Source organism: Oryctolagus cuniculus, chromosome 10 (genome assembly GCF_051225735.1).
Source record: "Oryctolagus cuniculus isolate XC-2025 breed Fujian yellow rabbit chromosome 10, ASM5122573v1, whole genome shotgun sequence".
NCBI classification, from domain to species: Eukaryota; Metazoa; Chordata; class Mammalia; order Lagomorpha; family Leporidae; genus Oryctolagus; species Oryctolagus cuniculus.
The window spans coordinates 69,807,757-69,929,652 of NC_142876.1; the positions used below are offsets into that span (position 1 = coordinate 69,807,757).

The following is a 121,896-nucleotide window of genomic DNA, read 5'->3' on the forward strand; positions in this document are numbered from 1 at the left end:
TTGGGAAGCAGAAGTGCTTGGGCTCCTGACACCCACATGGAGGCCCAGATGGAGCTCCTGGCTCCTGGCTCCCACCTGGGCCAGCCCTGGCTGTTGTGACTGGCAAGTGAACCAGTAGATGGAAGATCTCCCTCCCTCTCTCTCTCCATCACTGTGCCTTTCAAATAAATAAAAATAAATCTTTTTTAAAAAGTTAATATTGAACTCCACTTTAACAGTTTTGGATAGATACAGGTATTCATTACTTTTGTTTTTTTATCATTCAAATTTCCTCAAAGCCAATTAAGAGTTTCAGGAACACTAGAAAACTAATATAAAGAATTATCCAGGGGCTGATGTTGTGGCATAGCAGGTAAGACCACCTGCCTGCAGTGCTGGCATCCCATATGGGCGCTGGTTCGAGTTCCGGCTGCTCCATTTCCGATCCAGCTCTCTGCTATGGCCTGGGAAAGCAGTAGAAGATGGCCCAAGTCCTTGGGTCCCTGCACCCACGTGGGAGACCAGGAAGAGGCACTGCAGGTGGTGGCTTTACTGGCTATACCACAGCACCGGCCCCTCGTTCATCTGAATTTATGTCTTGTGTGGTTCATTCTTTATTTCAACCTGTTAGAGCCAGAACGTTCCCTCACTGCCACACTAGGTGATTCATGTTTCAGATGAACCAACCTCATAGGGGTGATCCTCTACCCATTCTGTGGTCACCAACGGCCACTCGGTTACTGGGACGAGAGGCTCTGAGACCTCAGACTCCCTCCAGTGAGATCAGCTGACGCTCCATCCGGGAACTCGGTTGCTGAGCAGCAGCACATCTAAACATCTTATGTTGCTCTTCCTCTGTGAGCTAGGGAGGGCAGGGTCGCCCCCTCCGTGTAGTCTCTTCCGACCTCCTGCCATTCGGTCTCTGATGGTCTCCTCCGGGACAAGGCGTGGCCAAGGTGGGCACTGGAGGCTGCTCTATGGGTAGAGATAGTGGTGTGGCTTGGCCAGTTCAGGGATGATAGTTGCGTGGGGGCTCAGGAGCCTCCCTGTCACGGGGCCTCTCCTCACCCCCTCCTCACTTCCCAGGCTCTGGTGCGCTCTGCCTCCATTTTTCAAGACACTCATGTTCCCGATTTCACTAACTTCACGTATTCTAATGAACACGGATGATTTTTCCTTCTGCAACATCATTTTCCCTTTGCTCAGCACGGTCCACTAACAGCTTCTGCTGTCTCTAACAATCTACTGTCTAGCTCCACACTTAGCGTGGCTTTTTATATTGCTCACTCCCTACAGCAGGAGTCTCACACCAACTCCTTTAAAAAAAGATTTATTTATTTACTTGAAAGAGTTACAAAGAAAGAGAAGGAGAGGCAGAGAGAGGGGAGAGAGAGAGAGAGAGAGCACGCAAGCAAGGTCTTCTACCCGCTGGTTCACTCCCCAGATGGCTGCAATGGCTGGAGCTGCGCCGATCCGAAGCCAGGAGCCAGGAGCTTCTTCAAGGTCTCCATGCAGGTGCAGGGGCCCAAGCACTTGGCCATCTTCTACTGCTTTCCCAGGCCATTAGCAGAGAGGGATTGGAGGTGGAGCAGCTGGGACTAGAACCGGCGCCCATATGGGATGCTGGCACTGCAGGTGGTGGCTTTACCTGCTACGCCACAGCGCCAGCCCTGACCAACTCCATTTTGACCACAGCTGCAGCATTCCAGGTGGGCTAGGAGTGGATGGGAAGAGATCCATGGAGACACCCACAAGATCCCAAGAAGTTTCTGCTTCAGTTAGTTCTGGTAACATTTTAGTGCAGTAGGGTGATCGCGCTGAGCAAGGGCACGTAGCTGATTCGGAGGAGCTTCGTCTGCCCTCCAGGGCCACCAGGGGAGCGCTTGCCAGTGTCTTGTCGATGGCCAGGGAGTGCTTGATTCATCTTTTCCACTGTCCTTCCCAACCTTGTGGCCATTCCAAAATTCCCAAAGAACATCCAGTGCTCAAGGACTCCTGTGTCCGCCTCAGTTCCCAGGTTCTGGAAAGCTCATTACTCCGCAGCCAACGAGGCACCTGTTCTATTTCCATCACAGCACATTAGCTACTTGCTTATGCTCAGGCTAATTAATTCTCCCCGAAGACTGCTGGAGACCACAATCGGGTTTCCCCTGCAATCACAGAACACCCAGTGCCTGTAATAGCACCTGGCATACAGCACGTGTGCAGTATTCGATGAATATTCCACTAATTCTAAATGGCTTGGCACAGCTGTAATTCAGGGTGCCCGTTAGGGACGGAAAGGTAACCACCAGAAGGAATGGTGCACATAGCATGCACATCATCTAAGAGCCACAAGAAAACTTTGAGAATAACAGTCAAATATTTATTTTAAATTTTATTTATTTAAGAGGCAGAGGTGTGAGAAAGAGTGCGCTTCCATCCACTGCTTCATTCCTCAAATGCTTGCAACAGCCAGGGTTGGGCCAGGCTGAAGCCACGGGCTAGGAACTCAACCAGCCAGGTCTCGGAGGCGAGTGGCAGAATCCACGCATTTGAGTCACCTGCTGTTCCCCAAGGTCTGCATTATCAGGAAACTGGAAGCAGGAGCAGAGCCAGGTATCACATGCAGACACTAACACGGGATACGAGTGCCTTGACTGCTATGCCAAAGACCCGTTCCCAAATCTCTATTTTTTTTTTTTATTATTTTAAAAGGTTATTTATTTACTTGAAAGAGTGCAAGCTTCCATCTGCAGGTTCACTCCTCAGGTGGCTGCAATGGCTAGGGTGGGGTTGGGTCAGGCCAGGAGTCAGGAGCTTCATCTGGGTCTCCCACATGGGTGGCAGGGGCCCAAACACTTGGGTCATTATTAGGAATCTGGATTGGACATGGAGCAGCCAGGACTCAAACCAGTGTCCATTTGGGATGCTGGTGTGGCAGGTGGAAGCTTTACCTGCTACCCCACAACTCCATCCCACTTTTTTTTTTTTTTTTTTTTTTTTTTTTGACAGGCAGAGTGGAGAGTGAGAGAGACAGAGAGAAAGGTCTTCCTTTGCCATTGGTTCGCCCTCCAATGGCCGCCGTGGCCGGCGCACCACGCTGATCCGATGGCAGGGGCCAGGTACTTATCCTGGTCTCCCATGGGGTGCAGGGCCCAAGGACTTGGGCCTTCCTCCACTGCACTCCCGGGCCACAGCAGAGAGCTGGCCTGGAAGAGGGGCAACCGAACAGAATCCGGCGCCCCAACCGGGACTAGAACCCGGTGTGCCAGTGCTGCAAGGCGGAGGATTAGCCTAGTGAGCCGCAGCGCCAGCTCCATCCCACTTTTTAAAAGATTTATTTATTTATTTGAAAGGCAGAGTCACCGAGAGGCAAAGGTAGAGAGATTTTTCCATCTGCTGGTTCATTCCCCAAATGGCCGCAACGGCCGGAGCTGGACCAATCCGAAGCCAGGAGCCAGGAGCTTCTTACGGGTCTCCCATGCGGGTGCAGAGGCCCAATCATTTGGGCCACTGTCCTCTACTTTTCCGGGCCATAGCAGAGAGCTGGATCGCAAGTGGAGCAGCCAGGTCTCAAACCAGCACCCATATGAGATGCTGGTTCTGCAGGAAGCGGCTTTACAAACGTTACGCCACAGTGCAGGCCCCACACCACTGGGTATATGGTGGTAGCAGTCAAGCTACCACTTCGGAGACTTGTGTCTCTTATCTGAATGCCTGGTTTCAAGTCCTGCTCTGCTCCAACCTAGCTTCCTGCTTATGTGTACACTGAGGCAGCAAGAGATGGCTTTGGGTTCCTGCACTCATACGGGAATCCTCGACTGTTTCCAGCTCTAGCCTTTGGTGTGGCCCAGCCCTGGTTGTTGCAGGCTTTTGAATAGTGAACCAGGCAGGTTGATCTGCTTGTATCTCTCTTTGCCTTTCAAGTTTTTTTTTTTTTTTTTTTTTTTTTTTTAAGATTTATTTATTTGAAAAATCAGAGTTACAGAGAGGAGAGGCAGAGAGAAAGGTCTTCCATCCACTGATTCACTCTCCAATTGGCTGCAATGGCCAGAGCTGCACTGATCTGAAGCCAGGAGCCAGGAGCTTCTTCCAGGTCTCCCACAAGGGTGCAGGGGCCCAAGGACTTGGGCCATCTTCTACTGCTTTCCCAGGCCATAGCAGAGAGCTGGAGGGTAAATGGAACAACTGGGACTCGAAGCGGGGCCCATATGGGATGCTGGCACTGCAGGCAGTGGCTTTACCGCTACACCACAGCACTGGGCCCCTGAAGTACTTTTTTTTTTTTTTTTTTTTTAAGTTGCTCGGGGCCAGTATTGTGGCAGAGTGGTTTAAGCCAATGCCTGCAATGCCAGCATCCCATATGAACACTAGTTCAAGTCCCAGATGCTCCACTTTCAATCGAGCTCCCTGCTAATGTGCCTGGGAAAGCAGATGGCCCTGACATCTACACAAAGACAGGAACAAAGAATTCCTGTCTCCTGGCTTTGGCCTGGCCTAGCCTGGACCATTGTGGCCATTTACGGAGTGATCAGCATCTACCTCTGTATCTCTGTCTCTTCCTCTAATTCTGCCTTTAAAATAAACAAATCAATATTTAATTTCGGTTTTTTTTTTTTTTTTTTTTTTTTTTTTTTTTTTTGAGAGGGACACCAAACACACTGGAATGTAGGAGGAAAATAAGATGGGAGAGGGAGGTGATACTCAACTTCGGAGGTGGAAAAACTTATGCCAAGACCACGTAGGGAAGTGTTAGGTATTTGGGTTACACCTGAAGTGAGGTCTGGCCCGGAGCTGAAGTTGCATGGAGTCAGCTTACAGGTATGAGAATTACAGACTTGTGCCAAGAAGCCGTCATCTAAGGTTGTGTCTACAGACTCGGAGCAAAGCCCAGAGGTGGAGTCCTTGGAAACACAAATGTGCAAGAGCCAGGCAGGATGGAGATGAAGAAAATCCAGAAAAAGCCTCATGAAGTCTAAGGAGAAAGCTTCCCAAGAGGCCTGAAAGCTGCTGCCAGAAGTCCTGGCGGGGAGAGCCCCAGCTCACGGCTCAGCCCCAGCTCCAGCGGCCTTCCTGGGGGTGGGGGGGAGTGAGACGGAGGCAGCGAGGGCAGACATTCCTCCCCTTGCTCTGCTGATGGAGCGGAAGACGGCCTTGCTGCGTGCCTCTGTGCAGCCAACTCCCCATGCGTCCTTTAGGAAAGATCTGGCCAGGGACAACATTTACTGACCCCGAGAGAAGACCCAGGAAGTCCGGCACATGAGGCCAAAAGAAACATAATGTAAATCATTTAGATGAGGGTCCATCAAAAAGTGCAAGGAAAATGAAATTAAAACCACAGACTTCTCAAGAATTTTCTTGAAGCACTCTCATATTTACGAATGGTGCTAATACTTTTAATTAAGGTGCTATTAATATGATGTCTTGAGTGTCTCTGGACAAAAAAAAAATCTGACAAGTGAAAAGTGATGGGATACACAGCCCAAACCCATCACTTGGTTAGGAAACAGGAAGGGCACAGGCCTCAGGAATGAATCTTTGGCTTCCTTGAAATAGGAAATGTTTGGGGAAAGCAAAACATCAGATGCAGGGTAACACCAATTTGCTAAACGGTATTGAATGGCGGCACTTATTTGAAATTAATTCTGACCTTAAGGCAACACTACCATCCGTATTTGAATATTTTTCCAGGTAAGTATAGGAATATTATTAACTTCTCTGTAGCTTTCATCCGGACAATATATTAGGATAGAAAGACTACTGGGTGGTATAAAGCAAGTAACCAACATGAACCCATCTCAATTTGTGTTAATTGCTAGTTATGAAAATCTGAAAATCAACCCAGAGGGAAAGATTCATTATGTGAAACAGAGCTCTCCTAAGATAATGCACACAAACCAACATAGTCTATTTAATAAAAATATTTAATGCTGCCAAAAGGTATAAAAATACAGTAGGAATGGCAGTACAATACAAAGTAATCTCTCCTAATTTATTTCTTTTACAACTTTCTACATTTCATACACGCATTAAAAAAACACTTAACAGTACATGAAATTCAAGGGTTCTGCAAAGTCTTCTGCTGGTGGGTGCTCTTCATTCCCTGGATGTAAAGTTTACTTTGTAAACAGACAACTGTGAGGCCATCTACAGGTTTTAGCAAGCCTCACTTCAGTTTCCGGAGTGGGCTTCAGGTCTTGCTTTGCACATCAATGGTTCAAAATTTATAGCTGCAGAATATTCTCAAGTCATGAATATTTAGGTGTCTGTCAATCTTGGCCTAAAACATAAAATAAGAAGTCATCTATTCAATTCATAGTTACCAAACACACAGACGTACACAGACACACCACAAACATGAAAGGACTGACAATGAACTAAAAAGGCAACCAAAAATCATTCCAACATATCACATTCAACCACACATAAGGGCTTCACTTGATGTAATTATGCTCAAGTCCTTGATTTTTCCAGTAGAACTGGTGATATGAAGTAGACTCATGCTAAAGCCAGTGTAACTCATATTCTTCTTCAGGAATTGCTAACTATGAATTTTCAGGCCATCCTGTTTTATTCAAGAAATGACCTCTACGTGAGATACTGACAGACAGACAGGTTAAAAAAAAAAAAAAAAGATATCCACAAGAATTTAGCAAGACTGTATGGTATGTGCTAGACTTACCAACACTTTGGAATTCAATGCAAAAGTCTAATCCAATTTGGACCTCCACTGTATAACACTGCTAAAAATATTATCAGCGTAATGTCTGAACATAAAGTTGGCTTAGCTTTAAATCAGATTGTTAGCAGATGTTTTTTGTCCTGAAGGATAATACTAATGATTACAGCTACAGAACTGCAGAGACACGATACTTAAGTTACTATTGATATAAAAGAAAACACAGACATACAATCATTGACAGGTTTATTGTATTTTAATGCCAAAAGGTAAAAATAAGTGAGCATTAAAACAAGCAGTAGACAGAGGGAAGGACTGTTGCAAGCGCAGTTTTTAATGCCATTTCACAATATTCGCAAATAACTGAATTTTTTGGGAGGTCAATGGTATTTCCATTCTTCCACCAATGCCCCTTGCTACCACCAAAAAATCCAAGTCTAAATACTTTTCACTACTGTAGCTCCACATACATAAACAGGAAATGTAGACCACATCCACACATCTAGCCACAGCAGTTACTGGAAAACCCTCTCATGCTGAGGACTGGGTTTCTTTCTGCCCACTGGCTCCTTCCTCTAGGAAGCATAATTGTACCAAGCTCTTCTGAGATGTTGTGAACAGTCCATTTTTTTTTCTCCTGATTTTCCAAAACAGAGGGAGAAATGCCAGGTCATCAGGAAAGCACTCTCATGAGAAGTCTGAGTCACAAACCCCACCACAGACACTGATTACAGAGATCTCCAGACCTGAACCAAAGTGGCCGACGTAAGCACAGGCACTTGGAGATTCCGACTGCTAAAAAATACACACTTATGTCCCACGCATGCAGAGGCCTGCTCTTTAAAACAAAGGAACGAAATCTGACCAGCGAGAGTGAATCATATTAACGGTTTGGTTTACAGCCTATTCTGATGTTCTAGAATTCTTCAGTTTCAGGGGCAGTTCCAACTGTTTCACCAAAGTTTTCTTGTTCAACTGCTTTTTGCTTCACATTAAAAAAATAGTAAGGGGGTGAATATTTGGCCTAGTGGTAAAGACTCTGGTTAGGAAGCCTGCATTCTGTATCAGAGCACCTAGATTCAACACCTGGCTCTGCTCCTGAGTCCAGCTTCCTACTAAGGCACACCCTGGTAATGACGGCTCAAGCGCTTGCATCCCTGTCACCTATGTGGGAGACCTGGATGAGTTCCCAGCTCGTGGCTTCAGTTCCCCAGTCTGTTGCGGGCATTTAGGGAGCGAAGCAGTAAATAATGGGAACTCTTTCTGCCTCTCTAATAAATGAATCAAAATTAAAAGACAAAAAAGAGGGTTAGTTTGGATTTTAACAGGTAAGAGTGGTTGTCTGCATTGTCTCAGTTAAATATCTGGCTTCAATATTCCATGAAAACATAGTCAGTGTGACATGATGGGAAGGTGGGTGGTGTGGAGTCACTGGACCTCCACAGACAGGGGCTGACTCACAGCTCTGCTCTGTATTCACAGGGCAGCCGCGGGCAAGTCACTTTTCTTTGACTCTGTTTTCTTATCTGAAATTAGGGATAGTGATATCTACCTGGAAGAGGTGTTTTGTGGATTAGGTTTTGCTTCCACATTTTAACTGGTTGGCAGAATTGTACATGCTCAACACACAAGGCTGTCCTTCCCAATTAGTTTGTTAAAGATACACTTACCAAGAATGAACCATCTTTTATCATAACAATGAAAAGAAAAGTGAGTTTTAAAACTCTGATTATTTCTATATAAACAGAAGATGAAATCATTGGAGGGTTAACTGCTTTAAAAGACTTTGCCAGACTGAGAGACAAATGAGCTTCATCTTAGAAGACGCTAATATGTTTACTTGAATCACTTTTTGCTGTCTTACAGAATAAGATAAAAGTAAAATGAGGTCAAACAAATCAAAGGAAATTAGCCATGCCATCTTTGGAGAAGGTGACCCTGCACACTGCCAAACTGTTCTCTCACTGCGCCAGAGCAAGGCCAGATACATAGAGCTTCCCCCCAATGCCAGCCCCACCTGGCAGGTGGGGCATCACCCTGCACCTACAGTCACTCTGACCCACAGACATGCACACCAATATTCTCTGGAAATGAATCAAGGCTATCCACAGACTTCTCTAACCCATGTTAGAGAAGCAATGTTGAAAAGATAACTTCCTCAAGACACCAAACTCAAAATGCTGAAAGGTTCTTACAGTGATGTGTAACCAAGAGCAAGAGCATCACGTGTCTCAACAGTCTATGCCAGATGAGGGCAACAATGAAGACAACCCGATGCCTGTTCTCTATAAAGGGGAAAAAACCCAGTGCAATTGTCCTTGCAGCTCCCCCAAATCTGCTGTGTAAGACCAGATAGCACTGGGCAGACTCTAAGTAGTATCCTCCCTGAATCCAATAATTCCATACTCTAATTAAAAACCTGAAACACAGAGTTCAAAAAACTGAACTTTTCATTCTCTCAATGGACTGCCCAAGGATGTTCAGGGCTCTAACATGTTCTTGTGTTAGGTTTCTACTGCTAAAGACAAAGCCATCTGGGGCCAGCGCTGTAGTTTAGTAGGTCCTGCTTGCTCCGCTTCCGAGCTAGCTCCCTAACGGGCTAGGAAAAGCAAAGGAAGGTGGCTCAAATGCCTGGGGCCCTGCCACCCATGTGGGAGACCCAGAAGAAGCTCCTGGCTTCTGTCTGGTCCAGCCTTGGCCTTTGTGGCTATCCATGGAGTGAACCAGTGGATGGAGGACCTCTCTCTCTCTCTAACTCTTTCAAATAAACTTTAAAATAAAATTAAGAAAGACAAACTCATTCAAGCCAAGTGAATGTTTCTCATACCACTTTATGCCATGGCTCTTGTCCAAGTTGAGCAGACACGGGAAAGGATCAGCAGTGACAGTGAAGAACAAATGCTTCCCAAAGACAGCGAGTCTTTCTGAACGCGGGAATCAAAGGAGGTAACTGCTCCCCTGAAGAATCGAGAGAGCACTTGTGCAGACTGCTCATGGTTATTCTTGGAGCAATCTGAGGTGTGCAATATCCAGAAAAATCCCTGCTGCTAAAGGAAAAATGAGATAACCCAAATCACACTATTTTCCTAGATTTTTTTTTCCTTCAGTGCATCACCCAAGAGAGTGAAAAAGCCTGAATTCGCAAATCAGGATGAGCACGAAATGGCTATGTCAGGCTAGGCACATAGGGCACAGCAGTAAGTGTGCAATGTCTGAAATGGGAACTGCAGAGCTGACACAATCAACTTCTTTCCACCAAGGCACGCAACCTCGTACATAGACAGTTGCAATGTCCAGTAAACCCACTATGTGAGTCTCTTGGTGCTGTTATCCCAGAAACACTACTTAGGCATTAGAACAAACCAATCAAACCCAAACTGAGGGAAAGGTGGACAATACATGTCAACTCCATGGTAAATCATTGAGGCTATAACCAAGACCTATATTTTAAGTCATGAAGATATACTTCTATTATGTAGCAAAAGACTACATTTCTATTTTATTTTTAAGATTCAATGCCTTTTTCAAGCCACTGTCTGCAGTGCTGGAATCCCATATGGGCACCGGTTCATGTCCAGCTGCTCCATTTCCAATTTTAATCTCTGCTAATGGCTTCGGAAAAGTAGCGGAAGATGGCCCAAGTGTTTGGGGCTCTGCCACACAGGTTGGAGGCCTGGATAAAGCTTGTTCCTGATCTTGGCCTAACCCAGCCCCACGGTTCTGGCCATTTGGGGAGTGAACCAGAACAGACGGAAAATTGATCTCTGTCTCTCCCTTTCAAATAAATAAAATTTTAAGTCTTAAAAAAAAAAAACCACACACACACACACACACACACACACACAAAACAGGGGCTGGCATTGTGGCATAACAGATTAAGCCTCCACCTAAAATGCCACCATCCCAGTATGGGCTCCAGTTTGAGGCCCAGCTGCTCCACTGTGAAATGTGCTTGAGAAAGAAGCAGAAGTCCTTGGGCCCCTGCACCCGGAACTCCGGGATCCTTGCTTAGGCCTGGCCCAACCTTGGCCACTACAGCAATCTGGAGAGTGAACCAGCAGATGGAAGATCTCTCTCTAGCTGTCTCTCCTCCTCTCTCTGTCAAATAAATAAACTCTGTCAAATAAATGAAAAAATAAATCTTAAAAAAATAAAATAAAATAAAACAACAAGATATCAAAGTCAAATAAGGGCTTCTTAACAGTAAAGGACCCCCTCCATGCTGCTCTGGCTGGAGGTCTTTGACTCTAATAATAAACCTTTTTAAATCCAAAAAACTAAATAAATAAAAAGAGTAAAGGAGACTTTATTAACTGTTGATATATACCTGAGAATGCACAACAACCACTTTTGCTATGCACTCAGTTCCAAACTGTGAAGAGAGGTGTCAGGTACAGTGGGATGTAGGACAGCCACAGACTCCATCCCTGGAGGGTGTGCAACAGACTGAAAGTCAACACCCTTGCAGAACATTCTTTACTCACTGAGAACCCATGGGTAGAAGAAAAAAATACATCAGTATTTATAGAAAAAGAAATAGTCTTTCCTCTCTTTCTCTCTCTCTACATAAATACACACACACACACACACACACACACACACATATATATATAAAACAGTATTCAGTTTCTAATAGGCTGCATAAAAAACACTAAGATTGTATCTGAAAGTAAAAATCAAAACAGACTAGATTTTCCAACCTGTATAAAAATCAGGCAGGCAATCTGGAAACGTAGATACTCATTAAGTATAGGATATTTTCCTAAGAGAGAAATTACCTAATTCTAAAATATATTACATGAGATGTTTCAATGACAGCACCACAAAAGTAAAAACGTCAAGTCTCAGGATGATTATGGCTGAGTAATAACACCTACCTCATAAGTTGGTTGTGAGGATTAGATCGGATAATATAGGAAACATGCTGAGCACAGTGCTTGGCACCTAGTAAACGACCAATATGTGAGAGCCACCATCACTGTGAATTAATGCTGAGAGCAGAGAGGGAACTGAGAAAAAACCCGAGGACTGTTCTTTGTCCTAACCTGTTTTTGAACTCCATGTTGATTGTCCCATATCATCAATTCTGACACAGGGGTTAAGTCACTTAGGAACCAGAACCCTTCCGCCAACATGCTTGTTTAGTAGAGCTTCTTTAGAAGAAATTGACTAACAAGGGTTTTTTTTTTTTTTTTTCACTTCCTTTCTCCTTGCTCAATCTTTAGTAGTTAAAAAAAAAAAAAAAAAAAAAAAAAAAACTTGTTACAGAATCTTTTTTCCTCCTTAACCTATTAAAGAAGCAATGACATCTGATTAAAGTCAAAATACAAGTGTCTATAAAAGCTTTTTAAAAATTACAAAGTATTATGAAGACCTAAAGGACATATAGTTTCTTTTAAAGACACAAAACCACCAAGGTTCTTTATCTAACTGTCTTCCTCCAGCAGTTCCCAGAGAGGCAGGAGCAGGGGCCACGACCATGTCCATCTCCCTGACTGGAATACCTCATTTAACAAGGGTCAGGATAGCAGCTGTGGGCACCACAACCTACTGTCATATATCTTCAATAATTAGTAGATGGTACCTACCCAAAATATTATCACTGGTAAAAACTGAATATTCTTTAAAGCTTCCACAGTCCACACCATCCTCAAGGATCTGCCGGAAGTGGGAAGATGACTGACCTCTGCGGCAGCTCACCAACAAGTGTTTACTACACTGAACATGGCTTTTAAAATATATCACAACAAACAGCACCAGGAAGGACAGAAGCAGACAACAAGCAAAGCTGAAATGGTGGTTCCCACAAAGCACATTCACCCAGCAAAGGGGTCAGGGACAACCTTATCAGTGTGTTTCCTGTAAGAACGCTTTACCTTTTTGTTTCCAGCACAGCCTTTTTCACTGGGAGTTTAAGGCCTACCCATGTTTGACTTGCAGAGTTAACACACTGTATTTTAGCAAGATAAACCAATGCAAAGTGGAATGAAAGATTTTAGACCAGTAACACCCCTAAAGCCAAAGGGCCTTGATGCCTGAACACAGGTTTAATGCAGACAGATGTAAGAAAATGGCCCTCTTACCTCCTCTCCATTTCAAGGTTACAGGACACAGTAACACTGAATCAGGACACAGGCACTTGTTATATATCAATCTTATTTAATGTGCAGTACCACCTACATCCTGCTTTCATACTTGCAGTATAAGTTAACACATTGAAATCAATTCCAAATATGTATACCAATGGTTTTCAAACTGCTTTCAAACGAAAACTGCTCTGTATAGAATAACTGAGCATTATGCAGAAATCCCATGTGGTGTGAGAAGCAATGCAGAGATGCTGTGGTTGAAGAGAAGGTCGGAGTCCTTCTGCCATCGCCTGGTGCCCCTCGCAGAAACCCAGTGAGCAGAGTTTGAAAACCACTGAAATGACGGATACTGTCTATGCCTCTTAGCAATTAAATTCATAACAACTGCTTAAAGTTTAAGTCAAACATTGAATGGAATGTTGGGATGCGAGGAAAACTAGCACTCAAACGAGCAGTTAAATTCATTAAACAATATGCTTTAAAAACAACCAATTCGGAAGTGAAAGGGACAATGGAGGGTTTGCACATCACCTGCTATGCACTGAAGTAGAAATAACTTGAAAAAACTTTACCTCAACACTTCAGTCTAGTAAATGTAAATCATTTATCATAAAATGTTGCTACCTTACTTACTTCCTAAATCTCAATTTACCCCAATTATAAGTTAGGGTAATTACATTGAAATCTTCACAGAAAATGAAAAGTCTTAGTAGTGGGCTTTACAGAACCAACTTCTTGACAAAGTTTTGACCAACTGTTACTTGACTAACCCAGAAGGAAAATTTTCCTTCTAAGATACTTTTAAGAAAAGTTCATTTTTCTGATTAATATAGGGAAAACTAGAAAACATAAAGGAAATGCAAATATGTAGTAGAAATGGCTTATTTAGAGCTCTAACTGCTTATATCAAACTTCTGTTTAGGAAAATGTGTCCAGTACAATTGAATCAACATACAATTTATTTTATTATGGTAACAGGTTTCAAGTTGAGGTTTTAAAAAGTACATTTAACTACAAAATTAAGATTAAATAGGTACTTATAAAATATATTTACCCTGAAATGGTTAAGAATATAAAGTGTTGATGCCCATGTCAATCGTACATTATACATTACACACATGAATTAAAGGTCATTTTCTTTCCATTAGTAACGTAGATAAAACCACAATATTTATTGCTTGTATCAAGTGCAGGTTGAAATCCAGATAGCCTCCAAAAACAAATTCTTGTGATAAAGGATCTCTCAATGTTGGTCAGGTGAAATATTAAGTCTGACATGTAGGAATACAGCTGCAAAATGGACCAGTTTTGAACAAACATGAATGTCTTTATTTTGGATAGCCGTTTACAGTGTGGGTTTCAGAGGAACCTGCAGTGAAGAGTCCTGAGATGTTGGGCTTCTGACTCTAAGTGTCTCTTATGGTTGAGGCCTATCCTACTGCACCGTGTGGGGTATGAGGAGTTCACTGCTAACAGACAAACTCCCTATGATTAATGCAGCACTGTCAGCTACTAGTGCAGAAGCTTGCTGGGCAAAATTAACTGTTTATTTATAGGACATTTTGCTGAAAAAACAGTGTCCAGCCAACCAAAGCGCCAACCAAAATGACTGACACAAACCCCATCTTAGTGATAATAGGTTGCCAATATAACCACCTTTTTCTTTTTCGTTCAGTCTCATTTAGCCTCTGTTTCATCTGCTGCACCTTCTGAGCCGTGGTGGCTTTTCTGTCCTCTCGGATACGTTTCCGTAGAACACTGTGAATAAATAAAAACAAATGAAAGGAAGTATGTGCGTGGCAGGACTTGCTCTAATACAGAAGGTCTGAGTGCAAATCCAAAACCATTCCTCCAATGTATTTTTCATCTTATTCAAACCCTGGGATTAAGAAGGGAAACGGTCTCCTATTCTAAACTGGTTCACGGATGTACTCTGATGATCCAGCAACATCTTCTGGCACACTTTTATACATACTAAGTACTGTTAGTAGGACCTGAAAATCAGCAAGGTACATACTTTCTTGAAAAGTGAATTGGTGACTGTTGGTTTTCTTTGCTAACTAGCAAGCAGAAGGGAAAAGACACTGGGGGTCCCTCTAATCCGAATCTATAGGATTTAAAAAATGCTAGTGTCAAGTGGAGAAGGAGTAGGGGTAGTGCGGAACAGTTCTAGATAAAAGAAAACCAAAGAATCATATCAACCAAATACAGTGTCCAATCCTTGATTAGATCATAAGTTATTTTTATTATGAATAGCCATAGATTCTGAAAATGTTCAACCATTAGACTGTGGTGATGGCTACATGACCTGTCTAAACGTGAAAATACAGTGAAACTATACATTTTAAATAAGTGTAATAAGCAAAGTGTACTTTTTAGATAACCAGGAAAATTTCAATGTGAAATCTAAAGAAGAGGGTCTTCAAAATGTTCAAGGAAAATTATAAACATCTATGCATGGTTTTCAAGAAATTTTTGCACCAAAATAAATCTATCTTTTAATACCACTTCTAAAAAATTTTTGAAGTGTTACAGTATCAGGATAATTTACTGCTATTTATTATTTATTTCAGTGAGTTTTTTTTTTTTTTTTTTTTTTTTTTGACAGGCAGAGTGGACAGTGAGAGAGAGACACAGTGAGAAAGGTCTTCCTTTGCCATTGGTTCACCCTCCAATGGCTGCTGAGGCCGGCGCACTGCGCTGATCCGATGGCAGGGGCCAGGTACTTCTTCTGGTCTCCCATGGGGTGCAGGGCCCAAGCACTTGGGCCATCCTCCACTGTACTCCCTGGCCACAGCAGAGAGCTGGCCTGGAAGAGGGGCAACTGGGACAGAATCCGGTGCCCTGACTGGGACTAGAACCTGGTGTGCTGGTGCCGCAAGGCGGAGGATTAGCCTAGTGAGCCGCAGCGCCGGCCAGTTTCTTTTCTTTTTTAAGATTTATTTATTTGAAAGGCAGAGCTACAGTCAAGGGGAGAAAGAGATCTTCCATCTGCTGGTTAATTCTTGAAATGGCCACAATGGCTGGAAATCTATCCGAGTCTCCCATGTGGCTGTGGCAGGGGCCCAAGCACTTGGGTCATCTTTTGCTGTTTCCCAGGTATAACAGGGAGCAGGATTGGAAGTGGAGCAGCTGGGACTCGAACCAGCATTATGGGATAGCAGCCTTGTAAGCAGCAGTTTAACCCGCTGTGCCACAATGCTGGCATCTCTGTTCATTTCTTTAGCTATTGCTGGTGGAACGTAGCTGCTGTAGAAAACAGCTTGACAGTTCCTCAAAATGGTAAGCACAGGACTGTCACAGGAACCAGCAATTCCACTTCCAGGTATACACCCAAGTAAACGGAAAGCAGAGGTGCAGGCACCTGACATCCTGACAGTCTCCTTCCTGCTCCACATGAGCTTTTTCTTGCCCAGAAGGGTTTTGCTCTTCTCTAAATTTGTTCTCCATAAAAACAGAAAACCTTCCCTTCCATCTGGTCCCTTCACTTCTATTCTATTTAATTCTCCCTCCTCTCATTGCTGGTCTTTGCATGTCCTGTGGGCGCACTCTTACTTACTACAATTGGCCTTCTGGGCCCATGGGTTCCACACCCAGAGATTCATCCAACCATCAATGAAACTGCATCTGTGGGGCCGGCACCATGGCTCACTTGGCTAATCCTCCGCCTGCGGCGCCAGCATCCCATATGGGCGCCAGGTTCTAGTCCCGGCTGCTCCTCTTCCAGTCCAGCTCTCTGCTGTGGCCCAGCAGGGCAGTGGAGGATGGCCCAAGTATTTGGGCCCCTGCACCCACATGGGAGACCAGGAAGAAGCACCTGGCTCCTGGCTTTGAATCGGCGCAGCGCTGGCCGTGGCAGCCACTGGGGGAGTGAACCAACGGAAGGAAGACTTTTCTCTTTGTCTCTCTCTCTCTCTCACTGTCTATAACTCTGTCAAATAAATAAATAAATAAATAAATAAATAAAAAAAGAAAAGAAAGAAACTGCATCTGTACTGGACATGTGCAGACTTTCATTCTTGCCATTATTCCCTAAACAATTATTCCCTAAACAATAGGGAATATGTGCTAAAAACTACATAGTATTTACATTATACTAGGTGTTACATGTAAGCTAGAGATGATTTAACGTCTACAGGAGGGTGTGTGTGGGTTATATGCAAATACTACAACATATAAGGGACTTGAATATTCATGAATTTTGTTATCTGTGGGGGTCCTGGAACAAATCCCCCATGGATATCAAGGAAGAACAGTTTATAGGTATTCCTGGCTGCCTGAACTTTGTCTGAATATCTGTTATAATGACTTGTAAAAGTTGCTACCCAGAATTCACTCTCTGATCTGAAAATTCACTGTGACAAATATGCACATTCCTTCCAGTGAAAATATATGGGTACAAATGCAGGTCACACATATATAATATGTAACACAGAAGTGGACAGGTAGCATTAGCCCTCCATGGGTCTCTAACTTGATTTTGCTAGGTGTCTGGGACCACCATCACCATCAACCATGTTCTAATGTATATGAAATCTTTAATATACTATTTTAAATTTCCATTGCAATGTAGAGGCAATTAGAGTTTGTATCATATTTTACATTATCATCATTTGCCATACATATACAATATGGTTAGATAATGAGATTATATGATTAGATAATTAGCACTTTAAATGCTGTATAGGAGTTTTAAAGGGTTTTTTAACTATGATGGAGAAAATTGGTTATAGCTTTTGATGGGACTGGGAACACATACTTTTTATCATTTAAAATAATAGAATAAAAGTCAGTGCTTTCCAAAACTGCAATACAATTCAGGACTGAGCTAGAAACAAATACAAAGGCATGCCGGCCGGCACCGCGGCTCACTAGGCTAATCCTCCACCTAGCGGCGCCAGCACACCGGGTTCTAGTCCTGGTCGGGGCACCGGATTCTGTCCCGGTTGCTCCCCTTCCAGGCCAGCTCTCTGCTGTGGCCAGGGAGTGCAGTGGAGGATGGCCCAAGTGCTTGGGCCCTGCACCCCATGGGAGACCAGGATAAGCACCTGGCTCCTGCCATCGGATCAGCGCGGTGCGCCGGCCACCGCGGCCATTGGAGGGTGAACCAACGGCAAAAAGGAAGACCTTTCTGTCTGTCTCTCTCTCTCACTGTCCACTCTGCCTGTCAAAACAAACAAACAAACAAACAAAAAACCAAAAATAAACAAAGGCATGCCACCATTATCCTTCCCTATATATGTATGTAAGTATGCATATGTCTGTCCGTCTATCTAGAGACAGAGATCTTCCATCCACTGGTTTACTCCTCAAATTCCTTGCAACAGTCAGCAGTGGGCTGGGCCTAAGCCAGAAGGCAGGGACACAAGCTGGGTCTCCTACATGGATGGCAGGCACCAACCTACTTCTCCCAGGATGTGTGGGATTGGAAGCAGAGCTGGGAATCAAATCCAGGCACTCTGACATGCACTGAAGGTGTCCCAAGTGGCATCTTAACTGCTGCGCCAAACACTCCCCTGTAATTTAGTTCAAGAGCACTATTCGAGAGGACAGACTATGCCCACTTTGTGATACAACAAAATCTTCTGTTATCCAGTTGCGCCTCAGGAAATTATGTCTGTGTAATAACCTTCCAAGGGGGACCTAACCAGGTTTTTGCATATATTCATACAACTTAGGCTACAAAACCTAAAGAGAACCTCCTGTGGACCCTTGTCCATGGAAAATCACATGTAATTTCTTATGGCAGCAGACTCAGCAGTCTTCTGCCAACACTCGCCCTGGCAGGTGCACTTTACGTAAACATACTGCACAGTAAGACTTTTCATATAGCCCCACTACCTTCTACTCTCACAGCTTTATGGGTCATGTGATGATTGAGAACACTGGTTGTCAAACTAAGATTCCAATCTACAAGAAATATCTTATATCCCAATGGAGCGCACATATACATACATTTACCTATATACACAGTATGCATTTGAGTATGGAGAATTTATATACAACATGGACAGAAGAAACTAGGTTAGAGTATTCATAGTTAACTATTTATGATAGTCTAATAATTTCTATTTTACTCTATTCTATTTTCTTCTTTAGAAACTCTTTTTACAAGCCAATAACTGATCTCATGACTATGGGATTTGACCTTCAATTTGGCAAACACTGTCTTGGAGGATACTCAATGACAATGAAGAGAAGAAATTACCCTCTACTCCTTTAATGGCTGAAATCTTTGACAAAATTTTTATCTTATTCTATTAGTACCTCTTATTCAAAGCTATCCATCAGTATTAAAATGCACTGGAGAAGGCAGGCATTTAGTATAGTGGTTAAGATGCTACCTAGGATGCCGGCACCCCATACGGAAGTCCTTGGGTTTTAAGTCTTGGCTTGGGTCAGGTCCCAATTCCAACCTCCTGGTAATGCATACCCTGGGAGGCAGTAGGAGGTGACGGTTAAAGTGGCTCAAGACTTGGATTAGTCAAGAAGTTCTAAGCTCCTTGTTTTGGTCTGGCCCAGATGCCATACTGTTGCAGGCATTTGGAGAGTGAAATAATGGATAAGAGACCTCTATTCTAAATCTCTGTTTCTCTCTCTGCCTTGAAAGGCATACATCTGAAAAGCCTTACTTCTCTCTTGGGACCCTCCCTCTGCTTTCAAACATACACCAGGTCTCATTTACCTCCCAGGGAAGAAAAAAAGAAGAAGAAAACAATCCATGTGAACATATGTATGCACACATCCACACACTGTAAGAACACTTTCTGCAATCACTCTGTAGCTCCCAAATTATTTTAAGTAATTTCTGGACTGCCAAATTTGGACAATGATGGTTTCATCCACTGCGATTGTTAAGATGGTTTGTGTGTGTCTTTTAAAATTAAAACAATTCTGAGATACTAAGGAAACCAATTTAGTCATTAAGCTTGTTTTTCACTTAATTTTACACATAGTACTAATCAAAAGCGGGGGAGAAGGGGATACTAATACTAGGAATCTGAAAATCTTACTACCAAACAAGTTAACGTAATTTAAAACAATATCATTTTCTGATTTAAAAGTATTAACTTAAGGGGCTGGAGCTGTGGCACAGCAGGTTAAGCCGCCACTTGCAGTGCTGGATGCCAGCTCAAGTCCTAGGTGCTCTATTTCCTATCCAGCTCCCTGCTAATGGCCTGGAAAAAGCTGCAGAAGATGGCCCAATTACTTGGGCCACAGACACCCATGTGGGAGACCTGGAAGAAGCTCTTGGCTTTGGTCTGGCCTACCCTGGCTGTTCTGGCCATCTGGGGAGTGAACTAGTAGATGGAAGGTGTTTCTTTCTCTCTCTCTCTTCTCTGCCTGTAACTCTGCCTTTCAAATAAATAAATATATCTTCAAAAATAGTAGTAATTTAAGGCTAAAAAAGGAACAGCTTAATGCTTTCACTTAGTCTAAAAGTCATAAGTGAGGGGCTGGTGCTGTGGCATGGCATGTTAAAGTCCTGGCTTGCAGCGCCAGAATCCCATATGGGTGCTAGTTTGAGTCTCAGCTGCTCTACTTCCAATCCAGCTCCCTGCTAATGTGCCTAGAAAAGCAGTGGAGCATGGCCCAAGTCCTTGGGCCCTGGGACCCAGGTAGGAGAGCCAGAAGAAGCTCCTGGCTCCTGGATTCAGATTGGCTCAGCTCTGGCCTGTTGTAGCCATCTGGGTAGTGAACCAGCAGATGCAAAATCTCTCTCTACCTTTCTCTATAACTCTTTCAAATAAATAAAATAAATCCTTAAAAAAGCCATAAATGAGAAGCAGTGCTGTCTGGAAATACAACACATTTACTATATATGGCAATATATTAGGTTTCACAAAATTTCAGGTATATAATTTTGATATTACAAAAATACAGTGTGCAGCAGCTATAATGTACAGGAACCTTCATACTATTTTCATGGTACATCCCAAATCCCAACCTTGACAAGTATGACAACATAAAACTTCCCACAATAAAAAGTATATTTAACTCCTCCCCCCCAAAAAAGAAAAAGTTATTCAGACATTCAAAAAAGAAAAAGAGCTCATTCACTTTGCTAAGTGACTTAGACCTCAGAACACCAGCTTCCTAATGTGTGCCTGAAATAATCAGAGCCCTAGAAATGTAGGTTTTTTTAATTTTAAAAAATTGGGGGCCAGCATTGTGGCATAGGCAAGTTAAAGCCTCCACTGGCAGTGCTGGCATCTATGTGGATGCTGGTTCGAGTCCTGGCTGCTCTACTTCTGATCCAGTTCCCTGCTAATGTACCTCGGAAGGCAGTGGAAGATGGCTCAAGTCCTCGAACCCCTGCATCCACATGGGAGACAGGATAGTTTCAGGCTCCTGGCTTCAGCCTGGCCCAGCCTGGCCCAGCCTGGCTATCGTGGCCATTTTGGGAGTGAACCAGCAGATGGAAGATCTCTCTATCTAACTCTGCCTTTTAAATAAATAAATCTTAAAAAAATTCTTTTGCAATAACTTATACATTTATATGGATTAAAATGAAAAAGTATAAAATGGCATTTTACCTATTTTTTAAGAAAACTACTTTTTTGCCTCTAACAATGGAATTAAGTTTAAATATTTTATAATTTTATTTTTAACTCTACAAGTGGCAAGTATTCATATCATTTATTTACTATACTGTACTTGTATATTTTAGTATCTGATCATATTAACCTTTGTATTCAATTAGTACTGTTTTTTCACCTGGTTTCTGTTTATAAACAGTCTTTTTCTAGAACTGAAAGCTTTTTGAGAACAATCATGTAATCATATGCTACCTAAATATTAATTCGACAGACAGAGGGTCTATATTGCTTCCCATCAAGTGAACTTTTCACAATAAAAAGCCTCATCTTTTTGAGCATCTAACTCTGGGAATCTCACCTCTCACTGTTCTCCTCCAGAGCGTCTTGCGTTTTAGAAGAAAGTCCTGTACATCGGTCACCTGTCGGTTTTTCTTCTTCTAGACCTATTCGGTTCCCATTGTATTTTTCAGTCATTATTTTGTTTGGTGAATGATCAAAAGCAGGAGATAAATCTTCCTTAGAAAGTTCTTTCCACCGTTTCTAGGTAGGGAAGAAAAAAGAAAAAGCAATGCAGACACCGAAAATTTGGCTTCCCTTAAATTAAAAACGTTTGATTTTAAATTCTATATTCAAGCTGAAAAAAATCCCTGCAATGCGAAAAGATGAATGAAAATGACCAAGGATTTATTATACCACAGTACTTTTGACTACTATGCTTAAGTTTAAAATTTTTAATTATAAAGCATTTAATTATCTATATACATCACCTTGTAGTTGAATACTTTATTAGTTAAATGTGATCTGGTATCTTCCTATTCTTTGCTCCTGTCCAGTGCAGGGAGACCCAACAGTTAAAATATCTAGACAGGTCCTAATGTTGTCAAAGGTATTCAATTTGGTTGTCCCTAACCAAGTACCCTACCAAGTACACTGGGAGCTCCAGGTGGTCAGCTCACCACCAGGCTGGGAAAACATCCTTTAGCATGCCTGGACTTTAGAGTGGATGACAACAAACAGCAGGATTTCGATGAAGATAAAGAGAAATTCCAGTTTCTCCCTTTATGAAAGAGGATATCATCACCCTCCTCGGGCAACTGCTGCAGTGATTAATAATAAAGCCCAGGATTAGTATCATGTTTGACAAACACTAAGCTTTCTTTGTTTCACCATCACCATTCCTAGTAACAAAGGCACGGGAAGAAGAGGTACGAAATGTGTCCCTGGAGATGGCAGTTGTCAGTGGCCAGGCTGAACAAAAAAAGGCAAAAATCACTGGGACCATAGTTTCTCAAGTCTTTTAAGGCAGGGAACACAAAAGTCATCGATCTCCCTGCCAGTAACAGTGGCAGAGGGTAAGTCAATGGTTTTGATTATCTGTGACTTTGACAATGACCCAAATTACTTGGTATGGACAGGTGTAATCCCCTTTGAGGACACTACCATGGAAACAAGGGTCTTAGGTCAATTTAATAAAGAACACTCTACTAACTACCTGAAGAGAATAATGATTTTGAACAGAGGTGTAACACAGCAACTTACATTCTCAGAACTTACAAAAACATTCATAGCCTGGAGTTACTTTTAAACAAAATCATACTATTAAAGACAATGTTTAGGTCGGCGCCGCGGCTCAGTAGGCTAACCCTCCACCTTGCGGCGCCGGCACACCAGGTTCTAGTCCCGGTCAGGGCACCGGATTCTGTCCCGGTTGCCCCTCTTCCAGGCCAGCTCTCTGCTGTGGGCCGGGAAGGCAGTGGAGGATGGCCCAAGTGCTTGGGCCCTGCACCCACATGGGAGACCAGGATAAGTACCTGGCTCCTGCCATCGGATCAGCGCAGTGCGCCAGCCACGGCAGCCATTGGAGGGTGAACCAACGGCAAAAAGGAAGACCTTTCTCTCTGTCTCTCTCTCTCACTGTCCACTCTGCCTGTCCAAAAAAAAAAAAAAAAAAAGACAATGTTTATATATCTAGATTTGTAAAATACCTGGAAAACTCATCCATACACTGGATGGACTGTTTCTCATCTGTGCCATCATCGTCATACAACGCAAGAATGAAAAGGCGTTTACCAGCCCCACCTTTCCCCGAAACAGCTGCTGTATTCAAGTGCAGAATGAATGCATCTTTGTTTTATAACAGCTGATTTACAAAAGACTCCGAGAATGTGACACGTCTGCTGTGCCTGGAAGACAGCAGGCAGGGAGTAGCACAATTTGTGCAATGTAGCTGGAGGACAGAGAACATGGACACTTGGAAGAAGTAACGAGGCTGGACGGGAAGCAGACTTCTAGGAGAGGAGTCCTGGGGGTCAATGAGAAGGGTTGGGGTGGCTGAACAGACCACGTCCAGGAAGAAGACCCTGCCAACAGTTACAAAACACTGTACAATGTACCTAAGAGTGGGATGTCTTCACTTTAGATGACTATGTAAATTTTCCTCTTTCCCTTTGTTTCAAACCTCACAATTTCCTTAGGTAACTGACACTACCACCCTTGTACAGGTAAGTCCAGAGATTTTGGCCAATTGGCCTAAGGTTATGCAGCTAATAAACAGTAGGGCAGAATTTTAACTCAGATAGTTGGGTTGACTATCCTACAGTCCCTCATAATGCTATATTGCTGTATGTCTCTGAAAAGCTCAACAATTTCAGACACTGGATGAAGAAAACACCCAATAAAAAGTGTTCAGCAGTCTCCACAATTTATGTTGGTCAATTTTTGAAGTTTCCAGTTTTCACTAAGCCCCAGTTACAGCAACTTGGCCATGTATTTGGACAACACTCAACAATGTCAATGAATGAACTGAAGCCAACAATCAAGCCTCACTGGACCACTTCCCAGAATATGCAACAAATTCAGAATCTGTCAACAAGAAAGGCACTCAGCAAAGTGGGGGTGGAGGAGGGTGAGATAGTTAATGTCAGTGAATTTCTGAAAAATTCATTCTGCTATGTCTCAGTGCAGCAAACTTAGCTTACATTTGCCCTTCAGTGATACAAAGTGAGCAGGCACTCCTGAGTCACCTGTCTCAGTTTATCACTACAGATGTGCTAAGCCAAGGTATTTGCTTTCACTAAATAAGAATTTCTCATGAGCTTCATGTTGAAGTCTGGCGCGGTTTCACCTTTCTTTCTAATTCTGTGCTCATGGTATGAACCACAGTCCCACATGTCACATGCTAATGGCAGCAATGCCTCATTCACTTGTCTGGAACCCCCCACCCCATCCACTTCTCTCACTGAAGAAAGCATCTCCAAAGAGCTGTAAAGGGATACAGTTAAACTTGAGAAAACACTGCAATTTGTTAAAAGTTTATCATTTAACATTTAACACTTTATTAGCAGGATCAAATTATCAGCGAGAGATCTTGCAACACAAGTTCTGATTTGCTGAACTAGATTATTTAATCTGGGAGGTTCATCAATGACACTGGGAGTTTGCCAATAAACATGTGGTAATACCAGTAACTATTTTATGTATTTATGCCAAAACATGTGCCAAGGGACAACTAGCAATTATCCATATTTACCTAGGTAGGTCAAGGTCGTTACAGATGTTCTGTTATGAATATATGCTATATGCTATATCTATATCTAACTGACTTAAAATACAATCACTCTATGCATGGGTGTTTGTGGGTGTAGTGGGGTAAGCTGCTGCTCTGGACACCGACATCTCTTATCAGAGTGCCTGGTTAGAGACTTGGCTACTTTGTTTCCGATCCAACTTCCTGCTAAGGTACCCAGGAGACAGTGGGATGATGGTCCAAATCCCTGGGTCCCTGCCACCCACGTACAAGAACTGAATGGAGTTCCAGGCTCCTGGCTTTGACCTGGCTCATACCAGGCTGTTGCAGGCATTTGAGAAGTCAACCAGCAAATGGAAGCTATCTCCCCAACTCTTCTAAGTCTCTCCCTCTCTGTCACTCTGCCTATCAAATATATAAATAAATCTGTAAAAAAAATCGAATCACCTCAGACCTGTGACATTAACAACTCTTCTTTGTCACTACAGGTCCTAAATCACTTTAAATACATATATGCAAGAAATCATATTAGAAAAATTAACATAAAACTGCATTCAGGGGCTGCTGTTTGGCACAGCAGTTAAGCCACCTTTTGGAACACATGTATCCCATATTGGAATGCCTTGTCTGAGTCCCATGTACTCTGCTTCCAATCCAGCTTCCTGCTAATGAGTACCCTGAAAGGCAGCAGGTAGCAGTATGTGCTTCCTACACAGAAGACCTGGATGGAGTTCTGGGCTCCTGACTTTGGCCTCGTCCAGCTTTGGTTGCTGCAGGCCCTTGGGGAGTGAACCAGAGGATGGGAGATTTCTGGCTCTGCTATTTTTTCAAATAAACATTTTTAAATGATAAAAATGATTATTATCAACAACTCTATGCTCACACAGTAACCTAAATGGAACGGACCCATTCCTTCACAAATTGCTAAAACCCACAAAAGAAACAGACAACCTGAAAAGGCATGTATCTACTAAAAAAAAAAAAAATTAACCAACACAAAGAAAAGATGCAAAGACTTGGTTTACAGTGGTCATGTGTTGAAATACTGCACTGCACTCCATTAAAATGTACAAGCATTACATCTTAATAAAAAGCAAACAATAGTTTACAAATCAGAGAAAAATCAAAATAATAATTAATAAGCTTCCAAAATAGAAAGCACTAGGCCCAGACTGGGAAATCTACCAAACTAAAGACAACATACCAATCCTCTACAATCTCTTTCAGAGAACAGAAACAAAGATTACTTCCTAACTCATTCTATGAGACCAGCACCACCCTAATACTAAGATCAAAGACATTACTAGAAAGATGGGTTCCCTGGGGATACATGGGTTCAGGAAGTAACCCCCACACCATATCATGCCCACAGTGAAAAGAAGCTTCCTTCTTCTTATAAATATTAGTTTTTCCCAAAAAATTAGAGAAAACAAAGGAGGAGAGAAAGAAGAGTCTTTTCATAAACTGGCTATCACATCCTTATACGTAAAGTGATACTTGTATGAGCTACAGTTATTTATTGTTTTGGATTTCCACATTAACAAAGTGACTTTACATCTCTGCAATAGGTACTGAAATTTTATGACTTAAAATTTCAAGGGACTTTATTTCTCTCATATTTCTGTTCTAAATTAAGGTTCTACAACAGGACTGTCCAATGAAATACAATATGAGCCACATATATCGTTCAATATTTTCCCATAGCCATGTTAAAAAACAATATTAATGTCTTATTTAATTCAGAATACTAAAAACAGAACAAAAATAACTTTCTAAAATTATTTAAACATTTTACATTTTTTCTATATTAAGTCTTCAAAATCTGGTGTATAGTTTAAATTTCTGTCTAGCCACATTTCAAGTACTGAAACAGGTTCTGAAATAGGGTCTAGGGTTTTGTGGGTTAGTTTTCCACTTAGTTATTCTGGCACAGAGTAACCTCATGTTTTGCCATTGAAATTTTTATTTAATGCTTTTCAAAACCTGAAAAAGATCTTTTATATAAAACCTTTAAAATATTATTGATAAATATCATATAAAGTTTGACTTGAGGGCTGGCGTTGTGGTGGGGGGCTGCCGTGGTGATGTAGTAGGTAGCTGGCTGAGACCTGAATTGGCATCCCATGCAGCGGCAGGGCTGCAGGCAGAGCCTTAACCTACTACAACACAGAGCCAGGCCACCAGCAGGATATTGATGGTCTGACCTAAGTTATAAAAGAAGGCTTATTCAGGGGCCAGCGTTGTGGCCTAGTGGGTAAAACTGCTGCCTGCCACACTGGCATTCCACATGGGTGCTGATTTGTGTCCCAGCTGCTCCACTTTTGATCCAGCTCCCTGCTAGCAGACTGGGAGAAGCAACAGAAGCATTTGGACCCCTGCCACACACGTGGGAGACTCAGATGAAGCTCCTACTTCCTGGCTTTGGCCTGGCCCAGCACCAACCCTTGTAAGCCATCTGGGGAAGTAAATCAACTATCAAAGATCCTCTCTCTCACCCTCTCTTTTTCATTTTTAAAGATTTATTTATTTATTTGAAAGGCAGAGCTGCACACAGAGAGAAGGAGAGGCAGAGAGAGAGAAAGATCCTCCATTTGCTGGTTCACTCCCCAGATGGTCGCAATGGCCAGAGCTGCGCCAATCCGAAGCCAGGAGCCAAGAGCTTCTTCTGGGTCTCCCACGTGGGTGCAGGGGCCCAAGGACTTGAGCCATCTTCTACTGCTTTCCCAGACCATAAGAAAACAGAGAGTTGGATTGGAAGAGGAGCAGCTGGGACTCGAACCGGTGCCCATAAGGGATGTCAGCACGCAGGCTGTAGTTTTAATCACTGCACCACAGTGCAGGCCCCTCCATGAACTTTTGAAGATTGCTCATACATGTTCAAGTTGCTCATTATTATACAGTGAAATATCTAAAATATAAACTAAATATTCTGTAATACCATGCCCAGTTTTTAATGGGGCAAAAGTACCTAAATTTCCTGGTTTAATGACTAAACACTTCAATCTCCCCTACATGAAAATTTTAGTTTCTCTAGTGAAATCTTGTTCCCAAAAATTAACTCAAACATACCTTTTGGAAAGTGAGTTGCTTGATGTAAACTGTATCTAACAAAACAGGTATTATACTTCCCCAAGAAAAGATTACCTGTATATTGGAATCTCCCTTTATACACTTTGCTCCTTCTATTATAGCCATATATGAGAATCTGAGTTGATCTGGAGTCTGAATAAGTCCCATTCGGTATTTCCTCATATTCAGTAACACTTGTTTAACATTAATTTCATCTCCTTTTTCCATCTGCAGGAAAGGGAAACATAAGTACAGCCTTTAAGTGTTAGAGTCCAGGAAAGAAAAGCAACACGGGATTATTACTAAGAATTTTGCTGTGCATTCACTCTTCATGAAAAAGGATCATTTAATACATTATCCCAATCCACTCATCCTTCCACACCTCAATTGTTCAAGTAGTAGACGGAGGAATTGTGATTCTTTAGCTGATTCACAATTGATTCCAAATCATAGTAATCTCGTTCACTTTGGCCAGTAACCAAAGGAAGGATTTATGACTAGTTTTGGCTAGTATAGGGGTAAAGTTCCTGTGCTTAGTTCTTTTTGTTTATTTGCATGATTGTTTTTTTTTTTTTTTTTTTTTTTTTTGACAGGCAGAGAGTGGACAGTGAGAGAGAGAGACAGAGAGAAAGGTCTTCCTTTGCCGTTGGTTCACCCTCCAACGGCCGCCGCAGCTGCTGCGCTGCGGCCGGCGCACCGCGCAGACCCGAAGGCAGGAGCCAGGTGCTTCTCCTGGTCTCCCATGGGGTGCAGGGCCCAAGCACTTGGGCCATCCTCCACTGCACTCCCTGGCCACAGCAGAGAGCTGGCCTGGAAGAGGGGCAACCGGGACAGAATCCGGCGCCCCGACCAGGACTAGAACCCGGTGTGCCGACACCGCAAGGCAGAGGATTAGCCTAGTGAGCCACGGTGCCGGCTCTGCATGATTGTTTTTAAGGTCTGATGGTAGTAAATCTTTTGCCCATATCCCTTCTGCCTTCTTCATGTATGGACTACAAATACAATGTCTGAAGGCACAGCAGTTATCTACAGAAGTGGACAAGAAAGTCAGAGAAAGTCTATATTCTCTATCACACTGGTGAACTACTACATCAACTCTGGACTACTGATTGGATTTTAGAAACCACACCACAACAGAAAAAGGAGAAAACTGTGTAAGTAATGGTTGGCAGGAACAGGAATAAACACACGATCCAGTTTTAACATTCATCATTAACCACACAGACACCAGAGTTTTTAAATAGGACAAAGTCTACTTTAATGAAACAATCCAATTTCTGCTTTATTCATTTGAAAGGCAAAGAGTTCATCTGCTGGTTCACTCCCCAAATGCCTACAACAGCTGGGGCTGAGCCAGGCCAAGGATGGGAGCAAGGAACTCAATCCAGGTCTCCCACAAGGGTGGCAAGGACTCAAATACTTGAGCCATCACTGCTCCCAGGATGAACATCAGCAAGAAGCTGAAATCGGAACCAGAGACAAGAACCAAGTTATGGCACTCCAATATGGGATGCCGGCATCTGAAGTGGTCTCAACTGCAGCGCAAATATGTTTTTTTTTTTTCTTTTCTTTTTTTTTTTTTACAGGCAGAGTGGACAGTGAGAGAGAGACAGAGAGAAAGGTCTTCCTTTGCCGTTGGTTCACCCTCCAATGGCCGCCGCTGCAGCCGGCGCACCGCGCTGATCCGATGGCAGGAGCCAGGAGCCAGGTGCTTTTCCTGGTCTCCCATGGGGTGCAGGGCCCAAGCACTTGGGCCATCCTCCACTGCACTCCCTGGCCATAGCAGAGAGCTGGCCTGGAAGAGGGGCAACCGGGACAGAATCCGGCGCCCCAACCGGGACTAGAACCCGGTGTGCCGGCGCCGCAAGGTGGAGGATTAGCCTATTGAGCCACGGTGCCGGCGCAAATATGTTTTAAGTACAGCATATGGACAGAGTGGTAAAGTAATATAGTGTATATGTTAAGACTTAACCATTCTTTTTTTGTGGTTGACAGGTAGAGTTACAGACAGAGAGAGAGACAGAAAGGTCTTCCTCTGTTGGTTCACCCCCCAAATGGCCGCTACAGCCTGCGTTTCCTCCATCCGAAGCCAGGAGCCAGGTGCTTCTTCCTGGTCTCCCATGCGGGTGCAGGGGCCCAAGTACTTGGGCCATCCTCCACTGCCCTTCCGGGCCACAGCAGAGAGCTGGACTGGAAGAGGAGCAACTGGGACTAGAACCCAGTACCCATACTGGGTGCCAGTGCCGCAGGCAGAGGATTAACCAAGTGAGCCACGGCACCAGCCCATGACTCAACCATTAATTCCCAGATTTCATTACAGCTGTTACATCTGAAATGTTCTACTAAGAGTATCCTGCTAAGGTCTCTCGTGTGCTTTATTAATTCATCTGAGAATCTACTTTGTGCTAGCAGTCATGTTAGAAAGCATAAGAAACAAAACAAAACAAAATAGAAAGCATAAGAATGCTGAAATAAATGCAAGGAAGCATAGCTAACTTTTATGGGGACAGATAAGAGACTAACAGAGGAAAGCAGACACAACATAGGGCCTTAAAATTAAGGCTAAGAACTTTAGTTTCCTAAATTGCCCAGGTTATTGACAAATCTTAAAACAACCCTTAGGGGCATATATAGGAATCTCAGGAGAATAATATGCTTAACCTACTAGGCCACCATGCCGGTTCCCTAAACGTTTTTTTAATATATTGAATTCTCACAGCAATCCTTTCAGGTAAGTCCTGTCATTATCCCTTTTTAAATACAGAAAAAGAAATGAAGTGCTTATCTGAGAAAGAAGGAATTATATATTCTTACATGTGAACAAAGGGGGGGGAATCTATTATCTCTGTAATACAAAGCGACTAGGAGGAAAGGTCTTCCTGGGTGATCTCTAGAATCATCTTGGATACGAGATTTGTAGCTTTTTCCAAAAGAAGGCAGAAGTTTAAGTTCAAAAAACAGAGTTCTAGGAAATGACATCAGAACTTACTCTTGCTGGAAGAGAACAAAACAAAACAAAACAAACAAGCAAACAAAAAACCCACCAAGACTAGCATGAGATCCTAAGGAGCACTTACCAGAACAAGACAGGTGTCTACCAGAGAGAAGGTGCCAGAACGCCCAATGCCTGCGCTACAGTGGATCACCGCAGGCCCATGGTCAGGGTTCAAGGAGCCAGATTCTCTCACTTTAAACAAGAAATTGAGAAATGAAGCTGGTGATTCAGGGACTCCAAAATCTGGCCAGGTAGTATAATGAAAGTGGGATATTGTTCTGGTTTCACCACTCTAAAAAGTGAAAATCAAGGGAGGAGAAGTTAGTTCTAATCATCTTCTTTAAAAACAGAAAACAAAATAAAACAAAAAAGTACTTCAGAAAGATCATGTGTTTTTTAAAATGCTTTTAATACTTATGAACTCTTTGTACCATTTTTCCACTTGGTTTTTGCTAACTGCTTATACATATTAGGGAAGATTTTCATAGGGAAATTTGGAACATATTAATAGCTAACACATATAACACAGTGTTTTTAGGCCTGTTCTAAGTGCTCTTAGCTCAACTCACACAACAGTCTTGTTAGTAACTCATTTTCCAAATGAGAAAACTGAGGCAAAAAGTTAGTAAATTTGCTCAAGGTCACACACTAGAAAATGTCAGCATCAGGATTTGAAACAGCAATCTTGCACAGCACTTGAGTTTTTAACTACTAAGCTGTACCATGTATGCTACCAGCATTTTTTAAAAATTCATACGTCACAATGAGTGCTTTCTTCTTTTTAAAAATTTCTCCCAGCATAATTTTACAATCTTTAATGGTTTCCATTTTAAGAATTCCAAACTTTTTTTTTAAAATATACTTTTCCTTTTATATGGTTTGCTACACAGGCAGAGGAGAAACTCAAGAATTAAAGAAGCATCTTTATATTTTTATTTAAAATTGCTTCTCTAATTGCTGCCTTTTCCCATGGTAATAATTTCCAATCTTAAAGTTGTTTACCAACACACTAACTGCTTCCTCTCAGGCTTGCCTGGCACCACTATCACTTCCTGGATATTTCTGATGATCTTTATTTCTAATTTATTATGAAAATGTTTCTTTTCACCAAATTACCTTTTGCCCCAGGAGTACTTCTTTGTTTTATAATCTTTTTTTTTTTTCTGTAAACAAAACAGTGATCTTCTAATGTGTCTGCACAATTTTTCAGTTTTATTATAGAAATTTTTTGAAGGTAGGAGGCATTAAAAAATCTTGGTATGCTTTATGATTAAAAGCTGAAGGTTACTATTGTATAACCCATAAAAATTTAAGATTAAAAGTTAGTTCTCCACTTAAAAAATTGAGATTAAAAGTTAGTTTTCATTTTCTTTAAAGATTATTTATTTATTTATTTGAGAAGTAGGGTAGAGATAGAGAGAGGAAGAGACAGAGAGAAATGTCTTCCATCTATTGGTTCATTCCTTAGATGGCTGCAACAGCTGGAGCTGGAGTTTCCTCCAGGTCTCCCACACATGGGTGCAGGGTCCCAAGCACTTGGGCCATCTTCTACTGCTTTCCCAGGCCGTTAGCAGAGAGCTGGATTGGAAGAGGAGCAGCTGGGGCTAGAACTGGCACCCATATGGGATGCCGGCGCCACAGGCAGAGGTTTAGCCTACTACACCACAATGCCAGCCCCTAGTTTCATTTTTAAAGTTTTTTTCCATCTTTCAGGAGTCATTAAGACTAGATCTTAGATTTAATAATATTAGAACAAGGCTGCCTGTAGACAGGCAGCACAAGAAAATCTGGGGGCATTATGGAATCATTCTGTATCCTTATTGTGGGTGGGGTTACATAAATGAATGTGCTATCGTACAACTGCAATGCAGAAAGTCAATGTTAGTGTAAGTAACAAAATGAACTGAAAACATATATTCAAAATATCCCAAATTAAATCTAAACTGTGGTTTCCTTTGACAAACTGTAAGTGGATGGTTAACAAGTCAATGCCCACAGAGGAATTGGCTGAAGAAGTTGGTCCTTGTTTAGCCCAGGAATACAGTTAACTCAAAGCCATGTTTTCCTTTAAATGTGGTCTAAGAGTCCAGTGAATGTTCTAATGCCCAGTTGGTCCCACTCATCCCTTTCAGGCTGTTCACCTTACTACCCACACATACTCTGTGGCATCCTCAGTGACATGGCTGTGGCCATTCCATGCATGCCTTTCAAGTTTTCTTGGTAAAACTTTGCATTATATATACCATATTCTGGACAGAAATGTCAGTGGCTTACTGTTCTTTTTAAGGAAAAATCCAACTTACACTTTTTGAAGGAGAATTCTAAATTTAAACTCTTTGAATAAGGATGCAAAATTTGTTATATATATGCACAGAGGATAATCTGTGAGTTGGGAGTTACAAGACAATGGGGAACTGTTAGGTCTATGGCAATGTAAGCATATATCCTGTCTAAAGCCATTCAAATTCAGGTTAATCATTATTATAAATACATATGAAGATTATAAATTTTCTACCTATCATAAAAATCTAATCTACATAAAATATAGAAATAACGAGTACAATGTACATAAAAAAATCTGCAGCTCTAAGGCTCCAGGCCCAATTATTTTCACATTTCAGATGGATACACTGAAAGTATCAGGATTCTATTTCTTTCATCATGCCCTAGTTTGATCATCTGTAAATGGGATTAAGTAATAGTTCTCACCTTATAAGGCAGCTGTAAGGAATAAGTGAAATAATGAAAGTAAAGTGCCTGCTACATGCCAGCATGTGGTAAATACTTAAAAGATAATGGCTACTTGTAAAACAACTGAACTCACATTTGCTTTTGGTGCAGCTTCTAAAAAAAAATCTGACTGTATAAATGGTCCTATTTTCAATCTGTTCCTCCACATCTCAAGAATGGCTACGTCTGCCAACCCTGTTTCCACAAGATGTCAAATCTGTACCCTCACTGTCATAGCCTTAATTCACTGTGTCCCTTGTCAATTTTTGCCAGAATCAATGTCCATCCATGATAATATTTTTTCACTGCAACTCATTTTGGAAGATGGACAGACAGAACTCACCAGTGGAGTGACAGGAGTAACTAGGGATAGGCTTGCATTCTAAGCAGAGAGAAAAGAAATATACTGAGATGTAGGGTCCTCTGGGAAATAAAGTGTAAGTAGCAAAGTCTAAGTCTTTTGGCAGAAACAAATCCTAGTGCCTGTAGGAGATGAAGATACCCAAAAACACAAGGACTGAACTGGGTTCAGTCTTCATGATTTCTTCACAGGATATGGACTTTTTTCTCTAAATAATGGGAGCCACAGACAGGTTTTTAGGCCACACCTATATTTCAAAACAACTGCTGAGGTGTAGTATGTTTAACAATGTGCTTGGTGTGATGGCAGAGGGAAGTACGAAGTAGATAAGGATTCTATCTAAAGGGAGTTAAACACCTTATTACAAAGTCAAAATATGTATATACACACATGAAATGAACAAGTCAATAAAACTATAGTAAAATATAAAATATGGAAAGAAGTGAAAGGAGACTCATGGTGTTAGGAATGAGTATGTCATAGCTATGTTAGGAAAGACTTAAATAACAAATGGGTCAGGGCCGGCATTGCAGCACAGAGGGTTAAGCCACCTCCTGAGACACTGGCATCCCATATGAGCAGCAGTTCAAGTCCTGGATGCTCCACTTCTGCTTTGGCTCCTTGCTAATGTGCCTGGGAAAACATCAGAAGATAGCCCAAGTGCTTGGACCCCTGCCACCCACTTGTGAGACCAGGATAGAGTTCAGGCTCCTGGCTCTGCCTGGCCCAGCCCTAACCATTGCCATAGGAAGTGAACCAGTGGATGGAAGAGCTCTTTCTCTTTGTTTCCCCATCCCCACCCCGCCCAACTCCTGTAATTCCGCCTTTCAAATAAATAAAATTAATCTTAAAAAAGAAAACGAAAGAAATGGGCCACAAGGGGCTTCAGGATATAAATAGGCAGAGAAACGAGGAGGCCATGTTAGGTGGCATAAATGTTTAAATCATTTTGAATCAAGTTCCAGCTGAGTATCATAATAATTAGACACTCATCCTGTTTTGGGTAAATCTACAGGGACAGGGAAATAGAAGACAGTCAGCATTATAATAGTATTCCTGGAACTTGATAAACATAAAGCTGGCCAACAACATTACGGAAAATAGTGAAGGGCAACTAAAAAGAAAAATCTGAATGACAAATAAGTACTCTAGATGACCTCACATTTAAAAAGCCCACACACTCTCCGTAGCTCAAGCCAGGAGCCACTTTGAAAGCAGAGATGGAATCTCTTCATTCAGGTCAAAAGTTCAAACTCCCAAGTGTCGGTAAGACACTATAAAGAGCTCTTGGTATAGTTTTGCTGCTCCAGTGAACAACAGGTCTCTGGAGGAGCAGGGCCTGCTTACACGACAGCTTTGGCCCCACACCTGTTAACAGATACAAGTCAAGCTCTACCGGAAGGAAACTGGTTCTAGATACCTCACCAAAAATCTGCAAGTAGAGGTTGGCTATTATTCCCCTACTTCATCATCATTTTCTCCCATTCCCTGTTCTTTCCTCCAACTGTCCCTGCCTCATGTGGTCCTTCCCAATTCATCACTATTAAGAAAGGAAAGAGATAAAATGACATAAGCTAGTGATTGTGGTTCCTGTATTATGTCTTAGGTAATGCCACAGTATTAACTGGCTTGGATTCTTAGATTAACCCGATGAGACAGATATGCAACTATCTTCATTTTATAAGATGATAAAACTGACACAGAAGCGAAGTAAGGAGACCCAAGTCACTTAGCCAGGTGTGGCAGAGTCAGGATTTAAACCCAGGCAACCTGGTTCGAGGGTCTATGTGCTTTACTAGGTGCAGTTCTGCCTCTCAAACTGAAATTTCACTCTTTTCTTTAGAAGACTCTTTGTTCTAGCTTTAGAACGTTCCTAATTCTTACTAAATATTGTTAAAGTAAAACATAAAATAAATCATTGCTATTTTATTACGGTAAATTCTAAACCTAGGCCAGCAAGAAATCCTGCAATCATTTCATTATACCAAATGGTTGCTAGCAACTAAAACACAATGGTTGGCCAATACACTTATGACCTCAACCTTAGAAAAATGTTTTAGAATCAGGAATATCCCTGAAAAGAACTGATATCTTTATAAAAAGATTTATCCTTAGGTCAGAAGTTAGGATATCTGCTTTTGACTTCAGTCTGTCACTTGATTAGCCAAATTATCTACAGAAAAAAAGTCCATTTAATCTAATGGATTTTAAAGTTTTTTTTTTTTTTCCCCCAAAAAGGAAACAGGGAGATAATAAAGAGTTATTTACCTACATTACAGAAGACTCTGGGTAAAATGATATATATGAGAAAATGTTTTGCAATCTAATAAAATATGCAAGTCATTCTACTTTTTATTTAAGGTATAATCAATTCTTAATTAGGAATGTTTCAGAAACAAGAAACCATCTACAGCCTTCACGTAAATCAATTTAGATTAGATGAGACACCTGGGATAAATACCAAGAGAAAATGACTCAGAGAACTGTGAGAAGCTTGTGGAAACACAATTTTGTTTCCGGGAATGAGCACTGATACAACCCAGTAAACAAATCCCTGCTGATGTTTCCCAATGCCATACACAACGTATGTAAATGGAATAGCTGATACAAAACAGAAAGTGACAGGATTTATAAATAAACACAAGCCTTTTAATTTTTAACCGTAAGCCATTTTAGGTGATCCAAAGATCACATAAGCTTATTTATGGGTGTCACGGGAAGCTGGGCAACATAAACCACCATACCCTGGGTCTTCAGGACATGGCATGTATTTGGGCATACCCTGTGCAGTGCTAAACAAGTGTTTCCAGAGACCAAAGTTAAAGGTACTTCCACACCTCTAAAAAGTAAGTGTGTGTAAAAATACAAGTCCTCCTCTTTCTGTGTTGTCTTTGTGATCACGTTAGTTCACTTAATGGTGATCACTTAGTGCTTGACTGAAACAGTAGTTCACTTTAGAGACTAGAAACACACCTGAAATTATTTTTGGCCAAATATTTTCATATTTTCTAGTCATCCAAGTTTTTATTAGCATCATACCCTTACTTCACATTTTCTAACTTATTCTTAATTATAGAACAAAAAAGGCACAAAAGGCAAATGTGAAAGGTTGGGGATGGAGAGTGTCTTGATCTCCAGCAGGTTCACAATCTGTCATGTGTATGAGTCTGAACCATGTACCAAAACCCAACTAATCTATTTCTGGGAGGGAAATCCAAACAAACATTTGAGACCATACATTTCACCATTTTTTTCTCAAATCAGTAAGGACAAATTTCTGTTTGGTGAATCATACAAGTCAGCAATATTTAGTAAATTGTTTTCTTGACTATTTTGCTACTCTCAACAGTAGTAAGTCCAGAGCTATTTTCTACAGGGAGTCTGTTCCAAACGAGGCGTTCTGCATATACATTTTCATCTGCTCTTTACCACAGGCCCAGAAAGGATGGTGTGATCACCTACACTTTACCAATGAAAGAAAAGGCTCAGGAAGGGTGAGGAACAAGACCAAAGCTCACCTCTCCTAAGTAACAGAGCTGAGATCTGAATCCAAGTTTGCCTAATCCTTAAGTGTTTTTAATAATTAACTTTCTTTTTTATTTTTTTTAATTTATTTATTTTTTGACAGGCAGAGTGGGCAGTGAGAGAGAGAGACAGAGAGAAAGGTCTTCCTTTTGCCGTTGGTTCACCCTCCAAAGGCTGCCGCAGCCAGCACGCTGCGACCGGCGCACCGCGCTGATCCGATGGCAGGAGCCAGGTACTTCTCCTGGTCTCTCATGGGGTGCAGGGCCCAAGCACTTGGGCCATCCTCCACTGCACTCCCTGGCCACAGCAGAGAGCTGGCCTGGAAGAGGGGCAACCGGGACAGAATCCAGTGCCCCAACCGGGACTAGAACCCGGTGTGCCGGCGCCGCTAGGCGGAGGATTAGCCTAGTGAGCCGCGGTGCCAGCCAATAATTAACTTTCAATCCTCAAATATCAACCGGAACTTCATGGTTTCTGGGGTGCCTTTAGAGTCCTAGAGACCTATTACATATAGGAACATATAAAGGAATGGTTATGAACAGACACTATTAGATATACTACCCCAATGTACATGCTGTACCAAATATCAAACCAAATAAAGAGTAATTTTGTAAACCATAAGAAGTCCAAACTTTTGGGCAAGAAAAGTCTTACATTGATATTTTCTAATTGTAGTAGATGTACTGTATAATATGACTTCACATCTTCTGACAAGAGCTTCACACTGAATCCTGTTTCTTTAAACAGCATCTCTCGGTCATCTGTTGGCCAGTACTGTGCACATTTAACCTAAATTTAAAAATATGTATTTTTTTTTAGTTTATAGATACTGTGAAACCATAAAAAATTTACAAGCACACCTCACACATACATGCTATGTTTTTTAAGTACGCAAACCTAAGAATAGTTATCACAATATTCAATACTAAAGAGTATTTTAATAAGATTAACACTTTATGAAGCTTTCTAAAATAACTTATAAACTAAGAAGTTAGATATTAAGTTCATAAAGATGAATTTGTCATTTTCTTTTTTTAAAAAATATTTATCTATTTATTTATTTGAGAGGCAGAGGCAGAGAGGAGTCTTCTATTCGCTGGTTCACTTTGCTTCACTCCCCAAATGGCTGAAACAGCCAGGGTTGTTTCAAAGCCAGGAACCAGGAGCCAGGAGCTTCATCCAGATCTCCCATGTGGATTCTGCTGCTTTCCCAGGAGCATTAGCGGAGCTGCATCTGAAGTGGAGCAGCCGAGACTTGAACCAGCACTATATAGGATGCCAGTGCTCAGCAGCTTAACCTACTTATACCACAGTGCTGGCCCTGAATTTGTCATTTTCAAAGTATAATAACCTATATTTTAACATCATATAACATTCATTTTCTATGTCTAAGAGAATAAAACTCTTGCCACAATCTTATCTTCAAACAATACTGAAAATGCTTTATTTTACAAGCATTTTCTACAAATACCTATGAATCTGCTACTAAATGTCGAGAAATGATATTGCCTTTTTACTAAAATTGAATTAGGGGAGAGCAACAGAAAAGGCCCCTTTACCTTCAGCTGTTGTACAGGTGAATATCCCTTTCCCAAAATGCTTGAAACCAGAAATGTCCTGGATGTTTTATTTTTTTTTTTATTTTGGAATATTTGCTTATACATAGTAAGATAATTTGGGAACAGGTGGGACTCAAGTCTAAATACAAAATTCATTTATGTTTCATATATACCTTATACACACAATCTGGAGGCAATTTTTTTTTTTTTTTTTTTTTTTTTGACAGGCAGAGTGGACAGTGAGAGAGAGAGACAGAGAGAAAGGTCTTCCTTTTGCCGTTGGTTCACCCTCCAATGGCCGCCGCTGCAGCCGGCGCACCGCGCTGATCCTGGCAGGAGCCAGGAGCCAGGTGCTTTTCCTGGTCTCCCATGGGGTGCAGGGCCCAAGCACCTGGGCCATCCTCCACTGCACTCCCTGGCCATAGCAGAGAGCTGGCCTGGAAGAGGGGCGACCGGGACAGAATCCGGCGCCCCAACCGGGACTAGAACCCGGTGTGCCGGCGCCGCAAGGTGGAGGATTAGCCTATTGAGCCACGGCGCCGGCCTGGAGGCAATTTTAATACATTATTTTTAGTGTTTTTTAAAAAGTATGTATGTACATATGTATGTATGTATGTATGTATGTATTTATTTATAAGGCAGAGTATGAGAGATGGAGAGAGAGACAGGGAGACAAAGAGACAGAGAATGCGAGTGGTAGGATGCCTGTGGGTGGTAGAGACCTGAGTATCTGGGCCATCATCTGCAGCCTTCCCAGGGATATTAGCTGGAAGCTGGATAAAAAGTGGAATGGCTGGGGCTCAAAATAACACTGATATGAATGCCAGTGTTGCAAGTGGTAGCTTAATCTGCTGAGCCACACACCAGTCTTGTGTGCCTGCATTTTGACTATAACCTGTCATATTAGATCAGGAATATTAATTTTCCACTTGTGGAATCATGTTAGCACTCAAAAATATTTGCATTTGGGTGGGTATTTCACATAGTGGTTTAAATGGTGCTTGGGACACCCACATCCCATATCAGTGTCTGGGTTTGACTCCCAGTTCCACTTTTTTTTTTTTTTTTTGAAAGGCAGAGTGGACAGTGAGAGAGAGACAGACAGAGAGAAAGGTCTTCCTTTTGCCGTTGGTTCACCCTCCAATGGCCGCCGCGGCCGGTGCACTGCGGCCGGCACACCGCGCCGATCCGATGGCAGGAGCCAGGTACTTATCCTGGTCTCCAATGGGGTGCAGGGCCCAAGCACTTGGGCCATCCTCCACTGCACTCCCTGGCCACAGCAGAGAGCTGGCCTGGAAGACGGGCAACCGGGACAGAATCCGGTGCCCCGACCGGGACTAGAACCCGGTGTGCTGGCGCCGCTAGGCAGAGGATTAGCCTAGTGAGCCGCGGCGCCGGCCCAGTTCCACTCTTGATACCAGATTCCTGCTAATGTACTCCCTGGGAGATAGCAGGTGATGGCTCAAGCATTTGGGTCTTGGCCACCCACATGGGAGACCGGCACTGAGCTCTTGGATCCTGGCTTTGGCCTGGTGTAGCCCAGACTACTGAAGGTATTTGGGGAATGGAGGATCTTTATCTATCTGTGTCTCTCTGCCTTTTGAGGAAAAAAAATCAGATTTTGGAGTATTTCAGATTTTTTATTTTTTGGATTAGAGATTCTCAACCTGTATTTGCCACAAATACTAATATGGAATTCAATTTTTGGACAAAAAAAAATCAGCTTCCCAAAAGTCAAACTATGAAGCCACCAGACAGAGATAAGGTGAAATAGTCATTTCATGAGGAAACAATACCAGGAAAACATCCTTTTAAAAAACAGCCAGTTCTCATCCTCCTCTGACTCCTATAAGAAATGAAAATGCCTCCAAAACAAATAAACACTATGGACTAATACTTCAAAAGCTGGTAAAAACCATTTAAAATTATTTAAAATTTAAAAAAATATTTTGATTTTTATTTGAAAAGCAGAGATGGGGAGGAGAGGGAGAGAGAGAATTTTTTTCTATGTGCTGATTCAGTCCTCCAAATGTCTATAACAGCTGGGGCTGAGCAAGGCCAAAACCAAGAGCCTGGAACTCACTCTGGGTCTCCAACATAGGTGACAAGTGAGTGAGCTATCACTGGCTGCCTCCCAAGGTACACACAGGCAGGAAACTGGATCAGAAATGGAGCCAGAATTTAAACCAGGCACTCCAATACGGAATATGTGCATCCCAGCAGTTGTCTTAACTGCTGTGCCAAATGTCCACCCCCTTGAAATTTTTTTTAACTGATACAAGAAGGGGCCAGAGTTGTGGTACAGTTGGTTAAACCATCGCCTGTGATGCTGGCATCCCACATAGGAGCCAGTTCATGTCCCAGCTGCTCTACTTCCAATCCACCTAACTGCTAATGGCCTAAAAAGCAGTGGAAGATGGCCCAAGAGCTTGGGCCCTGGCACTCAAATGGGAGGCCTAGAGGAGGCTGCTGGCCACTGTGTACATCTGGAGAATGAACCAGTGGATGGGAGATATCTCTCTGACTTAAAAAAAAAAAAAAAAAAAAAAAGATGCAAGAAGTAAAAAAAAAAATAAATAAGAATTATAATGTCTCAGAAACAAGGTGATAGAAAACAGAAAAGAACAACAAACAGGACACACTGATTCAGAAATGAAGATTAACTATAAGGACAAGAATGAATAAATGTAACAGACATGCTTTAAGTGAAAAAGGAGGGAATTTTTAAAGTAAAATACAAATGAAGAGAGAGATGAACAGGATTAGAGAAAATGTGACAAAAACAAAGACAGGCAGGGAAAATCCACTTGTATAATAAGAGGACACAAAGAACAGCAACAAAACAAGTAAGAGAACAGAAAAGTTCAGTTTTTTTCTGTTAAAATAAAAAAAAAAAGGAATGAAGGAAGGGAGAGTTGAGGGAGGGAAGAGAAGAAATGTGAAAACACATATTGAAAGACCACACCACACACTTGGAAAAAATCAGGATGACCAACAGTGAGACATATTTTGGTAAAATTAATAGTATGTGAGGGGCTGGCGTTGAGGCATAACAAGTAAAGCTGCTGTCTGCAATGCTGGAATCTCATATGGGCATCGGTTCAAGATCTGGCTGTTCCACTTCCAATCCAGCTCCCTGATAATGCTCCTGGAAAAGCAGTGGAAGATGGCCCAAATCACTGGGCCTCTGCATTTTCAGGGAAGCCTGAGATGAAGCTCCTGGCTCCTGGCTTTGGCCTGACCCAGCCCTGGCCGTTGCGGCCATTTAGGGAGTGAACTAGCATATGGAAGATCAACCTCTCTGTCTCTCCCTCTCTGTAATCTGACTTTCAAATAAATAAATAAATCTTGAAAAATAAATTTGGAGATACAGTATGTGGAGAAAAGGGGGGAAAATCCATTGAGTAGTGTAGGCAAAAAGAACAAGAGACTTAAACCTCACTAGAGAATGAGTTTTAGTTGGAACAAATGCAGAGACAGCAACAAAGCTTAGTAATGAATATTAAATACATACAGATGGCCCTCAGTATCCCTGAGTTCCATATCTTGGTTTCTACCAAGGACTAAGTATTTGGGGGAAAATACTGCATCTGTACATGTATAGCCTTTTTTGAATTTATAATAATACTGCATTGCTACTGAGCAATACAGTATAATGACTATTTATACAGTACTATTTATACAGAACTGTATTAGGTTTTTTTTTATTTTCATTTATTTATTTATTTATTTATTTATTTATTTTTGACAGGCAGAGTGGACAGTGAGAGAGAGAGAGAGAGAAAGGTCTTCCTTTGCCATTGGTTCACCCCCCAAATGGCCGCCGTGGCCGGTGCGCTGCAACCGGCGCACCACGCTGATCCGATGGCAGGAGCCAGGTGCTTCTTCTGGTCTCCCATGGGGTGCAGGGCCCAAGCACTTGGGCCATCCTCCACTGCACTCCCTGGCCACAGCAGAGAGCTGGCCTGGAAGAGGGGCAACCGGGACAGAATCCGGCGCCCCAAGACGGAGGATTAGCCTAGTGAGCCGCGGCGCCGGCCCTGTATTAGGTATTATGAATAATCTAGAGAGTGTATTTGTTACCAGCCTGGGGCCAGTCAGGGTGGCAATCTCCACTTGGGTAGGACAGCAAGGGGCTACAGGACTTTGTCTTAGAACTCACTGCTGGACTTCCAAAGCCCAACAATGGGCAAATTCTAATCACTTCTGTTCTGAGGCTAGTGTCCATTGACAGTCTCTGGGATCAATCAGACACCTGCACCCTCATAAAACAGATTCGTTTTGGTACATATCGCCACCAGCCTCCAGTAAGCCTGGTATGAAGGCTGCACAAGGCCTGGTGACTATGAGACCTAGTTTTAAGCCACCCAAGGTCTACCTAAGTAGCTGAGGGGCTGCCTCTATCTCCCCTCCTACAACCGTAACTGTATTCAGACAGCAAGGAATCACAGGACTGTTTTGGAACAGAGCCTCTGGACTGGTTTTAGTGCCCAGCAGAGTTCCGTGGTCATACACCAGGCATTATCATCAGTGGCTAAAAGGTACAGCATCAGGCTATGAGCCCATTTCATTGGCAGACAGGTCCTATGCCAGGCTTTTCTGTTCTTGGTGGGTAGTAGACTCCAAATGGCATTTATGGACATAGCACATAACCTGAGCCTACCATAGGCTAGAAATAGGCTTGCAGGGACAGACTACCCTTTTCAGATTATCCTTTTTTGCCTAAAAAGTCATACTGAACTGAACACACCACTGGCAGATTTGAAACAAGTCTGAGTTTGAGGAGCTTTCTAAGACTGAATGGGAGTGGGAGGGCAGCAGTGTGGCGCCGGCATCTGATATGGGCACCAGTTTGTGTCCTGATGCTCTTCTGATCTATGTCTCTGCTTATGGCCTGGGAAAGCAGTGGAGAATGGTCCAAGTGCTTGGGCCCCTGCATCCACGTGGGAGACCAAGAAGAAGCTAAGAAGCTCCTAGCTGCTGGCTTCAGATCAGCCCAGATCCAATCGTTGCAGCCATCGGGGGAAATGAAGCAGCAGATGGAAGACCTTTCTGTCTCTCTCCCTCTCTCTGTAACTTTGCCTCTCAAATTAAAAAGAAAAAACAGCCAGGCAATACTGAAAGATGTCAAATGTAACATAAAAAATCCAAAATGTGCTACAAGTATTGTGGCACAGATTAAACTGCTGCTAGAGACACTCGCATTCCATACTCGAGTGTCTGATTTGAGTCCTCAAGTACTCTATCGCTAACTCCCTGTTTACACACCTGGGAAGGCAGCAGATGATGACAGCCCTACTGTTGCAGGTATTCAGGGAGTGAACCAGCAAATGAAAGAACTCCGTTTCTGTCTCTCCCTCTCTGCCTTTAAAATATATAAATTTTTTTTTTAAAAATTGAAAATGTAGGGAGAAATGGAGCACAGCTATAAAGTGTTTTAATAGGATATATATTATGCATTTTTGTCTTTCCTTATTTCAATATAGCTTCTTATAGCCAAGTTTCCTGGTAACCACAAAGAAAGAACCTTTAACAGATTACCAAAATAAAGCAAGAAATCAAAGTACACCAGTAAAGAAAAATCACTTAACCACAAATGAAGATTGTAAGAGCGCAAGAAAGAAAGAAATTACAATAAAAATGCAAAACATGTATTAAATTGACAGTGGCAAGCCTTAGATGTCAATAATTATGTTAAATGTCAATGAACTAAATTTTCCAATTAAAAGATACAGAATGACCAAATGAATTAAAAATAGAACCCAACTATACACTGCTTACAAGAAACTCACTTTACCTGTAAGGACACAAACAGACTAAAAGTGAAGGATATAGCAAGACAAATTACACATGAATGGAACCCAAAAGAAAGCAGGAATAGCCATACTTTTATCAGATAAAACATTTTAAATCAAAAGCAGTAAAGAGAGTCTGGGAAGGTTATTATAATGATAAAAAGTTTAATCCAGGGCGCCACGGCTCACTAGGCTAATCCTCCGCCTAGCGGCGCCGGCACACCAGGTTCTAGTCCCGGTCGGGGTGCCGGATTCTGTCCCGGTTGCCCGTCTTTCAGGCCAGCTCTCTGCTGTGGCCAGGGAGTGCAGTGGAGGATGGCCCAAGTGCTTGGGCCCTGCACCCCATGGGAGACCAGGAAAAGCACCTGGCTCCTGGCTCCTGCCATTGGATCAGCGCGGTGCGCTGGCCGCAGCGCGCTGGCCGTGGCGGCCATTGGAGGGTGAACCAACGGCAAAGGAAGACCTTTCTCTCTGTCTCTCTCTCTCACTGTCCACTCTGACTGTCAAAAAAAAAAAAAAAAAAAGTTTAATCCAGCAAGTAGAAATAACATGTAAGTACATATATACCCAATACTGAAGCACCCAAATAGAAGTAAATATTAATACATCTAAAGGGAGAGACAGACTCCAATAGTATGGGACTTTTAACACCCCACTTTCAGGAACAGACAGATCATACAGACAGAAAATCAACAAAGAAACAGCAGAGTTAAAATGTATCCTTGATCAGCTGGACCTAACACATCTATAGAATCTTCCATCCAATAGCTACAGAAAACATTCCTCTCAAGGCACATGGAACATTTTCCAGGATAGCTCATATGGTAAGTTACAAAACAAATCTCAACAAATTTACAGAAAAAAAATAGAAATTATAGAGTATGTTTTCTGATCACAATCCAATAAAGCTAGAAATCAATAACAAGAAAAACTGTAGATACTATAGAAATTAAACAACTTACTCTCAAGAAATAAAGATTAAGGAGGAAACTATAAAATTTCTTGAAACAATTGAAATCAGAAACACAACACAGTAACATCTATGGGATAGAGCTAAAGTACAAAGAGAGAAATTTATAGGGATCAATCCCTGCATTAGGGGAATAAAAAAAAAAAAAACAGATCTCAAAAACATATCATTGCACCTCAGGAAAAAAGAAAAACAAGAACAAATCAAATTCAAAATTGATAGACTGAGGCTGGCTCTGCGGTATACTAGGCTAATCCTCTGCCTGCGGCGCCGGCACCCCAGGGTTCTAACCCCGGTTGGGGCACCGGATTCTGTCCCAGTTGCTCCTCTTCCAGTCCAGCTCTGCTGTGGCCCAGGAGTGCAGTGGAGGATGGCCCAGGTCCTTGGACCCTGCACCCGCATGGGAGACCAGGAAGAAGCACCTGGCTCCTGGCTTTGGATCGGCCCAGTGTGCCAGCCGCAACGCGCCGGCCAGGCCATAACAGCCACTTGGGGGGTGAGCCAACTTTGGGGATGAGCCAACGGAAAAAGGAAGATCTTTCTGTCTCTCTCTGTCTAACTCTACCTGTCAAAAACAAAACAAAACAAAATTGGTAGACTGAAATAATAAGGCTCAGAGTATAAAAATTATGTAGAGACTAAAAACAAAATAGATATGAAGAGCCAGTTCTTTGAAAATTCATGGACACACAAACCTTACCAAGATTAAATCATAAGAAAAAAAAAATATGGAAAACAGACCAGTAATGACTAGTGACTGAATCAATAACAATCGCTTAGCCCAGGACGAGATGGCTTCATTAGCTAAATTCAACAAAAATTTTTTAAAAGTAGAATTAAATCCTTCTTAAATTATTTAAAAAATGAGAAGAGGAAAAAATTCTCCCAAATTTATTCAATGAGCCCAGCACTACCTTGATACCAAAACCAGATAAGGACACAATAAAAACATAAAGCTGCAGACCAATATCCTTGATGAATATAGATACCAAAATCCTCAGCAAAATACTAGCAAACTGATTCCAACACTGCAATAAAAAGACCATTCACCATGATCAGTGGGATTCATCCCAGGGATGCAAGAATTGTTCAATAAACACAAATTAGTAAATATGATACACAACAACAGAACGGACAACAGAATCCTATGATCATCTCAACAGATGCAGAACATCTGATAAAATTCAACATTCCTTCATGATAAAAAAACTTATCAAAATAGGTACAGAAGGAACATACTCCTATACTTTATATGCATACATATGGAATGTACCTCTACATATAAAAGGCCTACATTTAACAAGCCAACAACTAACATCATACTGAATGGGAAAAGCTGAAGCCCTCTCACTAACATGTGGAGCAAGACAAGGATGTTCCCTTTCGCCACCTGTATTCAACATAGACCTGAAAGTCCTAGCTAGAGCAACAAGGCAAGAGAAAAAAATTAAAGGGTTGGCCAGCGCCAAGGCTCACTTGGCTAATCCTCTGCCTGTGGCGCCAGCATCCCGGGTGCTAGTTCTGGTTGGGGCACCAGATTCTGTCCCGGTTGCTCCTCTTCCAGGCCAGCTCTCTGCTGTGGCCCAGGAAGGCAGTGGAGGATGGCCCAAGTGCCTGGGTCCTGCACCCACATGTGAGACCAGGAGAAGCACCTGGCTCCTGGCTTCGGATCAATGCAGCACACCAGCCATAGCGGCCATTTGGGGGGTGAACCAACGGGAAAAAGGAAGACCTTTCTCTCTGTCTCTAACTTTGCCTGTCAAAAAAAAAGAAAAAAAATTTTTATATTTCTTTGAAAGGCAGAGTTAGAGAGAGAGAGAGAGAGAGTCTTCCATCCACTGGTTCACTCTCCAATTGGCCACAATGGCCAGAGATGCGCTGATCCAAAGCCAGGAGCCAGTAACATCTTACCAGGTCTCCCATGTGGGTGCATGGGCCTGCTTTCCCAGGCCATAGCAGGGAGCTGGATTGGAAGAGGAGCAGCCGGAACTCTAACCGGTACCCATATGGGATGCCAGCACTGCAGGCGGTGGCTTTACCTGCTACGCCACAGCACTGGCCCCTACACTGTGCTTTCAATCCAGCTTCCTGCTAATGTACCTAAGTGGCAGTGAATGATGACCCAACTATTTGGTTGGGTGACCTAAATGGAATTCTTTGTTTCTGGTTCAGCTTGGCCCAGCCCTGACTGTTGTGGGCATCTGGAGAGTGAACCAGCAGATCAAAGATCTTCCATCCCCCACATCCTTCCTCTGATTCTCCCCATGCCTTTCAAATAAATAAATACACACACACACACACACTCACTCTCTCTCTCTCTCTCTCTCTCATACTTTTTAAAATGAGTATTGCTGTGGCATAGCAAGTAAAGCCACTGCCTGCAACACTAGCATCCCTCGTGGATGCCATTTTGTAGCCTAGCTGTTCCACTTTTGATCCAGCTCCCTGCTAATGGCCTGAGAAAGACAATGAAAGATGGCCCAAGTACTTGGGACCCTGCCATCCATGTGGGAGACCCTGAAGAAGCTCCTGGCTCTGGCCTGGCCCGGCCCAACTCTGACCATTGCAGCTATCTGGGGAGTAAAGCAATGGATGGAAGGTCACTTTCTTTCTGTGTCTCTCCCTCTCTCTCTGTTAACTTTGCCTTTCAAATAAATAAATACATCTTTAAAAAAGCATAGTGTTATATACCAGTAGTCAATCATCTAAAAAAGAAATCAGGAAAGCAATCCCACCTCCAATAGCTATACAATAAAATACTTGGGAATAATAAATTTAGTCAGAGGTGGAAGATTTTGATATTGAAAAGTATAATAATCACTAATGCAAGGAAATGGAAAGACATCCCCTATTCATAGATTGGGAGAATCAACATCATTAAATCGTATACACTACCCAAAGCGATTTACAGATTCAATACAATCCTTATCAAAATCCCAGTGACACTATAAAAAACAATAAAAAACACTACTAAAATTCGTATGGAATTGTGAAAGACTCCAAACAACTGAACAGATTTTGGGCAAAAAAGAACAATGCAGGACACATTATATTATCTGGTTTTAAACTATATTACAAAGCTACATTAATTAAAACAGCATGGTAGTGGCATTAAAAACAGAGCCATAGGGGCCGGCCTTGTGGCATAGTAGGTTAAGCTTCCACCTGCAACACTGGCATCCCATATGGGCACCGGTTGAAGACCAACTGCTCCACTCCAATCCGGCTCCCTGCTAGTGGCCTGGGAGAGCAGCAAAAGATGACCCAAGTGCTTGGAAGCCTGCTATCTACATGGGAGACCCAGATGAAGCTCCTAACCCTGGCTTCAGATGGACCCAGCTTCGGCTGTTGTGGCCATTTGGGGAGTAAATCATTAGATGGAAGAGCTCTCTCTTTTGTCTCTTACTTTCTCTGTAACTCTGCCTTTCAAATAAATAAATAAATAAATCTTAAAAAAATATATACCAATGGACAATGATATTAATATAATGTATACTTCTCCATTAAAAGAAAAATCTTGAAGATACAATTTTGGATGCTTTCACTATAAAGAAATGTTAAACTCTTGAAATGTTAAGTATATTTATCTTGATTGGATATTACAGAATGTATACATGTAATGAAACATCACCTAGTATCCCTTAAATATGCACAATTTTTACATGTCAGTTAATGGGTTTTTTTTTAAATAAAGGTGGACATGTTACAAAAGGTTAAGCTGCAGCATGAGATTCATGCATCCCATATTGGAGTGCCTGGTTCAAGTCCTGACTACTCCACGCTTCCAATCCAGCTTCATGTTAATGCATCTGGGAGACAATAGTGACAGCCCAAGTTTGTGGGATCCTGCCACCCTTGTGGGAGATCTGGATGGAGTTCTTGGCTCAAGGTTTCAGCCTGGTGATGCCTGTTGTAGGCATCTGTGGGAGTGAACTAGCAGATAGAAGATCTCTGTATCTGTGTGTCTGTCCCACTTACTCTGTCATTCTGCCTTTCAAATAAATATTAAAAATTTTTTTGTTCATTTACTTGAAAGAGCTACAGAGAGAAAGAGAGAGAGAGATCTTCCATCTGCTCATTCATTCCCCAGATGGGCTGCAAAGGCCAGTGCTTCTGGCAGGGGCCAAACACTTGAGCCATAATCTGCTGCTTTCTCCCAGGTCAACAGCACAGAGCTGGATAGGAAGTGGAAGCAGCTGGGACACAAACCAGCACTCACATGGGTAGCCAGTTATAGCCGGCAACTTCACCTGCTACACTGCAACACCAGCCCTAAAGAAATAAATATATGTAAATATAAATATATATATATATAAGGCTTTTTAATGAGAAATAATAGTAGGTATTGTAGTGCAGTGGGTTTAAATTGCTGCTTTGGATTCCTGCATCCCATTCAGTGCTAGAGTCCCAGCTGTTCCTTGTTTCCAATCCAGCTTCCTGCTAATGTACCTGGAAGGCAGTGGATGATGTCTAAAGCACTGAGGTCAGTCTCTGCCACCCATGTGGGAGACCTGGAAGGAGTTTCTGGCTCCTGGCTTAAGCCTGGCCCAGTCCCAGCAATTGTGGGCATTTGGGATGTGAACCAGCAGATCAAAAATCTCCCTCTCGGGGCCGGCACTGTGGCATAGTGGGTAAAGCCATTGCCTGCAGTGCCGGCATCCCATATGGGCGCCGGTTCGAGTCCCAGCTGCTCCACTTGCGATCCCGCTCTCTGCTATGGCCTGGGAAAACAGTAGAAGGTGGCCCAAGTCCTTGGGCCCCTGCAACCCACATGGGAGACCCGGAAGAAGCTCCTGGCTCCTGGCTTTGTATCAGCACAGCTCCAGCCATTGTGGCCAATTGGGGAGTGAACCAGTGGATGGAAGACCTCTCTCTCTCTCTCTGCCTCTTCTCTCTCTGTGTAACTGACTTCCAAATAAATAAAAAAAATCTAAAAAAAAAAAAAAAATCTCCCTCTCCTTCCTTACTTTCCTCTCTCCATCTCCATCATTTAGCCTTTCAAATAAATAAAATCTTTTTAAAAAATAGAGATAGAGAGCAAGCAAGCAAGCCAAAGCCCTTTAGAGAAATGGCTGGTTCCATATTTGGGGCAAAAAGAGTTCAGATGAGCTTAAAGTTTTGTCACCATTCTAGATAGCAAGAAAGCTAATAAACACTCTTAAATTTGTATTAAATAGATGCAGAGCCCAATCTAAAGAGATTTCTGGTAGCTAATGAAGGGATGATTTGACTACCAATAAGGATAATAACTGCAAAGGAGTGAAATTAATCAAATGTTTAAATCTGTAATAATTCACACCTTCCTGCTTCTCCCCATTCAAAAAGCTTTTTCAGGTTACTAATGGATGATCTGTTAAGGATCCTAAGGAATCAACTTTACTGTGAAAATCAGTTTTCCTATACTGTATGTAACCGGTCAACTTATCGAATAAGGAAGTGTCTCTATAGAATTATTTCAACAAAATTGAAGGACTGAATTAGGGTATCACCATTTGTAACTAATGAATTGAGGAGCTAAACGCTGACAAACAGTAGCTGCTAAAGTCAATAAAACAAAGATAATCAGACACTATGAGACTCTTGATAAACATAACACTTATGAAGCAATATTCCCCAAAAAGAATTAAACCTGAATCTTACTAAGTATTTGGATCCACCCATCAAAAAAATTGGTAAATTCTGGTGGCAGTCTTACCTTATTATTATGCTAGCTGTATTCCAAAATTAAAGGAATAAAACTTACAAATCATCTAGTTTGCAATGCTGCTCAAACTGACAATTTCAGCATCACTTTAATGGAGACCATGAAGAACCAGTGTAAATACAATGCTGACACTGCTGGAAATTCTAGCATGTCAGTGCCACTTCACATTAAAAAATCTGTACCATCACTGAAAACCAGCAACTCTAAATTTAGAAAAAAGTAAGAATTAGGATCTGAAGATCAGTACAAGATCCTAAAGCTATCATTAAAAAAAAAAAAAGATTCACTTATTTATTTGAAAGATTACAGGGAGACAGAGAACTTCCATCCGCTGGTACACTCCCCAGAAAGCTGCAATGGCCAAGGCTGTGCCAGGCCGAAGCCAGGAACCAGCAGCTTCACCTGGGTCTCCCAAGTAGGTGGCAGGTGCCCAAACACTTGGACCATCTTCTGCTTTTCCCAGGCCATTAGCAGGGAGTATACTGAAAGTGGTACAGCTGGGATACAAACTGGCACCCATTTGGGGTGCAGTTTTATCCATTATGCCACAATGCTGGCCCCTCATAAAACAATCATTTAAACATTTTTAGAATTTTCCAAGATTTTGGTAATAAGTGACAGAGATTCTAATAAAGTCTAAGGACTCCACAGACCTATGAACCACTACTAGTCAGTATTTATTCTATTATATTTATATGCTGGAGATTAAAGTAAGAAAGGAAAAGGATGTATTAGTTCTTCTGATGACCAGCTTCAGCAAGCAAACGTCAAAACTAATGAATGAACATCCCACAACAATGACATCTTTTTAAACAAATGATTCTATGAAGTACACTAAATTGTAACTAGTCAATATTACTCACCGATTCTTTCTCTACAGTTCGGTTTAGCATGACAACTGCTTTGGTCTTTTGCTGCCAAACCATGAGCCAGAAGTGGCAACACGTATTAGGAAGTGGACCCTGGAAGAACAGAGAAGATGGAGTAGATGATTTTGATTTTGGGTTATAAATGGTCAATACTGACTTTTACAAGTGGTCTTTAAAAAATTTATGAAAATATATATATATATTTTGACAAAACTATACATGGATTTCAAAATTTCTGTGCATCAAAAATAAACACCTTTTAATTTAAGTTTCCCAGTAACTTTTTGTACGAAAATTTTTCATTTATTCTACTTGAAAAGTAAAGAGAGATCTTCCATCCAATGGTTTACTCTTCAAATGCTCACAACAGCTGGGGCTGGGCCAGGCCAACAATGCTGGAGCCAGGAGCTCAGCCTGGTTCTGCTATGTGGGTGGCAAGAAACCAAGTAGTTGAGCCATCACTGCTGCCTCCCAAGGAGTACAAGAGCAGGAAGTTGGATCAGGTGGACTCAAGCCACTCTAATATGGAATGAAGGTGTATCAAGTTCTGAAAAATACCTGCCCCTCCACGAACTTTTTTTTAATGATTTATTTATTTATTTACTTGAATGGCAGAGAGAGAGAGAATCAATCTTTCTTCTGCTGGTTACTCCTCCAAAAGACTGTAACGGCCAGGACAGGGCCAGACTGAAGACAGGAGCTTCTTCCAGGTCTCTCACATGAGTGGTAGGGACCCAAGCACTTGAGCCATCTTCCACAACTTTTCTGGGCACACTAGCAAGGAGCTGGATCAGAAGTAGAGCAGCCGGCACCGTGGCTCACTAGGCTAATCCTCCGCCTGCGGTGCCTGCACCCCGGGTTCTAGTCCCGGTTAGGGTGCTGGATTCTGTTCCGGTTGCTCCTCTTCCAGTCCAGCTCTCTGTTGTGGCTCAGGAAGGCAGTGGAGGATGGCCCTGCACATGCATGGGAGACCAGAAGGAAGCACCTGGCTCCTAGCTTCAGATCGGAGGTGAACCAATGAAGGAAGACCTCTCTCTCTCTCTCTCTCTCTCTCTCTCTCTCTCTCTCTCTCTAACTATGCCTGTCAAAAAAAATCAAACAAACAAAACACAGGGCCATGCTGTGGTGCAGGTTTACGCCCTGGCCTGAAGCGCCAGCATCACATATGGGCGCCCGTTCTAGTCCCGGCTGCTCCTCTTCCACTCCAGCTCTCTGCTATGGCCTGGGAAAGCAGTGGAAGATGGTCCAAGTGCTTGGGCCCTGCACCCACATGGGAGACCTGGAAGAAGCTCCTGGCTCCTGGCTTTGGATCGGCACAGCTCCAGCCACTGCATCCATCTAGGGAGTGAACCATCAGACGGAAGACTCTGCCTCTCCTCTCTCTGTGTAACTCTGACTTTCAAATAAAATAAAACCAAAAGTTACAGTACAGGCAAGACTCTGCCCTAAAGAGAGTAGTTAACTTGGGATTTTGCATCTGATACTGTCCCTATTCACACTTTGCTTTTGTAGCAACAGCCGGGACACCAGATACAAAATTATGAGTGGGAGTATCTGGTGGGTCATGTTCTAGCTGTAAAGGAGGTAGGAGGCAAAGGAAATTTTATCTCCTTCATCTTCTATAGCAGAGAGGCCCTGCTTCCCAAGGATCATGGAAGTTCCATGGGAAAAAAGGAAGTTTGCACTTGTGAAATTAACAACAAATTTTGAAATGTAAGTACTAGTTTTTAAAAAATGTTCTGGAGGTCAGGGCTGTGGCATACTAGGTTAAGCCTCTGCCTGTGGTGGTTTGAGTCAAGGCTGCTCCACTTCTGATCCAGCTCCCTGCTAATGGCCTGGGAAAGCAGTGGAAGATGGCCCAAGTGCTTAGGCACCTGCACCCATGTAGGAGACCTTGAAGAAGCTCCTGGCTCCTGACTTCAGATCTGCTCAACTCCGACCACTACAGACATCTGGAGAGTGAGTCAGCAGACAGAAGACATCACTCTCTCTATCCCTCTCAAATAAATATATCTTTAACAAAAAAGTTACAAATATGAATAAGAAAAACTTCAAACATTCCAGAAAGGTAGAAAATCAATTCTTGAGAGTAGCCATTGCCAATGATATAATCTATCTAACTTTAACCAGTTCGTCACAGACTTTTCAGTCAATGTCATTAAAATAAGGTTGCATGCTCACATCTATCGTCATGTTTGTTATATTATGTTAACTCTCCATCAAGGTATCTGACCACGCAGTAGAACACACTTTGAAATCTCTACTATGAGAGTCAGCGCTGTGGCACAGTGGGTAAAGCTGCCGCCTGCAGTGCCGGCATCCCATGTAGGCACTGGTTAGAGTCCTGGCTTGCTCCATTTTGATCCAGCTCTCTGCTATGGCCTGGGAAAGCAGTAGAAGATGGCTCAAGTACTTAGGCCCCAGCACCCATGTGGGCACAGCTCTGGCCGTTGCAGCCAGTCGGGGAGGGAACCAGCAGATGGAAGACCTCTCTCTCTCTCTGCCTCTCCTCTCTGTTTAATTCTGACTTTCAAATAAAAAACAAGTATTTTTTTAAAAAAATCTACTATGCAGATAAAAAGTGGTGGATGATTGTTGCTTGGGAGTAGGGGGTGGCACAGACTGCATTTCTGCCATTGAATATAACATCATTCATGGGCCATACAAAATTATCAACTTAAAAGTAAGCCTGGTGGCTGGTGCTGTGGGGTAGCAGGTAAAGCCGCCCGCCGCCTGCGGTGCCTGCATCCCATATGGGCGCCGGTTCAAGTCCTGGCTGCTCCACTTCCAATCCAGCTCTCTGCTGTGGCCTGGGAAAGCAGTGGAAGATAGCTGAAGTCCTTGGGCCCCTGCACCCACGTGGGAGACCCAGAAGCTCCTGGCTTCGGATCAGCACAGCTCCGGCCATTGCGGCCAATTGGGAAGTGAATCAGCAGATGGAAGACCTCACTCTCTCTCTCTTTGCCTCTTCTCTCTCTGTGTAACTCCAACTTTCAAATAAATAAATAAATCTTTAAAAAAATAGAAAGTAAAATGAAAAATATGTTGGGCTCAAATTTTTTTTTTTTTAAAGTAAGTCTGCTATAGGCCGGCGCCACAGCTCACTAGGCTAATTCTCCGCCTAGCGGCGCCGGCACACCAGGTTCTAGTCCCTGTCGGGGCGCCGGATTCTGTCCCAGTTGCCCCTCTTCCAGGCCAGCTCTCTGCTGTGGCCCGGGAAGGCAGTGGAGGATGGCCCAAGTACTTGGGCCCTGCACCCCATGGGAGACCAGGAGAAGTACCTGGCTCCTGCCATCGGATCAGCGCGGTGCGCCGGCAGCAGCGTGCCGGCCGCAGCGGCCACTGGAGGGTGAACCAATGGCAAAGGAAGACCTTTCTCTCTGTCTCTTTCTCTCACTGTCCACTCTGCCTGTCAAAAAACAAAATAAAAAAATTTAAAAAAAGTAAGTCTGCTATAGATTTGTTGAATTTCAAGTCCTGCCTACCAAATGATTCTGCAAGGCTTAAACAACCCCTGAGCTGAACATTCACCATCCTTGCTCTTTTTTTTTTTTTAATTTTCATCTATTCCCAATTTTTGCAAGTCTTTTTTTAAATATAACTCTGTTTAATATTTTTTTAAACTTTTATTTCGTAAATATAAATTTCCAAAGTAGAGTTTATGGATTACAATGTTTTTTTCTCCTGAAAGGTCAGAGTTACACAGAGCGAGGAGAGGCAGAGAGAGAGGTCTTCCATCTGACGGTTCACTCCCCAATTGGCTGCAACAGCTGGAGCTGGCCGTTCCCAAGCCAGGAGCCAAGAGCTAGGAGCTTCTTTCGGGTCTCCCAGGCGGGTGCAGGGGCCCAATGACTTGGGCCATCTTCTACTGCTTTCCCAGGCCATAGTAGAGAGCTGGATCGGAAGTGGAGCAGCCAGGACTTGAACCGGCGCCCATACGGGATGCCAGCGCTTCAGGCCAGGGCATTAACCTGCTGAGCCACAGCGCTGGCCCCGCATCCTTGCTCTTTTGTTTTTGTTTTTTCCATCCCTGCTTTAGAATTACCTTTCCCTAGTGGATGCTTGGAGTATCTTCCCATATGTATGAGGGCACTTTAAAAAGTTCATGGACTATTGAAATAAAAGATGTTTTGGTACAAAAATTTTGAAATAAATGCACAGAGGAGTCTTCAAAAAGTTCATGGAGAGGCAAGCATCTGGCATAGCTATTAACACTCTGAGCCGAAGGGGCCAGTGCTCTGCTCTAGTGTATCCTCAGGGGCACTGGCATCTGTACTCACTTGGGCCTGCAGATGGCCAGACACTTCCGAAGGCGTGGCTGCATTCAGGAAATGCATGCCACCAGAGGGGAAGAGAAGAGCGTCTTTCCAGGGCCTACTGGCTATATGCATGGGTTATTTGAGAACAGGAAGCGCTAGCAAAGCATTACTAAAGCTCTGTGGGAAGTAAAAGGCATGGAAGAGAGTCGACCCAAAGAGAACTGCCTAAGCCATTTCAGAAGATTTTTCCTTCACAAAACATATGACTCTAAAAATGTCTTTGATGTGAAATATTCAAAGTTTCAAAACTTTATGTATTGTGTTTTTATGTTTCAAAAGTTGTTTGTAATTCACTGCATAAACAAACAAAAAATCCAAAATCTAAAACACCATTTTATTTCCAAAAGCAGGCAAGATATACTTTTAGCACTGTTTTAAAGCAGATCCACACGATTCCATTTCCAGGCATCTGTTCGGTATCATACTACTTACCTGTGTTAAAACGTAACTCCTTTGTGCCTCTTCTATGTCAACTAAACTGGCATTAATATAATCATTTTCAGTATTTTGCAGTTTAACACGACTGTGATCATCTGAAAGCAGAGAACAAAAACCATAACTGTCATTGCAAATTTGTCATTTTTTAAAATCTTAACATTAACAGCTTCTGTATTTATAAAAGGGGAAAAGAAATTTGAAAAAAATTGACTAAAGATGAATAAAGTACTTATCTTCCTAGAGTAAAAGGATCATTTAGATTCTTGTGCCTAAAAACTGATTCTATCTACACTCAAGCATATGAGACTGCATTTCCAGTTTCTCCAGGGAAACTGTATTTCATTTTCTTCACTTCTCAACTGATAAACAATCAACAATATTTCAATAATTTTCAACACTTAAAACTATGTTTAGGTTAAGTGCTGAAAAATATTTAAACACAGCTGAAATACTATATTCTTTAAAAGAACAGGGAACATGCTACATTTCTTAAGACTGTTAATATTTTAGACATATTTCTAGCTTTTACAAACAAAAAACTCATATTTAGAACTTATGCTATCTTAAATATGTGAAATATAAAATTTGATATTATTATCATTTTGATAGGAAGACAAGAATGACACAAGGAGAAAAAAAGCAAATGTGCAACAACAGAATTAACATTAACTTAGAATCCTAAATATATATTTGTAAGAGGCATAAAACTGAACTATAAACTGAAAACATGATGCCTGACAATAAGTCTGGAAAATATGCTCTACTATAAGCTGTTCCCCTCAAGGAAATAAGATCCATTCTCTCTCTAAACTAAAAAAATTGTTTATATTATCTCCATATGAAAGGCAATGTTAGGCCAGTGCTGGGGCTCACTTGGCTAATCCTCCACCTGCGGCGCCAGCACTCCGGGTTCTAGTCCCGGTTGCTCCTCTTCCAGTCCAGCTCTCTGCTGTGGCCCAGGAGTGCAGTGGAGGATGGCCCAGGTCCTTGGGCCCTGCACCCGCATGGAAGACCAGGAGGAAGCACCTGGCTCCTGGCTTCGGATCGGCACAGCGCCAGCAGTAGCAGCCATTTAGGGGTGAACCAACGGAAAGGAAGACCTTTCTCTCTTTCTCTCTCTCACTGTCTAACTCTTTCCCAAAAAAAAAAAAAAAAAAAAAAAAAAAAGGCAATGTTAGATGGGTTTCATTTCACACATCAATTTATCTGAGATGTTTTCGCTGGACTAAATCCAAGACCTCTGTAAATATTACATGTCATTTGCCAACAGGAAAAAACTAAGATCTTGTTATAGTAAATCACATATACTAGTGTTCTCGGAAACATGATGTCAGCAAGAACTTTTTTTTTAAATCACTTTTTTTTTTTTAACAGTTTAATCACCCTTTAACCACTACAGCATATGAGATGGTAAAAAGGTCAACTACCTAATCAACAAAGTAAAGACAATATATCTCTCAACATACCAATAGAATAATTTATGCTTTTAGACTGCCATACAATCCCTAAAATTCAAATTTCACTAAAGTATCACAGCAAAGGATGTATTTCCTCCTGTTGTAATCACAGAAAGAACACAAACCCCAAGGCTGTTACTCATATCTATTGCACAACTGAAAACAGCCATTTGACCAACATGCGGGAAGAATCCATAAAAACGGAGAAGGTTCATCTCACAGGGCAATGGGAATCCAATTATCCTGCATGGCACCTTCCCAGACCTCTGCACAACCAGGGAGGAGATAAGCCCAAGAAAAGAACTCCAGCAGTTGGTTTTTAGAGTATTTGATACATTGCCCGAGACTTTAAACAAGAACTCACTACTATTTTCCATCAATATTTAAAATTCACACATTATACATTATATACACAATAATCACAAAATCAGCTTACAAGCACAAATCTATTTCTTGGAGTCAGTGGGGTGCAGGTGCCATCTGAAAGGTACCTGGAGGCCTGCAGGTCTAAGCCCCAAGTAATGGCCTTGTTCCCTGTCTACAACCCTAATTTATACAGAGTCAACAAAAACAAAGGAATATTGTGAATTTTCTCAACTTTTTTTTTTTTTTTTAATTTTGCCAGCAGAAAACACTAACAAAAACAAGGGTATCCTTGAGAAAACTCTAGCTATTTAGAACTGGCTATAAATGTTGGCAGAACTTGTATTTCCTTCTCAGGATTAAAAACAAAATTATCAAAAACATATCCACATCACATAATTCTGAAGATTAGGGACCAGCGCTGTCTGCAGCGCCAGCATCCCATATGGGCACCAGTTCATGTCCTGGCTGCTCTGGCCTTTGCGGGTATCTGGGGAATGAACCAGTGGATGGAAGAGCACCCTCTCTCTGACTCTCTCTCTCTCTAACTACACCTTCCAAAGAAATAAATAAACCGTAAAAAAAAAAAAAATTAACTTTTTGATTCAGAAAAGACTCTGTTGAAGAAAAAACCTGGAGTTTCTGTTCGTAACTAAAACCCTTAAAATAACTATTTTTTTTTAAAGATGTATTTGAAAGAGAGCTACAGAGAGAGGTACAGAGAGAGAGGTCTTCCATCTGCTGGTTTGCTCCCCAGATGGCCGCAATGGCCGGAGCTGTACCAATCCAAAGCCAGGAGCCAGAAGCCTCTTCCAGGTCTCCCCCATGGGTGAGGGGGCCCAAGGACTTGGGCCATCTTCCACTGCTTTCCCAGGCCACAGCAGAGAGCTGGATCAGAAGAAGAGCAGCCAGGACTAGAACTGGCACCCATATGGGACACCAGTGCCTCAGGCCAGAGTTTTAACCCGCTGTGCTACAGCACTGGCCCCTAAAATAACTATTAAAAAAGATCATAAATATACGCATTTCAGGAATCAAAGCTATCAACTTCACAGTGTACATTCTTTAGCAAAGAGAAAGATAAAGCAAAGATAAAGAACACTGCCTCTTTTCCAATTAATAAGCGCTTAACAGATGCTTTATAGTTTCTGTACAGCAGACCCAGGCCCCTGGCACCTGAGAGTCAAATGTCTCCTTTCACCACCCTGCTACTTTCAGTCAGCTACACATCTGTGAGCTTTTCACTCTAAAACAAATCATTAATTTCTGAATTATAAAAAAAAAAGTTACAGGTTTTCTCCTTGCCCAAGAACCTCTGAAATGAAATTATTAAAATAACAGAGTTCCATAATCTCATCCATGTAAGTCAGTCCAAAGCTGACTTCGTCATCATTTTAAGTCTACGGTTACCTCTCTCTTTCCTATGTTGCAAAGGATCCAACAGAGAGAGAAATGAAAATATTTCAAACTACATTACATGAGATGCCGCAAAAGCAACCAAACCAAACTTCCACAGGAAATCTGATTTCTCAACAACTATGAACACCATTAGCAGAACTACACAAACGTAGACTTTTTTCTACAGGGCATCATCTGTTCTTAATTCCTGTCACTCAGAGAATGAAGAAATGCAATGCCCAAACAGAATTGTGGTTTCTAAACTGGATAAAAATTAAGCCAACTTCTGATGAAGAGTCCCTTTACCTCCCATCCTCAAAGAGAATGTTTTCTGAGAAATGGTTTCATCTCATCTCTCGTGAAATGACTAGCTGTAGCTGTGGCCTGAGCTGACAATACAGATCCGCTTCCTCTTTCAATTCTGTCCTAACAAGGCTTTTGTTTGTTTGTTTTAAAAAGCCCACAGGTTTCATCTAATTTATCATTAGAGTATTCCTTTTGGAAAATTTTCCAGGTCAAACTAGAAGATCTACATTCATCTTAACTAATCTCAGCAGGCTACACCAAGGCACAGATTGGGAATAACTAACTCATCAAATGGACTAGGAGAAAACTAATTCTATCAGTAGAGCATTAACATCAGTAGAGCATTAACAATCCAGTTTTCCCCCTAGACTTTCCTATTCTCAATCAATAATTAAACAATAAGTTCTCAAATTGTGATGTCTACCCTTAAATGGTACTTTCCTGATAAAGTTCAAAGCATTTTGTAAGTATGTCAACCCTCTTCAGTCCTACAAGTAAAAAGCTGAGAAACAAATACTATGAATTTCCTTTTACAAATTGGACAAAGAGCCAAAAGGAAAGCTCAAACTAAAACTCAGATCACCATAAACACTACCATATTAATGAAGAAGGATTGCTAACTTGAGTGCAGAGTATTAACATTTCAATTGTTTGCAAAGAAAATTCCATTTAATAAGTGGTTTCTAACTGACTATCTATGACATGCCAGGTGCAGTATGACACACCTTACTTGTTGCTTCTCTTATTCCTCACAAACCTATGAAGGGAATATTATGTTCAATTTACTGACAGTGAAATAAAGTCATTAGTGTAAGATAATACAGTAGGGAAACACAAAAGGGATTCAAAGCTCTGACTGTGTATACTGCAGCTATACACACATTTCCCACAGTACCTTGGCTCTCCTTCCTACATCCACACTGATGCCTTTACCAGCTTTTCTACCTACTCTCCTGATATCACCCTTCAGACAGTTTTTCACTTCCAGCGTTATTTTCATCTCATCTCTCACACAAACACCACTTTCTAAATGATCTGGCCTTGACTTCTCTCTTCTAAAGAGCTTCTCTGAGGGAGCCGCCATCATAATGGTCTCTCTCACTCTTCCCAATAGTATCTCAGAGCTCATATATGAATTTTTTTTAAAAGATTTATTTTATTTATTTGAAAGACAGAGCTACAGAGAGGTAGAAACACAGAGAGAGGTCTTCCATCCACTGATTCACTCCCCAGATAGTCAACGGCTGGAGCTGTGCCGATCCGAAGCCAGGAGCCAGGAGCTTCTTCTGGGTCTCCCATGCGGGTGCAGGGGCCTGAGGACTTGGGCCATTTTCCACTGCTTTCCCAGGCCACAGCAGAGAGCTGCATCATCAGAAGAGGAGCAACCAGGACTAGAACTGGCGCCCATATGGGATGCCGGCGCTTCAGGCCAGAGCTTTAAGCTGCTGCACCACAGCGCCAGCCCCCATATGTGAATTTTAGGCAACATTTTAAGAGCCAGGCAACAGGGACATCAAGATAACATATTATTTGTTTAGATTTTTTGCTTTTTAAAAGATTTATTTATTTATTTGAAAGTCAGAGTTACACAGAGAGAAGGAGAGGTAGAGAGAGAGAGAGAAGGAGAGAGAGAGAGAGAGAAGGAGAGGGAGAGGGAGAGAGAGAGGAGGAGAGAGAGGTCTTCCATTCGTTGGTTCACTCCTCAATTGGCCGCAATGGCCAGAGCTGCACTGATCTGAAGGAGCCAGGAGCTTCTTCCAGGTCTCCCATGTGGGTGCGGAGGCCCAAGGACTTGGGCTGTCCTCTACCACTTTCCCAGGCCATAGCAAAGAGCTGGATTGGAAGTGGAGCAGCGCTTTACCCACTATGCCACAGTGCCAGCCTAAAGACTTTTTAAAAGGAAAAAAACTCGATTAAATAGTAACTCCGAAGACTGTACAGCATTAAGTATGGTGGGAAGAAGCTTGACAAATTGATTCTTGGTAGGCCTAGTGAGATGAACAGGCTTTGATAGGTAACTGAGGAAGTAAACAGGAAATTCTAGCAAAACAACATATTTCGAAAGGAATAAAAAGGAATGGTAGTGGGTTAAAGCCCCGGCCTGCAGTGCCAGCATCCCATATGGGTGCCAGTTAGTGTCCTGGCAGCTCCACTTCTGATCCAGTTCTCTGCCATGGCCTTGGAAAGCAGTATAAGATGGTCCAAGTCTTTGGGATCCTGCACCCAGAATGGAAGGCCCAGAAGAAGCTCTTGGCTTCGGATCAACTCAGCCCTGGCTATTGTTGTCATCTGGTGAGTGAACCAGTGGATGGAAGATCTCTCTCTCTCTGGCTCTACCTCTCTGTAACTCTTTCAAACAAATAAAAATAAATCTTAAAAAAGGGGGGGTGTGGGGAGCAACCAAGACTAGACTAAATTACTGGAACTGCTAGGACTAACACTATGCATCTGATCTCCCACCATGTGGCGCTGAGAGAGAATAAACAACTTCCACACAGCTGCCTCACCAATTCAACTAACAAGCTGCAGGAGCTGATCCTGCTCCTGATTGAAGGATAGCAGTGTGCTCGGTGTGTGGGCAGCAGAGTTGGGATTGGTAGAAGAGGACTATAAAGGAGGAGAGAGACAACATGCAGCAGGAACATCTGAGCAACCCCTGAGAGAGCCGGTGGACGGTGTGCCGCTCGCGCGCGCGCGCGCGCGCGGGGGGTGGGGGGACCTGGGACGGTGTCGTTCCTCTGCGAGTGGGGGAAGGTAAGGGATGCCCTATCTGGAAGGAATGGCAAATTTGCAAAGGCTGAAGATGTAAGCATACAAGAAAGAACCCAAAATATGTGCAGCAGTTTCAACCTTTTCCAAAGAATAGGTTACCTGTTCTAGAAGTCAACCCAAGAATCTTTCAATCCATCATGATTTCACGTTCCTAAACATGACAGGACAATGTCACTGATAAAACTGATTCTACACGCCTCCAAACTGGAAAAAAGGTTCTTTTTAATCTGCCCTTTACTAGTCAAGAGTCTGTTGTAGACAATGAAAATAATACTCAAGAAGTATCTTTACAAAATCTGTGTATTCATGAGTGTTTGTGAAAAGGATCTTTTCTCACTTTATTTTTTTTTTATTTGACAGGTAGAGTTATAGACAATGAGAGAGAGAGAGAGAGAGAGACAGACAGACAGAGAGAAAGGTCTTCCTTCCATTGGTTCACCCCCAAATGGCCGCTACAGTCAGCGCTGTGCCAATCCAAAGCCAGGAGCCAGGTGCTTCCTCCTGGTCTCCCATGCGGGTGCAGGGGCCCAAGCACTTGGGCCATCCTCCACTGCACTCCCAGGCCACAGCAGAGAACTGGACTGGAAGAGGAGCAACCAGGACTAGAACCCGTCGCCCATATGGGATGCCGGTGCTGCAGGAGGAGGATTAACCAAGCAAGCCACAGCGCTGGCATTTTCTCACTTTAAAATAATTATCTCTCCATTTCTGTTGAAACAAAATTTCTGCTTTGAGGAGAGTTGAGAGCCTAAAATATTGAGAGAACATGGGAGTTGGAGAAAAGATGTTACTTTCCTTGAGACCAAAAGCAAACAATGCACATGAAGTATCTATTCAACATGCTGTTCTAGCCACTTGGGACCCAAGCATATCCTTGGCGGCTGACCTCAGAAAAGGCAATAGCAGTAAGCCTAACAACTAAGCAAAATATCTGTGATACAGTAACAGAGCTAAAGAATAATAAGAATAGAGGAGTAAAAGAAGACTAGCAGTGCTATGGTGCAGGGTCCTCACAATGACAAGCAGGAGGCCCATCAGACAGATATTTTGATTAAAATTATTCCAGGGGGCAGGCATTTGGCACAAACATAAGCTGCCACTTGAGACACCTACATCCCACACTGGACTGCCTACTCCTGCTTCCTGCCTAGTTTCCTGCTAATATGCACTCTGGGAAGCAGCAGATGATGCCTCAAGTACTTGGGTCCCTGCCACCCACATGGAAGACCCAGATGGAGTTTCTGGGCTACTGGCTTCAGCCTGGCTACTGCAGGCATTTGGAGATGGAAGATCTCTCTCTGTCTGTATCTGTCTCACAGCTTCTCAAATAGAATGCAAATGTAAAAACAGTGTTCCACGCACAGAAAACAGTGAATGCCTTAGGACACATGACTATCATGCTTGAAGGATACAACAAATACAGCTTGAGCCACGTGGACAAAGGGAAGAGGAGCAGTCTGTAGTTTAGGTTCAGAGAGTTGAGAAATCCTGTACAGATTGGTTTTTCCATAGTGTCTACCTGGTATGACATAATTAATTTAACTATGTAAGTGTTCAAATTATGTAATGAACTCCACAAAGTTTTCATATACTCAGATCGTTCAGCCATGGTAGAATTTCGTTAGAATGATAAATAACTATAATTCACTGGTTTTTTTTCTTTTAAAGATTTATTTTGGCAGGTGCCGTGGCTCACTAGGCTAAACCTCCGCCTGCGGCGCTGGCACACCAGGTTCTAGTCCCGGTTGGGGCGCCGGATTCTGTCCCGGTTGCTCCTCTTCCAGTCCAGCTCTCTGCTGTGGCCCACGAGTGCAGTGGAGGATGGCCCAAGTGCTTGGGCCCTACACCTACATGGGAGACCAGGAGGAAACACCTGGCCCTGTAATCTTTTTTTAAAAAGATTTATTTATTTTACTTGAAAGTCAGAGTTACACAGAGAGAAAAGGAGAGGCAGAGAGAGAGAGAGAGAGAGAGAGATCGATCTTCCATCTGCTGGTTCATTCCCCAGTTGGCCACCACGGCCGGAGCTGTGCCGATCCAAAGCCAGGAGCCAGGAGCTTCTTCTGAGTCTCCATGTGGGTGCAGAGGCCCAAGGGCTTGGACCATCTTCTAGCCGGGACTCGAACCAGTGCCCATATGGGATGCCGGTACTGCAGCTGGCGGCTTTACGTGTACGCCACAGTGCCAGCCCTTGAACCCTGTATTCTGCTCCACTGACTTACTTGTCTACCCCTCTGCCAGAATGCCACGATCTGGATTATGTATTACACAGTAAGTCTTCAAATCAAGCAGAATGCTTCTTCTACCTTTTCTCTTTCAAGACTGTTGCAGCAATTCTATTTTAGTTCCTTTGCTTTTCCATATAAATTTTAAAGCTTGTTTTTAATCTACAGAAAAATCTTCCTGAGACTTGATAAAAATTGTGCTAAACATACACAGCAATTTGGGGAGAACTCCAATCTCTCTCAACAGGGTAAGTCTCTCCATATACTAAATCACCTATTCATCTCTTTTATCAGTGTTTTGGTGTTTTCAACACACAACCTGTGTATGTTTTGCTTTCTCATTCCAATCTATATGCCTTTTTTTATGATATATTCATTTTATTTGAAAGGCAGAGTTACAAAGAAGCACAGAGGCAGAGAGGGAGAGAAAGAGAAAGAGAGAAGTAGGTCTTACAACTGCTGATTCACTCTCCAGATGGCCGCAACAGCTGGAGCTGCACCGATCCGAAGCCAGGAGCCAGGAGCTTCTTCCAGGTCTCCCACATGGGTGCAGGGGCCCAATGACTTGGGTCATCTTCTACTGCTTTCTCAGGCCATAGTAGAGAGCTGGATCGAAGTGGAGTAAACCGGGTCTCAAATCAGCACCCATATGGGATCCCAGCACTGAAGGCAGCAGCTTTACCTGCTACGCTACAGCACTGGCCCCTCTCTGCACCTTTTATTTCCTTCATGTGTTGGCTAAGATTCAGTATATTCAGTATATATATATAAAGTTAATATATTTTAAAAACTCATGCTGAAATAATTGCAAAATTTAATAAAATTTCCAAAAGGATAAATTTTTCCTGAATCATGACAGTTGAAAATATGTTATCCAATTACTCAAGCACTTATTTGTATTTTCTACAAATAACAGAATCCTGGCCAGCACGGCAGCTCACTTGGCTAATCCTCCACCTGCGGCGCCAGCACTCCGGGTTCTAGTCCTGGCTGGGGTGCCGGGTTCTAGTCCTGGTTGCTCCTCTTCCAGTCCAGCTCTCTGCTGTGGCCCGGGAAGGCAGTGGAGGATGGCCCAAGTACCTGGGCCCTGCACCCGCATGGGAGACCAGGAGACAGCACCTGCTCCTGGCTCCTGACTCCTGGCTTCAGTCTGGTCCAGTGCTGGCCATTGCAGACATTTAGAAAGTGAGCCAGCAGATGGAATATTGATCTCTCCTTCTCCACATCTCTGAAACTCTGCCTTTTAAATAAAAAAAAATTTTTAATATATAGTGTATAGTACAGTATCAGCATATAGCTATTTTTCAAGGAATGTATTCTGAACCGTATAATAACTGCAAAGTATCTGCTATGTATGGAAATGTTTAAAATGGTAGCATGGGGACCAGCATGGTATCAGAGCAGGTAAATTGCTGCTTCCAGTGCTGGCTACTCACATGGGGTGCCAGTTCAAGTTCTGGCTGCTCCACTTCCAAATCAGCTCCCTGCTAATGTATCCCTGCTAAGACAGTGGATGATTGCCTAAGTATCTGGACCCCTGTTGTACGTGCAGGGACCAGGATGGAGTTCCTAGATCCTGGTTTTGGCCTGTCCCAAACCTAGTGGTTGCTGTCATTTGGGGAGTGAATCACCAGATGAAGATATTTCTCCCTCTCTCTCTCTAACTCTCCTTCTCTGTCATTCTTCCTCTCTGTTGTTCTTCCTTTTAAGGAAATAAATAAATCATTAAAAAAAAAGAAAAAGATATAATGACTATCTATAGGGAAAGGGTATCAGCATCATCCTAGAAACTTTAAAAAAATACACATTTTTGGAGCAAGGTTAAGCCACTGCTTGCAATGCTGGCATCTCATACAAGAGTATTTGGAGCCCCAGCTGCTTTGCTTCTAATACACCTGGGAAAGCAGGGACAGATGGCCAAGTATTTGAACCCCTGTCATCCATGAGGGAGACCTGGATGGAATTCCTGGCTTCAGCCTGGCCCGGCCCTGGTGGTTGTGGCCATTTAGAACATGAACCAGCAGACTGAAGATTTTATTCTTTCTCTCTCTCTCATTCTGTCACTCGGCCTTTCAAATAAAATAAACATATCTTAACAACAAAAAATTACACATTCCTGGGTAAGTGTCTGGCCTAGCTGTTAAAATGCTGGGTTTAGATGCCCACAGTCACTACTGGAGTACCTGGGCATGATTCCTAGCTCCAGTTCTTGATTCCAGTTTCCTGATAATGCAGATCCTGGAAAGCAGGGTTACAACTCAAGAAGGTGGGTTCCGGTCACCCATGTGGGAGACCTGGAGTGAGTTCCTAGCTCCCGGCTCTGGCCCCAGCTGCTGTAGGCATTTGGGGTGTGAATCAGTGAGTAGAAGCCCATTGTCTATCCCTCAAATAAATAAAAAAGAAAAACGGCACATCACAGGGCCCATAAGGACTTAGGGGAAGAGAACTACCACCTCCATGGCCTGCTGTACTGGATGGGAACACAACCAGTAGGAAAGCAGTTGTTGAGTTCATACTTGCAGGAAAAGGATTTGTGTTGAATTGGGTTAGAAAAAGGAGGAAGGATATCTCAAAAAGGGAATGACATATCCGAAGACACTGAGGTATTGAAAACCAGTCACAGTGGGAAAACGCCAAGTGATTTCCCTTTTACTAAAATGAATATAGTGGGGCTGGTGCTGTGGCGCAGCAGGTTAAAGCCCTGGCCTGAAGCGACAGCATCTCATATGGGTGCTGATTCTAGTCCTGGCTGCTCCTCTTCCGATCCAGCTCCCTGCTGTGGCCTGGGAAAGCAGTGGAAGATGGCCCAGGTCTTGGGCCCCTGCACCCATGTGAGAAACCTAGAAAAGGCTCCTGGCTCCAGATTGGCACATCTCCAGCCATTGGGGAGTGAACCAGCGGATGGGAAGACCTCTCTCTCTCTCTGTGTGTGTGTGTGTGTGTGTAAATCTGACTTTCAATAAAATAAATCTTTAAAAAAAAAAAAAAAGAAGTGTGTGAAGGTCAGCACCCTCTCCTCCCACTATGATAATGCTGAAGAACTTTAAATTCTTCATAAAAGTTGTGGGGCAGGGATCGGAGTTTTGATGTGGCAGGTTAAGCCCAAGGTTGTAGCATCCCATATGCGCACCAGTTTGAGTCCCAGCTGCCCCACTTCCCATCCAGCTCCCTACTACTGTGCCTGGGAGAGCAGTGGAAGACGGCTCAAGTGCTTAGGCCCCTTCTCCCATCTAATAGACCTGGAAGAGGCGCCTGACAAGTCTGGTCCAGCCCTGGGTGTTGAGGCCATGTGGGGAGTGAACCAGTGAATGGAAGACCTCTCTGTCTCTATTTTTCTGTAACTCTATCTTTCAAATAAATAAAATAAATCTAGAGACAACCAAGATTGCGGAATAGGGAGGGAGCTTACTGCTCTAATCTAGGAGAAGATAGTTTAAAAAAAAGAGTGGATAGAGTCCAATCTCAGGGAAGTTAGGTAGACAACGGTGAGGAAACTCCATGCAAATTAGAGAGACACTGTGGACCTACTGTGGAGGGTGTGGACATGCACAACTCAGGACCCCAGAGCCTCAGCACCAGCTTTGGAGAATGAGCTGAGACCATACAGCAGCAGCCCAAGCCACTGGTGACAAAGCTGCAGAAAGAGCCTGGCGTGAGTACAGCTTGGAGCCCTGTAGGGGACAGTGTACCTTCCAACATAGAGGAAAAACAGGGGGAGGGAGGCACGTTTCTCCTCGACCACCCGGCACCAGCATCCTGTAACTAGACGAGAGAGGGCGGGTACCATTTTGGACATACATTAACAGCTGAGCCAGCTCATGTCTGCGCAACCAGCAGAGCAGAGGTACCTGTCTGGCTGGGAGAATTCACAGGGGGCTGGGTGCTCATGACTATGGGAACCTTGTGTGCTGGGACTGTGAAAACACTGTGGCTGTGTCTGAGGGTGCAGGGTGTGGCTGGGACTTTGGGCAATCATTACAGGCTACTCGAAACACTCGGAGCTCCCCGATTCCCTGGTGAGGGTCATTGCTGTGGGATCTGTGCTCACACCGAGGACTGCACAGATCCTTTGTGTGGTTCTTGTGGCACTGAGAATGAATATTATACCCACTGGAGGGTAGTGACCAGGCACTGGTCTCCTTGGAGGAGAGGAGATGAGAGACTATGCCAACTGAGCAGATTAATCTTCCCCTCTGATTTAAAAAAAAAAAAAAATGAGAAGAGATTTACTACACCCAATTTGGGTGTCACCCTGGACACTCCCCTAACCCTGAAGCACTGAACAGAGTTCTCTCGCCACACCCAGCACATGCCTCAGGATATTCACTGAAAGAGCAGACCCACTAATCCAAAGAGGCACAGTCCAAAGATAAAAGCCATCAGAGGGAAAAACAAACAAACAAACAAAATATCTCCACAAATGCCAAAAATAAACGCAACTCAAGAAACAAGAGTAAGGAAAACATGATGCCCCCAAAGGAACATAACACTTCAATACTAGAATGTGAAAATGAAGAGACTGAAGAAATGCTGGAAACTAACGTAGGATTACTTAGAAGAACTCAGAAGCAAACCTGTGAATTAAAGAAATCCATACATGACATGAATTTTTACATACATGACATGAAATTTTAAAGAGAAATCAAAATGAAATATTTGAAATGAAGAATTCAATAGATCAAATAAAAATGTGGTGAAAGCCTTACCAACAGACTTGGTCTAGCAGAAGAAAGAATATTCAAGTTAGAAGACAAGTATCTGGAAATTTTAATCAGACCAAAACAGGAAGAAATTAGAAAATGAAAATACAGTGTTGGAGATTTATGGGATACTATCAAATGATCCAACATATGGGTCTTAGGAGTTCCTGAAGGCATGGAAATAACAAAATGGATTAGAAGGCCTTTTTAGTTAAATAATTACAGAAAACTTTCCTAATTTGGAGTAAGAAAGGTATGTCCAGGTACAGGAATGACATAGAACTAATAGATATGACCAGAAAAGATCCTCATCATGACACAGTGTAGTCAAACGTTCCACAGGAAAACATAAAGAAAAGATTCTAAAATGTACATGAGAGAAAAAACAGATTACTTTCAGAAGATTTGCAATTAGACTCACAGCTGACTTCTCATCAGAAACCCTACAGGCTAGGAGAGAATTGCAAGATATATTCTAAGTCTTAGGAGAAAAAAACTGTCAACCCAGAATACCGTACCCTGCAAAGCTCTTATTTAGGAATGAAGGTGAAATAAAGACATTCCATAAAAACAGAAATTGAAAGAATCTGTCACCACTTGTCCAGCCTTACAAAAGATTGTTAAGCATGTGCTACACATAGAAACATGATCTTCACTACGAAAGAAGGCAAAGGCAGAAAATCTCCCAGTGAAAGTACAAAGGAAATCCAAAGTAAACAATAGGAACACTTACGGAAAACCGGCAGGGAAACAACTTACTCTGGCTTTTCTTCTGTAGTTCCTTAGATTTCAAAATACCCTGTTACTGGGAATCTAGCCACATATTAAGGTAATCTGTTTTTGGATCTTTTTAAAAAGACATTGGTTATACTTGATCATCTTTTTTTCCCTTCTCTTATTACGTACCATTTGTGTGTTAAGTCTTAATTCTTATGTCTTTGGGCTTAAGAGTGTATCAGTTATTTTAAATGAATTTTTCACTGTCTTTGAAGCTCAGTCTGTAAGTGTGTTGTTGTCACAAAAGAAAATACTTGGGTTTGCATTACTTGAATAATTGAAAACTGAAATTGATAAAATACATTATGTAGGGGCCGGCGCCATGGCTCACTTGGCTAATCCTCCACCTGTGGTGCTGGCATCCCATATGGGCACCGGGTTCTAGTCCCAGTTGCTCCTTTCCAGTCCCAGTTGCTCCTTTCCAGTCCAGCTCTTTGCTGTGGCCGGGGGGGGGGGGGGGGGGGGCAGTGGAGGATGGCCCAAGTGCTTGGGCCCTGCACCCGAATAGGAGACCAGGAGGAAGCACCTGGCTCCTGGCTTTGGATCGGCACAGCGCCGGCCGTAGCAGCCATTTGGGGAGTGAACCAATGGAAGGAAGACCTTTCTCTCTGTCTCTGTCTCTGTCTCTGTCTCGCTCGCTCTCTCACTGTCTAACTCTATCTGTCAAATTAAAAAAAAAATTATGTAATGAATCAGGTTTTTGTTTCTGGATAAAAGTAGAAACAAAATAAAGATTTGTACTACTTAAAGGAAGAAAATAATGATAGTGCTTATAAGCACGGTGAACGCTTTTATGTTTGAGGCATCCAAAATTCAAGTGTTACTAGATTTTGCTCCTGAAATCCTGCTCTTCTTTTCTGTGCTTCATGCATTTACTCTTTATTGCTGATGCTGTAAAACAGCAGGGTTAACGTGTCATTATATCTGTGTTCATTATGAATCCCATAGCTTTTCTAGTCAGGAAAAAAATAGTCTCAAAAATACTCTTAGTCAGGGCCAGGGCTGTGGCCTAGGGGGTGTGGCTGCCACCTGCAGTGCTGGCATCCCATGTGGGCGCTGCTTAAGAGTCCTGGCTGCTCTACTTCTGATCCAGCGCTCTGCTGTGGCCTGGGAAAGCAGTGGAAGATGGCCCAAACATGTGGGCCCCTGCACCTACATGAGAGACGTGGAGGAAACTCCTGTCTCCTGGCCATTGCAGCCAACTGGGGAATGAACCAGAGGATGGAAGATCTCTCTCTCTCTGCCTCTCCTCTCTCTGTAATTTTCTCTCTTTCAAATAAATAAATAAATCTTTTCTTAAAAAAAATGTTCTTAGTGTCATTTTTTTGGTTGATATTTTACCCACTAATGGTATTTTAGACACCTTTAATATTTATTATTGGTGTTTAAACCTTTAAGGTATCTATAAAAATTCAAAACATTCCTTATTGTATTTGAACTAGTTAATGAAGAATAAGAAAAAAAACTAGCTTATTGAGACTGTAGACGTTTCACTCATTTAATTTCAAAATTTGTAATAAAGGAACTTTCAGAGATAGGTTGAGACCTAATGGTATCCATTAAACTAGCTCCTGTGATGTGGAAAGGAAACCCGGGAAACAGTGGAGTGCCAGTGTGAGGGCATTTACTTGTCATGGTGTGGCTGTAGTGTCCTCATACTTTAATACAGGTAGTGACGCACTGACATTTTTGTTGCCCAATAATGTGGAATAGTGTCCTTTATTTATCTGTACTAAAATAACTATAAATTAATGGAGTCTACAAAGAAAAAACTTTATGATTGTATTGTATTTGGGAGCCCTTGTACAGCTAGGTAAAGTTTCCATGATACAAAGTATTTGGATTTTAAAATTTGCTACTGTAAGGAAGAAGACATGACATTATTCCATGTGCTTAAATGATAACTTGCTTATTGACTTTCAGAAGAAAAAAATGAGTAATTGTCACTGTGTTAGCTATAATGTTAAATTGGCAAGTTGTAGCAGAAAATTTAAATCTGTGAATCTGTGTTTCTCAAATGTGATCCACAGTCGTCTAACACTGCTTTGTATATACTCTAAGTGCTACAAATAGTCAACACCAAACGTGTATTGATACCTCTCAAATGAATGCAACCTTTGATGTAGGTGTTTTGATATGCCTCAGAAAGTATCTGAGTGTCTGTAAATTTTAATCTATTTGAAAATGAAGATGCTCTTTTTATTGTTGTTCCATATTTGGTTTGATTTTTTTACATTTTTACTGCTAATTTAAGTGCAATTTGTTCAATGGTTAAAATGGGGTTGTCAGTGAAGAAACTTAAAAACAGCTTCATTCATGTAACTGCTTAAGTAAAAAGTACATTTAGTGTTCTATGTTCATACACGTTTTATGATCTGTATCTCTGTTTAAATATGTGATGATGTTTAAGCTTTGTTTCTGTTTAATAAAGCTTTTTACCACTGACTAAATGAAAGAATGTATCTTTTTGAAGAGATTTATATTATATAAATAAAAACTGGTTGAAACAATAAAAAAAAGAAAAAAAGAAATCTAAAAATAAAAAGTTACAGAGCATTATCAGAGGGAAATGCACACCAGTCTTGTAACACACAAAAGTTACACTGGGGGACAGCATTGTGGCACAGTGGCTAAAGCTGCCACCTGTGATGGCGGCAATTCATATGATGCTGGTTTGTGTCTCTGCTACTCCACTTCTAATCTAGGCCCCTGCTAATTGCCTGGAAAAGCAGGGTAAGATGGACCAAGTGTTTGGGCCCTTGCAACCTATGTGGAAGACTCAGATGAAGCTGCTGGCTTCTGGCTTTGGCCTGGTCCAGGCCCGGGCCGTTGTAGCTATCTGGGAAGTGAACCAGAGGGAGGAAGGTATTTCTCTCTGTGTAATTCTGACTTTCAAATAAATAAATAAATAAATCTAAAAAAAAAAAAAAATCATGCTGGATACAAGAAGAATACACCTAAGCAAGATAGAATGGAGATATGGAGATCAACTTAGAGGTTATATAATGACCCAAGACTGAATCAAATCATTATGAAGAAGAATAAGAAAAGAGACTGAACACACAATATGGAAATGGAAATTATAACTTAGTAATTACGTAGATGTGGGAGCTATAAGTTTCTGCCTTCCTCAGATATGTGCACAGTGGCATCACTTATGAATACGGAGGGAAAGCACAAAAAGGTTTAGGGTTAGGAACAATGGACTGTGTAAGGAAGGCATGCAAACTCAAGACACAACAAGTATGAGGCAGCTATAGGATATAACGCAGAGATGAGTGACTTGCATAAAATGGCTCTGCAGCCAAGAGACCACACTGCAGATGAGATTTAGGGTCACAAACACAAACACAAACACAGAGAGGGCAACTGGACTCACAGAAGACAAGATCATCTGTACAAGTGTCAGAGTCAGAAAAGACAGAGAAAATACCTGAAACAAATACAGGCAGAGTCTTGAAAATGGTTGAGTAGCTAGAGAAGAGGAAAAGCAGAAACAAACATACTACCAGGGGAAGAAGGCACAGTCAACAGTATCACAGGTCACAGGAGGGTTAGAAAGGAAACCAATGGAAAGTCCCTCACTGCATTTGGAAATTAGAAAGTTACCAGCACTTTAGAATAAAAGTTTTAGTGAGAATGTTGAAGCAGAAGCACAGGCTGAAGAAAGTACAGGTAATGACAGAGACACACACAATGTGTTTGCGTGTCCATGTGTCCCCATAACTGATAAAGTAGGTGGGGGTTGCGGTGGGATATAAGGGTTTAGATAAGAGACTGGAGCACATTTATGTAATAAAGAGAAAAGTCACTCAAAGGAAAGAAGCTGAAGACACAAAGAAAAGTGGTGAGGACACAGAGTAGTCCCTGAGGAGGAATCAGGATACAAGACTGGCCTAGGACAAGACGAGATAAGGTTCTTCTAGTACTGCAGGAGAGGATGAAAAACAGGAAAATGAGTTTCCAGGTGGTGGAACATGAAGCTGAAGTTATATTCTCTAAGAATGGAAGGAAGATGATATTCCAAATGTGGTGAGTGGTGGGCAAGTCTGAGAGATCACTGACTCAGGACACAGCCTAAGTAGAAGAGAAATGGGACTGACGGCACATGGGGGATCAGCAAGGTACATGAGCCAAGCTGATGCTGAGCTCAGCCTAGGCACATGCTCATTAGTCCGAATTTAGAGAAGATGAGAACTAATGATTCCCAGGTCGGGACTTTACAAGGAGGGTGAAGTAGAGATCCAAAGAGATTTTTTTAAAATATAAGAACATGTGGCTGGTGTCGTGCAATAGCAGTTAAAGGATGCTGCTTGCGATGCTGGCATACCATTCAGGCATCAGTTTGAGTCCTGGCTGCCACACTTCCAATCCAGCTCCTTGCCAATGCACCTGAGAAAGCAGCAGAAGATGGTCCAGGTGCTTGGGCCCCTGCACCTATGTGAGACACCCTGGCTCATGGCTTCAGCCTGGCCCAGCCCTAGCTGTTGTAGCCATTTGGGGAGTGAACCAGCAGCAAATCAAAGATCTCTCTCCCTCTCCTCCGCTCTCTGCAACTCTGCCTTTCAAATAAGTAAATAAATCTTAAAACAAAACAAGAAAGCTATTAAGTAATATGCAGGTTAGAGAAAGAAGTAATACACTACAATAAATGAAAATGTCAAAGAATTAAACAGGAAAGTATACTAGGAGTGAAAGAGCTAGAGTGACAGAAAGCAACCCTTAAAGTAGCAGAGTTTTAAGAATTCAGGATGAAGATGACAGAAGGTCACAATCAAGGAACAATAAGGCTAGAGTTCTATAGTTACTTTCCCAGACACATGAGGTTACGAGGATGCAGGTGGCACCAAAGAGGAGAGGAAAGAGGGAAAAGAAAGGGACTATGAAGCAGTAGAGGACAGAGGTGAGAACAGGGCTGAGATATGGCTGGACCACACCAGCCTCAGAGACCACTGTCATTCATTGGCTGGAGGGTACTGTTTGAGTCTGGGAAGTATCGTGATTATTTGGGAAACATGAGTGAACAGCCTCCATGTGAGCAGGATCAGAAGGTAGTTTTGGGCACTTCACCTGGCAATCCATTTGCACCTCACTAAGAGGGAAACACAGGAAGGAGCCTGAGACCAATGATGAACAGAGGACTGACAAGCACAGACTAAACTGTGCAGCTGCCAACTGCAGGTACCCAATAGCCAGTTGGGGGTACAAATCTAAAACTTAGAAGGCAAATCCCAAGCAGGTTTATTGACTTCTACACCAGACAGTAATTTGTTACAAATGCCTTAGTTTTTTTTTTTTTTTTTTGAAGTATCTCATCTAGCTTAAAAAAAAATTTCCTCAACTTATTTCAACCCAGTACAGCTAAAGAAGAAACTCAAGGGACTGGTGTTGTGTTACAGTGAGTTGAGATGCCACCTCATATTGGACCACTACTCAGTCTCAGCTGCTCACCTCCAATTCAGTTCCCTGCTAATGCACCCAAGAGCAGTGGGCGAAGGCCAAAGTACTTGAGGCCCCACCATCCACAAGAAAGACCCAGATGGAGCCTGGCTCCTGGCTTTGGCCTGGCCCAGCTCCAATCATTGTAGACATTTAGGGAGTGAACCAGCATATGGAAGATATCTCTCTTTCTGTCTCTCCTCTTTGTCATGCTGCCTTTCCAATAAATAAATCTTTCTCTTTTTTTAAAAAAGGGACCTAAATGTAGCTTAGCACATCCAACAATGGTAATCACAACAAAAATGTAAAAATTAAAGACAACAGCAGGGTTTAGGAAGGAAGATGGGCGTGAAGTGGCTGTGACCACAGAAAGGCATCAGGATCAGTTGTGCCATGATAAAATTGCACAGAACTAGGGCCAGTGTTGTGGCATAACAAGTTAACCTGCCACCTGTGATGCTGGCAGCCCATACTGGTGCCAATGTGTGTCCCAGCTGCTTTACTCTGAATCCTGCTCCCTACTAATGTGCCTGGGAAAGCAGCAGAAACTGGCAAAAGTACTTGGGCCCCTGGATCAGATGAAGCTCCTGCAAACGTTTGGGGGAGTTAATCAGTGGATGAAAGAACTCTCTCTCTCTGATTTCCTTCTCTTTAACTTTGCCCTTCAAATAAATTTTAAAAACTCTTTCAAAAGAAGTTGCACAGAACTAAACACATTCACACACAACTGCATGTAAGACAGAATGGCAGGCTGGCGCCGCGGCTCACTAGGCTAATCCTCCGCCTAGCGGCGCCGGCACACCGGGTTCTAGTCCCGGTCGGGGCGCCGGATTCTGTCCCAGTTGCCCCTCTTCCAGGCCAGCTCTCTGCTGTGGCCAGGGAGTGCAGTGGAGGATGGCCCAAGTGCTTGGGCCCCGCACCCCATGGGAGACCAGGATAAGTACCTGGCTCCTGCCATCGGATCAGCGCCGGCCGCAGCGTGCCGGCTGCAGCAGCCATTGGAGGGCAAACCAATGGCAAAAGGAAGACCTTTCTCTCTGTCTCTCTCTCTCACTGTCCACTCTGCCTGTCAAAAAAAAAAAAAAGAATGGCTGGATGGACTGCATCAGTGTCAATCTCCCAGCTGTGATATTCCACTGTAGTTACATAAAATAATACCATCAAGGCAAAGATATATTAGATCTCTGTGCTCTTTTAAAAAATTTATTTATTTATTTGAAAGGCAGAGCAAAAGCAAGAGCGGAAGAGAAGGAGGAAGAGAGGGGGAAGGGAGATAGAGATATTCCTTCTGCTGGTTCACTCCCCCAAACAGCCACAATGGCCAGGGCTGGGCTGGGCTGGGCTGAAGTTAGGAGGCCAGGAGGACAGGAACTCCGTCTAGGTTTCCCACATGGATGGTAGGGGCCCAAGAACATGGAACATCTTCTGTTGCCTTCTCAGGGACATTAACAGGGAGCCAGAAAAGAACTGGGACAGCCAGCACTCAAATCGGCACTATGATATGAAAAACCAACATCACAAGAGGTGGCTTAACCCACTGCAGCACAATGCTGACCTCAGGGATCTGTGTTATTTCTTTCAACTTGCATGCAAATCTACAGGAATCAAAACACAAAGGGTTTTGTTGAAAGTTTTTAAAAGATAGCAAAATAAGGAGTAATGTTTCTACAGCTAAATTATTCTCACCAGAAAACTGGAGCAGAGTGAGAAGATACCTAGGTGTTAGAATTACTGCCCACAACCCCATTCCCTGAACACACCCCACACCAAAACTGCTGCCATGGTAACCCACAGGTTTCAGAGGAAGCTTCTTATACCCTCAAATGTGTTCCAACTGAGAAAAGCAGAAAACCTCTCTTCTAGCTACTTTTCTTTATTAACACTTGAAAAAAACATAATAATTTACAATAAATATTAAATTTTTAAAAAGATTTATTTACTTATTTATTTGAAGGGCAGAGTTATAGAGAGGGAGGGAGAGACAAAGAGAAAGAAAGCTCTTCCATTCACTGCTTCACTTCCCAAAACAGCCGCCAACAGGGCAGGGTTGGATTAGGCCAAAGCCAAGAGCCGAAAACTTCATTTGGGTTTCCCCTATGGATGGCTGGGGCCCAAGCATTTGGGCCACCTTTTGCTGCTTTCCCAGAAATATTGGCAGAAAGCTGGATTGCAAGTGGGGCAGCTGGGACATGAACTGGCACCCATATGGGATACTGGTGTTGTAGACAGTGGCTTAAACCACTGTACCATAATGCCAGTCCCAATATGAAATATTTTAGTCAATACATTTGTAATGGGGATGTACTTGGTCAACATAAAGAAAAATATTCTATTTGTATCAGATAAAAAATATGGATTTTCAGTGGTTTAATCAGACTTTAAACAACCATAATCAAGGAATACAATCATAAAAAGGTGTACAGTCTGTGGCCTTGAATAGAGGACAACTTACTTAGCCTATCCAGGAGACCTTGGCACACCAGCACCATGTCCTAGTCAACTAGGAGAAAGATTAGACATGAGCAGAAAGCTGCATCTCATCAATTTGATTCATATGCATTTTAAATTGCTTAGCAAGAAGCAGCTTTAAAGAAAAACTGTTTAGCCACTGAAATCAAACATGGGGAAACACTAGACTGGAACTGTAGCCCAGCTAAGATTTAAATGATTTGTATCAAAAGAACAAAGAAGGAAAAAAAAAAAAAAGGAATCACATCATGACAAACACATTTAAAAACCCTAGTATTATAATTATTTACAAAATGGTGCTTGTGTGTGTACAGCACAATCTAAATGTCAAGCCGCAGAGGAACTGTTGGGTCAAAAAATGGAATATGGGGGTGGGGAGGGCGGGCAGCATTGTGGCATAACAGGTTAAGCCACTGCTTTCAGTGCTGGCATCCCATATGGGTGCTGGTTTGAGTTCTAGCTACTCCACTTCCGATCCAGCTCTCTGCTACGGCCTGGGAAAGCAGCAGAAGTTGGCCCAAGTCCTTGGGTCCCTACACCCGCGTGGGAGACCAGAAGAAGCTCTTGGCTTCAAGCTTTGGATTGGTGCAGCTCCGGCTGTTGCGGCCAATTGGGGAGTGAACCATCGGATGGAAGACCTCTCTCTCTCTGTCTCTCCTTCCCTCTCTGTGTAAATCTTTCAAATAAATAAATAAATCTAAAAAACAAAGAAATGCATATAACAAAACATATATTTAATAATAGTTATTTTAAAGAAAGAAAAATTAAACATAACAAAAGAAAAACAGGTAGGTAGGAAATATATCAAAATAATGGTGGCTGTATTTGAAGGATGAAATAATTATGGGTAATAATTTTTCCTCTAATATTTCTTGAAAATCTTTTTAAAAATTTATATTCCTTGAAAATAATATTTCCCTCCACTGTGCCTTGAAATTTTAAGAATATATAAGAAAATAAGAAAAAACTTATTGCAGTAACAACTCTGACCCCAAACCCTCCTTCTCACTGTATCCTGTACCCTTAAACAAACCAAAACACACACACACAAACTCACGAGTACTTACATGGGCTTACGTCTCTGTATCTGTTTCGATTTCTGTTTTCTGGAAATTTGGCCACTCTGTGAGGATAGTCATGGGACTCATTTCGAATTTCCTTAAAATAACAAAAATAAATTTTAATATCCCTCACTTAAATTTATACAGCAAAACATATTTCCAAAATATAAAATATTTATACGGCACTTCATATATACTTCGTACTTTGCAAAACAAACTGTATACATCACTTCAATGAATCCTCACACCACTAATGGAAACAATTCTCTGCCATATTTTGTATGGCAGGATAAGAATCTTTGAGAACTTAAACAATCTGTTAGAAGTGACACAGCTCATAGATGGCAGCCCCCAGGACTGAACCAAAGTCCTTCGGATACCAAAGTCTGTGCTCAAGATCTATTTATTTACTGATTATTAGGCTCTATCCAATATCTCTAAACATGAAATACTTTATGTAGTAGAATTATAGCAATGGAGATACTCAAGATTAGACACATCACACTCAAATGCTACCTACAACTCTTTTATATAACATTTACTTAAATTCTGGAGTTTCTACCTTAAAAATCTTCATCTATTTCCTTATCTTCATGCCACATGACTGTTACTTTGAGTGCAAAATTTGTTTCTAAAGTCATAAATAATTAGCAAAAACTGGTAAGCTTAAGGCTCATTTTAGGGCTTCTGTATTCCATTATGGGAGATATCCTGCCAGTGTACGACTCTGCAGCTTACATGGGTGCCCAGTGCGATCATGTCTTCTCATCCAAAAGGAACATATTCCAAGAATTTAGGTAAAAAGGAGAAATGCCATATTTCAAAAAACTATGCTTTAGCATCAAAAATTAAATTGCCCATGGTACCACATAAGAAGAAGCATTCTAAAAGTCAGGCACCAGAGGCAGGTAGTTGGCCCAACAGTTAAGAAGCTGGTTGGGACAGCCATATCCCCACAATCAGAGTGCCTAGGGTCAAGTCCCATCTTTACTCTTGATTCCAGCTTCCTGCTAATGCAGACCTGGGAAGCAGCAGGTAATGGTTCAAGTGGTTGAGTCTCTATTACACATATGAGAGACCTGCACTGAGTTCCTAGCTTCTGGCTTCAGCCTGGCCCAATCTCAAATACTAGAGACATTTGAGGAGCGAATCAGCAAATAAGAGCTCTCACTGTGTGTGTGTGTGTGTGTGTGTGTGGGAGCAGGAGCAGGAGCAGGAGCAGGAGCTAGAGAGGGAGCAGGAGGGAGGGAGAGGGAAGGAGGGAAGGAGGGAGGGAGGGAGAGAGGGGGAGAGAGAGAGAGAGAGAGAGAAAGAGAGAGAGAAAAGAAATTTTAGGGGTTGGTGCTGGGACATAGCAGGCTAAGCCTCTACCTGCAGCACAGGCCTCCCATATGGGCGCCAGTTCAAGTATCAGCTGCTCCTCTTCCAATCCAGCTCTCTGATATGGCCTGGGACAGCAGCAGAAGATGGCCCAAGTTCTTGGGCCCCTGTACCTAAGTGGGAGACCCAGAAGAAGCTCCTGGCTCCTGGCTTCAGATTGATTCAGCTCCAGCCCTTGCAGCCATTTGGGGAGGGAACCAGCAGATGGAAGACTTTTCTCTATCTCTCCCCCCCATCTCTCTATAACTCAACCTCTCAAATGAATAAATAAAATCTTCAAAATAAAAGAAATTTAAAAAATTTATAGTGGCATAGCAGGTAAAGCCACAGCCTGCAATGCTGGCATCCCATATGGACACTAGTTCGAATCCTGGATACTCCGCTACTGACCCAGCTCCCTGCTAACGGCCTAGGAAAGCAGCAGAGGATGGTCCATGTGTTTGTGGGAGAACAGGAAGAAGCTCCTGGCTCCTGGCTTTGGCATGGACCAGCCCAGGCCACTGTGGCCATATGGGGAGTAAACCAGCAAATGAAGATCTCTCTTCCTTTCAAATAAATAAATAAATCTTTTAAAAAATTTATGAAAGGCACCAGATAGTTTTATAAATTAAGCATAAATAATTCAATGCATTTCTTAATGAATGTCCTTGGGGTTCCTTACTCCTGTGTCTGCCAATTCTCAACAAGCCCTAAATCAGGGCTTATTTTTCTAGTTTGTATCTTCCTTTGGATCTACCATATACACTCAGCAGTAAACAGTCAAAATATTCTCTGTATATATTTGCTGAATTTCCACCTACTTTCAATCCTTTAACTCAATTGGTTCCTAATGAGTTTTTTTCCTGAGGCACAGTGAAGAGTAGATAAAATTTTAAGAGAAAAAAAAAAAATAAAGATTTTAGGTGCTGGCGTTGTGCAGTGGTGGGCCATCACTTGCAATGCTGGCATCCCTTAGCAGCTACTCCATTTGCAATAAAGCTCCCTGAAAATGTGCCTGGGAAAGCAGTGCAGGATGACCCAAGTGTTTGGGCCCCTGCATCCACATGGGAGACCCAATGAAGCTCCTGGCTCCTGTCTTCATTCAGCCTGGCTCAGCCCTGGCTGTTGCAGCCATCTGGCGAGTGAACAAGCAGATAGAAGATCGATCTCTCTCTCCCCCTACCTCTAACTCTGCCTTTTACGTAAAATAAATAAATAAAAACTTTGTGGAGTATAAATAGGATGCCTTAAAGCTACAATTACACCACAAACCAAAACACAATTGAATAGTTTTATTATTTTAAATCTTTATTTCATTAGTCTTTTCAAAAAGAAGTTGTTCACTTCATTGGTAATCTTCTATCATTATTTTTGTCCTTGTTTTTGTTTCCTCCCGCTCTCTTTGGGTTGATCTGATAGTTATGAGTATTCTTTTAAAAGCTCATAGAAAACTGTATTAAAAGGTAATTTTACTTTGGTACAAAATATTTTGAAAGCCACACTTTTTCTCATAATATACACTTCCTGAAGATTCCCATATTTTATAATTTTTTATTCCCCCAATGTTCTTTATTGATAGAACATGATGCACAAGTTTCTAACCTGAACTCAATTTTTCTGAGACTGGAACACTAAAAATATTTCTGTGGGGCCAGCGCTGTGGCGTACTCGGTTAAGCAGCTTCCTGTGATGCCAGCATCCCAGTTCAAGTTTCGGCTGCTCCATTTCCAATCCGGTTCCCTGTTAATGCACCTGGAACAGCAACAGAAAATGGCCCAAGTGCTTGGGCCCCCTACACCACATTGGAGACCCTGAAGAAGCTCCTGGCTCCTGGTGCCTAGCTTGGGTCTGGACCAATTCCGGCCATTGCAGCCATTTGGGGATGGAAGATATCTCTCTCTCTCTCTCTCTCTCTCTCTCTCTCTGCCTTTCAAAAAATTATCTTTAAAAAATTTTTTGGAAGATATAAGACACTTATTAGCTTATAATATGCAACATCAATTTTACTTCTTCCAAATCAACAGTTGAATTAATACCATTTATGGATTTTCACATGTATCAGTAACACTTGCTCTATCATAAACCAGGTTTTCATACACACATGGGTCTGTTTCTAGCCCCCCCCCCCCCTTTCTTAATTTGAAAGGCAAAGGTACAGAATGAGGAGAAGAGAGAGAGAGAGAGAATATGTTTCATCTGCTTGGTCAGTCCCAAATGGCTGCTGCTGGGCCAGGCCAAAGCCAAGAGCCCAGAGCTTCCTCCGGCTTTCCCACATGGGCTGGGTCCAAGCACTTGGCCATCTTCTGTTGCTTTCCCAGGTACATTAGCAGGGATCTGGATCGGCAGTGGAGCAGCCAGGTCGCAAAATGGCACTGATACAGGATGCCAGCATTGCAAGTGGAGGTTTAATCTGCTACACCACAATGTGGAGAACCCCTCTAAGTCCTCTTATAGTTCACAGAATGATTTATTTACTGTCTGACAGTTTCAAATTTGTTAGTATAGCTTTATTTTTTTTTTTAAGATTTATTTTATTTATTTGAAAAGCAGAGCTACAGAGAGGCCAGAGGCAGAGAAGAGAGGTCTTCCATCCCCTGGCTCACTACCCAAATGACTGCAACAGCTAGAGCTGGAATGATGCAAAGCCAGGAGCCAGGTACTTCTTCCAGGCTTCCACGTGGGTGCAAGGGCCCAAGGACTTGCTTCAGCAGACGCTGAACTGGAAGCGGAGCCGCTAGGACTTGAACCAGTGCCCAAATGGGATGCTACACCACAGTGCCAGGCCCACTATAGCTTTATAACAGTGTATCTGGAAGAGCAAGTTGTTCCCCAGCTATTTTCCCCATTTGTGTTGTAGTTCATGAAATTTTAATTCATTTTGCAATTTTCTTCATAAAAGTATTTTAGGTTAACATAGAGGTTTACTCTCAGAAATTTTATAGTCTTTCTTGCTGTGTAAATGAATTTCTTAAAAACCTATTTATATTATTAGTCTATTACAAATGCACTGGCTTGTGGGCCGGCGCCGCAGCTCAATAGGCTAATCCTCTGCCTGCGGTGCTGGCACACTGGGTTCTAGTCCCGGTCGGGGCGCCGGATTCTGTCCCGGTTGCCCCTCTTCCAGGCCAGCTCTCTGCTGTGGCCCGGGAGTGCAGTGGAGGATTGCCCAAGTCCTTGGGCCCTGCACCCCATGGGAGACCAGGAGAAGCATGTGGCTCCTGGTTTTGGATCAGTGCGGTGCGCTGGCCGCGGTGGCCATTGGAGGGTGAACCAATGGCAAAGGAAGACCTTTCTCTCTGACTGTCTCACTGTCCACTCTGCCTGCCCAAAAAAAAAAAAAAAAAAAAAATGCACTGGCTTGGGGAAAGAGGTGTGAGAATGCTTAAAATCATGGGCAAAGGCAAGCCTCTTTCCACTGACTAGCCTATCTTCATACACACACACACACCCTTTCCTACAGCTAGGTCCACCAGTCAATTGCTAATTCCTATCTTGAAACCCACAGAAACACACTTATTTGGGTACACTACACAAGTCCCAAGTACAGCTTAGAGAAGAGATTTAAAAGTTATGAAACACAATAGGGGCCTGGCACTGTGGCACAGTAGGTTAATCCTTCTCCTGAGGCGCAGGCATCCCATATGGGCACCAGTTCTAGTCCCAGCTGCTCTGCTTCCGATCCAGCTCTCTGCTGTGGCCTGGGAAAGCAGTGGAAGATGGCCCAAGTCCTTGGGCCTCTACACCCACGTGGGAGACCCGGAAGAAGCTCCTGGCTCCTGGCTTTGGATTGGCACAGCTCCAGCCATTTCGACCATCTTTAAGACTTTATTTATTTATTTGAGAGGCAGAGTTACAGCGGTGAGAGGGAGAGACAGAGAGAAAGGTCTTCCTTTTGTTGGTTCACTCCCCAAATGGCTGCAATGGCCAGAGCTGCTCCAATCCGAAGCCAGGAGCCAGGAGCTTCTTCCAGGTCTCCCATGTGGGTGCAGGGGCCCACAGATTTGGGCCATCTTCTACTGCTGTCCCAGGCCATAGTAGAGAACTGGATTGAAAGAGGAGCAGTCGGGATACAAACTGGCGCCCATATGGGATGCCGGTGCCGCAGGTAGAGGATTAACCTACTGCGCCATGGTGTCGGCCCCCAAGTAAAATCTTTAAGAAAAAAAGAAAACAAAACACAATGGAACAGCCAAGTCTTGGGGTTAAGAAATACATCCCTGGGGCCAGCACTGTGGCTTAGTGGGTTAAGCCACTGTTTGCAGTGCTCCCATTCCATATGGGTGCCAGTTCAAGTCCTAGCCGTTCCTCTTCTGATCCAGCTCCCTGATAATGGCCTGGGAAAGCAGTGTTAGATGGCCAAAGTCCTTGGGCCCCTGCAATCAGATGGGAGGCCCCAAAAAATTCCTGGCTCCAGCCCTAGCCGTTGCAGCCATCTGGGGAGTGAAGCAGTGAATGGAAGATGTCTCTCTCTGTCTCTCCATCTCTCCGTAACTCTTTCAAGTAAATAAATCTTTAAAAAAAGAAGAAGAAATACATTCCTAACACAAATAAATTTCTTTTTGGTCAATTAAAGGAACTCTTGTAGTAAGTCCAATTCTCTGAAACTTCCAATGTTACCACTGTTCTCCATACCTTTATTTCAGTGAATTTAGGAAGGTAAGAATCCTCAATGCTTTAAAAAGCAACTCCCAGAGATGCACACCAGCTGCCTATTCTAATAACCCTTCTTTCTTCCTGAGGGTTTCTGATTTTATTTTCTAATTTACAATGAACTCAACTAAAAATCTCTATTTCCCAATATCCCTTAGGGCTAAGAACGGTCCTAAGGGACACAGTCTGGAAAATGGTAATAAGCAGTCATGGGTTGGTTGTAGGAATCTTGTCCTCATTGGGGGGCAGGGGGAATGGGACTAGGCAGGAGCCATTCTGTGACATGATAAAAAGCACATTCCAAGGAAGCTTAAACAGAAATAGAGGGCCTAGGTTATGGGTGAAATCATGGAGCCCTAGTAACAGCCCAGAACTCCCTATTTCCAGAATTCTCATCATACAAGAAACATAAATCCTATTCGTTAAGTGGGCTATTTTGATTTTCTTTCCCATGTAGCTACATCACGTCTGTAACTTAAACACAAGGCATAATCAAATCTCAACCATAACTACATCTGACACTGATGAGACATTTTCAGGAATACTCAAGAGACAAATAATTTCATAAGCATTTTGTATACGCATTAAAATACAGTGTCTCTCAAAATGGGGCTGAGATGGCAGACAGCTGAGTTATTCCCCAGAGCTATCATATATGGCAAAACCAGTTCTACTGATGTTCTGGTGCTGAAACTATCTAGTTTTGTAGCAGAAAGAACCCATGAACAGTAGCCCTAAATACAACCTCAAGAATGTTTCTGGTCAGCAGTAAAACCCACTAATCCAGGGTTCTCACATTTGGTACTTACAATTGGGGTTGGACAATCCCTTGCTGCGGGGGAGGTCTATGAACTAACTGCAGGGTGTTTAGCAAGAGCACCCTTGCCTCTACCACCTCCTCCCTCCCACATTGTGGTAACAAAAATCTCCCCCAGACATTGTCAAATGTCCCTAGACAGTAAAATCTATAAACATACCTCTACCAACACCCAGGCAAGAACCACCACTCTATATTCTAATGCCAAACCATACCTTTAATTACAACTAAATTTAAATGGCAAGGATCTTTGTTTTAAAGTAAAAGTTAAGTAAAAATTAGAAGTCGAATTTCTTTTTAATATGATTTTTTACTCAAAAAAAGCAAGAAAAAATTGAGTCACTAGTTGATTCTTTTTAAATGTCAATGATCCAAAGTATAAGCAGTTCTGGGGTGAACATTCCACACAGTGATTAAGATGTCACTTGCGATGCCAGTTTTTTGTCTCAGTGTGCCTTGGTTCGAGTTCTGGCTCTGTTCCTGATTCCAGCTTCCTGATAATGTGCACCTTGGGAGACAACAAATGATGGCTCACGTAGCTGGGTCTCTACCATGTACCTGGGTCACCCAGACTGAGTTCTCAGCTTCTGGTTTCCTCCTGGCCCAGCCCCAGCGATAGCCGGCATCTGGGGAGCACACAAGCAAATGGGAGCTCTCTGTCTGCCTTTCAAATAATAAAATTTTAAAAATAAACTTAACAAAGTGTAAGCAATGAAAACATAAATGTATCTTTCAGAGTTGCTTACAATGTTGGGAGGCTAAAAATAACCCAAATGGCTAATCACAGAGAGGATTGGTTAAATAATTCCAAATGATTTTCATGCCACCATTAAAAAAAAAAAAATAGGCCCTCACGTCAACAGCAGCATAAACTCACAGTCTTTTGGAAGGAATATAAACAGAGAAATAATAAATTGGTAAATAAAACTGAGCCATTCTGTGCTATTTGGTAAAAAAAAAAAAACAAACAAACAAACAAACAAAAAAAAACACCACATAGCTTCACAACTATATTTAAAGTTTACATAGCGGGTGAAGCCGCAGTCTGCAGTGCCAGCATCCCATATGGTCACTGGTTCAAGTCCTGGCAGCTCCACTTCTGATCCAGTTCTCTGGTATGGCCTGGGGAAGTGGCAGAAGATGGCCCAGGTCCTTGGGCCCCTGCATGCACGTAGGAAGCCCCGGAGGAAGCTCCTGGCTCCTGGCTCCTGGCTTTGGATCGGTGCAGCTCTAGCCAATGTGGCCAACTGGGGAGTAAACCAGCGGATGGAAGACCTCTCTCTGCCTCTCCTTCTCGTGTGTAACTCTTTCAAATAAATAAATAAATAAATCTTTTTAAAAAAATAAAGTTTATATACACATAGATTCCTATATTGATTGTCCACCTCCTCATTTTCCCAAAAAAATCTAATTTTCAGAACATTATTAAACTCCAGGCTGGCGCCGCGGCTCTAATAGGCTAATCCTCCGCCTGCGGCACCAGCACACCGAGTTCTAGTCGCGGTTGCCCCTCTTCCAGGCCAGCTCTCTGCTGTGGCAGCCCGGGAGTGCAGTGGAGGATGGCCCAAGTCCTTGGGCCCTGCACCCCATGGGAGATCAGGAAAAGCTCCTGGCTCCTGGCTCCTGGCTTCGGATCAGCGCGGTGCGCCAGCCGCAGCGCACCGGCCGCGGCAGCCATTGGAGGGTGAACCAACGGCAAAGGAAGACCTTTCTCTTTGTCTCACTGTCCACTCTGCCTGTCAAAAAAAAACTCCAACCAATGTCCTTATAGCTTATCTCCAGGCAAAAGATTATAATTTTAAATTCTGAAATATTTACTTTCAACATAAATACTTTCTTCAATTATTTCACTTAATTTTTTAATATATGTAATATTTAATACCTCCCATGGGAGCAGGTGTTTAAGCCCACCAATTAAGACAGCTTTGTCCTACAATGGAGCACCTGGGTTCGATTCCCAGCTCTAGCTCCTGATCCCATCTTTCTGCCAATGTGGACCCCGGGAGCCAGCAGTGAAGGTTTAAAATAACTGGATTCCTGTCACCCATGCAGGATACTTAAATTATGTTCCCAGTTCCTGGCACCAGTCCCAGCCCAGTCCTGGCTATCACAGGGATCCAGGGAATGAACAAGCAGATGGGAACCTGCTGTCTCTCAAATAAAAAAAAATTTAAATATATTCAAACATCCTTGAAATTTATTTTCATATACTTCAAATAACTAGCCAAACTGATTTTATTATAGAAATAGTTTTGCTATGCTCAAATAATGGTGGGCTGAAATGCAGGAATAAGAGATTTACTTTTTATAAACTCATTCTTCATTTTGTAAGTAATGACTGTGCCTAATTTATACTATTTAAGAATGTAAGAATTCTCAAAAATCTCAGGACTTAGGTTTAAGAAATTCCAAAGTGAACTTCACATAAAGCCATCACTATAATTTCAATTTTTTATTCCAACAAACCAGATGGCAAAATAATTCTTTCATGAGCAACAAATCAGATGGTAACAGAATTCTTTCATGAGGGTCACAGAATTCAGAAAGTCCTGTTTAAGCAGACATTGAAAAAAAAAAAAAAACTTGTTGCTATGACCTTTAAAGAAACTGATCCAGGAAGATCTGTCTCATGAGTGTTATTTTTTTTCTTATTAGAAGCCTCGAGTATTTAAAAAACAAAACAAAACAAAACCAAAAATGCTCAGTATTAAAGCTAAACATGTTTACTCTATGATCCAGCAATTATACTCATGGGTATTTATTTCCAAAAGAAAAAAAGAGTGCTTTAGTCTACCCACACAAGACACATATCTATAGATTTGTATTCATAATACCAAAACCTGAAGGAAAAAAATTTCAATTGTGCACAAACATGAATTATATAATAGTCATTTAAGGGAATATTATGCAACTTGAAAAAAATTCTGCTTCATGCGGCAATAGGAATGAATTTCACAGACATGCGGTCAACGATAAGAAGGCAGACACAGAAGAGAACATACTGTGACAAGTGTTTAGCCTGATGGTAAAGAGATCTGCATCTCATATCAGATACTTCAGGTTTTATTTCTGGCTCCAGGGGCCAGTTCCAGCTTCCTGCCAATACAGACCTTAGAGGCAGAAGACAATGGTTCAAATGGTTGGGTCCCTGCCATCCATATGGAAGACCTAGATTGAGTTCCTGGCTCCCAGCTTCAGTATCTTGCAGGCACTGGCAAGTGAACCAACGGATGGCAGCTCGCTTGCTCACTCACTCTCCCTCTGCCTCTCAAAATAAAATAAAACCTAGGAAGCAGGCATTTAGCTTAGCCTAGCAGTCAGGATGCCGGTGTCCCACATCAAAGCACCTGGCACTAGCTCCTGACTCTCGGGAGGCAGCAATGTTGGTTCAAGTGAGTGGGTTCCTGTCTCATGTGGGAGACCTGCACTGTGTTCTAGGCTCCTGGCTCTGGTTTGACCCAGCCACTGCAGGCATTTGGGGAGTGAATAAGCAAGATGAGGGTTGTCTGAGTGTGAATGATAGTGAGTGTATGTGTTGGGTCTCTCAAATTAAAAAAAAAAAAATTTTAAGCTATGCATTTTTTTAAAAAAATTTACTTACTTGAAAGGCAGAGTTACAGAGAGGCAGAGGCAGAGGCAGAGAAAGAGAGAGGTCTTCCATCTGCTGGTTCATTCCCCAGGTGGTCGCAATAGCCAGAGCTGTGCCGATCCAAAGCCAGGAGCCAGGAGCTTCTTCCAGGTCTTATTCCAGGTCTCCCACATGGGTGCAGGGGCCCAGGGACTTGGGCCATCTTTCACTGCTTTCCCAGGCCACAGTAGAGAACTGGATAGGGAGTAGAGCACCCTTATCTAACTGGTGCCCATATGGGATGCCGGCACTGCAGGCAGTGGCTTTATCCCCTACACCACAGTGCCAGCCCCTAAGCTATGCATTTTTTAAGATTAAGACAGGGATGGACATTTCGCACAGTACCTAAGACATCACTTGGGATGATCTCATTTCATATTCGAAGGTCTGGTTTAAATCCTAGCTCCTCCTCTTCCAATCCAGCTTCCTGCTAATATCTACCCAGGGAGGCAGGTAATGGTTCAAATACTTGGGTCCCTGTCACCCACATAGGAGACTTGGGTTGAGTTCCAGGCTCCTGGCTTTGTCCTGGCCCAGTGAGGAGGGAAGCTCTCTCTCTGCCTTTCAAATAAAAAAGTGAAAATAAAATTTAAAAATTAGACAATATGAAATTCCTCAATGTAAAGTCAAAAATACACACACACACACACACACACACACACACACATATTTGTATGTACATGTATTTCCTTCTTCTGGTGACAGCTCTTAAAATTAACTTTGTAGGGCCGACGCTGTGGCGTAGCCAGTTAAAGCCATGGCCTGTGGCACCAGCATCCTGTATAGACTCTAGTTGGAGTCCTGGCTGCTCCACTTCTGATCCAGCTCCCTGCTGATGCAACTGGGAAAGCAGCAGATGGCCCAAGTGCTTGGGACCCTGCACTCATGTGGGAGACCCAGAAGAAGCTCCTGGCTTCAGCTCAGCTCAGCTCCGGCCATTGTGGCCATTTGGGGAATGAAAGATGAAAGATCTCTCTCTCTCTCTCTCTCTCTGTAACTCTTTAAAAAAAAAATTAACTCCATTAATTTGAACTAAAGGAAATCTAGCTGAATTACAAACTCTTCAAGGAAAAAAAATTGTCATTAAAGTATACATGGTCGTAAATGGATGTGTCTATGAAAATCTTAAGTCTCAGCCGGTGCTGCAGCTTAATAGGCTAATCCTCTGCCTGCGGCACCGGCACACCGGGTTCTAGTCCTGGTCGGGGCGCCGGATTCTGTCCCGGTTGCCCCTCTTCCAGGCCAGCTCTCTGCTGTGGCCAGGGAGTGTAGTGGGCCAGGATGGCCCAAGTGCTTGGGCCCTGCACCCCATGGGAGACCAGGATAAGTACCTGGCTCCTGGCTTCGAATCAGCGCAGTGCGCCGGCCGCAGCGGCCATTGGAGGGTGAACCAACGTAAAGGAAGACCTTTCTCTCTGTCTCTCTCTCTCACTGTCCACTCTGCCTGTCAAAAAAAAAAAGAAAAAGAAAATGTTAAGTCTCCTAAGCAACTGAACATTCCCTTTAAAATCCTGTTAATTCTAATGGGCTAAGATTTCACTTAATCTAGCCTTATCAGGTACTTTCTGAAAAATAAAATTCTCAGATAACTTTGTACTTCTTAAAGTACAGAATATTTAAATTTTAATAGAAATATTTCTAAAATACATTATATATTTGTCTTCTAAAACAATATACTGAACATCAGTTAACCCTTTTATTAGTAATCAATCACACACATTAATTTATTGTGGCTTTTTTTTAAAGATTTATTTATTTATTTCAGAGGCAGAGTTACAGAGGGGGAGAGAGAGAGAGAGATGGAGAGAGAGAGAGAGATGGAGAGAGAGATCTTCTATCCTCTGGTTCATTCCCCAAATGGCTACAACAGCCAGAGCTAGGCCGATCCAAAGCCAGGAGACAGGAGCTTCTTCCAGGTTGCCCACATGGGTGCAGGGGCCCAAGCACTTGGGCCATCTTCCACCACTTTCTCAGGCCATGAGTTGGGAGCTGGATTGGAAGTAGAGCAGCCAGGACTCAAACTGACTCCCATATGAGATGCTGGTGCCACAGGCAGAGGTTTAACCTACTATGCCACAGCACTGGCCCCAATTTATTGTGCTTTAACAATTAAAATCTCACAAATTATCCAAGTAAATACAGCTCTTTATCGCTGTACAAGTGACCACAAAATGCTTTGAGTTTTTATCCATGATTTGTTTGGAGAGAAAATAGATTTGTATAATTTGCCTTTCAATAAATTTATATTCAATGTCAGTACTATGTAGATCATCAAAAAGAGTCTACTACCACACAATTCAGAGATAATCTAAATTTTCTGGACTTTTCATTTTGTGGATGAGTTGATATAAATATATACAGTAATCCCCCCTTATCCATGGGAGGACATGTTCCAAGTCCCCTGGTGGATTAATAAAACTGCAAATAGCACCAAAGTCTATAAAGTCTTTTCCATCCTAAGCACTGCTCACACATTGTGGTTGTTCGTTTTGCACTTTGAGGTGTGACAACAAAACCAGCACAATTTCACAGATAGAAAGCTTACCACAGATCTTAGCAACTGCAGCATACAATTTTTTTTCTTTCCTTATGAAATACAACAACTTTCACCTTTACACTTCAGGGAAGCACTTTACAACTGTTCTTTGGCATATGCAAATTGCCAGCATCACAATTCTTTTGCTTTGGGACCATAATTAAGCTAAATAAGGTTTATATGAACACAATCATTATAACATCCGGAGAGTACATCTTATAACCAAAATATGTACTGTCTAGTGGGCAGGTAGCGTATACAGCATGGATGTGTTAGACAAATAGATCAATTATATCCTGGGCAGATGTAGTGGTGTGAACAAAACAAGATTTCATCACAATAATTAGATCAGTGTATAACTTTAAATTTGTGAATTACTACTAGAATTTTCTATTTAATGTAATTGGGCTGCAGTTGCCCATAACTGAAATCAAAGAAAGCAAAGCCACAAATAAAGGGGACTGCTGTATTTTAATTTTAATTTTTATAAACACAGGCCTACTTTAGCATACTGTTTATATACCGAATTTAATCTCTTAAAATATCATACATATCGTTCTTTTTTTCCTGTCAATATATCTTTTTTTTTTTTTTTTAGAGGCAGAGACAAACAGGAGAGTTGGCTCACTCTCTAAATGACTGTGATAGCCAAGACTGAGCCAAGGACAAAGCAAGGAGCCAGGAAATTAATCCAGGTTTCTCATGTGGGTAGCAGGGAGCCACCACTTCTCCAATGCAGGGTGTGCATCAACAGGAAGCTAGAATCAAAAATGCAGGTGTCTTGGCCAGCACCGCGGCTCACTAGGCTAATCCTCCGCCTTGCGGCGCCAGCACACAGGGTTCTAGTCTCGGTCGGGGCGCTGGATTCTGTCCCGGTTGCCCCTCTTCCAGGCCAGCTCTCTGCTGTGGCCCGGGAGTGTAGTGGGCCAGGATGGCCCAAGTGCTTGGGCCCTGCACCCCATGGGAGACCAGGATAAGTACCTGGCTCCTGCCATCGGATCAGCGCCGGCCGCCGGCCACGGCGGCCATTGGAGGGTGAACCAACGGCAAAGGAAGACCTTTCTCTCTGTCTCTCTCTCTCACTGTCCACTCTGCCTGTCCAAAAAAAAAAAAAAAAAAAAAAAAAAAAAGCAGGTGTCTTAACAACATCTTAATCACTCGGCACAACATCGGCCTGCTCCCTTCTTTTTTTAAAAGACTTTCTTATTTATTTGAAAGAGCAACAGAGAGAAAGAGGAGACAGAGATCTTCCATCTGCTGGTTTACTCCTCAAATGGCCACAATAACATCCAGGTCTGGGCCAGTTTGAGCCAGGAGTCAGGAACTCCATCCTCATCTCCCACATGGGTGGTAAGGGCTCAGGTACTTGGCCCATCTTCCACTGCCTTTCCAGACATATTAGCAGGGAGGTGTGTCAGAAGCCAAGCAGCAGAGCCTTAAACAGACACGCTGATATGTGACGCCAGTGTCACAAGTGGCAGCTTAACCTGCTGTACCACAACACCATCCCCTCCACCATCATGTGTAATGACCACTGTCATTAATCCACCCAGGCTGCTATAACAAAATACCTTAAATTGGGCAATTTATAAATAACATAAATTCATTGTTCAGTTCTGGAAACTGGGAAATCCAAAATTAAGGCACCAGCAGATTCAGTGTCTGAGTTTACTCTCTATCTAAAAGACTAAACCTTCCTGATGCATCCTCACTTAGCAAATGATGAGAAAGAACTGGCTTCTTCCATCCTCTTTTTTTTTTTTAAGAATTATTTATTTATTTGAAAGAGTTACACAGAGAGAGGAGAGGCAGAGATAGAGAGAGAGGTCTTCCACTGGTTCACTCCCTAATTGGCCACATACCGCTGGAGCTGTGCTGATCCGAAGCCAGGAGCCAGGAGCTTCTTCCAGGTCTCCCATGCGGGTGCAGGGACCCAAGGACTTGGGCCGTCTTCTACTGCTTTCCCAGGCCATAGTAGAGAGCTGGATTGGAAGTGGAGCAGCCCAGACTCGAACCGGAGCCCATATGGGATGCGGGCGCTTCAGGTCAGGGTGTTAACCCGCTGCGCCACAGCGTCGGCCCCATCCATCCTATTTTATAGGGGTAACAAACCCACCCATAAGGCCAGAGCACTCATGACACAATCATCTCCTCAAAGCCCTATCTCTTAATAGAATTTCACTGGAGATCTGGGTTTCAACTATGAATTTGCAGTGATCATACACATTCAGGCCGCAGCAACTATCAAATACTGATTCTTGAAGCAGGCAGTAAGTCTAGCAGTTAAGATGCCTGTTGAAACATCCAAGTACCATACTCCAGTACTTGGGTTCAAAAGACGGTTAAGGCTCAACTCCAGGTTCCTGCCAACACAGATCAGGGAAGACAGCAGTAATGCTCCAGTAATTGAATTCCTGTCACCCACATGGGAGACCAGGATTGAGATCCCAGTTCCCAGCTTCAGCCCAGCCTAATTCAGAACGTTGCAGGTGGGGGCCGGTGTTATGGTATAGCGGGTAAAGCTTCCACCTGCAATGCCAGCATCCCAAATGGGCACCAGTGCGAGTCCAGGATGCTCCACTTGTGATCCCGCTCCCTGCTAATGCACCTGGGAGAGCAATGGAAAATGGCCCAAATACTTGGGCCTCTGCACTCATGTGGGAGACCCAGAAGAAGCTGCTGGCTTCAGACTGCCTCAGCTCCAGCCATCACAGACATTTAGAGAGTAAACAAAAGGATGGAAGATTTTTCTCTGCAATTCTTTCAAATAAATAAGTCTTTATTTATTTGCTTGAGAGCTTTATTTATTTACTTGAGAGAGAGAGAAAGAGAGATCGATCGATCTTCCATCTTCTGGTTCACTTCCCAAACGGCCAGAACAGTCAGGGCTGTGCCAACCCAAAGAAAGAGCTTCTCCCACATGGGTGCAGGGGCCCAAGGACTTGGGCCATCTTCCACTGCTTCCCCAGGTGAATTAGAAAGGAGCTGGATCAGAAGTGGAGTATCTGGGACTCGAACCAATGCCCACATGGGATGCCAGCACCACAGGCAGCAGCTTCACCCACTACACCACAGTGCCAGGCCCTAAATAAATAATACTTTAAAACAGGATGTTGCAGGGCTGGTGCTATGGCTTAGTGGGTAAAGCCTCCGCCTGCAGTGCTGGAATCCCATGTGGACGCCAGTTCAAGTCCCGGCTGCTCCACTTCTGATCCAGCTCTCTGCTATGGCCTGGGAAGACAACAGAAGATGGTCCAGATTCTTGGGCCCCTGCACCTGCGTGGCAGACCTGGAAGGAGCTCCTGCCTCCTGGCTCTGGATCAGCACAGATCCTGCCGTTGTGGCCAATTGGGGAGTGAACCAGCAGATGGAAGACCTCTTTCTCTCTCTCTCTCTCTCTCTCTCTCTCTGCCTCTCCTCTCTCTGTGTAACTCTTTCAAATAAATAAATAAATCTTAAAAAGCAAACAAACAAAAAAGAATGTTGCAGGTATTTGGGGAGTGAAGCTGCACATAAAAGTGATCTTTCAGTCTGTCTCTGCTTCTCAATTTTTTTTTTGCAAGTCATATCTTTTTTAAAAATTTATTTATGGAGCCAGCGCTGTGGGGCAGCAGGATAACACCCTGGCCTGAAGCGCCAACATCCAATATGAGCTGCTCCACTTCCGATCCAGCTCTCTGCTGTGGCCTGGGAAAGTAGTAGAGTATGGCCCAAATTTTAGGGCAGCACTGTGGCATAGCATGTAAAGCCACTGCCTGCAGTGCCAGAATCCCATATAGACGTGGGTTTGAGATCTGGCTCCTCCACTTCCAATCCAGCTCTCTGCTATGGCCTGGGAAGGCAGTGGAAGATGGCCCAAGTCCTTGGGCCCCTGCACCCGTACGGGAACACCTAGAGGAAGCTCCCGGCTCCTGGCTTCGAATCAGCACAAATTTGGCCGTTGTGGTCAACTGTGGAGTAAACCATCAGACAGAAGATCTCTCTTTCTCTGTCTTTCCTCTGTGTGTAACTCTGACTTTCAAATAAATAAATAAATCTTTAAAAAAAAATTTTTTTTGAGGAATACAAATTTCGTAAGTACAACTTTAGGAATATAGTTATTGGATTTGGAGTCTCAAGACAAGTTTTTAAACTGCACCCTTAGAGGTAAGTCTGTAGGAACGTATGCAGAACTATACAGCTTTACAGTTACAAACTTATTCCTCCCTCTCTTATTCCCACTCTTATTTTTTACTGAGATCATCCTCAATTGACTTTACACACACATGATTAACTCTATGTTAAGTAAAGAGTTCAACAAATAGTAAGAAGAAGAAAAAAAAATACCGAAACTGTTCCTCAACAATCAAGATAAGGGCAGCTCAAGTCAGCCCTTCTCAAAGTGTCAATTTCTCTTCTACAGATTTTGTTTTAGATGCTCTGTTAGTTCTCACAGATCAGGGAGAACATCGTATTTGTCCCTTTGGATGAAGTCATATCTTATTGTCCTCAAATACTGTCTTCATTTTTCTGAACTGCTTACTTTTTTTTTTTTTTAAGATTCTATTTATTTATTTGAGAGGCAGAATTACAGAGAGAAGACAGAGAGAAAGGTCTGCCATTCACTGGTTCACTCTCCAAATGGATGCAATGGCTGGAGCTGGGGCAATCCAAAGCCAGCAGCCAGTGGCTTCTTCCAGGTCTCCTACACTGCTGCAAGGTGCCCAACCACTTGGGCCATCTTCCACTGCTTTCCCAGGCCATAAGCAGAGAGCTGGATCATAAGAGGAGCACTAAGACACAAACCAGCACCCATATAGGATGCCAGTGCTGCAGGTGGAGGCTTAGCCTACTACGCCACAGCACAGGCCCCAAGAACTGCTTATTCTTTTAAAATAAGCATAAATTTAAACTTTCTTTAGACTGACATTTTTATAAGTTCATTATACATACGTGTCAATCTAGAGACAACTGTTATCTTCACAATACCAACACTTTCATCAGGAGCTGGGCTTGTCTCTCCATGTATTTTAAATCTTCCTTGTCACTCAGTGGAGTTGTTTGTAATAAATTCTACGTACTTCTTGTTAAACTGACTAGTTAAGTATTTAAAAATTTCTATCACTATTTTAATTGGTGTCAATGTGAACATGTTTTTCTCCTTTAATCAATTATAATGAATTACATTGTTACATTCCCTTACACTGGCCATCTTTATAAAATTAGAATTAACTTTGAAATGATGTTTTATATTCTATTTCTAGATTATATATGTTTATAATACATTAGAATTTGAGATCTATAACTGAGGTCAAATTAACCTAACTGCAGAGGGTAAAGAGGAGACACTAACACATTTATTTATGCCTTTGGTTTTTCTTCACCCCTTCCTTCTAAAGCTCAGGCTCATTTTATTGTAACCTTCCTAGCCTGAATAAAATCTTGGGTTTTTACACTTTTCCCCTCGTTTTTAAAGACTTTAGCCAAATCCTGTATGTTTAGATATACTATCATTTCTTTGTTTTCTACAGTCTCTAACAGCAGTATTATTTCTTTCACTCAAGAGTGGTTAAACTTTTTTATATCATGCTTCCTTATTTTCTTTTTCCCCTGCTTTTTGCTGTATTAATCAAATTTTCTTTGTTCCTCTTTCTCCATTAACTTAGAAATTACCAGTTTATTCTAGTGAGTACTAGTATTAAATTATTAAAAGAATGCTTGACATATTTTCCTACTTATTTAAAAACAGCCCTATTAGTAAAACCTGTAATGCTTCTTGCAGTCTAATACCCTGTTTTATCTTCAAATAATCAAGAACTGGGGCCGACACTGTGACATAGTAGGTAAAGCCAGCTTCCCATATGGGCACCAGTTCGAGACCCAGCTGCTCCACTTCTGATCCAGCCTCTGCTATGGTCTGGGAAAGCAGCAGAAGATGGCTCATGTCCTTGGGCCCCTGCACCCACATGGGAGACCCAGGAGAAACTCCTGGCTCCTGGCTTTGGACTGGTGCAGCTCCAGCTGTTGCAGCCATCTGGGGAGTGAACCAGCAAATGGAAGAGTCTCTCTCTCTCTCTGCCTCTCCATTAAATCTGCCTTTCAAATAAATAAATATTTTTTTTTAAATCAAGAACTTTGGATTAACTTTTTCTTTTCCAATTTCTCAACTAATTAAAAAGTTTTCCTTGGGGCTGGCATCGTGACTTAGCCAATTAAACCACCTGCGGCACCGGCATCCCATATAGGTTCCAGTTCAAGTTCCAGCTGCTCCAGTTCTAATCTAGCTCCCTGCTAACATGCCTGGGAAGGCACTGGAGGATGGCACAAATCATTGGGCCCCTGCACCTATATAGTAGATACAGAAGAAGCTCCTGGCTTCCCCAGCCCCGAGACGTTGTGGCCATTTAGAGAGTGAACCAGTGGACGGAAGATCTCTCTCTAACTATGCCTTTCAAATAAATAAAATAAGTCTTTAAAAAAATTTCTTAATATTTTCAGTAAGGCTTACAACTATAATCAATTACCTAGAGTTAACTCTACATTTTACTTGGTGTTCCTGCCCAAACTTAGTTTCTATACCTGTTGCTCTTCCCTCTGCACTTGGTTGGCCTTTTTCTGTTTTCAATGTCTGATGCTAATCTGCTTTGTTCCTCTCTAAAGGAGCTTACTTTTCTACTTTGCAGGGTTTTTTTAACCAAAATACCCAGAAAATTTATGGGGATGCACATAGGTTTTTTATGCTTTTTAAAAATATATATATATTTTTGTTTAAGATTTTGTGGTTTCCTTTGCTCTTGAGATCCAAGGTCTTTACAGCTCAGAGATATCCTCTCCTATTTCACTGGCTACTGCCTCACTTCACTCTTTAGTTTTCTTGCAGGAACTGCCATCACATGGATTTGCCATCACATGGATTTGCCATCTACATGCGTTCTAAGTAATATCTCCTAATACCTATTTTTTACATTTTTCTCTGGAGTTTTGAGAGGTTTTTCTCAAGCCAACCTGGTATTATGCAGTATCTACTCCACTAGTTGGCATTAAGTTTTTTTAAAAATAGTGTGTTGTAGCCTTAAGAATTCTTCATTATTCTCAGTTTATTTTAGCCAAACAATCTGCTTTTCTCATGTTGGGAAAGTAAATTACCATTTTCTCTGTTTTTTTTTAATATGGGGGGGGGGGGTATGAGAATGGATACGAATGTGCTCACACCTGCCTCATCATTTGCCAAATGCCCATAATGGCTGGGGCTGAGCCATGCTGAAACCCAGAGCTGGGAACTCAATCCAAGTATCCCATGTGTGTGGCAGAGACCCAACCACTTGCTTGGCTTCCAGAGTACACATTAGCAGGAAGCAGGAAGCTGGAATCAGGATCTGGAGCCAGCACTCAGAGGTACTCTGATATGAGATACAGGCATTCCAAGCAGCATCTTAACCAGTGTGCCAAACACCAGCATATTTTTTTAAGTTTTATTTATTTATCTGAAAAGTAGAGTTACAAAGAGGCAGAGAAAGAGAGAAAGTGAGAGAAAGAGGTGTCTTCCATCTGCTGGTTCACTCCCCAGATGGCAGCAACAGCCGGAGCTGGGCCAATTCGAAGCCAGGAACCAGGAGCTTCTTCCGGGTCTCCCATGCAGGTGCTTCTACTGCTTTCCCAGGCTAGCAGAAAGCTGAATCAGAAGTGGAGCAGCCAGGACTTAAACCAGCGCCCATATGAGATTCCAGTACTGCAGGAGGTGGCTTTACTCGCTATGCCACAGCGACTGCCAGTTAATGCCAGCATCTTAATTGTTAAGATATTCATCCCAGGCCGGCGCCACAGCTCACTAGGCTAATCCTCCGCCTTGCGGCGCCCGCACACCGGGTTCTAGTCCCGGTCGGGGCACCGGATTCTGTCCCGGTTGCCCCTCTTCCAGGCCAGCTCTCTGCTGTGGCCAGGGAGTCCAGTAGAGGATGGCCCAAGTCCTTGGGCCCTGCACCCCATGGGAGAATAGGATAAGTACCTGGCTCCTGCCATCAGATCAGCGCGGCGCGCCGGCCGCAGCGGCCATTGGAGGGTGAACCAACGGCAAAGGAAGACCTTTCTCTCTGTCTCTCTCTCTCACTGTCCACTCTTCCTGTCAAAAAATAAAAATAAAAAATAAAAAAATCCCCCGGCCGGCGCCGCGGCTCACTAGGCTAATCCTCCGCCTAGCGGCGCCGGCACACCGGGTTCTAGTCCCGGTCGGGGCGCCGGATTCTGTCCCGGTTGCCCCTCTTCCAGGCCAGCCCTCTGCTGTGGCCAGGGAGTGCAGTGGAGGATGGCCCAGGTGCTTGGGCCCTGCACCCCATGGGAGACCAGGAAAAGCACCTGGCTCCTGGCTCCTGCCATCGGACCAGCGCGGTGCGCCGGCCGCAGCGCTCCGGCCGCGGTGGCCATTGGAGGGTGAACCAACGGCAAAAGGAAGACCTTTCTCTCTGTCTCTCTCTCTCACTGTCCACTCTGCCTGTCAAAAAAAAAAAAAAAAAAAAAATCCCCCAAGCCTCAGATATGTGAGTGGATCCTCTCCAAGCATCAAATAATCTCCTAAGATTGTTAGTTTATTTCAGTAATGAATGAAGACACCACCAGAATAACCACAAACCTTCTAATGAATAGGATTATAGAGTTTGTCACAGTTTCCTGCCTCCTTTCTTGCTGTCCATTTTTACTGCTAATTGTACAATTGTGTCTAACAACTTACCTTTTCTTTTTTAAAACTCGGGATCTCAAAATCTTCCTTGAGGCTACCATGGAGCCAGTCTAAAAAACATAAGAAAAGCATGGAGGCCGGCTCTTTGGCATAGCAGGTAAAGCCACAGCCTGCAGCACTGGCATCCCATACGGGTGCCAGTGTGTGTCCCAGCTGCTCCACTTCCAACCCAGTTCCAGGCTAATGTGACTGGGAAAGCAGCAGGAGACGGCCCAAGTGCTTGGGCCCCTGTACCCACGAGGGAGACCTGCAGGATGCTCCCGGCTCCTAGCTTCAGCCTGGTCCAGCCCTGACCACTGCAGCCATCTGGAGACTGAAACATCAGAAGGAAGATCTGTGTGTGTGTGTGTGTGTGTGTGCCTCTGCCTCTCCCTTTCCGTAAATCAGCATTTCAAATAAATAAATAAATCTTAAAAAAAGAAAAAGAAAAACATGTTCACACATAAAGGGAACACAGGAGGAGGATTTTGCCTAAGGGCATGAAGAACACAGTACATGAATAGACTTAAAGAATGAGCAGCAGTATGCCACATGAGCAAGCAGAGAAAGAAGGGGTCAAGCACACAAAACAGCTTGGGTAAAGTTACGTAGTTCAACATCCATAGCCATAAGCAAAATGCAAATTTAAGCCAAAGATACCATTTCACACTTACTAGTATTACTGTAATAATGTTTAAAAAAAAAAAAAACTGTAAGTGAGAATGCAGAGAAATCAGAAACATAAACTGATGGTAAGAATGCAAAATGGAAACTTGTGCTGAGGCGTAACAGTTAAGCTTCCACCTACAACACTGGCATCCCATATGGGCACCAGTTCGAGATCCAACTGTTCTACTTCCAATCCAGCTCCCTGCTGATGTGCCTGGGAAAACAGCAGAAGATGGCCCAAGCGCTTAGGTCCCTGAACCTATGTGGGAGACCCAGAAGAAGCTCCAGGATCCTGGCTTCGGCCTGGCCCAGTCCTGGCCATAGTGACCTTCGAGGAATGAACCAGAAGATGGAAGAGATGTCTGTCTCTCGCCCTCTCTCTCTCTCTGTCTCTCCTCCCTTCTCTATAATTCTGCCTTTCAAGTAAAATAAAGAAAAAATTAAAAAAGTTATATTATCTAGCAATTCCACATCTAGGTCTATACTTAACAGATTTGAAAACAAGTACTCAAGGGGCTGGCGCTGTGGCGGCATCCTGTGTGGGCGTCGGTTCAGGTCCTGGCTGCTCCACTTCCAATCCAGCTCTCTACTGTGGCCTGGGAGAGCAGTGGAGGATGGCCCAAGTGCTTGGGCCCCTGTACCCACATGGGAGACCTGGAGGAGGCTCCTGGTTCCTGGCTTCAGATCGGCGCAGCTCGAGCTGGTACGGCCAACTGGGGAGTGAACCAGCAGATGGAGGACCTCCCCCCCACCCCTCTCTCTCTGCCTCTCCTCTGTGTAACTCTGACTTTCAAATAAATGAATGAATCTTTAAAAAAAAAAAAAAAAAGGCCTATAGCATTAGAAGATAGTACATGTGTTTAAAAAAAAAAGTACTCAAACAGATTCTTGTACATCAATGCTCACTGCAGCACTTTTTCAGACAGCCAAAAAGCAAAACAACCAAAAGTCCATCAATAAACAAATGGATAAACAAAATGTCTACATCTAGACTGTGGAATATTATGCTGCAATAAAAGGGAATGTGGTTCTGGTACATGCTACAACATGGATGAACCTTGAAAATATGTGAAACGAAGTCAGACACAGAAAAGACCAATTTTACATAATTCTACTTATAGAGGTTCCCAGGATAGGCAAATTCACAGATACAAAAAAGTAGAGATCACCAGGGCTAGGAGGAGGAGAGGATAGGAAGTTATTGCTTCATGGGTACAGAGTTTCTGTTTGGGGTATGAAAGGGTTTGGAAATAAATAGTGATGGTAGTTGCACAAGATTGTAAATAGAATCAATGACATTTTAAAGTACAAATACTTGAAAATTGCTAAAATGGCAAGTTGTTTTATATATATATATAAAACATATATATATATATATATATATATATATATATATAACAAGAATAAAAACAAGAACATAACTGCAAATTATAACCATGGTAAGGGGCAGGTGTTCAACCTAGAAATTAAAGACACCAGTAAAGATGCCTTTATCACAGGGACTGGTGCTGTGGTATAGCACAGTAAAGCTGCTGACTGCAGTGCCAGCATCCCATGTGGGCACCAGTTCAAGTCCTGGCTGCGCATTCCATATAAGTGCTAGTTCAAGTCCCAGCTGCTCCACTTTCTGTGCTATGGCCTGGGAAAGCAGCAGAAGATGGCCAAAGTCCTTGGGCCCCTGCACCTGCATGGGAGACCCAGAAGAAGCTCTTGGCTCTTGGCTTCAGATTGGCGCAGCTCCAGCTGATGTAGCCATCTGGAGAGTGAACCAGTGGATGGAAGACTCTCTCTCTGCCTCTGCCTCTGCCTCTGCCTCTCTGTAACTCTTTCAAATAAATAAATAATCTTAAAAAAAAAAAAATACAGCTTCTAAAGTTAAGTCCCAGGTTCCTACCTGGATCTATTACTCAACTATAGTCTAAACTGGAAAAAGCTCAGCCTCAAGTTTTCTCAGGTTTTAACTACCTGTCAGATAATCCATGGAGGACATGCTTAACACACAGGAGTAGCTCAGTCAAGATGAGCTTTTTTATTCTTTTTTTTTTAAAAAAAAAAAGTTTATTTATTTATTTATTTGAAAATCAGTTACACAGAGAGGAGAGGCAGAGAGAGAGATGTCTTCCATCCGATGGTTCACTCCCCAGTTTGCCGCAACGGATGGAGCTGTGCCGATCTGAAGCCAGGAGCCAGAGCTTCTTCTGGGTCTCCCACGTGGGTGCAGGGGCCCAAGGACTTGAGCCACCTTCTACTGCTTTCCCAGGCCATAGTAGAGAGCTGTATCAGAAGTGGAACAGCCAGGTCTCGAACCAGCGCCCATATGGGATGTCAGCATTTCAGTCCAGGGCGTTAACCCACTGCGTGACAGCGCTGGCCCTGAGCTATTTTATTCTTAAACTCTCTTTCTAAAACAGAGCACCTCAAAGTATGATAGAATGACAGGCATGTTAAGGGCCACAGATAAGACTGAACAAAAATCATGAGTTTTCCAAGTAAGTACACAACATACTTCCTATTTCACTGTGTTCTTCAGCAGTATCTTTATATAAAGAATATGGACAAACACTTGATTCATGAAAGAAAATTCATATTTCACTACATAATTTAAGATTCACTTAGGGGCCCAAAGTATAAACAAATAAGTTCAGGTACACTATCTTGTAAGTAGAAGCTCACTACCAATTTGGGATTATCTTAAAGTCCTTTTTCTCACATAATTAACAGAAGATTACTCTTTTCTGATTTCCTAAGTTCTTATTTGTTGCTCCATCATATCACTTAGGGAAAATACTCAACATTGCAAGGATATAAAAGTTTTCTGTACACTACATATAGAACAAAGCTAGGTATTGAACACTAAAATATTATCTGATATAATTATCTCACCTTGACAATGATAATTAAGCTACAGTGATGGACTTTTTTTTAAATTGTTTTGATTCAAAATTTGAGTCTATGTTTTGTAGCTTCACTTGCTAAAATACAACTCAGAGCAGAAGCAGTTCTCACCATCAAGGAGCAACTGCAATTTTCCACCATTACCCCCACATAACTGCTCCTTTACTAGGAACAGAGTGCCACACACTCTGGAAGTCATACACCCTTACCTCAATCCACCAAAAGAATTCCTGGAAGCACTACAAAGTAAACTGAAAAGCGGAATTGAAAACTTTCAGAGTATAAAACTGTTCAAATAAAGAAGACACAAAAGGATGCAGTATGAGATTTTCTCAGAGAAATGAAAGTAGTTTTAAATAAGATTATAAATGATCAGTGTCGTATACCAAATAAAACTTATAGAACAAAGGCATATTAAATCGAACATACTAGAATTTGAAAGGAATCAGAAGACTATATTTTAAAAAACTACACAGGAACCTATCACATTATTACATTGGAAAAAGATGCCAGAAATCCAGATAAAAGCTTTTAATTTTAAGTAGGCTTCTTGATCAGCACTCCTTTTCTGGAGGATCATTAAGCCCAGCAGTCCTTTTTGGGGGGCAGCTTGTAAACCCTTGGAAATCTCACGCTAAATTTAGCAAAATTTTATGTATGTGGACATTTCATACACAGGTTTTATTTTAAAGGTGTCTAAAGTCATCTATGATTTTTAAAAGCCAGTATTTCACTGTTGAAAAACAATTTCTTGACCCATTAGTACTCCTGTATCACATTAAATAAAAGTTACTGATGGGTTAAGCCGCCACCTACAACCCCAGCATCCCATATGGGCACCAGTTCCTGTCCCGGCTGGTCCATTTTCAATCCAGCTCCCTACTAATAGCCTCGGAAAAGCAGTGGAAGATGACTTAAGTGCTTGGGCCCCATGTAGGAGACCCAGATGAAACTCCTGTCTCAGGGCCAGCACTGCAGTGCAGCAGGTTAACGCCCTGGCTTCCCATTGCGGCCATATGGGAAGTGAACCAGAGGATGAAGATCTCACTCACTCTCTAACTATTTCAAATAAATAAATATTTTTTAAAAACCGAAAAACTGCCAGCTGTGGCTCACTTGGCTAATCCTCCACCTGCAGCGCCGGCACCCAGGTTCTAGTCCCGGTTGGGGCACCGGGTACTAGTCCCAGTTGCTCCTCTTCCAGTCCAGCTCTCTGCTGTGGTCCGGGAGGGCAGTGGAGAATGGCCCAAGTGCTTAGGTCCCTGCACCCGCATGGGAGACTGGGAGGAAGCACCCAGGCTCCTGGCTTCGGATCGGCACAGTGCAGGCCATAGCAGCCATTAGGGGAGTGAACCAATGGAAGGAAGACCTTTCTCTCTGTCTCTCTCTCACTGTCTATAACTCTACCTGTCAAATAAAAACAAACAAAAAAAGAAAGAAAGAAAGACAGACAGACAGACAAATTACCTGAATCCACACATGCAGTTTCAAGAAGTTTGCAAATCCCTCCTGAAGTCTTATCCATGGATCTCAGATACTGTTTTAATAGCCTCAAGTCCCCAAATGATCCTACATATTCTACTCCCTTCTAACAATTAAAAATTAAAAATTGTTCCCTCACTGAGGATTATCTCTAATAGATCATAAAAGTAAAGTAACATAGATAGACATAGTAGTAAATTAGGGCAGTGCTGAAACAAGAATCAGAGAACTGGATTTGGGTCACTACTGGATATCGAAACACTGTATGTCACAGTCATATATTGGACAAGTGTCAGCTGTAAATGAAAGGTTTGGAGTAAACCAAGGTGCTGACATTTGAAAACAGAAGAAATGTTTAGTGCTTACTTAACAAGCATACAACATGTTTCAGGCCCAAATAGGTAGATGGGGGAACAAAGAAAAACAAGGCCACCCTCAAGGAGCTGGACAAAGAATTATAAAACAATCTAAGGGCCATGGCATAGAAGGTTAAGCCACTGCCTGAAGTGCTAGTATTCCAAACACGTGCCAGTTGAAGTCCCAGTTGCTCTACTTCTGATACAGCCCCCTGCTGATGTGCTTGGGAAGGCAGCAGAAGATAGGCCAGGTCTTTGGGTACCTGCCACCCACGTGGGAGACCTGGAATAGGCTCCCAGCTCCTGGCTTCCCATTAGGGTCATATAGGGAGTGAACCAGAGGATGAAAGATACCTCTCTCTCTCTCTACTTCTCTGTGTATTTCTGCCTTTCAAATAAAATCTTTAAAAACAGAAAGAGCACATAGCTTTATCTAAAGAGCCTAGAGTCTAGTCTTAAAGATGTTTCCCAGGCAGATAAGGTACACACAGACTATATCCTATACACGTGAAGACTCTTAAGTAACCACATAAAGGCAGCAAGCACTAAGGTTAGACAACACGTAGAAGAATGTGTAACTAGAAGGTAGGGAAAGTGTTTTGTACACTTTAAAAATATATATATTTATTTTATTTGAAAGGCAGAGTTACATCAAGAGGGAGGGAGAGAGAGAGAGAGATCTTTCATTTGTTGGTTCACTCCCCAGATGGCTGCAACGGACAGGGCTGGGCCAGAACAAAGCCAGAGCTTCATCCAGGTCTCCCACATGGGTGGCAGGGATCTGAGTACATGGCCTATCTGCTGCTTTTCCAGGCACACTAGCAGGGAGCTGGATCAGAGTGGATCGGATGGGACTCACACAGGAACCCACACAGGATGCTGGCATCACAAGTGGTAGCTTAATCCCCACTACGCCACAATGCTGGTGCCAAGTAAAACGGTTCTGATTTACCTGTCACACCGGAGCATCCTGTAAGTACAGTTTTTTTCTTTTTCTTTTCTTTTTTTTTTTTTTTTTTTAAGATTTATTTATTCATTTAAAAAGCAGAGTTACAGAGAGGCAGAGGCAGAGACAGAGAGAGGTCTTCCATCCGCTGGTTCACTCCCCAGATGGCCGCAACGGCTGGAGCTGGGCCAATCCGAAGCCAGGAGCCAGGAGCTTCTTCTGGGTCTCCCAAGCGGGTGCAGGGGCTCAAGGACCTGGGCCATCTTCTACTGCCTTCCCAAGCCGAAGAAGAGAGCTGGATTGGAAGTAGAGCAGCCAGAACTCAAACCAGCACCCATATGGGATGCCAACACTGCAGGCAGCAGCTTTACCTGCTACACCATAGCGCCGGTCCCTGCAAGTACAGTTGAGCATCCCTTATCCAAAATGCCAGGGAAGAGAAGTGTTTCAGATTTTGGATTTTTTGGATTTCTGCATGTAGAACCCAAATCTAAACATAAAATTCATTTACAGTTCATAAAACATGTATAAAGCCAGAGGTAATTTTATACAATACTTTTTAGGGTGCCTGGATTTTGAATGCCACTCATCAGAGGTCAAGAATTTTCTACTGTGGTATCATATGGTATCATGTCAGTACTCAGAAAGTTTCAGATTTTACATTTTCAGATTAGTAATGTTCAGCCTATAATAAAAGAACTGAGTTCACTATATCTGACTTTTAAAAATTAACTTACAAATTGTAAAATCTGCTCTGATAATAATTGAACTACAAATGTCTAATTAAGAAAAATAGTTAAGAGTTCCATGGTTCATAAACCCTAATAAATCAGCCAAATACTTTCTGAACCATCACTTACTAGAAACATTCTGATTCAGCTTTTGCTATTTCCCTAGTTTCACTCCTTTCCCTGAAAAGCTTACTAAACTCTATCCCTTTCCTCTGCCCATCTCATGCCCCAGCCTGATTCAGTCAACAATCACCAATGACTAAAGGACAGGCAGAAAAGCAATTATGAATACTGTTCAAAAAGAATTAACTTCAGACTATATAATGCTATCACTTTGTCAATCAGAACAAAATTTCCAGAAATCCCACTTCTGCCAAGTACACCCTTTCAAGGCCAAGTCTTCCACAATGGGTTCTTGATTCTATCAGCTACTGATTTTTTAGGTTTCTGGCTCCAAAAATCATCCTTTCTACACATTTATTCAACATCTACCTTCTCTCTCGTGGCTCATCTCCACAATCACATAAATCTATCAAGCTGCACTTTTCTCCTAAAAAGTCATTCATTCAACAAATACTTACCAAGTGCTTAGTAAGGGCCTGATCCCAGGCAAAGCACTGGCACTATCTTCCTAAAGTTCTGACAAGGCAGAGAAGATCCGCTGGAACTAACAGTCTGCTCTGCTCCAACCCAAGAACTCGTTCCTGAGAAACCTCCTGTTACCTGAAATCAGGCTATAAAACAACTGTGCGAAGGGGATAAAAGGACTAAGAGGCCAGTTTCAGACTCAAAATATTAAATGTATTTTTCCTGCAAAAATTTCAGTAAGATATAAAGCAAAAGTTCTCATATGACTGAGCTCTTAGTTGTGTCTAGTTTTTGCTCAAGAGAGATGCTTTTCTTTGCCTAGTCCCATTAGTACTACCAAAAAAAGCACAACTCTTCACAAACATCATCACAAATATCACCCATTGTTGATAAACAAAACGGAACATTTTTTCCATACTCAAGCAGTGAAGCTTTCAACAGCAGTTTTCTTAATGCAATTTGTGTTCCTGAAATAATCTGCTGCTGAATTATATCCAATTCATCCGATGAAAGGGGAAGTCGTGGAATGTTATAGATGTAACAGGAGCTCAGAGCCAGCAGGGGCAGGTTGGGAAAGACCTCCCAACCCCAAGGAAGTGAGACTTCAGAGATGAGTAAGAGGTCGTAAAACAAGAGGAGAAAGAAAAGCGGGGTAAGTGCCAAGGCATAAGGAACAACATTTATAAAGGCCCTAAGGGGAGAGAATAGGCAGGCACATTTTCATGAATCGAACATACGGGAAAGGGTTGGAAAGCGATAGGCAGCACATGTGGTCTTTGTGAGCCAGCACACGGCGCTGAGTTCACATATCAGGCTACATTTCAGCTACTTCTTTCCCACTCCTTCCCTTTAAGTTGGGTTTCTCACAAGAGTGGTTCACACTCGCTTGTTCACACTCCACCCCACCTTGTCTTCTCAACTCTGAGCATCTCTCTTCTGTAATCCACTATAACTGCTCTCTTAAAGGCTGGTTTTCTGACTGTTCGATTCAGTGGATCCTTTCAGTCTTGGTATTATTTGTCCCTGGTGAAGTTCCAGGCTCTGCTGACCACCCCACCCCCATCCCCACCCATGGCTATTCCTCTCGTTCTGTTCTATAAGCTCCTCTTTCCCTACCTGTCCTCTTAAGTGCTGTTACCTCTAGCATTTCCAAACCCTCTAGTATCTTCCCTGAAGCAGACACCTTACTGCTAAGACTTCAAATGCCAACAGCATGCTTATGATTCCCACAACTATATTTAACAGCTCAGACCTCTCTCTTAAACTCCAAATGTATATTCAACTATTTCAATTTCAATGTCTCACAAGTATCTCAAACTGAATTGCAGTTTCAAAACCAAACACATCAGGGCCAGCACTGTAGCACAGCAAGTTAAGCATCTGCCTGCAGCACCAGCATCCCATATGAGCACCAGTTTGAGTCCCAGTTGCTCCACTTCCAATCCAGCTCCCCGCTGATGGCCTGGGAAAGCAGAAGATGGCCCAAGTGCTTGGGCCCCCGCACCCATGTGGGAGACCTGGAAGAAGTTCCTGGCTTTGGATCAGCTCAGTTCCAGCAGTTGCAGCCATCTGGGGAGTGAACCAGCAGATGGAAGACCTCTTTCTCTGTCGCTCCCTTTCTGTAACTCTGCCTCTCAAGTAAATAAATAAATCTTTTAAAAAAAAATCTATTTCTGTAACATTTTCAATCTGTACTTCCCCTCCATTATCCCTGCCACTGCACTGCCTAAATTCAGGAGCTTATCACCTCTCTAGGTTCATTCCAGCAGATCACCTCCCTGCCTACACACAGCCCTATCCAACGCTCTAGAACAATCCTACTAAAAAGTCAGTATAATCACAGTACCTCTAGTCTTGAAATTCCTCAGTGAGTCCCTGTTAACTACCTCAGATTCCTGTGTCTGATCCACAAGGGCCTAGATTCTAGGTCCTGCTTATCTTCCAGCCCCTCAACTTCACAGCAAACAGGGCACAAGGCTATTCTGTTGGTAGCTCTCAGTATTCTACATTGTGCCTTGTGTGCACTTCCTTCCCTGGAAAACTAACTCTCCCATCCCACACCCCAGCTTTGCCTCTTCACCAGACCAACCTCTCCTTGAAGACTTAGGTAAGGCCCTCCTTCCTCCAGGAAACTTCACCAGAATGCCCAGGTGTACCCTTCTGGGAAATACATGATTCCTAGGTACCTACTTCCATGGCACTCTATGCTTAAAACAAGCTTTTCATTTATCAAAACTTTTTCGTCCTGATGGTTGATGTACAATGTAATACTTTATCCATTATAGTATTTTGTTGTTGTTGTTCTAGTACCATTGGTTGAACTTTGTAATTAACACACAATTATTCTTAGGTGTTTAAATTTTAACTGAAAAGTGATCCCTGTTAGGAATTTGGAAAACATTATGCTGAGTGAAATAAGCCAATCCCAAAGGGACAAATACCACTTGTTCTCCCTGATCGGTGACAACTAACTGAGCACCAAAAAGGAAACCTGTTAAAGAGAAATGAACACTATGAGAAACGGTGACTTGATCAGCCCTCACCCTGACTGTTGATGAGCAACTTGATATGTTTTCCCTCTTAGTATTTTTTTTTTGTTTGTTCTACTTAATACTTTTGGTTGAATACTGTAATCAATACACAATTATTCTTAACTGCTAAAACTTAACTGAAAAGTGATCACTGTTAAATATAAGAGTGGAAATAAGAGAGGGAAGAGATGTGCAATTCGGGACATGCTCAAGCTGACTTACCTCAAATGGCAGAGTTAGAAACATACCAGGGGATTCCAATTCAATCCCATCAGGGTGGCATGTACCAATGCCATCTCACTAGTCCCAGTGATCAGTTTCTGTTCACAATTGATCATAATGATAGGACTGAGAAACAAAGGGATCACATAAACAAGAATAGTGTCTGCAAATACTAGCTGATAGAATAAAAAAGGGAGAGAACGATCCAACATGGGAAGTGAGATACACAGCAGACCCATAGAATGGCAGATGTCCTAAACAGCACTCTGGCCTCAGAATCAGCCCTTAAGGTATGCGGATCCAGCTGAAATGCCCAAGAGAGTATTTCAGGCATGGAAACCCAAGACACTCTGGGGAAAAAAAAAACCTAAATGAAAGATCTTTATGTTTCTGTGTGGGAGCAAACTGTTGAAATCTTTACTTAATGTATGCTAAACTGATCTTCTGTATATAAAGAGAATCGAAAATGAATCATGATGTGAATGGAAGGGGAGAGGGAAATGGGAAAGGGGAGGGTTGCGAGTGGGAGGGACGTTATGGGGGGGAAGCCATTGTAATCCATAAGCTGTACTTTGGAAATTTATATTCATTAAATAAAAGTTAAAAAACTTTTTTATTTGCTTACCTATGTACTACTCTCCACTAGGCTGGATCTCTGAGGGAAGAACTCTTTTTTTTTTTTTTTTTTTTTTGACAGAGTTAGACAGTGAGAGAGAGAGAGAGAGAAAAGTCTTCCTCCTGTTGGTTCATTCTCCAAATGGCCGGCTACAGCCAGAGCTACGCTGATCCGAAGCCAGGAGCCAGGTGCTTCCTCCTGGTCTCCTATGCAGGTGCTGGAGCCTAAGCACTTGGGCCATCCTCCACTGCCTTCCCGGGCCACAGCAGAGAGCTGGACTGGAAGAGGAGCAACTGGGACTAAAACCCGGCACCTATATGGGATGCAGGCGCCACAGGCGGAGGATTAACCAAGTGAGACACAGCGCTGGCCCCAGAACTCTATCTTTAGTCAGGAATCCTCAAGGCCTAATACTGGCATACATCAGGCACGTTTATGAGTGAACAAATGAAAATACGGAATTGCAATGAAGTCCTCAAGAGAACAACTCCTAGAATGTGACAGCCTCAAGAGCAGGAGTCCTGTCAGTGGCATTCTACAGAGTCCCCAGTGTCCAGAGCGAAAGCTGGCATGCCAATGGAGATCAGTATATACTTGTAGAACGGAGGAACATATGTTCTAGAGTCACAGGAAAATACCAAGTACAAATTCTTCCTGACTTGCTTTCCATGACTAACTTTCCTGGTTTGTGACCTACTTTTACTGTAATTATCAGGGTGGATGACATGGTTTCTACTAACCAAAAACTAGTACCCTGTGCTTTCACTAGTAAAATATAACACAAGCATAGAGCAACCAAATAAACTACAGGATTCCTGGGTAGAAGTCCACAGGAGGGTTTTCTCAGCTCCTTGAAACTGCACGTCAAATTTTCAATTGGTCCAAGTATCTGCATTTTTCTAGCAAGAAGGATCACAATTTTCCTTGAATTCCAGAATATATATTAAAAAACAAACAAACAAAAACGGAACACAGCCAGCGCTGTGGATCAACAGGCTAATCCTCCGCCTGCGGAGCTGGTACACCGGGTTCTAGTCCCAGTCGGGGCGCCGGATTCTGTCCCGGTTGCCCCTCTTCCAGGCCAGCTCTCTGCTGTGGCCCGGGAAGGCAGTGGAGGATGGCCCAGGTCCTTGGACCCTGCACCCACATGGGAGACCAGGAGAAGCACCTGGCTCCTGGCTTGGGATCAGCGCAGCGCGCTGACCACAGCACCCATTGGAGGGTGAACCAACGGTAAAGAAGACCTTTCTCTCTGGCTCTCTCTCTCACTGTCCACTCTGCCTGTCAAAAAAAATAATAAATAAATAAAAAGAACAAAACCCTACCTAACAAAAATGTTAGCCTGAATTAAGCTGCATTCACCTCTCTTCTCAGATCTGTATTTTGATATATCACCGGTACCTTGAGCAGCAGTAGCAACTGCTGAAACAAATGTATACAACTGGCCGGCGCCGCGGCTCACTAGGCTAATCCTCCACCTGCGGCGCCAGCACCCCGGGGTTCTAGTCCCGGTTGGGGCGCCGGTTCTGTCCCAGTTGCTCCTCTTCCAGTCCAGCTCTCTGCTGTGGCCCCGGAAGGCAGTGGAGGATGGCCCAAGTCCTGGGCCCTGCACCCACATGGGAGACCAGGAGGGTGCACTTGGCTCCTGGCTTCAGATCAGCGCAGTGCGCCGGCTGTGGCGTCCATTTTGGGGGTGAACCAACAGAAGGAGGACCTTTCTCTCTCTCTCACTCTGTCAAAAAAAAAAAAAAAAAAAGTATCCAACTGGCACACTCTCCCAGAGATTCCTACTAGAATGTGCATTAATATTTTCTATAATTGGAAAAGTACTCAGGGCCAGCGCTGTGGTGTAGCAGGTTAAACTGCTACCTGCAGTGCCAGCATCCCGTATGGGCACCAGTTCGAGTCCTGGCTGCTCTACTTCCAATCCAGCTCTGTGCTATGGCCTAGGAAGCAATACGGGACGGCCCAAGTCCTTGGGCCCCTACACCCGAGTGGGAGAGCCGGAAGAAGCTCTTGGCTCCTGCCTTCAGATCGGCGCAGCTCCAACCTTTGTGGCTATCTTGGGAGTGAATCAGTGGATGGAAGACTTCTCTCTCTGCCTCTCTGTAACTATGCCTTTCAAATAAATAAATCTTTAAAAAAAAAAAAAAAAAAAAAAGAAGATAGTATTGTAGGGACCAGTGCTGTGGCATAGCATGTGAAGCCGCCAATTGCAGTGCTGGCATCCAATATGGGCGCCGGTTCAAGACCTGACTGTTTCACTCCGGATCCAGCTCTCTGCTCTGCCCGGGGAAAGCAGTAGAAGATGGACCAAATCCTTGGGCCCCTGCAACCGCGTGGGAGCTCCTGGCTCCTGATTGGCGAAGCGCTGCCATTGGGGAGTGAACCTTCAGATGGACGACCTCTTTCTCTCTGCCTCTACCTCTCTGTAACTCTGCTTTTTAAGTAAATAAACAAAGCTTTAAAAACAAATACCCACCAATGTTCTTTAAAAGTTAGTGAGCAATTCTTACCTACTCTGCATCCAACTGAGTCAAGGTTTATTATACTACCAGCCAGTGTTTAAGAAAACATTACATTCGCCGGCGCCGCGGCTCACTAGGCTAATCCTCCGCCTTGCGGCGCCGGCACACTGAGTTCTAGTCCCGGTCGGGGCGCCGGATTCTGTCCCAGTTGCCCCTCTTCCAGGACAGCTCTCTGCTGTGGCCAGGGAGTGCAGTGGAGGATGGTGCAAGTGCTTGGGCCCTGCACCCCATGGGAGACCAGGAGAAGCCCTGGCTCCTGGCTTCGGATCAGCGCGGTGCGCTGGCCGCAGCGCTCCAGTCGCGGCGGCCATTGGAGGGTGAACCAACGGCAAAGGAAGACCTTTCTCTCTGTCTCTCTCTCTCACTATCCACTCTGCCTGTCAAAAAAAAAAAAAAAAGAAAGAAAAGAAAACATTTGAACATGACACAGGGAATATTTCTACTGTCATCTAATTAAATGAAATGGGGGGAAAACCCAGGATTACCCAGATTTACAGGAAAGCTTTTTCCTTCCTTTCACTGTATACAGTGAACCAAACATCAAAGCAGCATTTAACTAACCAATCACTAAATCCAATCTTGTGACTAATATGCTAATAATTCAACAGAAGAAAATAAGCAATTATATCATTTTAAATTAAATTAATAAAGCTTTGAATTAAAGAGTTATCGACATAAAAAAGCTAGTCAGAGCGTTCACACTACAGAGTCCATTTATCCAGTTGAGTAAGAAGGATCATGCCGTACTGACTGGCCTGAGACGGTGGTGGCCTACAGGCGAGGAATGGGACGGGGTGACTGGTTGACTGTTTTGAGTGGTGCTTGCACGGATGGACACATTTGTGAAACTCGTTTCAATGCACAGGTAAGATCTGTGTGGCTTACTGCACGTAAAATATGCCTCAGTAAAAATATATAGAGATTTATACTAAAAAGAAAAACAATACTCTCGTCACTGAACTAACACAGCCAGTCTCCCTCCGTTCCGGGAAGGCGACCCACACGCACACGTCGAGTCCGCACGAGCCTCCAGGAACATGAACGCTTGGTGGGCCCCCAACTAGCGACGGCCGCCTTGGGAACGGGGGTCGAAGCAGCCCCGGGTCGCCGGCTAGGAAGGGCCGGCTCCGGCAAGTTCCGCACCCACGGCGATCGGCTCCGACCGACGCCGACCCCCGCCCAGGGAGCGCCCACTAGTTCCGCGGACACCAGCTGCCGCTCGCTAGACCACGACACGCCAACGAAACGGCGTCCGCGAGCCAGAGCCACGCACGGGGGGCATGGGAGCGACCGCGACGTTGTAGCCCGGCCCCGCGACAACCCCCAAGCCCACCTCAATTCTGCCCCGTAATATCCCACGCCCACGCCTGCTCCTCCCCAGCGCCCCACTCACTCACGCCCGTCCCCCCACACGCGGCTCTGCCGGGAACCTGCACCCACACCTGCTCCCGCTGCCAACCCCACAACGGTTCCTCCCGGCTCCCCGCCGGCCTCCCCACTCCCGACCGCGTCACGCTGTGCGGGGCACCCGCACTCGCCACAAGGCGCCGCTGTGGCGCCGCCTTCCACAATCAACTCTGCGCTTGCGCTCACTAGGAGGACGCTCTTCCAAATCTTTTTTTCAAAAGGGGCAAGAAAGCGGTCGGCGCAGGCGCGCCCCTGACGCGGGCCGCGCGCCGCCACTTCCGCCCTGAGCGGGAGGCGGGGGAGGCGAGAGTGAGCCGGCGGGCGCGAGCCCGGGTCCTCGGAGGACGGCGGCTGTCGCGTGGTCCCGCAACTCACCAAGTACAGCGGCTGCCAGCGACACTGAGCATCCAACTCCTCGAACTCCCGCTCGATCGTAGCAGCCATGGCGGAGGGAGCGAGTTGGCGCGAGCGGAGCCTCCACTGGCGGAGAGGCTCAGGCCCCGCACGATCCGGGCAGAGCGCTGGTGGTGCAGCGCATGCGCGCTCCGCTCCCCGCCCCGCCCCCACGCTGAGCCCGACCGGCTGTGGGGAAAGTACCTGGAGCGTCGGACGTCAGCGCGCCGACTCGGCGCGCGCGGGGTCGGACGGCGGTGGGGCGGGGCGGGACGCTGTGGGGGGCGTGGCCAGGGGCACCCAGGTGGGAGGGGGCGGGGCCAGGAGGACCACCCAGAAGCTGCGGTCCCGCGCCGCTTAGCGGGAAGTGGCCTGGGGGTCGGAGGGAATAGCGCGAGGGTGATGGGAGTGAGACTCGCCCGGAAGTTCCCCAGAGAGGTCGGAGACATGCTCCACCTTGATGTCCCATTTCTCATTTTAGTTTTCGGTTTTTTTTTTAATGGGATCTTCGCTTTAAACATCTAGGTCAGTTTATCGGCGTGTGTCCAACTTCGGAACGAATGCTTCAGCGCTGATGTCAGCCTCCCGTAGGCCTGTGGGTTTTCTGCAAAAATCTCACTGTCATCTTCACGAGGAGTTAGGAAAATTTTAGCTGTGCCACACAATATTGAAATTTAAATCTTAACCAAACCAATGAAATTAACTCAGTTCTTCAGCCAGCCGGGGGCCACATTTCAAAGGCTCAGCACCGCCTGTGGCTAGTGGCTGCACCCCCGCGGAGCTCACATACAGAGCACTTCTATCATCAAAGTTATTTTGGACAGAGCTGCCCGAGAGGACAAAAATACTTGAGGTAGAGTCACGTAAAATAATGAAAGCTGGCCAGAAAGAAACAGAAGGCTACAGGAGCTAGAAAAATATCTTAGTAAAAATTAAAAGTCAACACTTTTCTATTGATAATGTAATTTTAGCATACGTGGAAGCTTCCTCCAAAAGAACCCCATAATCAAATAGTCTGGTTTCTGTCATTGAAACTGCCCAGATTAAAGGCATGTATCCCACAATACCCTGTGACTACTCATGGAGACGTTCTGTCCTACCAAGGAAAGGCCGTTTGTCCACTTAAAGTTAAGGGAGGCAGTGGTGGTAGTGTTTGGCTGAAGGGCGGGTAGTCTTGCCCTGAAAGCAAGTTTTGGTCACCAAGTATTCTCCAACCTTTGGAACTCGTTTGTCAGCCTCCCTACTGGCAGGAGCTGAACCTGCTCCTTGCTTCTCTAATATTTTTTCTTTCAAGATTTGTTTATTGGGGCCGATGCCGCGGCTCACTGGCTAATCCTCCGCCTGCGGTACCGGCACCCCAGGTTCTAGTCCTGGTTGGGGCGCCGGATTCTGTCCAGGTTGCCCCTCTTCCAGGCCAGCTCTCTGCTGTGGAGGTAGTGGAGGATGGCCCAAGTGCCCCTGCACCCACATGGGAGACCAGGAGGAAGCACCTGGCTCCTGGCTTCGGATCAGTGCAGCACACCGGCCGTGGTGGCCATTTGGGGGATGAACCAAGGGAAGGAAGACCAATCCGTCTATCTGTCTCTCTCACTGTCTATCTAACTCTGCCTATCAAGAAAAAAAAAAAAAAGATTTGTTCATTGAATGAGTGATGTTAAGCTACAGCTTAGGACACCTGTATCAGAGTTGCTGGTTTGAGTCCTGGCTACTCATGCTTCCAATCCAGTTTCCTGCTACTGTGCCTGGGAGGCAGCAGGTAAGGGACGCAAACACTTGAATCCCTAACGGTTCTACACACGAGACCCAGATGGAGTTCCTGGCTCCTTCCTGGCTGTGGCCTGGCCCAGCTCCAGCTGGCAGAGAAAGAGGAAGAGAGATCTTGTGTTTGCTAGTTCACTCCCCAAATGGCTGCAACATGAGAATGGATCTGGGCCTTTGATGTATTTCCCTTCGCCTGCTGGCAGGCATCACATTTTGTGGGTACAGAGTTGAAGAAGAGGCATTGCAGGAGACAGGGCTGGCGTCTCTGTCACAGAGTATTCAGGAGGGCCCTGCAAAGCCAGCAGCCGGTGGTCACCAGCGCTCTGCCCCTGATGCTTTTCCTAGTGGCTTTCATGAACTCTCCTCCCACGCACCCTAGAGAGCTATTTCCAGCAAGCTCTAGAAGGCAACATAGTAGATGGAATGGTAGCCTCCCAAGAATATGTGTGCCTGTAATCTGTGAATGTGGCTTATAGAAAAATGTTGTTGGAAGATGCAGTTAAGGTAAGGATCTTGAGATGGGATTTTCCTAGATTATCAGGGTGGGCCCGAAATTCAGTGACAAACACCCAAGAGAAGGGTGACAAAAAGGCCACGTGAAGAGGAGGCGGTGCAGCCTCAGGGAAACCTTGGAGTCAGCAGCAGCTGCACGAGGCAAGAAAGCCTGCACCCCTTCGGAGGGAACACAGCTGGATAGACATCTTGATTTTGGCGTTCTGCCTCTAGAACCAGGAGAGAAGCAACTGCTGTTGTCCTAAGCCACCACATGTGTTGTGATTTGTTACGGTCGCCAGCTGTACCAAGATTTCCGGCAAGTTCTATCATTGTTAGCACCACAAGGACAGGCCTTCTCCAGGGAGGTCTGGATCTCAGCCCAGGGGTGGCAGGACTGTGAAGAGGGAGGGGCACCTTTCCCCACGCTCCATCTCTGCCAGATGGGCAGTGCCTGTCTCACACCCCTATTCCTGTAGCCTCCAGGCCGCCACAAAACACACCAAACACCGGAGTAAGGGTAAGGGTTTATTGGGGGAAACGCGACAGACTGGAGGGAAGGGGCGAAGAAGGAAAAGAGGGAGAAGGAGAGCATAAGAGAGACAGAGAGATCAGGAGAAGGAGAGCAAGAGAGAGCCACACATTCAGGAATGGGTCCTTTTAAAAATTTGCAGGGGGTGGGCAGGGAAGTAGGAGCATCCAATCCCATTAGGATGGGGGTGGGACTGACACTGGTGGTTGGGCCACGTGGCTATCTGGCTTCCAGCAATGGCGGCGGGTGCTAGAGCCTAGGATGGCGTCGGGAATGTGCCATTTTACTAACCCAGCGTCCTCTGTACTTTTTACTAGTAAGTCACTGCCTACTCCAACCTGCTACCACTTCTGATTCTTTATATCTGGGGCAAGTGGTGTAGTGGCAAAGCCACCACCTACAATGCTTCCATCCTATATGAGAGTGTCTGGATTTGAATCCAGGCTCCATTCCTCATCCCAGGGAATAAGAGTTCCCTGCTTGGAGGCAGCAGTGAGGACTCATAGTGGAGCCCTGTCACCTAGGTGGGAGGCTGGAATGGAGTTCCAGGTTCCTGGCTTTGGCCCAGCCTGGCCCCAGGCAGTTGTTTGCATTTGGAGTGTGAACTAGCAGATGGAAACACTTTCTCTCTCTCTCGCTTTTCTCTGTCTCCCAAATGAGTAATTTTTTTTTAAAGACAGAAAAATGGCAGCAGTGCTAGAAAGACAGCAGAGCATGAGCAAAGAAAGAGCCTTTTGGTTCCAGAAAATCTTAACCAGCGCTCAAAGCCAGCCAGGCAGAGCAAGCACTTGGGTAAAGAAGGAGCAGAGGAAAGGAAGAGGGCTCAGGGTCAAGTAACTGCCATCTGCGCACGTGGGTCCCTGCAGCAGCAGCACGCAGGACGCAGCTTGGGTGACCAGAAGTGAAAACTCATGCCTTGCAAGTGCCACATAATGAGGAAAAATAAAGAAGCTGTCGCTCCCCCTCTTCGTGGAGGAACGACACAGGACCCTGCGCTGTTCTTTCGTCTGCTCGGCCCTCCCCGGGTTTGCTGCTGGTTCTTCCCGGGTTGGCTACTGTCCCTTCCACCTCCGTGGAAGGGCAGTTCCCCCTGCCACATTCCCCACTTCCGCAGGGGAGCGGCACACCGCCGGCCGGCTCTCTCGGGGGCTGCACAGGTGTTCCCTTAGATGTTCCCCTTAGATGTTCCTGGTGCATGCCGTCTCTCTCCTCCTTTATAGTCCTGCTCCGCCAATCCCAACTCGGCTGCCCACACGCCGAGTACGCTGCTCTCCTCCAACCAGGAGCAAGTCCTACAGTTCATTGGCTGAACTGGAGGCAGCTGTGTAGAAGCTGTTTTCTTCTCTCCCAGCGCCATATTGTGGGAGAGCAGATGCATAGAATAAGTCTTAATTCCAGTAACTCAGTCCAGTCCGAGCCGCTCCCCACAGAAGCTGGGCCTTTGTTGTAGGCATCCAGAGGGTTACTGAGTGAACTTTCTGGTGCAGTGGACCCTTGCAAGACCTCCGCTGGAGAAAGTCTCAAGGGGTGTCTTTGTCAGTTACCCCCTCCTCCACAGCCTAACATTGTTGCCTCTAGGGGAGCCTATGTGACCTGGGGATTTCCAACTCTGAAGTCTATCCAGGCTCTGGCAGAGGTCAAGGATAAGACCCTCTGACAGAAGACAGTTCTGAGGAGCACCGGGGACAGCCTTCACTGATGAAGTCACCTACCTGGGGAGTGCTGCCGGGTGGTCACACAGTCCTTGCACGCTTTCCACCTCTCTGTGGCCTGCCGTGGTACTGAGACTAAAGTGGCTGGCAGGGGTGAATGCATCAGTCCAGCTGAGCTAGACCCAGAGTTTCTGAGAGCACAGCACACTGGAAGCGTATGTTTTTGCTTTTTGAAACTTGTCGAGTGTCTTCAGAGAAGATTTTCCTGGTTTCTCTGTGGCAACTGGAAGAGAAGGGTCAGGAAAGACAGGAGGTTA

At 43.4% G+C, this 121,896-nt stretch overlaps 1 protein-coding gene across 7 annotated transcripts; it reads right to left on the minus strand.

Annotated features, from left to right (window-relative positions):
- Window positions 1-5,867: 5,867 nt before the first annotated feature.
- On the minus strand, window positions 5,868-117,393 carry PTPN2 (protein tyrosine phosphatase non-receptor type 2). Of its 7 annotated transcripts, none has more exons than XM_089305379.1 (10): window positions 117,347-117,368; window positions 80,103-80,193; window positions 57,124-57,224; window positions 52,367-52,465; window positions 38,130-38,264; window positions 30,942-31,151; window positions 27,940-28,092; window positions 21,628-21,809; window positions 14,386-14,487; window positions 5,868-6,241 (listed from the first exon to the last, which is right to left on the minus strand). In XM_089305379.1, the coding sequence occupies exons 4-10, from the start codon at window positions 52,427-52,429 to the stop codon at window positions 6,220-6,222; spliced, it is 867 nt and encodes a 288-aa protein (XP_089161505.1). In that variant the 5' UTR covers window positions 52,430-52,465; window positions 57,124-57,224; window positions 80,103-80,193; window positions 117,347-117,368; the 3' UTR covers window positions 5,868-6,219. The 7 variants fall into 7 exon arrangements, with proteins under 7 accessions (XP_089161505.1, XP_002713569.1, XP_069906628.1 ...); XM_002713523.6 differs by lacking the exon at window positions 117,347-117,368 and adding an exon at window positions 117,125-117,296; XM_089305377.1 differs by lacking the exons at window positions 5,868-6,241; window positions 117,347-117,368 and adding exons at window positions 83,058-83,207; window positions 117,125-117,296 and having other exon boundaries at window positions 12,780-14,487.
- Window positions 117,394-121,896: the final 4,503 nt, after the last annotated feature.

Excerpts from the sequence above, each read along its gene's own strand:
- PTPN2 (XM_008261003.5), bottom strand. The coding sequence starts at position 117,193 with ATGGCTGCTACGATCGAGCGGGAGTTCGAGGAGTTGGATGCTCAGTGT. Across the intron at positions 52,466-57,123 it reads GGAGTTACGTTTTAACACAG|GGTCCACTTCCTAATACGTG; the intron begins GTAAGTAGTATG and ends CTGTTCTTCCAG. Across the intron at positions 14,488-21,627 it reads CTGGAGGAGAACAGTGAGAG|TGTTCTACGGAAACGTATCC; the intron begins GTGAGATTCCCA and ends ATTTATTCACAG.